At 30.6% G+C, this 144,179-nt stretch overlaps 8 protein-coding genes and 2 pseudogenes across 18 annotated transcripts; 7 read left to right on the plus strand and 3 right to left on the minus strand.

Moving 5' to 3' along the window:
- The first annotated feature begins 11,080 nt into the window (after window positions 1-11,080).
- Window positions 11,081-13,474, plus strand: LOC114370958. Its single transcript, XM_028328361.1, has 4 exons — window positions 11,081-11,318; window positions 11,639-11,715; window positions 11,812-11,878; window positions 13,068-13,474. Exons 1-4 carry the CDS (start codon window positions 11,213-11,215, stop codon window positions 13,226-13,228), a joined length of 411 nt encoding a protein of 136 aa, XP_028184162.1. The 5' UTR covers window positions 11,081-11,212; the 3' UTR covers window positions 13,229-13,474.
- A 6,901-nt stretch (window positions 13,475-20,375) lies between these two features.
- Window positions 20,376-25,834, plus strand: LOC114387863. The gene is made up of 6 exons (XM_028348090.1): window positions 20,376-20,926; window positions 21,005-21,108; window positions 21,899-21,996; window positions 24,462-24,676; window positions 24,948-24,997; window positions 25,412-25,834. Exons 1-6 carry the CDS (start codon window positions 20,527-20,529, stop codon window positions 25,457-25,459), a joined length of 915 nt encoding a protein of 304 aa, XP_028203891.1. The 5' UTR covers window positions 20,376-20,526; the 3' UTR covers window positions 25,460-25,834.
- Window positions 25,835-26,843: 1,009 nt separating this feature from the next.
- On the plus strand, window positions 26,844-28,092 carry LOC114372718 (annotated as a pseudogene).
- Window positions 28,093-32,075: 3,983 nt separating this feature from the next.
- LOC114387871 lies at window positions 32,076-37,611 on the minus strand (annotated as a pseudogene). The gene is made up of 9 exons (XR_003661420.1): window positions 37,179-37,611; window positions 36,778-36,964; window positions 36,507-36,640; window positions 36,302-36,414; window positions 35,201-35,444; window positions 33,474-33,629; window positions 33,237-33,316; window positions 33,071-33,120; window positions 32,076-32,372 (listed from the first exon to the last, which is right to left on the minus strand). The product of XR_003661420.1 is annotated as a lysosomal Pro-X carboxypeptidase-like (transcript).
- A 2,800-nt stretch (window positions 37,612-40,411) lies between these two features.
- On the plus strand, window positions 40,412-47,754 carry LOC114387878 (protease 2). Its single transcript, XM_028348113.1, has 11 exons — window positions 40,412-40,880; window positions 41,697-41,863; window positions 42,306-42,528; window positions 42,635-42,779; window positions 42,864-43,067; window positions 43,181-43,315; window positions 44,045-44,173; window positions 44,946-45,364; window positions 45,597-45,813; window positions 46,514-46,707; window positions 46,801-47,754. Exons 1-11 carry the CDS (start codon window positions 40,495-40,497, stop codon window positions 46,994-46,996), a joined length of 2,415 nt encoding a protein of 804 aa, XP_028203914.1. The 5' UTR covers window positions 40,412-40,494; the 3' UTR covers window positions 46,997-47,754.
- On the plus strand, window positions 47,091-55,712 carry LOC114387888 (rhamnogalacturonan I rhamnosyltransferase 1-like). 3 transcript variants are annotated; one of them, XM_028348142.1, is made up of 9 exons: window positions 47,091-47,190; window positions 50,858-51,006; window positions 52,385-52,455; window positions 52,564-52,652; window positions 53,068-53,230; window positions 53,337-53,626; window positions 54,434-54,638; window positions 54,735-54,892; window positions 55,263-55,712. In XM_028348142.1, the coding sequence occupies exons 2-9, from the start codon at window positions 50,904-50,906 to the stop codon at window positions 55,495-55,497; spliced, it is 1,314 nt and encodes a 437-aa protein (XP_028203943.1). In that variant the 5' UTR covers window positions 47,091-47,190; window positions 50,858-50,903; the 3' UTR covers window positions 55,498-55,712. The 3 variants fall into 3 exon arrangements, with proteins under 3 accessions (XP_028203943.1, XP_028203935.1, XP_028203925.1); XM_028348134.1 differs by lacking the exons at window positions 47,091-47,190; window positions 55,263-55,712 and adding an exon at window positions 55,070-55,247 and having other exon boundaries at window positions 49,672-51,006; XM_028348124.1 differs by lacking the exon at window positions 47,091-47,190 and having other exon boundaries at window positions 49,685-51,006.
- A 1,086-nt stretch (window positions 55,713-56,798) lies between these two features.
- LOC114387903 (geranylgeranyl transferase type-2 subunit alpha 1-like) lies at window positions 56,799-65,165 on the plus strand. Of its 7 annotated transcripts, none has more exons than XM_028348164.1 (8): window positions 56,799-56,928; window positions 57,029-57,451; window positions 57,534-57,902; window positions 58,124-58,229; window positions 59,012-59,673; window positions 59,796-59,976; window positions 60,489-60,672; window positions 64,568-65,165. In XM_028348164.1, the coding sequence occupies exons 4-8, from the start codon at window positions 58,215-58,217 to the stop codon at window positions 64,663-64,665; spliced, it is 1,140 nt and encodes a 379-aa protein (XP_028203965.1). In that variant the 5' UTR covers window positions 56,799-56,928; window positions 57,029-57,451; window positions 57,534-57,902; window positions 58,124-58,214; the 3' UTR covers window positions 64,666-65,165. The 7 variants fall into 7 exon arrangements, with proteins under 7 accessions (XP_028203965.1, XP_028203954.1, XP_028203973.1 ...); XM_028348153.1 differs by having other exon boundaries at window positions 57,534-57,879; XM_028348172.1 differs by having other exon boundaries at window positions 57,534-57,662.
- Window positions 65,166-67,340: 2,175 nt separating this feature from the next.
- LOC114387931 (transcription factor BIM2-like) lies at window positions 67,341-72,680 on the minus strand. 2 transcript variants are annotated; one of them, XM_028348218.1, is made up of 7 exons: window positions 72,236-72,680; window positions 71,802-71,889; window positions 71,181-71,250; window positions 70,989-71,084; window positions 69,944-70,359; window positions 68,817-68,946; window positions 67,341-67,719 (listed from the first exon to the last, which is right to left on the minus strand). In XM_028348218.1, the coding sequence occupies exons 1-7, from the start codon at window positions 72,336-72,338 to the stop codon at window positions 67,612-67,614; spliced, it is 1,011 nt and encodes a 336-aa protein (XP_028204019.1). In that variant the 5' UTR covers window positions 72,339-72,680; the 3' UTR covers window positions 67,341-67,611. The 2 variants fall into 2 exon arrangements, with proteins under 2 accessions (XP_028204019.1, XP_028204027.1); XM_028348226.1 differs by having other exon boundaries at window positions 67,360-67,719; window positions 71,802-71,886; window positions 72,236-72,679.
- Window positions 72,681-112,975: 40,295 nt separating this feature from the next.
- LOC114387944 (phosphatidylinositol 4-kinase gamma 5-like) lies at window positions 112,976-115,989 on the plus strand. Its single transcript, XM_028348238.1, has 2 exons — window positions 112,976-113,312; window positions 113,504-115,989. The coding sequence occupies exon 2, from the start codon at window positions 113,682-113,684 to the stop codon at window positions 115,602-115,604; it is 1,923 nt and encodes a 640-aa protein (XP_028204039.1). The 5' UTR covers window positions 112,976-113,312; window positions 113,504-113,681; the 3' UTR covers window positions 115,605-115,989.
- Window positions 115,990-129,182: 13,193 nt separating this feature from the next.
- On the minus strand, window positions 129,183-132,457 carry LOC114387950 (DNA-3-methyladenine glycosylase 1-like). The gene is made up of 5 exons (XM_028348251.1): window positions 132,002-132,457; window positions 130,782-130,839; window positions 130,576-130,659; window positions 130,355-130,496; window positions 129,183-130,051 (listed from the first exon to the last, which is right to left on the minus strand). The coding sequence occupies exons 1-5, from the start codon at window positions 132,336-132,338 to the stop codon at window positions 129,773-129,775; spliced, it is 900 nt and encodes a 299-aa protein (XP_028204052.1). The 5' UTR covers window positions 132,339-132,457; the 3' UTR covers window positions 129,183-129,772.
- Between the last annotated feature and the right edge of the window lie 11,722 nt (window positions 132,458-144,179).

Below are 144,179 nucleotides of genomic sequence, written 5' to 3' on the forward strand. Positions count from 1 at the left end.
AGTACCTCTCTTGCATATGACACACTGATGAAGGGTTTGTGGAAATATTCCTCTTTAATTATCAATTAAATTGTCTTTTGTGAAGCATAGACACAATATAAACCATTATCCTCGAGTCCAAAAATTCACAAATCACAATCATCGATGCCGCCACACCCACCCCAACTACTATTGCAGTTGCCATTATGTTCACATCGCTTTTTAATCATGAGTTCTGGGGTCACAAATTTTTATAATTATATTTATCTCATCGCTAATTTTCTGAGTTGTTTAATTTTATTCTTATTTTTATGTATTTACGAGTATTTATTATCTTTTTTGGAGGTTGTTGTGTTATATCTGCTTGGGGTGCTGAATGTTTTAGACCTATGGGCAGCATTTTTGGGATACAGTTGCTTCCAGCAACCCATGAATCGCATTTTTTGTTAGAATCAGGCCCAATAGTATCTACGTATTATCAGTTCTATCTCTTAAATAATGAGACACAGTTGCTTCCAGCAACCCATTAATTAATTACTTCCTAGACATTTTTTACACTTTGGAAGGCCTAATATGAAATGTAAAATTACATTTTGGATTAGCTTTTCCAGAATATAAAAACTAAAAGGTATCACCATTCAAGAATGTAATTTTTACGTTCTGAATTAGCGTTTATAAAATGTAATAAACATGCAAAAAGCAATTTATAGGATGCAAGAAGCAACTGCCTTAATTAGATTCAATGAATAATTTAGCTGTAATTTTTATTTTGGGCTGGCTCTTTATGATCTAGACCACTCATTCGTCCAAGCAAAAAGTTGTCCCCCATTATTGCATCCTTACCTCCCATTGCATTTCAAAAAATTTATTTTGGAATACAAATTTACATCTTAGAATCAATTTTCCAAAATGTAATGAAAGATGTCCAATGTAATAATAGTGGGTGTATAGGATACAAATGTCTCATATTAGCCTCACCTATTACTAGCATTACTTTAGTGCTAAAAAAAAACTGGATAATTTATACAAAATTTTGGATTTAAATTTCCTTTATTACAATTCTTGTAATCCCTTAAAAAAATTATCACTGTTATAAAAAAAGTGATAATAAATGAAATAGGAAAAGATACTAGATAATATTATCTAATAAAAGAAAATAAATAATAAGGATAAGGAATAATTTTTTTTTGTAGTAGAAAAAATTCATTAATTTTGTATATATTATAGTTTTATGCGCATGTTATATTTCCGAGTTGCCAAAGATTTTGTCAGAACTTGAATTTTGTTTTGTCCTTCCATTCGCTTGTCAGCAAAAAAAAAATATCAACAATATAACATCATTAACATGAGTATAAAGAAAATATATATTTTATATAACTAGTTTGTTATAAGCTAAAGGCCAGTTTAGGCGTTACATTTTGTTAATCTCATGATTTTATTTGATAAACTTGAGTTGTGATAATTCAGTGATCTAAATATACAATTCATTATAATCAACTTAAAGAAAGTATTATATATTATAATTATTCAATATATAATACATAATATACTTAAAAATATAAATAAATTTTATATTCATTAACAAAATCAACTAAGTTATTTTTATTAAATTATTTTCAAGGTTATTATTTATTAAAATTTTAATTTACATTTATTAATTCCATATAAGTTTCACTTTTAGAAAATTTATTAGAAAAGAATCCATAAGATAATTCATTTTTTATTATATTATTTTTTTAGAAAAAGAATTAGGGTGAGTCCTATCCCAACCTTTTCATAATCAACGGTGCATACGTGAGAAAATCATCTTGTTTGGCCATGCAAATTGCTACATGGCAAGTGGCAACTAAACAAGAAGCAACATTAGAGTCTTCGCAGCAGAGGGAAACAAAGAAAATAGAATAATAATTTGCATTAGGATAAGGGACCTTTCTAAAGATTTTAAAGCGTAGATCAAATTGAATCTCAAAGTGAAATCGATTATAAGGGAAAAATTATTAATTTAGTTTGAAAACGGTTGAAATATAAGTGTAAGGTAAAGTTCTATATGTGTAAGAATAAAAAAGTTAAACACTATATAAGTAAAAGTAAAATCTATAAACCTGAACCTTAAGATATGAAGTGTTTATCCTTTAATTGTACAACAAAAACTACCACTTTTTCTTAAAATAAACAAAGACACAAAATAGTGTTATCATATTGTGTAGTGGCCTTTCATAGCATTACCTAGAAATTCATGCCTTGAAGATAGCCTTCGCATGCATGGAGAGTTTTGGACTAACACCTTGAAAAATACTTTTTCTTTTTTCTCTCAAGTTAAGAAAAATTATTAGAATACTTAATAGTGACATTGAAATTTTAGGCAAAGCATATTGTAGGTGGCAATTGACAAAATGTTAGTAAGTGTTAAGGTCAAGTTTGAAGTATAAGTTATTCGAGGTATTAGGGTTGGCCCAACAACAAGTAGGTTCAAAAATAAATTTTAAGAGCATACATTTTACTTTAAATAAGAAAATTATATATTGGATTTTTTTGTCAATATATGTGACATTTTTCTCCTTCTAATAAATGTGATCTTTTTTGCTTTATAAACCCTTAAAGAAAAAATATTTTTGTTGATGGGCCTAAAACTTATATTTTAATTGTTTAACCCTTACACCGATCCTACAAGGAATCAAAGTTTGCAATGGAGGAAATGTTTTGATATAATTTCATGAGTAGGATGATGAATAAAATTTCACTAAGTAACCGGTTATAAGGGTTGAAAACATTTGCCACTCTGCATACACCATAGACCCAATCATCCTCATCGTCATCATCTCATTGTCATTGTCGTCGATGTCAAAAATAGCTATAAGTTTTATGAATTTTGAAAAATGGCTGAAAGTAGTCATGAAAGAGAAAAATATCTCAACTATGGTAGCATCCAAATCCCAATCACCCTCAACATGCCAAAATATTATTTATATAGCCAAAAGAGAGAAACAAAAGCATTGGGGGATCAAGTCCCATGAAAAGAGCAGTCAACAAAATCTATAGTTAGGTTAGCCAAATCTATTGTGCGTATAATCAGCTATACAAAAATAGGGGATCAAGTCTCATCAATTGAAAGAATGAACACACAACACATGATTAGCTAGTCTGTCTGCATAAAGTTTTGTAAAGGAAAATTGTTAAGCAGACAATTAATTGATTTGTTACGTTCTGTTATTGCTGTTAAGTTTGGTTCAGTTAGTTGTAGTTTGTTACTGCTGATATAGTCTATCAGTTTTACCCCTCTTGTAATCATTCATGGAATCAATGAAATCACTCTATTCTCTTCTATCTTATTCATGATCACAAATCATAATATGGTATCCAGAGCCTTCTAACCATGGCTTCCAAAACTTTCTTCAATCCTCAAACGTTTCAAACTCTGATCTCGATCAAACTTGATGATGAGAACTTTCTAGTGTGACAGCAACAAGTTCTTGCCACAATTCGAGGTTTGAAGCTCAGTAAATATCTTCATGAAGAACACGTTCCAAAGAAATTTGAGTCCAAAGAATATGAAGAAGCTGGTACGATCAGTGAAGTATTTCTCAATTTTGAACAACAGGATTAGTTACTCGTTGCCTGGCTCCTTGCATCGATGTCAGCACCAATCCTCACAAAGATGGTTGGTTTAGAGCAATCATGGCAGATTTGGAAAAGATTAGAAGTATATTATGCGTCTCAGACTCATGCGAAAGTAAAAAAATTGAAGGTACAGTTGCGTATGATTACGAAAGATAAGTCAATTTCAAAATATTTACTTGCTATCAAGAAAATCGTAGATTCACTAGTTGCGATTGGTTCTGCGATTTCTGATGATGATCATATAGAAGCGATTTTCTATGGCTTGCCTGAATATTGTTACTTCGGTTACATCGCGTTTAGATCCATACACTGTTGACGATATTGAGGCACTTTTATTGGCTTAAGAGTAGCATTTTGAGAAACACAAGAAAGCTTATTTGAATATGATTCTAGCTAATACTGCTTTTGGACCTAGTTATTCTTCTGGCAGAGGAAGAAGAGATAATTCAAATTTTAGAGGAGAATATAACAATCTCGGTGGTAGATCCAACTTTCGTGGTGGTTACAATTCCAATCGAGGAGGAAGATACAACAATGGAAGAGGCAATGACAGATCGAACAAGGACAAAATTCAAATAATTCTTGGAATCAGAACAATAGACTACAATGTCAAATTTGCGGTAAACTTGGACACTTAGCAATTGATTGTTGGAATAGGTTCAATCAGAATTTTCAAGTAAATCACAGTCAGTATCAATGTTTCTCTCAATCTGATCAAGCATTCATGTCAACACCAACAACTGTTATGGATCCTCTCTGGTATCCAGACAGCGGAGCAAGCCATCACATCACCAATGATGAGAGCAACCTTTCTGTTAAGACTGATTACACAGGGAATGATCGAGTAAAAATTGGTAATGGTTCAGGTTTGATCATTAAGCATATTGGAAATTCAAAATTCTATGATTCTGAGTCACACAATCACTTTGTTATGAATCAATTATTACATGCTCCATCCATTACAAAGAACCTTCTTAGCGAGTCACAATTTTGTCGAGATAATCAAGTATTTTTTGAATTCCATGCTAACAGTTGTAATGTCAAACAGGAACATGCCAAGGAGACTCTTCTTCAAGGAAAGTTTAGCAAGGGTCTTTATGTCTTTCCCAACCTTCAGCATCAAAACCACATTTCTGCTTTCCATTCTACAACAAATTCTTCATTCACAGTCTTGGAGCTTTGGCATTCAAGACTTGCTCATGCCTCTCTAAAAGCTGTTAGATCAGTACTTAGTTCTTGTAGTATACCATGTAATCATTCAACTACTTCTTTGCTTTGTCAATCATGTTGTATGGGGAAGGCACGTCAGCTTCCTTTCTTTACTTCTCAGTCTGTTTACGCTAGTCCTCTTGATCTTATTTTACAGATATTTGGGGTCCAGCCCCCGTAACCTCTTCTAATGGATCAAGATATTACATAATATTCGTTGATGCATTCTCTAGATATACTTGGATGTATTTGCTTCAAAATAAATCTCAAGCATTTACTGCTTTCCTTCAATTTAAATCTCTTGCTGAAAAACAACTTGGCACAACTTTAATAGCTTTACAATCTGATAATGCAAAAAAGTATATCACCTTTACTCCTTATCGTACTGAACAAGGGATTCATCACAGGTTGACTTGTCCATATACACATGACCAAAATGGTACACCTGAAAGAAAGCATAGACATTAGACAGAAACTGGTCTCACTTTGTTGGCTTCAGCTTTTCTTCCTTCAAAGTTTTGGGGAGAGTCATTCAGCACTGCAGCTACTATAATCAATTATCTTCCTTCACCTGCCCTTAACAATATGAGTCCTTTTGAAAAATTGTTTCATAAAAAGCCAGATTATAAGTTCTTGAGAGTGTTTGGATGTGCTTGTTATCCCCTGTTATGACCTTATAATAAACACAAACTTGACTTTCAGTCACACATGTGCCTATTCATTGGTTATAGCTCTCAGCACAAGGGTTATAAATGTCTCTCACCTTTTAGCAAATGCTACATTTCTCGACATGTCATCTTTCATGAGTAAGCTTTTCCTTATAAACTTCCTGGCAACCCTTATTATGATTTGTGATCATGAATAAGATAGAAAAGAATAAAGTGATTTCATTGATTCCATGAATGATTACAAGAGGGGTAAAACTGATAGACTATATCAGTAGTAACAAACTACAACTAACTGAACCAAACTTAACAGCAATAACAGAACGTAACAAACCAAACTTAACAACAATAATAGAACGTAACAAATCAACTAATTGTCTGCTTGACAATTTTCCTTTACACCCCCTTTCAAAATCATGGTGGAAGTGGATGAAACCTTGAGTTTGGATTTGAATATTGTAAATTGAGGATTTGAAATAGCTTTAGTGAGAATATCAACAACCTGAAATTCAGCCGATAGATGAACAACAACAAGCTCGCGCGACAAGACTTTATTGCGAACAAAATGCAAATCCAACTCAAAATGCTTTGTCCGAGAATGCATGACAGGATTCGCAGCAAGGTGGACAACACCTAAATTATCACAATAAATTCTTGGCAATGCAACTGGAACACGCAACTCTCTGAGCAAATGCTGCAGCCATAAGATATCTGCAGTGACAGCAGCAAGTCCTCTATACTCAGCCTCAGTGCTACTGCGAGAAACAATAGTTTGCTTCCTAGAAGAACAAATGAGAACCGAATCACCAATTCGTCTAGAGAATGCAATTCTGAAAGCGCAAAGAGTTTCTAACAAACAATAGTTTCTAGCAATAGGAGTAACTTTGCAATTTTGAAAGAAAACTATTGAGTCCAGTCATCACTTGTTTAGTTCTTGCAACAGGGGACTACAATATTTTCTCTGAGTACAACTTGTGTTGCTCCTTGAGTCCACTCATCACTTGTTTTTTTATTTCCCTTTTGCTAATTACCTTTGGAGTTAGTTGGTTGGTAAGTTAAAAAGCACTCTCAACCTTAGCTCCCTCAAGTTGTTTTGATAGCTTCTTGAGTAAGCAACTGCAAGATGTTGCCTTAGTGGGCATTGCCAATTCCATTTCTCTCATTTGGTTTGCTAGAAACTCTTTGCTCTTTCAGAATTGCAAAGTTACTCCAATTGTTGTCACCTCTCCTATTACTGCTTTCCTTCAAGGAAGCAAACTATTGTTCACCAATTGGTCCTCCCAAACATGTGTTATATAGACCTTCTTTATCCAATGTTCAGCGCCCTAACATTCAACTAGATGAAGGTAAAGAAAATTCAACTAAAAAAAATCTCACAAAACATTCTCAGTGAAAGAGGACATAATTCTCATTCAATCGTGGCTCAATGTATCAAAGGATTCAATTGTAGGAGTCGACCAATCATTAACCCAATATTGGGAAAGGATCAAGGAAGCGTACAACAACGATGAAGAACATGGGCATGGAAAGGGGAGTCACTCGACTGAAATCTTGATGGAATCGAATCCATCCTCCAGTTCAAAATTTTAACGACTCCTATAAACAAGTATTTAATCATAAGAGAAGTGGAAGTTCAGAGAAGGGAGTTATGGTTGATGCACATATGATCTACTAGCAGGAAAACTTGTTGTTATTAATGAAGCTTTATAAATGTTCAATGTTTCATCATTCTCACATGTTCTCATACAAATTACGCTATATTTTTCTTTTATTTCAAACACTTCAGTTACCATATAATGGATCCAAACATCAATTTAGTTGAAGCTTTAGATCAAATGATATATGAGGAATTAGAAGACAACACCGATGAAGAAATCATTAGGTTGATATTTGAGAGCCAACAACAACTAGATGGCAACACCACTAGGTGTCGGCAAAGAAGAAGAGTGATACATTAGATTTGTTAGAAAGGTCATGATCGATTGTCCAATGACTATTTCTCAGTAAATCCTGTGTACATAGAGACTTAGATCCGAAGAAGGTTTCGTATGCAAAGACATGTGTTTCTTCGAATTGTAGATACGCTCAGCAATCATGATGAGTACTTCCAAATGAGGGTCGATGCACTATGTTGAAAAGGCCTATCTTCATTGCAGAAGTGCACAATTGCTCTTTGTATATTGGCTTATGGCTCACCTACTAACTATGTGGATGAATATGTTCAAATTGGTGAAACCACTCTAATGGAATGCTTTAAGCTATTTGTATCAGGCATCTGCACCATATTTAGGAATGAGTGCTTAAGGAGACCAAATAACAAAGACATTGAACGACTGCTACAAATGGGAGTGTCTTCAAGTGCTCACCCTTGTATTAGATTAACATACCTCCAAAGGAGAATAGAGGTTCATGACAAACAAAAATATTGTCAACTTCAAGCATATTTGATTGAACATATTTAGAAATATTTCGGAAAAGAGAATAACAATAATTAATTTTATGTAATATTTTCTATTTTTTATCGTTATGTTTTTTTTTTAAAATTTCAATGTTATTGTGTTTAATTATCTATCATGGTATAAAAATGTATTTTTATTGTTACGTATTTATTTTCAATGTGATGTAATTTTTATTATTTTTTAATTGATATTTAATATTTTCTTCAATCATTCGTATTTATTATTTTTATACATAAAAACTAAAAAAAATGAATTAATTATTTTATTTAAACAATAATTAAGTTATAATAAAAATATAAATATATAATTTTTTTAAAATTTCTTACTATTTCTTAACATTAGAATAAAATTATATATAAATTTTTTAGAAATAAACATGGTAATGTAAGAGCAAAAAAATATATTAAGAAATTCATATAAAAAAACTTACATTAGAAATGTACTTACTAATTAACTTAAGCTGAAAAAGAGCGTCTGACATGTGGGGAATATTCAGAACATGACTCACCACCACTTGTGGGAGCCACTTGTCAAACCAAAAACTAATATGCTTGCTATTGCCAATAATAGCCCACGAGAGGAATTCAACTTAACCAAATCTATTTTGCTTAATATACTTATTGGGGTCTGATGAGGGATTGAGGGATCACCTGCCCTAGCAAAATTCCTAAGCCACCTATCAATTAATTTCAGCAATGACATGAATTCAGTATATGTATTTCCACCAGTTATTTAATACAATTCCTTCACTCTCATCATTTTAATTCTGTCCATTTATCATTTCTCTATTAAATTCCTATTTAATAACTTTATTTCATCTTCGATTAACTTATTATACTTTTGGACCCTACTTTTGAATTATTAATGTGAGCTTCAGTAGGAATGTTAAAAATTAATTAATAAATTAAAAAAAATAATTTTTATGCACCAACATTATAAAATATATTTTATCTTTTCTCTTTCAATTACAAATTATCATATATGATAAATTTATTAATTTTTATAATAATTATTATCTTAAAAATCATACGAATGACAATTTTTTATTAGTTAACTGTGTAAAAAATTTATACTAATGCATAATATATATATTCAGGAAACTCGTATATTAATTGCAAGACAATTAAAGTGCTTCAGTTAAACTTTACATAATGTTGAACTGTGTTTATTGGTTTCTTTTCCTTTTCTCGAATTAGGCATGCAACTGCATGTGTTTATTGGTTTAACACCACTCCATATATGCTAACCACGATGCGTGACTCGGTTGATAACCATATATTCATGCGAATGGGCTTCATTACTTGTAGTGTAGATTGAGTTAAAGTCATAATCCTGATAAAGGTCATATTACCATTATACCATAGGTTCGAGCAAAGGAATTAGTGTGGCGAGGACAATAAAGGAAATGTGTTTTTTTTCAGCACAAATGGTTTGTATATGTGTTTTTAATAGGTTTACGGAAAAATTTGGACCACATTATGGGCACATTGCTCTTAACCTGCTGTTTTGACCAAGTCATTAGCTTTATTCTAGTTATTTTTCATTGCCACTTTTTATGTTATATAATTGATTAAAATAAATATCGTAAAAAAACAAATTAAAGAAATAAACAAGGGGATTTTAATAATTATTTTATGTAATATACAAGAACAATATTTATGTTTTAGTATTATTTTTCAATGCTGTAAAAAAGTATTGCTTTTCAATAAGAATTAGTGATTTACTTTGAAAATATATGTATGATGAAGATAATGAGAATTGATCAGCCTAACTTTTCATGTATCTATTTCAATCTCTCACCACTACTAGGCCAATCCTGATAATTTTCTTCAAAAATTTGTGTGGTATAGTAGAAATGCACAACAACAAACCATCATCTTAATTTGTGATAAAATAATCAACTTTGATAGTTAAATTGCCTATTCATATAAATATTGTTGTGAATGCAAAAAGTAATGTTTCGCATTAGATAATAAAAGTATTACATAATTATATGTATGGGAGGCACATTTGGACAAAAAGCTAACCTCTCCTGAAACGCTGCGCCCTAATGTTTGCATGAACAATGTTGCATCATGTGCCTAGCTTCGAAAACCGAAAGTCTTTCTACGGGTTGATAAATATGTGTGTTTTGACTATGACATTGAAGCAAGACGTGCTAATTAAGCTTATCATAAATTTGATTCATTTCGCAGTTCCCACAAACTAATTATGAAACCATGAACGTTGTAGCATATTTTCTTGACTTGCATGAATGTCGGTCCACTTGGGTGAGTTTCGAGGGCCTTAAATGGTGGTAGTATATGCATGATAGAACAATATAGTAACCCCGTACAGTTGTACAACTGTTGTGGCATGTGAATCTTAGAAATTTCAGTTTACTATGTTCTTGATTTCCTAGGTAGGCAGTCTGCTATAGCTAGAAAGAATGACTAGGAGTCAAGAATTTAAACCACGATATATTGGTATATCTCACAAATTAATTAGTATACGTAAGGATAAAGGACTAAAGAAAGAATGCTACCATAGTCTCTTTTACAGTTTAATGGATAAAAATTGCCATATATAGCAGATACACTGGTCCTCCCTATCACTGACATCATTGAAGGAGGAGTATTGTATAACTGCCTGTCTGATCATTAAGTAATAGTTATATATATAATTCCTCTAATAGAAATATTATATCAAACTCTGATGATGATCAAAATATCAAATCAATATGTTCTTCCTTTATGCAGGCAAGAAAAGATGGAACTACTTTTGAATCTAGAATGAGTGTTAGTAACATATGTGGTTTAATAGAAATTACATTAGAATTCGACACTAGTGTTATGTTTTTTACATAATTTTTACATATATACTATTAATTTCTTAAAATTAAAAAATTTAACTACTATATATGTCACAGAGAAATTAGTTGAGATCATAGTGGTCCTAGTAATAATTTATTGAGGTTGAGGGAGTGATGCACTGAGATAAAGCATCGTTAAAAATAGAAGTAAGAAATCAAGGGCCCTACAGCATTAGGTGAAAAAAACAACCTGAATTGCGTGAAGGGTGATGCCTCCTAAAAAAAGTAAAAAGTAAGTTATGAAATATGAATATTTAAGATTTTCCTGTACTTGTTTCGGAACTCTGAATTTTGTGCTTTGTGTTTGCTCGCTCTCTCTCTCATGCCCTTGTTAGTGTGAGGTTTCCTTCTTAGGTTTGTATATAAGCTTAACCTACCTTCAGCTGAAGAAAGTATCTTCTTGTGCAATACCCTCTGAAGAAAAGAAATTAATGGAGCTGATAATCATCATCACTCTTCTTAGTTTTTCCTTCTCTTATCTAATACCAACTTGTTCTTCTTCCCAAATTCAATTGGAACCTTCACTCCAGCTTGAAGGTATGCACCTTCTCTTTTGCCTCTCTTTAAGTATCTACTTCTTCATGAACTTTTGTTAAGTGAATAAGTTTCTAGAATTCTTATTAACATGTGTGGATACCCTTTAAAATCATGACAACTACCTCAAAATCATGGTGTAATCTTGATTTTTCTAAAAACAATTATATATTACTTTACATTCACCATGATTTCATAATTGATTTTGGTTCACCTTACTGACTACCACCCCCAAACATGCTATATTTAGTCCTTATTATCATTATCTGTATAAAAAAAAAGTCCTTATTATCACTCATCATCATATATTTTCTTCCTCATAGATGATAATATAGGAGTCAATACAAACCTGCAGCTTTCTCTCCCAACAGTTCCTAGAAAGCTAAGATTTACTGAGAAGGTACTGCATGAATCTAAATAAACTTCATTAGTCCTCTAAATTGTTAATTTTTATCTATATTTATGTTATTTATTCCTTAATTTTCAAAAAAAATAGGTTAAAGAAGATGACGGAGCCAGAGATCTTGCATCACACAAACAGGAGAATTCCTTTGCTGCTGCAGGTATAATGATCAATTAAAATTTGTTATTACTAATTAATTTCTACTCAAATTAAGAAATCATGGATATTGCATGAATGTAAAGAAATTTCTTTTTGATTCTAGCTAGCTTGTCCATGTAATATTTCATATCACAAAAGCTTTTCATGATCGAGTACTAGGTAATTTCGGAGTCTCTATTTACTTTTCAAGGTTCATGCACCAAATCAAGTGAGGTTTTATCAGCTAGGGGGGTAAACAAAGACGTGGATAATAAAAAGTAGTCAAAAGAGTAGCATATGTGGACTTTAGTGTTCAGCATATATATCTACCTTTTCAGTTTTCACAGTGTTATCAATACTACAAACATTTTCATTCACAGCAACTGAAAGAACTTGTTCCTCTCCAAGTCAATATACTTTGCCTATCTGAAATGCATGTCTTTATGTGCATATATATATATATATATATATATATATATATATATATATATATATATATATATGTGTGTGTGTGTGTGTGTGTGTGTGTGTGTGTGTATTTCTTCGTTAACTGTTCGGGTATTCTTTTTTTCTTTTCTTGTTTTTTGGGAAAAATCAAAATATATATGGAGTACAAGTTGTATCCTAGTTTTAGTTGTGATCAAGAAATTCCCTTTGATAATTTTGGAGGTGTATTGATCGTTTGCTCGAGTGGTGTATTGATCTTCAGTCATCTACGAAATCTTGTAACTATAACAATAATTATTGGCGTAAAGGGTTAGAACGTAGAATAACTCTTGTATATAAGTATATATAACCAAATTCCTTTCTTGTTCCATAAAAAAAATGGGTTTCAAAAACTCAAAATTGAACTCAGGAATCATGCCAATTGGTCACATCACCAATGAGCTGAAACCCCCTTTTGGCATATCTCCAAAAGTAATCATGCTTTTGTGTTATATAATTGAACCTAAATAATTATAAGTGATACAATAATATTATATATATGAAATCCAAAAGAGAATTGTATTATATATGCATTATATTTATATATTATAAAAATTTTAACATTCGATTCTCATATATAAAAAAAATTATATATATATATATATATATATATATATATATATATATATATATATATATAATTTGAATCACTCATGTACTATTTTAAAATACATGCAAGAGATTCACTAATTCAACATGTTTATGAAATTATGCAACTTCTACAGGGAAGCAATATCATAGAAAGCAAAACATGGTGCTTGGCAAAAAGGGAACAAGACAAGAATGGATGGAGGTGGATGACCCTTCACAATACTTTACTATGGATTATACCCGAGTGAGAAGACGACGTCCCATACACAACAAGCAATTGCCGGTTAATCCATAAACATGGTGAAGAGAATATAACCTGTTTTCACTCTAGTTGGTCTTGATGAAGCTACTTACATAACTAAGGAGGCCTTTTTAGGTTACAATTTTGCCAAATGTGTGTAATTAGGAATATGTGGAGAGTGTCTAATGGCCAGCATAGGGAGCTAGCAAAACCCTAAAGCTTGTAAGAAAACTAGGACTTAACCTAACTAACAAGTACTCTTAATCAATTATGTTCTCAATGAATTTGTTTTTCTTTTTCCTTGGTGTTAGTAGTCAAATGGGTTTCCTATGGCCAACATTTCGTAAAACATGGTCTCGGAAAGTCAAATGTTGATTAGTATATTAGGTGGAACCCAGCATAACGTGCTTGATTATCGTAAACAAATATTTTTAATTAATCTGTCACGGAAGAATGCTATTATCATCGTAATTTGACGCGGCATTGTCATCCAATGTATTAGGTGTAACCCACAATGCATTTGCTAATTTTTTTTTTCCACATGCCTTAAGAGTGTGTACTTCTTTGAGGGAAAAAAAAAAGAGAAAGAGGGAAAAGGAGAGAGTTAAAAATAACGCGTAAAAAGATAAGAGAGGAAAAGAGTGTAAAGCATGAATAAAAAAATTGAGTGTTAAAAAAAATCAAGATTATTTGCTTATTCATGAGGTTTGTTTATATTGATCCATATTTTGGGGATGAACGCACAAAGGCAATATTACGCAATACCTTAGTCCAAAACTGAGCTACTTTAACTTCTCTGGACTCTAATTAAAATTATCAAATTACATATATAAATATTCGGGTCATAATTAACTTTCATTCAGATTGTAGTAGTTCTACTTTGTACCAAACTCTAAAATATATCCCTCATGTGGTTTGGTGATAATTATGAAATTTGAGTTTAATTAATAGTTAATTTTAATTAAGAATAATTAGAATTTTTTATTTTACTGTTATTTTTAATGAAATAATAAGAAATTTAATATCATATTAATTTTTTACCAACAAGATTTATAAAAAGAAAAAATTACAAGTGTTTTGGAAGAACATTAAAGAAAAAACTTTGGAGAAAAAATTGAAAATTGAGACCACTTTTAGCGGTCAGTTCAAGCAATTAATGCGAAGAAGACCTACGAAGAAGTCCAAAGGTGCGCTTAGCGCGAATCCTGTGTTAAGTGCGTGATTACTGCCACACTTGCTAAGCCTAAAAGGCCTGCTTAATGCGATGACATGTGAATTTTAAGCTATCTTAGGCTTATAAAAGGATTAGGAAGCAAATGAGAAAGACACACTGAGATTAAGAGTTCTCTAATGAATACATCCAAAGTCTGAGCATCTCTCATAAGGAAAACCCTCTTTCTATAGTCATTCCCCTCTTCTCTTCCATTATCCATCCCTCTTCTTCTTCCATCAACATTAGCCCCTAAAATGTAAAGCCTATCATGATTATGAGAGACTAGGAGCCTAGCAGCCAACACCCTTGTAATGTAACTTTTGTTACTATCTATTAAATGCAATTTTTGTTTCTATTGTTTCTTTTCTGCTCTTTAGTGTATTGTATGGTGTGATCATTCATGCATTTGTCTGGGGATTATACAATGGAAAATAGTAATTTCTAAAGAACTGGAAAATGACATCTAAACAACTCATTGCTAGGGATAGAGTGATCTTGTTTTGTCTATGCATATATCTCCCTACTTCATGCAACTTATTGTTTTATCTCTGCAAAGGGATTTGGAAGATAGAATAGATAAATTAGACTTTTCATCGTGAGGGGTCAGGGTTGAGTGTCTTAGTAGATGTGGGTGAAAATTGGAATAACATTAAATAGAGAAACACCTTAACATTACATCAAGGATAATTAGGCATGTTAGGCCCCAACATATTTAAATTTTAAAGTTATCAATTGCATTTAATCTTATTTGTTTTCTTGTTCTTGCCTTTTAATTTCAAATTTTTTATTTCTTCTCTCTATTGCAATTTCTTATCTCTTGCTTCCTCCATCCATGAAAGCAAAATTACACAAGCACCTCTATCCTCAAAATTAAGGATGATAAAAAGGGTTAATCCAACCTGTTTTGACCCGCCAAAAATGGAATGAAGTGAGTTGACCCATCTTGTCATAGACTAAAAAGCTAGTGGGTTGGCCCATCCTTTAAAAAAACAAAAATTCTTAAAAAATAATTAACAATACAAAGTATTTAAAATAGCAAACTATCTTAAAATCTTAAATCATACATAATATTTAAACCACACAAAATAACAATAGTCTTCAATAATAATTAATAATAATAAGTCTACCAAGTAGCTAAATTACAACACAAAATCATAAACTCAAACTAATCTTAAAATCTTAAACAATACAAATTAATTAAACATAAACCAAACTAAAAGACTCTTTCTACCATTTTTTTTAATTTCTAGTAGTCTCATGTATTAATATAATTATTACTTATAAATAAATGAATATTGTGGGTTGGCAGGCCAACCTGTCCCATCCCACCTCTGGTTCATCAGGTTGGTGGGTTAGGCGGGGCGAGCCACAATGAGTCAAGATCTCCACCCCACTTGTCAAATTGATAATAGGCTAAGAGGTTGGTCCGCCTGACCCGACCTATTTTATCATCCCTAATCAAAACATCAGTATAGACTATAAAATATAAATCCTCTTCCTTGGTGTCTCCCAAGTCCAAGTCCAATTTCCCTCTTTGTCTTACTTCCTCCATCCATGAAATTAATTTGGGATTTTTGTCCAAATGGATCGGGTAATTCACTTTTGCTCACTATGTGGTTTAGAATTTTTTTTAAGGGCAAAAAGCTTCAATTAATATTTATAAATGGTTGTAACAGCAAGATCTGAATTGTAAATTAGCAGAAAACATGAAATATGCGGTCCAAGTATAAAACACAACTATTTGATATTAGAGTAAAACTCAGAACAGCAACAACTATTGTATTTAACTATGAGTCTGGTGCGTTGAGCGGGAATTTGGTGATTATCCGTGCTATTGTGAAGGTGCAATACCAGAAACTTCAAAGAACGCGACAGTGCTTGTACTCGATTATGTCAAAATAGCAGATGATTCATTAGCAACAGAAATAGAATTTCTATAATATCACTTTGTTCATGATGAAATGATCTTGCTATCCTGGCTTTAAACTCCATGTAGGATCCCTTTGAGACATCCATGCATTGTTACCTAGATATGTTTTGGAAATTGAAATCAAAATGGGCCTAGGTTTATCCCCTGCTTATATGTCCAATTTGGCAATACCAGTTGCTCAAGCTAACCCTTTTCCCATCATTGAAGCAACCACCACAATTTTTAAAACTTATGCAACTCTCTTACTTTTAATATCAGCAAAATCCACAAATTTCAATTCAAACAATCAGTGTGGGATGGGGGGAGAAGAAAAAGTTTGCCTAACAGGAACCTTCAGCAGCAGAGCAACTCACCCTAATTGCACTACCCAATATTTAAACCACTACTTTTACATGCAACACCCTCTAATAACTGCTAACTAAAGCTTTTTGAATGAAGGAAACACAATATTCTGATCAACCACTGACAGTAAAAAATCTACAATAATATTGACCTCCAACATTGTAGGGGCAGAAAAAAAACGAATTTAACAGAAAATATGAGGATTTGACTCATCCTTTTTAAGTATAAAAGAATATAATCATGTTTTATTTTCAAAGCAAATTTAAATGAAGATCTTTTAATCTAGATATTTTGGAAACTAATATAAAATATTTTTAATTAATATATTTTAAAATTTTAATTTTAATTTAATAACCGAAAGCTAATAACATTTTTCTCTGGGTGTTGTCTGATATTAATTGTAATATAAATTAATCATAAAATGATATGATGTATTGTGCATATTTATGATATAAAAAAGTTATGATACAATCTTTGTATGAAATATTTTTATTTATTTATTTTTAATATTAAATAAATTCTTATAAGTTTACGCAGCTTACGAGTTAACTTATGAGTCGAATTTATAGAGATTACACTAGTTTATATAAATTGTGGAGTTTGACAACTTTGTATATAAGATAAAAAAAGACTAAATTTTTCAGTACTTCAAAAGGTTTCATGTCATGGTGGAGAGAGAAATAGTAAGCCTTTGAACTGTCTTTGTACAAGTAACGAGGGTGAATACATTTTTCATGAATTTAAGAATTATTATTTTGAGTGTGGCATCAGGCATGAGAAGATAGTATTCCACAACATAATGGTGCAATTAAAAGAATCAACAAAATCATTATCGAGTAAGTTAAATGTATGCTAAGAATGACTAAGTTACGTAAGTCATTTTGTGGTGAAGATGTTCAAACCGCATGTTGCTTGATTAGCAATTCTTCATATGTTCCTTTGCGTTTGACATCATTGAAAGAGTATGGTGTGATTATGATATCAATTACTCTAATATAAAGTTATTTGGATGCGAAGTTATTGCTCACATAAGTAAGGAACAAAGACAAAAATTTGATGATAAAGTCATTTCTTGTATATTTGTGGGCTAAGGATATTGGGAATTTTGGTATAAATTATGAAATCTAGAAAAGAAAAGAATTATTAGGATAAAGATAAAGCATTTCATGAACAACAAATTATATGAAATTCTGTTATACCAAAAACTAGTAAATGAGATTCGAAATAAATATTTTATTATATTCAATAATATTATAATATTCTTTTTTTCATGTGTCTTCTCTTTCATAAACAATCATGTTTGAGATATAATCAAATATTTTGATTCATCACATTATAAAAGATTAAATTGTTCCACTAAACCCAATGGCCATTGATTATAATATTCTTTCTATTGTTAATTATATTTTTAATTCTTAAATTTTTTCAAATTTTCACTTTTAGTCTCTAAATAAATTTTTTGACAGGTTCTAATTCCTAATTTTGGTTCGATTAAAGCTTTTATTAGTCCATGCGTTAAATATGATCGTTAAGTGATCTCTAACATTAAATTTATTATTATTTTAATACTTTTAATAATTGGAAGCTAATTTTCTGACAACTATAACCGCCAGAAATTACAATGCTAAAATACTAAACATGAATTAAATTGGAAATCTCCAGAAGTTGCTTTTGTCTTATTCGATTTTTTCCCCTTTGGTAAACACCAACTATTATCGAACGCATCATGAATCATGAAATAGCAAATCAATAATCACCTCAATTATTATTATCTGAAACAAAAAAACCCTCAACTGTTATTATGTTTTTTTTTTATATAAAAAAAAAAACAATCCTTTGCGTTCTCTCTATAGCCATCTCCACCACTCCAATCAACAACAAAGAACAAAGAAGCATATACCCAAATAGGGTGAGGAAGAAGAGTTGGACTGTTAATTCTGTTAAGAGTCTCCAATCGAATGATTTATAAATATGATAAGTGCTTATATAGCTGGGTAAATGATCATTCCTTTGTAAATCAATTTTTAAGTGAATCTTTCGGATATCTTTGCTGCACTATAAAATTTAATATGGTATTCGGATGTTTAACAAACTTAAGCCATATTTTATTCGATGGGTGTCGCCAGCTCTCGTTTTTTGGTTCACTCTCGGAACGACAGAGAAACTGTAACCGCTGCTCTCACTGGTTATTAATTTAATTTGGGGCTGGGTACTTCAAATATTGGAGATAAATACTTGAAACCAATGCAATGAGAAGAAAGGAAATCATCGTTTCTTTTATTAGTTCTTCTTTGATTAGTTTATATATATAAATAAAAGGAAAAAAACAGTTTGATTTTTTAATTGTCAAAAATTATTTAATTCATGTTTAGTATTTTAGTGTTGTAATTTTTGGCCGTTATTAACTGACAGAAAACTGACTTCCATTAAATATATTAAAATAATAAAAAATTTAATGTCAATCTTCACTTAACCGTCATAATTTAACTATAGAAATTAAAAACATTTTATGAATAAAAGTTAAGAGATTACATCAAAATTTTATTTAGAAACTAAAAGTAAAATCTGAAAAAATTGAAGAACTAAAATATAATTAACCATTCTTTTTATTCTCTTTCATAATCGGGTTACAAATATAATGTTTCCCAATAAGATACCCTCTTATTCAAGTAAGGCCTAATTTACTTTTGCTTTCAAAGAAGTTCTTTATCTCTCACAATTATATTTATAGAAAAAAATGTAACGTAGTAATTACTGTATTTTTTAAAGAATTCGGCACCTCACTACACCGCAAATGTATGTATACCTTTAGTTTATAGGTTTCAACCAATTTATTAAATTTAGTTGTACTTTTAATATTAAATTACCCACTAGTAAGTTTTGGTTGCACTCCAACATAAAATAGTTATTTTGTAATTTAGATATTTTAGCCGCATTATGTATATCTTAAATCTTAAATTGAAAGAAAAGAGAAAAAGTAAAATAGAATAAGCAATGACTCATTTTCTTTCATTATGTTTCATATTCCATTTTACAAATTTAGCAACAAAAACACCAACAAATGATTAAAAGTGAGCGAAGTGATAATCAGGTGTATCTTGACCAAATAATATAAGATTCAAATTTGAGATGATCATTGTAAAATAAATTATGTTAGAAAAAAAAATATTTCTTATATTTGTTCAAGATCTTTGATAAAAATTAATCACTACTCCAAGAAAACACTTATAGAAAAAGTTTATTCTACTAAAATTATTGAATGATTTTATTATATTTTTACATAAAAATATTTGACGATACATATGAAAGAAAAAAGATATATTTGTACACTCATTATATTATATATTGAACCAATGTGTTTAAACTTAAAAATAAATACTTTTTATACAAAATATTTTTTGATAAAAAAATATAGTTTTATTGTTAAAAAAAATTTAAATTACTTATTTTTATTTATTTTTAAGTAAAAATAATTTAAACAAACACATAAAAATTATAAAATTATTTATTTTATTGTAAAAATACTTATTTTAAAAGTTAAACTTAAACAAATTAACTGAATCACATATAATAAATTTTGAATTACTTTAAACTTCATAACAAATTGGATCACACAATAAAATTACTTCAAATGGTTCAGTATATTAATTATTAAACTCGTATATTTTAAATGTTTTAATGAATAAAAAGTATTGTGTTGAAAAAGTAAACGAAGAAAAGTTGCATGCAGTTCACTCATCTTACCATACGCTGTCGTATCCCTCCAAATCCAAATCTTTCCCCCATAGTCTCCGCTCTTCTTCCTCCTCTCCTTCCCCATCATCTTCAAACCTTTTCTCTCTCTATTTCCTCTCTCCTCCGGTGGCAATGGAGGACCTGTGGAAGCGCGCGAAGACCTTCGCCGAAGAGGCCGCGAAGAAATCCCAATCCCTCACCCCTTCCTCCTCCCGGATCGCCGATCTCGTCTCCGAAACCGCCAAGAAATCGAAGGAGCTCGCCGCCGAAGCCTCCAAGAAGGCCGACATCCTCAAATCCGCCGCGCTCCGCCAGGCCGACCAGATCAAGTCCTTCTCCGACACCATCGCCATTCCTCCCCAATTCGCCGCCATTGCCTCCGCCGCCACCACCGCTGCCACTGCCGCCACCGCCACCGCCCCGCCCTCTGCGACGCCGCAGGAGCTCGAGAAGTTCGGCGTCACCGACGACCTCAGATCTTTCGTCAAGGGCCTCACTTCCACCACCTTCCAGAACTTTCCTCTCAGTTCCGGTAATTTTTAGAAACGAATTTGAGAAATTCTGTTTTTTTTTTTTTAAATGGTTTGAGTGAGTTCGGTTGGAAATGTAGATGAATCGGAGGTTTCTGATGTGACTACTGTGGGATCCAATGTTCGGAAGGATCTAAACGAGTTTCAGGAAAAGCATGCCACTCTCGTTTTAACTACTGTTAAGGTAAATTGAATTCACCTTTTTAATTTTTTTTTTAAAAAATTGGATCCCTTGTGTGGGGAAATTGCATTGTGTTGTAGTTTTAGTGTATGTTTTTTGAGTTTAAAATAATAGACATGCATTGTTAGTGTATGTGTTACACCATGAGAGAAATCATCTTTGATATGACTCTTAAAATTGACAATTATACAAGTCAACAAACTTTCTATACATGAAAGTTTGTGATTAGAATGACAGTTTACCACATTTATTATTTATTCATATTTGTTTATCTATTATTTTTGTTATTATTGTTAGGTTTTTTTTAGAGAAATTATTAGGTGTTTTGGTTACTGTGATTGTTATTCCTTTTGAACAACGAGAGAGAAATTATTAATGAATGTATTTCCCTGGTCATTTGGGTGCTAAGGTGCTTACTTATGCATCATGTTTTTTCATTCTTTATTTATTTGTGTATTTATTCGTTGCCAGTGGCAGCGTTGTATTGCTGTCAAGCATTGGCACTTGATTTTCTCCCTACTAGTATAGAGAAATGCGTCTGTTGTATCCATTGCCCTTGTTGCCCGCTGGTGATTAATTGAATTGTTTTTTCTTTGTGACAGTTGTTTTTTATCAACCTAATTCATTAAAAGTATCACCTGCCTCTCTTTATATTGCAATAATGTGTTATCATTTACCACCAACAATGCTAATATAGCACAAGGACTGAGAATGACAAATGTATTTGAAAATACAAGTTGTCACAAGCTTGCTATTATATAACTGTTCATGTATTTTAATTACTCCGTTGCAGGAAATTTCAAGATTGAGATATGAACTATGTCCACGTGCTATGAAAGAAAGACACTTTTGGAAGATATATTTCACACTTGTCAACACTCATGTTGCTCCGTAAGTACTAATGTTAATATTCCATGTACTTTGTTATATTTGTCAATGAAGGTGGAAACAAGTATTTCTATTTTGTAAAGTATTTTTGTTTAACTCCACTCGGATTGTTTCTTTATTCTTCAAAGAAGAAATATTGACATAACATAAATAAAAGACGTACAAGAAGGAAAAATAGAAAATATGCTAGTGATCAAAGGGAAATCTTTTCTGCTGGCTTGTACTATGTATTTTATGTTTTAAATCAAATTGTTCTAGAACAATTTTAATATAATATAAAGAAAAGGAAAGAGAGTTAATTTGGTGGAACAACTTGTTGTTATAATGATTTAAGATGATGTACAAACTGATTAGTCGTTTGTTTATCTTATTCTATATGCAAATGCCTATTAGCATATATATTTGTTCTTTGATGTCAGGATTCTAGGTGTATACTATTACATAAAAAAGGTTAGATGGTTTCACACTACGATCTAACTAGCTAAGGGTTCTTTGTATGATGCAATCAAATTTTATTTAATAGAGGCTGATATTAGTAATCAAGGAAAAATAGACATTCCTTGGTTTCTAATTTCATTCATTTGTTAGAGTTTTTTCCCAAGATCTAAGGGGGTGTTTGTTTCAAGGTTTCTAATTACATTCCTTGGATTCTTATTCGTGGTAGCATTACTATGAGCAAGAACTCCATTCTCTGGTATTTTAGGAAAAAAAAACCATTTGATTAGTGTACCGTCCAGATATGTCTTGACTAAGCATGATGTGGCCCCTTATCAAGCTCCATTGCTGCTTCTGAGTTCAGAGCTTCAAGGACTGTGTACCATGGCACTCGGATATAACTCAGTCAAACCTGATGTGCCCCCCTATCAGGCTCCATTGCCTCTCTTGAGTGAACAGCTTGGGGCTTTGCATCATCTGGATATAGAATCCAAGATATACTCAACCTCAACCCATCCCGTTGCACATTCACTTCTCTACCCCTCCAGCCTGATAAATGTTTCTGCCCTATTAACAAAGCAAATTGACCTCTAATTCCATATGAACAATAGGTTGATTTTCAACAATATCTCAAACTCAATCAAACCAATACCTCCCACCAATTGATATCAGGACTGGTCACAATTTAAGCTCCCATTAAATTTTCCATTAATATACCACCAGTTTAACCACATGAGATGGAACCTTCACCCTTTAGACTCAGGCTAGGCTAGTCCAAGCTCCCTTTCTGGGCTAATATGGTCAATGAATAGTGATGCAGAGCATTTGACCCCAAAACTGGTATAGTAGGATAGTAGATAGTGGAATAACCACTATTATGAAATTTATAGATATAAATTAAGTAATTTATATTACATTATATGCTAAAAAATTTAAAAAGTTACACAAAATTAAAGACATTCTTAATTAATAATTAAAATTCATAATTTGAAGTCAAACACAATTTAATAACAAGAGTCAGGTAATATAAAAGGAAACATAGAAATTATAGCAAGAAAGGGCAACATAAGGTTTAGCTATCCGAAACCCAACAATGAAATAGAAAGCATAACATACATGCTAGAACATAGACCCCTCTGTGACGTGAACAGAACAGAGCCCAAAGGATGTGAACATAGTAGAGACCACAGAACGGTGTGCCAAAGTTACTGCTGCAGGATGCTGTACAGGACACTTTAATTCTCTGGGAATTGGACGAAAAACACAAAGTTACTGTAGAAATATGGATCCTCACTTGAGAAGAAGGTTAAGGTCTGATCTCGTACGAGGTGTGCAAAATGGAGAGAAAAGGGGAAGAAGAAAATTCAGAAGGGAACAGGGGCTCCCTAAAAGAGCTCAAAATAATGCTGTTCATGGCTCAAAATTGTGTTTTACGACGTGGCTATCTTGGACATTATTGCTTTGAACATAATGAAATGCTCTGTGATTAGTACCACGGGTGCACCACGGGGTGCAATGCGATACTGCTATGGTGGGCATTATCATATGCAACTACTCTGGTCTTATGTGAACAATTAGTATTTAAAATTCTTTGGAAATTAATTATGGAATTCTTAAGAATATCTTAAAACTTGAAAAGTTTGGTTGGTTCTTAATGCATATTCCTTGGAATGTGAGATGATTCTTGGAATGCCCTTACTATGTAAAAACATTATTCTTTTAAATGGAGTTGATAGAAAAACAGAACAAAAAAATGCAAGATGATTATTTTGCCCATACTATTTCGAATTCACTCTGCTTCTTTCTTTCTACCTATCTATCATTTAGAAATGGAAATTGAGTTTAAACTATGAGAGAAATATGGGGGGACTACAAAGAGCAAGAAATGGGAGAGAGAGAGAGAGAGACAGAGAGGATTGTGAATTGGAATGAGTCTTTTTATTCTATTTGTACTTGTTGCCTTTTTTGTTATGATGGAAGTGCTGTAACATTTTTAAGTAAGCATCATTCTATAATTATTATGTTACAATCAGGTATGAGAAAGAATATATGGAGGAGGTTCAGCTTAGAGCGGCGGCAGAGCAGAATGTGGATACTAAGGTAGAGCAACCTGCTGTTACTGGAGGAACTGGAAAGGCAGAAGCAACAGGGAACAATTTGAAGGGTAGACCTTCTAATTCATCCTCTACTGAACAAGACTTGGACACATTTCTTCTTGGAGATCTTGAAGACAGTGATGAAGCTCCAGGTATATTACTCAAAATCTGTTTAGATTTTTTTAAAGAAATATACAGTCAAGTATTACTTTTTGAGTTTTGTATCTCGAATCAGTGACTTAAATTTTGCACATTATGTGCTTAAGCATGAGCCATTCCACTGTCAATTAACATCCTTAAGATTATTGAGAACTGACTTGATTTTGAAATGTTTGGGATGACATTGCCTTTGACGGTTAACTTATCTGTCATTATCATCTACAATCTAGTTATTTCATAATGATTATCATTTCTATCTTTCAGATGATGGTGAGGGCAGTTTTGATGATGATTTTGACAAGATTGGCAATTCAGTAAGTACTTTTTACCTGGATCCACTTTGGTTTTCTGTTTTTCTTTCTTTTAAAATACTATACCCACTTTAATATTGTTTGTGCACAAGCAAACATTCCCTGTGTGTTTGTTAAAATAAATTGCAAAATAAATATAAATAAAATAATCTAATTATGTATTTTGTGTAAAACTGATTTTGTATGTTAGTAAATAGAAAAGTAATTGAGCTAAAAAAAAACGAGAGAAACTGTGGAGCAAGTGTGTGCACACATGGAGAAGACTAACTGGAGAAATAGAAGGAAGATTAGGAGGAACGCATGTAGTGGTGATTGAGGTGTTTTGCATATATGAGACAGTTTATTTGCATAATTGACGCCTTCCTCAGCTTTTCTTGATAAGATGATTTTGATATATCTTGTTATTGGAACTTTCAGGATGTTGAAGATGAGAAGCATGTGAAGAAAACTGCTGCAACAGTTTAGGACTCTCCCAATTACTTATTGGTTGAGAGACTGAAGTAAAAATGAACTTTGCTGCTTGCAACTATCCCTGAGATATCAGTAAAGACAAACGGTTGTAGCAGCCTGGAATTAAAGAATGTTGACTGTAGTACTATGTAGATTTGGTGAATTGGTCAGAAAACTGAAGTAATTCGTCATTGTTTATTTGTTTACCTTAATACCCTATATAGTGGCAGATTAATTTTGGATAAAATAGTGGTGCTGAGCCCTGTTGCCTTGTACAGTTGACCTTGGTCGTTGATGTTTCTTTCAATTTGTAAACTGCTTTAGAACTCTTCGAACATATTGTCGCTTCTTCTTCATTCAGTGAAAATGTATAATCATATTTTTGTTTAATGTCGGCATGATTATATAAATATAAGGTATTTGATAATGTAAAAATAGCACCTTATTCCCCTCGCAAGTCGCTTGTAGCAATCTTCTGATTTTTGTTTCAATCTTAATTGTGTTCAGAAAAGAAAGGAAGTTGCTTGGAAAGCGTGCATCTCATTCCTAATTTCTTTTTATCAATTCATTGTGCTTAGCTTACGGTTTAAATCTACAATAGCAACACAGTTGGGTATGCTAGATGTATCATAAATTGGGTATGCTAACAGTGGTGTGGCAGCATGTACAGGGACTATATTCGTTAATGGGCAATAACAGGGACATTGATTGGTATTCATAATAGATTTACTTTTTTATGTAACATAAAAATGAAAACGTTAGGGTGTTTTTAGTAGGAGAGAAATTTTCAGTTTTATGAGAATGTTAGATTGTGAATTTTTGTTTTTCATGTTTGATATCAATTTGAAAAATAACATTTTCAAAAAAATCGGTTTTCCCTAAAAACTTTCTCATGGGTGAGGTGAGTAGCGCTTAGTTGATTTGAGTGTTTATTTTCTGTTTTTATTTTTAAATTTTTAAGATTTAAAAAACATGTATCGAGAAGAAAATACTCTAAGGTATCACTATGTTATCACTTCTTTATAAAAGACTGAAAACGTTAATTTATTATTTTCAGCTTTGGGTTTATTTTTTAAAATACATTAAGAGAAAATGTTTTCTAAATTTTAAATAAAAATATTTTCACTCTTATTTTTTGTTTTCTTTAAAAATGAAAACAGAAAACACTCAAATCAAGCATCACTTTACTTTTTTTAGTTGATTTAAATATGTTGAAAATCCTTGAAATATATCTGAATTTCACAGTTGATCCCTAAAAAATCTTTACTTCTCGTTAGGTCCTTGAAACTGCAAAAGTTTTGTGAGAGATTCCTACTGTTAGTCTTCGTCCAAAATGTGATGACGTGTTTGTTAGTTGGACACGTCAGTGATACACGTGGAATAGTTGTGACCCCACCCAATGCAACTGGGTCGTCATCACTTGCGGCCAAAGCAACAACACCGTGAGGATACTGCCATATTGGACCTCTCAAACTTCAACGTGGTGGGCCCATTCTCCCCCTCCCTTTTCTACCACCTCCCCAGCCTGACTTCCATCATCCTCTTCAACAACTCCATCAACCAAACCCTCTCTCTCTCTAAATCTCTCTTTACACCCTTTTTCTCCACCTCAACCTCTCCCAAAACCTCCTTATCGGCCCCCTCCCCCTTCTCCCTAGCCTCATTCACCTCGACCTAACCAGCAACAACTTCTTTGGCCCCATTCCTCCCTTTTTCTCCACCTTCCCTAACCTTAGAAAACTCTCCCTCGTCTTCAACCTCCTCGACGACGTCGTTCTTCCTTCCCTCTTCAACATCACTACTCTCAAAACGCTTAACCTCTCCTTCAACCCTTTTCTCCCTTCCCTCATCCCTCACTCCCTCAGCAACCTCGTTAACCTAGAAACTCTATGGCTCAGCGGCTGCAACCTTGTGGGCCCCATCCTGGACTCCCTCAGGAACCTCGTCTTGGACTTCTCCATCAACAACCTCTACGGTCCCATCCCGAGTTCGCTCACTCGCCTCACTGCTCTCACGCAGATTGAGTTCTACAACAACTCGTTCTTCGATCAGTTACCCAAGGAAATGTCCAACCTCACTTCGCTGAGGCTTATTGATGTTTCCATGAACCATTTGAGTGGGACCATTCTTGATTAGTTGTGTCGTTTGCCTCTCGAGAGTCTTAACCTCTATGAGGATCACTTCACTAGCGAGTTGCTGTCGAGTGTTGCAAACTTGCCCAACCTTTATGGCTAAGGTTGTTCGGGAACAAGCTCATCGGGAAATTGCTAGAGAATTTGGGGAAGAATGCTCTGTTGAAGTGGCTTGACGTTTTCAACAACTGGTTCTTCGGTCGAATTCCAAGGAGTCTCTGTGAGCATGGCAAATTGGAAGAGTTGCGGATGCTAGAGAGCAAGTGCTCCGAGAAGATTCTCACAAGTTTGGGTGGCTACCGAAGCTTGTCGCGTGTGAGATTAGGTACCAATTGATTGTTCGGTGAGGTTTTGACAGGTATGTAGGGTATTCCGCATGTGTATTTGCTTGAATCGGGGAATAACTCGTTTAGTGGTCCAATTGCCAAGACCATTGGTAGGGTAAGGAATTTGTCGTTGTTGCTTTTTTCCAAGAACAATTTCTTCGGTGTCATTCTCGACGAGATTGGGTGGTAGGAGAATCTCTAAGAGTGTGTTTGGATAGGGTAATTTAACTAGGTAATGTATTTTTTATGGGGAATTAAATTCTTTTTTATTAAAAGTAACTGTTTGGATATTTTAGTAAAAGGGATTCGAAATTTTAGAATTTTAAAGGGGATTTTAGTTAGTTGAAAGAATAAAATTTCAAATTCTATCTTCAAGAGAGAGAATTTCAAATCCTCTAGTTTGAACCTTTTCTTCTTGACCATTTGATAAGAGCATGACGCTGGCCACCGGGTTTCTTTCTTTTCGATCTTCAAACACTCTGGTGGCTTTCCTCAATGCATCCCCTTCGCTAGAGCCTTGACCTATCACTAGCCGGTCAACAATGCGATGAGCCACGCGCTGACCTTGGCTTGTCATTCTTCACAAAGGTAAGAGCCGTTTGGAGGTGGCTGAGAAAGTCACGATGGAGAGCCTGTCCGCGATGCCAAGCGATGAGATAACCAAACGCATCACGCGCTTCAGCATGTGAAACTTCCTGCCGATCATGTTTCCACCTACGTCTAGCACCGTCACCAGATCTATTGGCGCGCGCTGGGACGGTGCCGCACTACTCCGCGAAGGAGGTGGTGGCAGTGGAGCCTTCACTTTTAAGACCAAAACGTAGGTCTCGTGTGCTCGTGAAGCTGAGATGACAGCGCACTCCGACATCAGTTTCACCTGAACTATTCTGGAATCTCCGTCACTGTTTTTTGGATTGATGAAAAAGTCGTGGAACTCGCTGGGGTCTTCATCCTCGTCCTTGTCGGTAGAGTAAGATCACAAACTTGTTGAGCATGTGATGGTAGAAGTAGAGCGTGATGGAGAAGTTTACTTTTACTTTTAATATAAGAATCCAAACACAAAATTTTAAAAATAAAGGAATTTAAATTGAAGCATTTGAAATTCTCAGAATTTTAAATTGCTTTATCCAAACATACTCTAAGAGTTTTCTGGTGGTGATAAAAAGTTCAATTGATATCTCTGACGTGGCTCCACAAGTGTATCACTAATGTGTCTAATTAACAGACACGTCATCATGTTTTGGATGGAGACTAACGCCGAAGATCTTCTACAAAACTTTTGAAGTTTTATGGACCCAACGAGAAGTAAAGATTTTTTAGGGATCAGTTGTGAAATTCGAATATATTTTATGGATCTCCAACATATTTAAGTCTTTTTAGTTAAAATTTTCTTTTAGTACTGTAAAAATATCATGTTACTTTTATTAGATTAATTATTATGGTAAATAATTAAAGCTAGGTAAAAATATCACATAATTCTTTAATTTTCAGCAAACTTATCTAAATGCTCCCAGAAACAAATACCGAGCTTGAACCCAGCCCCTTATAACCATTATCATAGGATAATTACCTTAGGAATAAGGACACCCAATTAAATAAAGTTTGTTTGGTTGCTCATAAATATTTTTTGGAGTATTTAGATAAGTTTTTTGGAAATAAAAGAGCTATAAGATATATATTTTTAGGTACTTTATCATAATAATTAATTTAATAAGAGTAGTATGATATTTTTACAATAATAAAGGAAGATTTTAAATTTAAAAAGTAAGATTTTTGCCTCTTTTATAAAAATATTTTCCCGAGAAACTAGCTAAAAAACATTCCAAAAAAATTTATTTCACAACAATGTTATTTTTTAAAATTGATACCAAACATGAGAAATAAAGATTCTTCGCATTGTTAAGAAGTTGAGAATTTATCCACTACCAAACCATATATAAAAATTAGTAAATATTATTGTATTTATATTTGTCATGTGAACACTCATTTGTACATGTTTTGTTCATTTAACTTTGTGGTATTGAAATTTGATATTTTTTATTAAATATTTTTTTCAAAAAATATAAAAGATTATGCTCTAAAATGCATGCAATAATTTATAATATTGATTTGTAGTTTCTCTCTCACTCTTCATGTTATAAGAATCACAAGAACGTACAAAAATCAATTCTATCTAAAGTTTCATGCAATTGTAATTAATTTATTTTTGAAAATAGAAATCAATTACATTATTAATCTTTTTCAAAATACCTGTTTTTAAAATATTTTTTAATTTTTTTTTTCTATATTAAGCAAACACTCCTTTCATGTTTTTGTTCATCATGTCGATCAATTTTGGCTGTGACATATATTTTGCATGATAGATTGAGAAATTTTATGATTATTTCCTTCTTTTAGGTTTCGTGTCATCCTATTCAATTTTTGTTGTGACATTTATTTAGGTGTTGGATTGAGAAATTTTATGATCATTCCCTTTCCCTCTCTTTTAGGTTTCGTGTAGTTGCTTAGAATTTTAATTAAGATAGGGACTCTGAATTTATATTTTATTCTCACTTTGATTATCAGTCTATACACGTCAAATGCGTATAAGCTTGACACACACGTTATATTATATTTTTTTGTTGAGTTCACACGTTATATTATAGTATTTGTTAATAGGAAAGTTATCTCATATTTGTTAATAGCAAAGCTGTCTTTTATCAGCATTTTTTTTTCATCAAAACTAAGTTTAAATGGCACGTTACTATAAATCGAAGCTTTTCTACAATAATATTATTCTTCCTGGTAATTGATAACGACACGAATGAATTCACTCTTTTTTCTTGCCTTCAAAACTGATTGTGACTTTATATATGTATCATTACCAAAAATTACCCCCATTATAAAAACCAGAAACAAATTATATTTCCTTCGTTTCAAAATAGATTAGTCATTTTTAAAAAATGATAAAATTTATTTTAAAATTTGGATAAAAATCAAATAATGTTAGCAAATAATTTAATTTTTAAAACAAATTTTTATGTTAAAAATTAATTGAACGTAATGTAAATTTCATTAGTGTATTAAATTTAAAATAAGATGATAATTATGTTATCTACTAAGTAGTATATTAAAATTAATATATTAATTGCTATGTCAAATTTAAATTGAACATAGTAGTTAAATTTAGATTATGTTAAATTATTTTTAATGTAAAAAAATTAGTTAAAAAATTTAAAATTAGTTTTTAAAGTCTGTACCAAAAAAACATTAGTTTTTTTAAAGTATTTTAAAAAAATATATTAATTTTACAACATTGAGATTTTGTGGCTACATTGACATATATACGCATATCAAATGATAAATTATTTTAGAATTTTGACTAATAATAAATAAAAATTGAAGGAAAATCTTTTGTGAAAATTTGTATACAGACCGAGTTATAATATTAATATTATTTTAATTCAAATCACTATTATTTTTTTCTTAATTAATTATTCAATTGAAATATATTTTATTTTTTAATTTATTTAAACAATACTCGCTTTTTTGCAAAAAAAACATATTCAGTATTTAAATTATTTTTAAGTTAGCATGAAAATAATATTATTAATTGAATTTTTTTTTATATTAAAAAACAATAACATAAATTTTTATCAAAAAGTACTAATATCACACAATGTAGTGGTGAACAATCGTTTGAATTCTTTCTGGGAGATGCTTACACTTTGGGTGTGTTTCGTAGAAAGAAAAAAAAGGGTGAGAAACAAGGTGATTGGAAATTAGGAAGAGAGAAATAAAGTTAATGAACAGAGGTTAAAAAAATAAAGTAAAAATAGAGGTGTTAGGTTTAAAAGAAATAAGAGAGAGAAAAATAGGATTTTTTTTATAGATAATTGATTTTATTTTTAAAAAAGATTTTTCTAATAGTTTTTGATAATTTTAAACCATAAATAATACCTATAATTGCTAGTGTTTACACTTTAATGTTCTATTAAAAACTAAAAAATTAATTTTGGTATTCAAAATGCCCTAGGCATTGTAAATGTTTGATTGACAATTAAATGTTGTTGGATATTTAATTTTTTAATGTGTGCAAAATAATGACAGTTTAATTTGTATTCATAGTCAATGTGTATAATATTTTATACTATTAATCAATTAAAAAATTATGATAAATATATATATGTTTGTGATTATTAAATGAGTGTAAAAATTCTTTACACACTGTTAAATTAACAATAAAAAAAATAAAAAAAGGGTGGGAGTGTTGTAAGTTATTGGTGGGTGCACCAAGTTTCAAAGCACAACCTTCTTAATGTTTGTCAACTTGCTTTTTCCCCTATCATTTGCTCTGGAATTTTTGGCTTGTCTTTGAGTGCATCAAGATCAGCAGCATAGTACTGAGTGATCCAACTTTTGATTATCCTAATCTCTTTCTTTGTTGTTCCACCAACCATCTTGCCCGCAGAAGATCCAGGCAATGAGATCCTAAAAAAATTAATGTTCATCAGCCATGCTAGCGTTTGATTGTTTTAATAGAAAATGGTACAAATAAAAATTATTAGGTTCACCTATGACATAAGAAATACTAAAACAGTTTGATTCTATGTAAAAAAAAAAGTTTGTTTATTCTACTATTGGGACAATTAGTGTGTATATATATATATATATACTTCAATTTTTACTAACATTATTTTATTATGACCTTAATTATTTTATTTTCATAATTGTTACTGAATGAAAATGTTTAACAGTAAAATCAAATCATTTTTCCAAACTTCAAAGTATTTGTTCGCATTAAAAGTTTCTTTTCAAATTAAGACATGGTTTTAAATTAATTATCAAATTAAAGTTGCTAGTTTTTTTTTACATATATTGAAATTACCAGGTTACAATTGATAAGTACGATTGGTTTAGTTTTAAATGAAACATTCTTGGTAATTATTAGCTAATGATGCGATTGACATTCAAGAACTTTTAGGAAAAGGAATTAATGGATTACTCTTATACATTTGGGAATTGTGATTGTGCTAACACGATTGTTCATAAAATAAACTTTGTCTTCCAATGTTTTGTATTATTTATTTATTTTGTTTTTTTATTAAATTATATATGTTTGAAACTGTGCATAGCCATATCACAGTGTATATATATATATATATATAGAAACTTCCTAGGAGGCATACCATTAACTGTATTAACGGCAACAATGCTGTCTGATGTGTAATCCAGAACCCTGAAATATAGACAATTCATACAAAGCTTATTTAAAATCTTATCCTTAAACAATTACTCAAAAAAAATTCTAAACCATTAAGATATTAATTAGCTTTTGTATTTTACGTCGCTTACCCGCCAATACTATATGGGTCCCTTAGCCCATTGGAGAAAATAATGTTGCTTCCAAATCTTCGAAGGACTAATTTAATATTCTGCATTAGCCACATTAAATTGAAGTTTCCAAATGTGATCAATACAATTGAAGACAAATTTCTTGTAAAAGTTACAACATAGAGAATGCCATTTGGAGAATAATGCATAATAATCCATATGAATGTTACAATGAAGAGAAGAAAAAAAAGCACTTACATGGCCTCCATAGTAAGTAGTGACCCAATGAGGGCGAGGTGAGACACCATATTGTTTCTTGCACCCTTCGGCATACCTTGTTAGGTTAAAAGGGATAGGTTGTTCAAACATTGTATTGTTTCCTATGCTGATGGGTATAGCCATTTCACTGCATGTCTGAATTAATGTAAACACCGGATTATTATTATAAGTAAAATAAATAATCAAATAATGCAAAATGAAATCAAATTAATTCATGGTTTTAAATTGTGATCACGGTTGCTGTGAGTAAAAAAAATAAAGCTTTTATGTTGTAGGTGGTTGCAAAAAACGCACTTAATTGTAATTATAGTTTGATACAGTTGCTGTGAAAATTTGCGAACAAAATTACAAATTAATTTAATATTTTTACATTGAAAGATAACTTAATAAATGTTTTTGATAAATATAAAAGTAATTATCAATATTAATTATAATTGTATTAATTATTTGGATTTGAATACAAATTGAAAAACTGTAACTTCTTTATAGTAATTATATTAGTTTAATTGATATGTATTGTTGTACAAGCATTCAATAAGAATTTATTTCACAACATATTAGAGAATGTAAAAAAAATGCTGGCAATACATAAAACTCATAATATTAATATCAAAATCAAATTAAATTATAATTATTATAAGGGAAATATAGAAACTCATGTAAAGCACGCTGTATATATATATATATATATATATATATATATATATATATATATATATATATATATATATATATATATATATATATATATATATATATATATAGCAATAATTAAGCAACTTTCTAAATATAAAAACTCATAATTAATCATAGAGTAAGTGGGTGGCGTGGTAGCTCTAGAGTTAATGATGATATAGTGCTAGGCTCTTCAATTTAATGGCATCCACAAAAGAAAAAGTAAAATTCATTCATACCATTTTAGTGAGAAGGACTTGAACCAAGTCAACGTGTGGTTTTGGAGTAGTATGCCTTAAGAACTGCTCTTAATTTTTCGCATGATTTGCATATATATTTTTAAAATTTTTTTATTCAACATCTTTCCTATTATCAAAGGTATAGGTAATTTCACCCTACAAATTCTGGCCACTTTATGAAAGTGAAACTGATTTTAATCACTAACGAGTGAAAGTCGATTCAAATTCTTCCATATCATTGTGTCTTAATAACTTAATTCTCCAAAGTTTTCGCTTTCTAAAACAATTATAGAGCATGGGGTACCCTTTATTATCGACTCAGTGACTAGTCTTGCATAAAATTATCAATGCAAACCTAATTCATTAATTATCTACCCTACACCTTTAAAATGATATTTCCCAAATTACCCTTAAAACAATAGTTAATCAATTGCAGCCCTTCATAGGAACAACTCTTTATATGATGTTGACAATCTAGAAATTTTTGTAAAGAATCATTTTTATATGAAAACTATTAGAATGTCTCATTAGACACAATCAAACAATGATAGGAAAAAAAGAAGGTAGTTAGTAGACGAATAACCAACGAAATGCAACCATATTTTATTTTTTTCTCTCTTAAGAAACACATTCATACTACCATTTAATGTATTTTTGTTGGAATGTCATGTCCATCATAATATGATATCGAACTTAATTGAAAGAATTATTGCTATTACCAAATTATATCACCCAAGTAAAAGCAAAGGAAAATGATAAAACACATTGCACTTTGTAAATGCAATTACGTGCCTGCCATCTCCATCCCACACTTGTCTCAGATACATTAGTTGGGCCATTAACTTTGCATGTGTTGTTTCCCCATAGAGCCACAACACCAGCATATATCTTACTTAGGATATCACTTCCAAGAGATGCTCCATCAATGCCACCACAAATCTCACTAACTGGGTATCTTGGTGGTTGATTATATTGAGCCGCATAAACATACGTCGACCTTAGGTAGTCGATTAATTCATAAGATTGGTTTACTGTGCTGCAAAAATGTGACACTATGAGTAAATGAAATATAAAGCTTAACACAAAAAAAACAAAGCAAAACTAGCAACATTCTTTTGTACCCCTTTTTAATATACTATTTTTTGTAAAGGTAATATTTTTTTTTGAGAAAACTGTAAAGGTAATGTTATTTTAATAACACATTCTAAGAATATTTTTTACAACGAGAGAAATAAGAAAAAGTAAAATAGAAAATGGTGGGATGAGATGCACGAGGACTTGATGAAAAAAGATAAAGAACAAAATTGAGTTATGAAAAAGTATTGTAATTTAATTACACTTTTGATTTTTTATTATCATCAAAATTTGATTTTAGTTTTTTATTTTTTTTACATATTTTGTCTATGTTATTTTAATTTTGTAATTTTTTTTTTCTATTCATTAACTTAACATCTAATATTTAAATGAAAATGTTACCGTGGCATTTGCACAGCCAGATTAATATTTTTATACATAGTAAACATCAAGTTAATAGATAAATCAAAATTACACAATTAAAACAGTAAGAAGAGAATCAAATTTATGTAAAAAAAAAAAAGATGAAATTTCGATAATAATAAAGAAGCTAAAAGTGTGACTAAGCGAAGAAATATAATTTTTTTTAGTGAAATATTAGTCTTATTATAAGGTGAAATTCACATGGGGTGAGAGTTGTAAGAATGTGACTGCAACCCACAATCTACATCATTTAGTGAAGCAGAAGAGTGGTGCAAGTGCAACCCACATCATTAATAAGTTTTAAATAGATTTCATCCTATAATACAGAATGTGAAGATTGACTTGCTAGAGCATTTCTTTACAAACAAAAGGAAGAGATAAAATTAGTGTTTGTACTGGCAAGTGTTGAATCTGTGGCTGAGAGTGACTAGACCATTTGGTTGTGAAGCTACTCTGTGGATTTCAGACCAAGACTTAAGTATAGTTTCATAGCATGTCTCACTGGCATCCTGCAAACCACTTCATCATTAAATTAATCACTTTATAATTTCATGAAGAGTAAATAAATAAAAGATGAAAACACAAAATTATGGTAAATTACTCGATAATCCCTTGTGACAACAGAGTAGTAACCATTTTGTGGTGTAATTTTATCAAAGTATAGGATTGGAGCTGCTGAGGCCAAGGCACCAACGGTCAGGTGGGGATATTTGAGCCTAAACCATGAAGCAAGCACTGCAATAATACAAAGATTTTTCAAAAATAATAAATTAAGTATAAATAGTGAATGCAATGCATAAAAATTAAACTCATTGGTCATAACCAAGGTAAAAAATGGAAAATATGAATAAAGACTAATTTGAGGGACTAACTTCCACCATATGATCCTCCAATTACAATCACCGGGGAATTTTGGGCATGTAATGTCTTCTTTATATGTTCGAGTATTGCTGCATAATCTGCCAAGGCTTGAGCTGAGTTGAAATACCCAATAGTGCTTGCATTCTTCAATGCTTCTTCCCTGGATCCAAATGGCACTGATTTCCCATAATACCGGTGCTAATGGTAAAAGAAGTTAATTAAGAGTCACAATAATCCAATTGCATGTTGTAGATTATCATTCATTAGAGCCAACAAAAACCAAAAGAAAAAACAGAGTTATTATCTATACAAATACAATACTAGTTCAGTTAATTAAACAAATTGAGTTATTATAAACCCCGTACTTGTGTTCAATTTTTACGGATTAAAAAAATCTATACAAACACAGTACCTCTATGTATACCAAAAGGGCATTGAAAGAAGCAGCGTTATCAGTTAAAAATCCAATGCCGTTAGGTGAGTTATCAATTGGTGATTCAGCACCAAAGTATGCAAATATGGGGGCACTAGAATTGGCACCACCCCAGTACTTGAAATTGACGAGATATCTTTGTTGAAACGTTGTGTAGCTTTCTGGCCTGTAGTTGAAGTGATCCAGAACCTGTTTGAAGTAAAATGTTTTCACTTCTTCGGCATCAGTTGCAACTGGGTGGTCGTGTAGTGATGTTTCCCATTCAGGAATTGGACTCATCCTTGGAATTGTCAATGAGTGTTTTGCGGTGAGAAGGGTTGAGTGTGTCAGAGAAATCAAAAGTAGCCATTGATATGACAAGGAAGGGTGTTTCATTGAACAAAGGAGAAAAAGAATTGGCTTTGTTTGAGTTTGGTTTATTTCTTTCGAAGATATATATATATATATATATATATATATATATATATATATATATATATATATATATATATATATATATATAACACGTGATCCACATAGCATGTTTTTGTTTTTTAAAGTGTGATCCTCTCAAAGCATGTATGTAGTTTTCAATTTCAATCATAAGTTGCGTAAAATGTGGGAAGCCTTAAAAGAAAATTAAGATAAATTATATATACTTTATTCTTATGTAATTTTAGCTTTTTTTTTTTCTTTTCAAATAACGAGATAGATTAAGATAAATTTTTCAGTATAGTTCTTGCAAAGTAAATATTTTCACAATGTTTCAAATTTCATCCCTGTTTACTGATTCTTGTTATATCTTCCATGGATTGTTATTGATATATAGTTGGATTTGTTGTTTATAGAAGAAGGTTATTCGATGTGTTCCGAGTTAGCAAGGTTTAGTGTTTGGAGGGAGTTTAAGTATGATTTGCAAGATTTTAGCAAGCTTTGTTTGGAGTGACCAATTTATCATTACATCACATTTTCAAAAACAAAATTTTGTATTTATCCTAAATAAAATTATTAACAAGTAAATTATATATCAATAATAAAATTATTTATAATTTAAATTAATTCATAAAAAAATATATTAGTTTAACTAGACAAAAGAATTAATATGTTCTAGTTGTACCTTATCTTAAACATGTTCTACTTTTATAATTATTGATAAAGATGATCAAATTGTATGAATTATTATAAACTGTACCTATATTCAATTCTTAAAAAAGAATAGATGATTATTACATAATAAATAAGATAAATATTTAATTTAGTCATTGAGTTTATTATTATTATGTTCTTGAAAAATAAAAAATAAAAATTTTATCATTATATTTATAAAAAGTACACTAAATTTATCTTAATGTTAATTTACTCAATTAATTCAAAGAAAAATGCCTACATCACACCTTTCAACTTATTTATCATAAAAAATGGTGCTTAAGTGTGACGTTGACTCGATCAGACTAAATTATCCTTAAATAAGTTTTATTTTTTGTTTTATTTTTATTGTCTTTCTGTGGTGCACCCCTCTTCCTCCCTAGAATTCAAGTTTCAGCACCATTTCGATCTCCAGTGGCAGTTCTCTTCTTTCACGTCGTTTTTCAGCTCAAAAATCTTGGTGATTGAGTGTCACTTCTACGCCTTCTATTTACACGTTGAAATCTCGACACATTGAACAAATCAACTCCATGTTCTCCTCTTCCTCCGCCTATTATTTTATTGTGGAATGATGGTTGTTAGGCATGTTTTCATTGAACGGAGCAGAAAGTCATAATCCATGTCATACAATTTTTTTTATTTTTTTTACTGCAAGTTATGCAAAGAACATGAATCAACCAATCTGTATATTTCTAGGTATTGACCTTTTAAAATCAACCTATGAAAGTATCATTCTGTACTAGATTGTTTTTCTGTAATACTTGCTCCACCTGCCAACAAGCAAAGAACATAAAAAAATATTATTAGCAAAAATTACCAAAACCCAACATTTACCAATTTTCAATAACATGAAAATCCAATATCTCTTTCTTAAAATATAAGTATAAGTTTGATCCTAACTTAATCCTAAAAGTTAACTTATAGAATAAGAAATATCCTTCACATATATATTATATTAATATTATCTCTAATTAAGATAAGACTTTAGTTTTTTCTCAATTTCATTCCTATTTATAATACTTAAGTTTAAATTAATATTTATTCCTTTTTATAAAATTTAATTTATAATATTTTTTACATTAATTACTTTACTAAAAATTCCTTCAAGAGAGAAAATTTATTGACAAACAATTACAAAAGAAATGAGTCTTAATGACATGGATAATTTTGAAAAATATTATAAATTTAAGATAAATTTATTGCTATAAGCTAACTAATTATTTTAAGATAAATCTTAATGAATTAAGTAATTAAATCTTATATATAAGAACAAAGAAAATACCCTATGAAGTAAACTTAGAGAGACCTAATTTCTCATAGGAAGAAAAATATTTGTTCAAACAATTCTTATTCAACTAAAACACTAGGTTGATGAGTCATCAATTTGATCCGTTGTACATTAAAAAAATAAAAAAATAAAAATAATACAACTAAATAACTAATATAATTTAATTATCCAATATCCTAAATTTAAAATGATTATCATTATAAAATATCTAATATCTCAAATAATAATCAATATTTGTGTCAACACCATAAATAAGTTACAAACACAAACAAGCATTATGAGATAAGAAAAATTCAGTCTTTTTTTGTAAGGAAACAACACTTAATTCAACCAAAGACTCACTTGGTTCAACATTCTGGATCAACCAAAGACTCTCCCGAATCAATTCAGATCACATCAATTTTTCAACATTTTTAATCTTTTAGTAAACTGAATTGATATGGCCACCAGATTCCGATATTCTTAAAACAACAATGCTTCTCTGCCTCCGACATTGTGATAGTCGAATTCATGGCCTCAAAGACTTCATCAATGTTCCACGGATTCACCTTGATGGAGGAGGAAGGGAGACACTAGAGAAAAAGAGAAAATACAAAAATAATTAAAAAAACAAAACAAAACTTACTCAATGATAATATAGTTTCATTGAGCCAACATCACACGTAAACACTCTGATGAAAATAGATACTTCCGGTTGAGTTAAGGAGAAAACTAAAGGACAAATTTATCATATTTTTTTTTTATAAATTATGAGACAAAAGTTTAATTTTCTATCTTTCAAACAAATAATCTTTGCGGTGACCAACAAATTCGAAGATCAAATATTTATGATGGTAAATACATACAAATAACTTCATTCGAATTAGAGAAACTTTTTTTGCGATGGCATTATTCCGCGCACTTGCTCACTCCAAAAACACCACACTCACCCTCACCAGGTCATGCCGCACCATCATCACATTCACACCCTCTTCCTCCTTCTCTTCCGCGTGCCGGCGGCGGAATCCCTCTCCGGCACCGCCGCAAGCTCCGCCGTCACCGAAGAAGGTGCCGTTCACGGTGTCGGTTCACGGGAAGAAGTGGCAGGACCCCTATCACTGGATGTCCAACACCGACGACCCGAATCTGTTGGACCATCTCAACCGCGAAAACAGCTACGCCGATGCTTTTATGGCTGACACCGTCGAACTCCGTTCCGTTCTGTCGTCTGAGATGAAAGCGCGATTGCCACCCACTGTGTTAACTCCCCCTGAGCGTTGGGGACCCTGGTTGGTTCTCCTTTTTTCTTTTTGGTTTTTATTAATTCTCCGTACCATATGAAAAAATAGAGAGTAATGCACCACCATGTTAATGCCTGAAATTACCAAGATAGGTTAGTTTAGTCTGTGAAATTATAATGATGTCATTTTACACTGATTAAAATGTCATCTAATCACACATTGTGATATTGTGTAGTAAGTTGGTTGACTCTTACACTAATTAGCTTAGCTTAATACTCATATCTATCATGATTTCTGAAATGCCTGACCTCTCATGATTTTGTAGATTTCAATAACTTTTAACTAATATCAGGGGTGTTAATAAGAGTGAGTTACAGAGTGTGGTTAACACTCCTCAAAAGCTTTTACACTGACAGTGCATAGAAATTAAAGTCTATATTTTTTTTATATAATTTTAGAGACTAAAAATGGTACTTCTGTTCATAATTTTACAGACCAAATTAATGAATTATCCGAAAATAAAAAATTAAGCAGATTAGTGATGACGTGTTAGACAATTGTTTCTACTTGATTCTAATCTTGACTATTGCATATTGATGCTTGCTTTCATTGTCAAGTTTATTTCACCTGATTATGCACGCACATATATTGCTTGAGGTGCAAAGAATTGGGTGTCACGTGCTGATATTTTTGTGTATTATGGCAATTGCTGAATAGATAATGTAGAACTAATATAAATGCAACTATACTATAGAACTGTTGTGAGTGAGAAAGTGAGAAACTAACTATAGCAATGTACCATTTCTCTACACTTAGGTTCATTTTGAGTATAATCAATTACATTTTTCACCTTCTCTTGATCAGGCTGTATTACCAGTATATTCCAGAGGGAAAGGAATATCCTGTACTGTGTAGGAGGCTGGAAACAAAGAGAACCGGTTGGATGAAGAATGTTTTTCTTCACTATGGAATGACAAGATCAAAAAGGGAGGAGATTTTACTTGACTGGAATGAACTCGCAGAGAAATATGGTATGTTGATTGATTTATTCTACCTTCACCATTTTTGTTTTGTATTTCCATTCACTTTCAAAATTGATAATAGTGGAAGTTCTGGAGTCTAGACTTCTGATTTTTCAATTGTTAATGGGAGCTGATATCAATAGAATCATTCATATCTGACAGAAACATGACATCTTTACTCTGTCAATTTTTAATGAAATTAGTTAAGTACCAGTTTACTGCATCTAGCATTGTTGATAAAATGTGTTGTAATTAATTGAAACAGAATGCAAGCATGACATGTTTAGCTATTAATCTTGTTTCTCTTTGGTTTTAAAGGTTCGCAATTTGGACATTTGACCAGCCTTCATGGGATAGTTTGCACCCATATTGTTTAAATGTTAAATTCTTCTTTAAATTCATTTTTTTTCTCTCCTATTGGCGATTGCTGACAATGTAGTCAACTTTGCAGGGTATGTCAATGTTGGAACATGCAGAGTATCACCTGACCACAACTACCTTGCATACACACTTGATATTTCCGGTGGTGAACGATTCACTCTCCAGATAAAAGACCTTAGAAGTGGATTAATAGACCCAAAATTGGAAGTTTATGGTGCTGTTAGCTTGGCATGGGCTCAAGACGCAAGTTATCTGTTTTATACTCTATCAGATGAAAATCAGCGACCTTACAGGCAAAATCTCACGATTGGATTTTCTTTTTGTCACTTTTCGGGGTTGGGAAAAGGAATGGGTTTTAGCTTAAGATGCCATCCTAACTGTCGTATGATATTATGTCAGGGTTCTCTGCAGAAGACTTGGATATGATCATGAGGATGATCTCGCAGTATTTACTGAAAACAATTCCAGTTTTTGTGTGGACATAACAAGCACAAAAGACGGCAAATTCATAACCGTGAATTCAAACTCAAGAACTTCATCCGAGGAAGGAATTTATTGGTCTTATTATATGAATACATAATGAAATTATTATTTTCTAGTGATATGTTGATCTTGATGCTTATCACAGGTTTATGTTATAGATTCGGTCAATCCATCAAATGGTTTACAGAAAATATGTAATCGTACTTCTGGTGTACAGTACTTTGTGGAACATCACTCTGGTTTATTTTATATTCTTACCAATGCTCCTATTCCTGATGCTGAATGGTCTGGTCAAGGTTATTACCTGGTTAGATCCCGAATTGAGGATGTAGAGTCAGCTAAATTTCAGGTTTTGTGATCAGTTTCATACATCTTGATTTTGAGTTCTCTATTATCTGTGTGTGCGTGTGAAAATACTATTGTGTCTCTAACTTCTCTGTTATGCTTATGTTTCAACTTCAGAGTATCATCCTTCCTGATAAAGATACAAGCCTATGTGATATGGACATTTTTAATGGATATCTGGTTCTTTTCTTCACTAAGAAAGGTCTTCCTCTGCTATGCTCATTGAACTTACCTATGCAAATTGATTTCAAGGTATATGAATTGCAATTTTACCAACATTTGTTGTTTACCACTGAATTGAAAGGTTTACATCACCATATATTCTTCTAGTTTGCCTCTGCAGCATGTAAGCCATTTGATCCTGATGAATATGCCCTGTGAACTACAGAAAAGACAAAGGATACTCCAATACGATAACACAAAAGAGTTTGTCACTGCATTTCCTTTCGTTATTCCTTTGTGGACACATTCCTTCCAGGGCGTATGATGTTCATCCAATACTATTCTCATTTAGTAATTTGATGAAGATATAGATATGCTTAGAAGAGTATAATTGAAATGGCCATAAAAACAGAATCTATATTGCTGTTTTGCTGTGTCTATACTTGTTTTACAAGTCGAGTCATTAGATATTAAAGTATTTTGTTGCAATGACATACACTACTGTACCATGAACATGTCAATACTCAATAGTGGATTTCAGTGCCTCTTATTTTCCCATTTCCTGAAGAGCCCGTAACATTATGTGAATATGAATGTTCAACTCCAAAGTGGTAGATGAACTTTGTTGGATGGGATCTTTTTACAGAGATTGTGAACCTTTTAGACATTTCCTGCAGCTGGTAGTTTGCAATTGACCCCTAGAATGTATCAGTGGTTGTTTTTGATATAAAGCTTCATTCATAACTAAACTATTTTATTCCAAATTTCAAATTTAAAACCTGTGCATTAGCATATGTTTGACCTTGAATTTCTTTGTAGCATCAAGTATATATTCAAGACCTGAAACCATGGTACTTTCCTCTGCCATCAAATACATGCAGTGTCAGTCCTGGTTCAAATCACGACTTTCTCAACATGGTTTACCGTGTGGTGCTTTCATCACCTGTGGTATGACTACTAATAATTAGGAATGCAACTCACATTTGTAGATTCAGTGATGATTTTCTTAATTCATCTGATCATTAAATATGAATGTTTTTGTAAAGATTTTATAATTAATAGTCTACTAATATTGAACTTTGTGGGTGTTTTGAGGGTGGCATTGAATACTTGTCAGAATTCACATTTTTGATTTATCAATATATGTATTTGAATGTCTGTTTATTATGTTGCTTTGCATAATTCACTATGCCCATTTAGAGGTATGATCTGAAATTTTGATTTTGATTTATATACAAAGTTCCTTTTTCAATGTAATTCATCCTGTTTGTATTGCTTCATTAAATTATGTACAAAACTAGAAGACTTGAAAAGAAAGATTTGGTTGTAATTTTCACTGATCAACTCCACATCTATACATCCTGTTTTTCCGTTACCCTTTATAATCTATATTTTGGAGACACTATAAAGGCTATTTATTTATAATTGTGAGAGATGAGCCTTTGATGCATTCAATAATACTGTGACTTGTGAGTTGTGACTATAGTTTAGCTTCAGATTTTGTAATTTTAGGTCATCAGTTATTGAATCAATTGTTGCATATTGGCATATCTCAAAACTACTCAGTGAGCATACATAATTATTAACAGTACTTTAAATTCATAAATGTCTATTTATCATTTAATGTTTATGATCATTGAAGTATTATATCTTGCTGTTTTAACTTTGAAACTTATATATTAAACTTCTTTACTTTTGTCGGGTTTGGGTGAGTGCACAGATGCCGGATGTAATTGTTGACTATGACATGTCAAGACATACATATTCAATTGTGCATCAAGAGGAAGTGAACTGTGATTCTGTTGGTCAGTCATGCATCCCAACTTTTGTGCTAAATAAAAACAAGAGTAAAATTCAAGAGGCACACGGTGATAACAAAGAGTGTGCCACTAACTTTAATTCACAAAGATGGAAAGACTTTTCTCATGTATACTGTTGTCAGAGGGAGGAAGTTATTTCCGATGACGGTGTAAGGGTTCCACTAACCATTGTGTACTCTAGAGAATCCTGGAAGAAGGGTCAATCCCCAGGACTCTTGGTAAGCTACGGGGCATATGGAGAAGATCTGGATAAGAGCTGGTGTTCAGATCACCTTAGTTTACTGGACCGTGGTTGGGTAGTGGCATTCGCTGATGTTAGGTTGGGTTCCTGACATTTATCTCTATATTTCTGTTGGTTTGCTTTTTGTTCTTTCATATATGACACTGGCTTGTTTCTTATGATATGCGTGCAATTTGATTAATGAAATTGAATGTTTTACATGTTATTTCCCTGTTGACCATGACAAATGGGATATGATTTTATTATATGATTTTTTAAATTTCCATGTATATTTTAAAATTAAAGTATGTGGCAACCTGTGTTACACCAGAGGTGGTGGTGGTGGAGGTCCTTCATGGCATAAATCTGGGAGTGGATTAAACAAACTCAATTCAATATTTGATTTTGTATCCTGTGGCAACTACCTGGTTAATGAGGGTTATGTTCAGAGTGATCTGCTTAGTGCTATTGGATGGAGTGCAGGCTGCCTTCTTGTTGGTGCAGCTATGAATATGCATCCGCAGCTCTTTCGTGCTGTCATATTAAAAGTAAGTATTATATAATTGTGATTGTTACATTAATGTCAAGGATAGCTTTTGAGCTTTTCCGAGATGGTGAGCAGTGAAAAGATTTTGGCTATTTAAAATTTAAGCTCTTTAATTATTTCCATGTCTCTACTATTTGGCTGAAATTCATGTATTGCAATTTTTTTGTCAGAATTTTGAAGACTAAATGATTCTGTTTCAAACCTTTAATAAAGATGTAGTATATTATATTCTTATACTGTACAATGTTAGTTGAAACCGGAAAGGCAGAACTTTGGGGTTTGGAGAATTACTTTCAAATCTTTCTTTAATGAATAACCTACCCTGTAAAATGATCTTTGGAGGGCCAAAATTAGCTTTTGATACCCTGAAAACATATTTGCCTAGTGAGCCTGGATATATATTATATAGCTGTTTGAATCTGTTTACCTTTTCTTTCTCTCTCTCTCCCTCTTTGTGTGAAACTTGTATTTAGATGTCCATAAAGTACAATTTCTTTGCCTTTTGCTGTTGTGCTCATCTACCATGTATATGTGTGCTAATGATCTTTGCTTTGCTTTGCTTTTCTTACATCAATTTAAAAGGAGAAAGTGTGATATTTACTTAATTAAATAATTTCACTCATATTGATTTATAGTTGAGAGTGGGTTTTACCAATCTTTCACATTTTATTAATTTTTTTTTTCAATTGTCCCATCTGAAGGTACCATTTCTTGATGTATGCAACACATTGCTGGATCCCAGTCTGCCCCTCACAATTTTGGATTATGAAGAATTTGGAAATCCTCAAATACAGTCAAATTTTGATTCTATTTTTAGTTATTCTCCGTATGACAACATTCCTCACAGCAGTTGCTTTCCTTCAGTTTTGGTCACGGCAGCAGTTAATGATTCAAGGCAATCTTACTCTTTACATCCTAATTATGAATTTAGTAACTTCTAATCACTTAAATAATGTTGATGTTATTAGCATTTGACATTCATTCTCAGGGTTGGAGTTTGGGAAGGTGCTAAGTGGGTTGCTAAAGTACGAGATAGTACCTGCCCTCATTGTTCTCAGACTGTAATCATGAAAACAAGTATGATAGGAGGGCATTTTGGGGAAGGTGGACACTATGCTCAATGTGACGAAACAGCTTATGAGTATGCTTTCCTCATGAAAGCTTTTGGAATTTTAAATGAATAAGTTTATTAAGTCAGCAGTTGGAAGGTTATTTTATATCTGTGGAAGAGTTTCATTTGGGTCAAGGAAAAAATTCTGTCCTCCTAGTGCACTGTCAATACCTAGGCTCCAGAGACGCAGAAAAGTTTGAGCATCTATTATCTATGTAGCAATATCGCTGAGCTCTCCAGTCTCCACTCCAGTATCGATCTTTCAAAGTAAATTATTTTCCGAATGTTTTAAATTGCATCACTGTTTATTGTTTATTGATTCTTGTTATATTTTCCATGGCTTCTCCTTGATAAATACTTGGATTTGCTGCACAATATACCTAAGAAAGGCAATTCAATGTGTGCCAAGTTGGCAAGCTCTGTTGAATTAGGAATTAACAACTGGGAAGTTAAAATATGATTTAAAGTTTGTTATGCAGAAGCTTCCTATTTGTTATACATTCTGCAGAATCTTCTTTGTAGTTCACTAATTCTGTGTGGAAGCTGGTTCATTTTGACGCCAGAGATTGAAGCTCTTAAGAGTGAAGTCTGAAAGTGCAAGTACTGCCGGCAAGAGTTACCCAGTAATTAGCAGTGACCACTTGAAGTCATGGACTGGTGCAGAAGCCAGAAACCCGGCTTCTGGTGTCACAAGTGAAATGACATCTTATATATTATGGAGGACTTAATTTTTAATTGTCCTTTCGGTTTAAAAGTTTCATTGTTAATACTAGAGTTCTATGAACATGAGTTTGGTAACAATGAAAAGTCTATTATGTCCGTACCTAAAATGTTGACATGTGACACTTTTCCTGGTTTTTTATCATTTTGCCCCTCCAATTTTTTCCCCCGTTTTCTTCAATGGCCAAGCCTACGTGTTGCACCTTCAATTTTTTGCCCCGTTTTCTTTTGTGGCCAAGGCCACGTGTATTGCTCTCCAGTTGTCTTCGGTCATGTTGGTGTGGACGTAATGGCGGTTGCACTCTGCAGCACGCTTGCTTTCTCTGGTCTCCATCGAGATGTCCCGTCGAGAAACCCCGTTTCTTCATTTGTATCATCGTTTAGCTCTTCCTTCTTCAGTTGTCTTTAGCTTGGTAGTTGTGCGATCTCATTGAGAAGAAGCATCCAACAGGCAAGCTTTTTTTTTCCTTTACTGTTATGCATGTTTGTCTCTATTTGCAAGGTCACCCAGGAAGAAGCATCCAACAAGCAAGGTTTTAATTTTGTTTGATGTTATGCATGTTTTCTTCCTAACTAATACTTCTTTGTTTTTGGTAGTAACATTGATCTTTCCTGCCTAATAAGGCATTCTTTCCCTATTCAATGTTTTTTTCTTCGTTATTTTGTTGGTTTTGTTGTTCCAAGTTAAAGCAGTTGTTTCCGATAGTAACATTGATCATGCATGTCTAATATGGTATTGTTTCTTTATTTAATGTTCTTTTCTTCGTTATTTTGTTGGCTTTGTTGTTACAAGTTAAAGCATTTTTGCCTACTTTGTTATTATGCATGTTTGCTTCCTTACTAATAATGTTCCATTTCTTTGTTTCCAGCGGTAAAATGTTGACAGGTGGCACATTTCCTGGTTTTTTGGTCTAAATGAAAAATATCTATTTTTTATAAGAATATTTTTTATTACACATATATAATTTATAAGAGTAATTTTTTTATTATATATATATATATATATATATATATATATATATATATGTAAAATAAAGTCTATTTGGAAACAATTGCGCCCACAAGTCCACAAGCCAATAGGTTTTATTTGGCCTTAATCAATCATTTGTGTTATCATTGACTCATTACCCAATTATCATCATTACACTTAAGTCTTTTGGAACCTTGAATCCTTGATCAATCATTAATACTACACATAGGCTTTATTGGACTTTGGTCAATCATTAATACTATGTATGGAGTCTTGGTCAATCATCAATATTGCATTTGAGCTTTAGATAATCATTAGTGTTACATTTGACTCTGATTGGATCTTGCTTAATTTTTGTATTACACCTAAGTTTTATTGGGCCTAAGTTAATCATTATTACTACACATAGGCCTTATTAGACCTTGGTCAATCATCAATATTATACATAGGTCTTATTAAGTCTTGTTCAATCATACACTCTTAAATTTTACTAGGTCTTGGTTCATCATTAGTGTTATCCTTGACCCATATTACACTTGGACCTTTTTTAGAATTGATCAATTATTAGTATTCCGGATAGGTCTTTTTGGGTTTTGGTCAATCATTAATACTGCACCTAGATTTTCTTAAGTCTTGGTCAATCATTAATATTACATTTGGACTTATTGGGTCATGAAAAACATAAGTGTTACACTTGAGTTTTATTAGGTCATAATCATACATTAGTGTTACACTTAGGCTTCAATAAATTGGAATATTTTTCAAAAAAGTAACTTATAAGAGAAAAAATCTTTAATATTCGAGTAAAGATATTTATTATATTCAAAAAACCAAATAGGTGTATCAAATCTGAATTTGTATATATTATATTAATATATATTTAAATTTTCATTTTTAAATATATCTTAAAAACCTTTTTAATCGATAATAAAAAAAATTAATATATATAAATTATACTTAACAACATTAATCATTCAAATCTACTTATGTATTTAACAACATTTAATAAGTCTTTTTTCTTCTTCATATAGTTATCGATGGATTTTATTTTTTATTGATGAAAAATATTACTGACAAAAAATTATCCGTAATGTCAATTCTAAAATCATAGATAGTTATTAGGATGATCCTAGTAAAACCTTCATCACTTAGTAATTTAGTATTTAAAAATCCCGTTGAAAGTCCATTTAACCAATCAAAATCCATAAAAAATCAACACTTTTCTTATAGTGTAAATTCGTAAGACAAAGATTATTTTGTAATTTCAATTTCCTCGTTATTGTATAAAATATTCACTCATCATATACAATACTTTATAATAACTTTTGTATTTCTGATAAAATAAATGACATGGCCAAAATAATATTGAAAGATTAGCCTTATTTAATATAGAAAATTTTCTTAACCAGATTATCAATTAATATATGATGTACACTTTTTTTTAACTTATCTAGTGTAAAAAAAAGAGTAAGTTACAGAAAAGTGAGAGTACATCCTTAATTTGAAATTCGTTACATTTGTTAGGTAACTAATATATATGATTCAAATCTAGAGTGATTGTACTTGAGAGGGTTGAATCTTTTTTCCCATATAAGCATTTCACAGAATAATATAAAGACAATAAAGTATAAAGGCGTTAATTCATTTAGATTTGTCAATGAAAGTAAAATGAAGTTACCAACATACTTAGTACTTACCATGTGTGCCCTAAATCTCAGGTTTAAATAACCTTGCCTTTTCCAACTTTTCGTTCTAAGAAATCCATCCCCTTAAATTCACCATATCTTGGTGATTCCTCTCCTTCAACACCAACATAACTCTTCTGTTTTAATTTCTTTCTTTCTTTCTTTTCCTAAGAAAAGTTTCTCTTTATTTTATTTCTCCTTCACACCCATTTCCAAACCTTGTTATCCTTTTGCCACTTACATTGTAGTATAAATCATTAAAAAGAGAACTTTTCTCTTTTATATTTATTATTGTTATTATAACATTACATATTGCATACAAAAGTACATAGCTAGTTAATTACATGCATCTGTATAATTAATGATCTACAACAAGGTTATTATTGAGGATTCAGAGCTAGAGGAAAGTAAAAAAAGGAAAAACCATATATAGTAAGATGAGATATGAAACACTAATCAATTTGGTCATTGGAGGGGTCAAGGATGAGAAATTCAAAGGGTTGATAAATGATGGCATAAAGGGTGATCACAAACTCAGATTTCTTATGCTTGCTCGTAGGAGATCATCATTTTTGAAGCTTTGGACACTTCGAGTTGCATTTGTTATGCTGCTTTGGACCATTGTAGTGCAATTCAAAGGCCTTGGTGACATGGTAACACCATCCATGTTCAAGACTCGTTCTTCTGCCTCCTCTCTACCACCTCAAAGTACGTATCTTAATCTTTCTGGCAACTTATTCTTTTAGTATGATGATCTTTCTGGCGATTTACATATTTAGAAGTACTGGTGGGAGGAATTAAAAATACTATAATAGGGTTGCTACTAAAGATGCCATCTTTTAATAATTATATAGGCTTAAATATATTTTTTCTCTATATTATTTTCGTTTTGATCCTTTTAAAATTTGTTTGTTTTAATATTATCAAGTAGTTGAGAACTACCACATATCTATGATCCTAGTAAATTTTTACGTGACATGCATTTAAAACTTTTAATTTTTAAAAAATAATACCCTATAATAATTTGTCTTGACTGACAGAAATTAAAAACAGGTCTAATTAATAAAAGTTAGTAGGTACCAAATCTGAACCCAAAAATATGAATATTTTATAATAAAAATTTATTTTAGTCTAACTATACAATATATTATTTCAGTTTTTATACCATATTTATTTTGAAGTTTGCTAGCAAGTTTTGTCCACATTTTTTTATGAAAGTTTTCAACAAGATACGATTGATGAAGAGTTTCACTTTCTGTAGAAATGAAAGTTAATTTTGTCTCACTATCTATTGAGAAGTAGGATTTAATTTGTATGCGCTTATATTTTAAAAAATTTGAATCTTATCTTAACTAACACATATCATACACAAAAGTAATTAACAGTGTACAATATATTAGAGTTTAATTGTTACAGTATATACTAGTTTTAAAACTAGTATATACTGTAACAATTAAACTCTAAGAAATAAGGTTTTACATTGCGGTTAAAGTTGTTTTTGCATTTTAGTCTAATAATGCAACCCCATGTAGCCAATAAGATTCACAATCGCTGCCTAATTTGGTTGCGGGCCCCATTAGGTGATGCACTGGTGATTCTAAACTTTGCTATAAATTAACTCATAACAGATAATATTATACCATTACACCATACGAAGGTAACTTATATTCTTTCTTTTTTTTTTAATTGATAAGAATTTCATAAATAGTAAAAGATAATATGAATGAAAGATATATTAATTTTACTTTCAGTTACCTATATAACCCAAAAGGCATAAACCACCAAATAAGGTTTTGCCTTTATCTGTCTACCCTGGTCCAGGAATAAAATCACAATTTACCTTTTTTCTTAAATTTTTTTTTGGAATAACTGAAAATGAATCACACGTTAAAATCTTGCTTGTAGTTGCACGCAAGCACTAAACTAGCACTTAATCATTGTGCATTTTGTCCACCATACGCATCGCATGAATTTGCACACATCAAGGTTTCCAAATCAGGCTAAGTTCCACGGATTATAACTCCCAAAGACTAACCAAAATGGAATAGCAACAAGTAATATCTTATCCCCTATGTTTTCCATGCAGGGATTTACGAGAATAATAATGGGTATCTAATAGTTTCTTCCAATGGAGGATTGAATCAAATGCGAGCTGGAGTAAGCTTTTGTCATTGATACAATACTTGCATTTTTTTATGCGTGCAATTGCTCGCTTTCCATGGTTAATAGCATTCCTAATTATTATTATTTTCTCAATTTGTGCAGATATGTGACATGGTTACCATTGCAAGATATTTAAATGTTACACTAATAGTTCCTGAGCTGGATAATACCTCCTTTTGGAATGATCACAGGTGAGTGGAGCCAGTTTGTTCCCTTTCACTATTTTTCTCTAGAGTAAATTACAATCTTTTGGAGTTTTTCAAAAATTGTACAAAACCCTTTGTTTTTTAAGGTTTACAGCAATTTCCTTAAAGGAATATACCTTAATATTTTTCAAATAATTAATAGGGTTGATACAATGTGTATAGGTTGTGTTAGTAGAATGTTTTGCGACCAACTAATAGGGTTATTATAGGGAGAGAGAAAAAAAGAGAATCGAGAGAAATTTAACAAAATTTCAAGAAAAGCTAGTGTAATTTAATTATTTTTACTAAATTTTTTAGGCATGGATACATTAGGAAGGACCCATTGAACAAGCTAGCTAGCTATTTGGTTATGAAGCAAAAAGGAAATGATACATTAAAAATTGTGTGCTGATTATGGCAGCCAATTCAAAGATATATTCGATGTGGATTATTTCATCAATTCAATGAGAGATGAGGTTCGGATCCTGAAAGAGTTTCCTCCCCAACAAAAGAAGGTGGAAACAGAGTCCATCTATTCCATGCCACCCATTAGTTGGTCAAATATGACATATTACTATGATGTGGTAGGTAACCTTCTAGCATAAAGTTACAAATTACAATAATTAATGTGCATATCTTGTCAAATCATATAGAAACTAACTTCAATTTTCGAATATTAAAAAAAAAAAGATTCTTCCCCGGATAAAATCATATGGGATAGTACACTTCACTAAATCGGATGCAAGACTTGCAAATAATGGAATTCCTGAGGAAGTTCAGAGACTTAGATGCCGAGTGAACTACCATGCTTTGAGATTTGTTCCTCCAATTGAACAATTGGCCAAGAAGATTGTTAAGATTCTTAAGGAGAGAGGGCCTTTCTTGTCACTTCATCTGAGATATGAAATGGACATGATAGCTTTCACTGGTTGCAATGAAGGATGCAACAAGGAAGAGATTGATCAGTTAACAAAAATGAGGTAAGCAACATTATTTTCTTCAACACGGGAAAACCAGTTCTAGTTCTAATTCTGGTGTTTGATATTTGCACACTTGTACACTTGCACACAATCAACCATTTAAAGCACACTAATCCAACAAAATTTTAATTGAACTTGAGCATTTTCTCTGTGACTAGTATTTCTACATAGAAAAAGTATCATTTGGCGTTGCACACTTTGACACTGCCTAACATCCCCTCTCACATGTGATAAGAATTGTTGGGTCAACTTGTATGTTTTATATATATATATATATACATATATATGAAACATTTGACACAAGTACAAAAGAAGCCTTGTCTCACTAGGTAAGATAGATTATATAGATCACACAACACCATTAAATTTGGTAAAAGACCAAAATCTCATCATTTTTTTTGCCATAACATCCCACTTAGTTCATGTTTCAGTAAACGTTGGGAGAGCTTAAATTTAAGTTTGTAAAAGGATCTTCACCCTTATTTTTCCGTTCATCCATTGGATATATATTGGAACACGCTGTAGCATTTTCAACAGCAAAACAAATATCTTCTTAATAATTTCCTTAATGTTTTTCTTGGTTTCACTCCGTTAAAATTTAAAAACCATACAATCAACTATCTTTACAGATACTTCAAGTGACTTTCTTTGCACGTGTCTAAACCATTAAGTAAGGATGTAAAGCAAGTATGGTAAAAAGGAGTGTGAAATTATCATGGGTTTTTCACATATGACAAGTATTGTGAAAAGTACATTTCTCATAATATAGTACACTAAAATCATTGTTTGCTCTTGAAATTTGTTTAGATATGCTTATCCATGGTGGAAAGAGAAAGAGATAGATTCTGAGAAGAAAAGAAAAGATGGTAGTTGCCCTCTGACTCCTGAGGAAACTGCTCTAACACTACGTGCATTGGACATTGATCGTAATATTCAAGTTTATATTGCTGCTGGGGACATATACAAACCAGAGAAAAGAATGGCAAGTCTCAGAGAAGCCTTCCCAAATCTGGTTGGTAAACACAACATTTTCAGAACTCCAATTAACAATATTTGGCAATTTATACAAAAGGAACATTGATTTATTATCTATTAATTATCTCAATAGGTTAAGAAGGAGACATTATTGGAACCCTCAGAGCTTGATCCTTTCCGGAATCATTCAAACCAAATGGCAGCATTGGATTATTACGTGTCAATAGAAAGTGATATCTTTGTTCCCTCATACAAAGGGAACATGGCAAAACTGGTTGAGGGCCACAGAAGGTGCATAAATCATATTTTGTTGCATTAACCATATGAAGGAAAAAAATATTAGGCGTATAGTCCCAATTAATCTTCATATGACATATAATTGAGTATTATTAATTCATTCTTGTAAATTGGAATACTTAGATCCATATCACATAAAAAAAAAACTAAAAAAAAACTAACATACCTCAGAATCTGGAGAATCCACCCTAAGCAAAGACATGGGAGAGGATCATTGCACGTAGCCTTATCCTTGCATATGCAAAGAGACCGTTCTCATTCTAATAATATGTCAGGCTCATCCTCGCATATCACATATAAAGGCATGAAATAGGTTAGCATGTTCTTGACCATCTAAAGATAATTAATTTTAAGATGCTTTCAGGTACTTGGGATTCAAGAAGACAATTCTTTTAAACAGAAAAATTCTGGTGAAACTCATAGACCAGTACAAAAATGGGACCATAAATTGGAACCAGTTCTCCACTTCAGTGAAGGTAGCTCATTCAGACCGTGTAGGGAACCCAAGTACAAGATCAGTGGTGCCTGGAAAACCCAAGGAAGAGGATTATTTCTACTCAAACCCACAAGAGTGCTTGTCACCAGTTGATGGACCTTAACTTCACATCACAACCTAAAGACTTTATGCTCTATTTTTTGATGGAATTTAACCAGAAGAAGATTCATTAACATAAGGATCAATCACACTGACTACGTTTGTCATTTGGATTTTCGTTAAATTGATTGCATGCTATGTAATCTTAGATGTGTAATTAAATTCAAACACTATGGTACGATAGTTACGTAACATCATTATATAACTGTTTGTTATATCTTTACGTATTTAGTGTTTTGTAAGAAATAATATTTTAGTATGTTGTAAGAAAGTGAGATATATGCTTCTCACTACTCCACACTTTATTCCTATACCATACTCAGTCGTATATGAGCAAGAGTTCAATCTATCCATAAGTGAAACAACACTTACAAAAATACTTTTTAAGTGTGACAGTGATACTTGGTTTAGAAGAGAACTAGGAAAATATTTTTGAACACACTACTCGTTATTATAGATTAAAATCTATTAAGAAATATAAAATTGTTAAATATAGAGTGGTGCCAATGAGACAGCCACCTTAGGCTTCAATTTAAGCTCTTAATTTTGTTTATATTCTTAAAATTTTATTTGTTTACTTGAATTAATTGGTAATAAGATTTATTGTATTATTTGTACTTGATTTATTAATAAAATTATATAATTTAAAAATATGTATATACGTACATATTGTTATACATTATTTGAGAAGTTTTTGCATTCATTTTGAAAATCTATATTGAAAATTATTATTTATTTACTTTGAACTCAAACAAAATTATAGTTGACATTAATAAAAATGAATATGAAGATTAAATTTCATAAAAACAGTATGATCAATAAATAAAAAGTTGATGAACAGTGGTAATATCACACGTTTAATTGAAGATTAATTCTTTTGGAACTTCTATTAAAAAAAATAATTCTTTTGCATGTTATTAAAATATTAGTTGAGCAGCAGCTCTTTGTATTTAGAGGTGTCTTCTCGTAGAGTGTGAAATATACGGATAAAAATAGTCTTTTTATTTTTTCTGACTTATTAAATTGATCTTTTTATTTTTTAATTCAGTATTTGAGTTTTTTTTTTTAAATTGACTATTTGAGTTCTCAAAACAAAAATTGGACGTTAATTACTAAAGGAAAACATTGATTATTTTTACAATGGTAGTTTTAAGTTCACTTCCTTAACTTGGTGCTTTAATTTTTTTGGTTTTTAGCTTTTAGAAGCTTTCGCGGTTCAAATGGAGGTGTCGTTGGAGAAATCTGACAAAGACATGGCACCAAAAATACTTCAGTTCTCTGAAGAAGAATATTCGATCAGAGGTTCTGCGAGTGTGATCTCTGTGCCGAGATAGAACAACACCTAGAAAATATCTTGTCTCTGGGATTCAGATAGTAAATTTGGAAGGAAAAAAAATATTCTACTAATAAATTAAAAAATAGCAAAACTGATTTGGTGAGTTGGAAAAAATAAGAATTTTTTTTAATTAAGCCTAAAAATAATTGATAGCTTATTTGAGTGAAATTAACTCTTTTATTTTATTTTTTTTAAAAAGGTTAAAACGATGCCGTTTTCCAAAGGCACAAAGGTCTCTCCCACTCTCAATCGCAAGACTCATACTCTCAAAGCGCCGCGCCGCGCCGCGCCGTCGAACTCAAATCACCCTCTGTCAACCGGCGGCGCCGTCGCAGGAATCGATGAAGTTGCCTGAAGAAGCAGCGTCGCAATCAGTTCCTCGCTCGCTAGAGTTTTGGATTCGTGTGTTTGAGGAGGTTATTTATGGCCACTTGTATGGCAGCGATTCAACGAATTATTCTTGACTCGTGAACTTGGCAGAGGTAGTGTGAATTTACGTTCGAAAAATGCACGGTCAGCCTCGCAAAGCATTGAAGCAAGAAGACGAAGCTGCTTTATCAGCCAAAGCAGAAAAACTCCGTTCACTCCAAGCTCAGTTCCTCGCCAATCACCACAACAACATGTTGCCTCTTTTTCTTCCTTCAACTTTTTTCTTTCTCTCTCTCTTTTTTTCACCTTCGGTTAATTCGAATTGCGCATTGCAGATACAGCAAGGAAACGCTAGATGTGAGCGCTACACAGCTTGGAATTACCGAAAGCTCGCCGTTCAACATCTTCTCTCTAATAATTCCGATTCCGATTCCCACTCTATCTTCCAAGATGAGCTCAAACTTGTGCGTTCTCATTCTCATCGTTATTATAATTTTCAATTGGTTAGTTATTTTTCAAGGTGGAGATTGCGCTGAGGAAAAATTTCAAGTCTTACGGCGCGTGGCATCATAGAAAATGGGTACTTAGCAAGGGGCATTCGTCCATGGACAACGAAATGCGCCTTCTGAATGGTTTTCAGAAGGCAGATCCTCGGAATTTTCACGCCTGGAATTGCCGATGGTTAAATACTGCTTCCTTTTGATGTACTCTTTTCAACCTTAGAAGAAAAAAAATATGCAATTTGATAGATTTTTTTTGTTGACCCTGTTTGTTTTTTACAGTTAAAAAATGACACGTTTTCAATGCAGTTTTTCAAATTATTTTTCAATGCAGTTAAAAAATAATTTTGTTTAACTCTGTTAACAATGTCAAACTACACTCGCTAAAAGTTGGTGTCCTTGTTTTGCATTGATTTAACTTCCAGGTTTGTTGTTGAACTGATAAAACAATCGGATGAGGATTGAGTTGAAATACACAGAGGAAGTGATAGGGGCTAATTTCAGTAATTACTCTGCATGGCACAACCGCAGGTAGGTATAGATCTTCAAATTTACTCGTTCAAAGGGGCATTTCAGTGCTTGTTGTTTGTGTGCCTTTTCTGTATGGTTTCACTCATTTAGTTGCATAAGTATGTGTTTTCAGAACCTGTGTATTGACCCTAAGTTGTTTTACTTGTGTTTGCATGTCTCTGAAAAAGCATTGAATTTCAATATTATGAATAATGTTGTATTGCGATCTTGCTCATATATTGGTATACAAGATTGATTTGTCTGCTTGTTTGTTTTATTCTTAATTTTTTTTTCTTGAAACAAACATTGCCATCAATCAACCGTACATATTTAAATGTTTTCCATGTGAGACTCTTCTGGTATCTATGCTTGATCAGTTGTTGCCGAAAATGGTGGTTTGATTTTGTGCCTACACCCATCTGGATGTTTGACAAATGTTGTTTTGGTATTGTCAATAATAATCAATTGACTGCTACTTTGAAGCATTCTACAAGGTTCTCACATAGATAAACAAACTGAAAGTATATGTTGCATGTACTTTAAAAATGGCACCATTTGGTGCTTGATACGGTGACATGCCATGTTCTATCAAAATATAAACCTGCCCATTTCCCATGTCTTAAATGATCATCATACATGATGCAATGATTCTTAGTCTCTTACCATTTGAGTATGAGAGATTTTGACATTATAGGGGAGTTTGTGGATCTGTATGCACTAGATACTATCCCTTGTTAGAATAGTAGGAAACTCTTTTCTTTTTGGTTTTCGTTCGGCATTTCTGTTTTTTTTTTTTTTGTCAGGGTCAGACTCTTTTTTCTGCACTTACTGATCAAACAGTGAGAACTGATCCTCCTCTACTTGTTTCATCTTGGCCTTATCATGGATCTAAGATAACTCTAATTGGGGACAATGGCCTTCATGGTTTTGGTTTGTCTCTGCTGAGTGGTACACTATCAGACACCAGAACACTTCCAATCATTCTTTATTTCAATCAGGCTGTGAAAGGAATAAGCTCATCCACAGTGACTATTAAATCTGAACTTCTAAAGGAGGAACTTGTATGGAAACCACTTTCAATGAACAATTCAAATACTGCTCAGGTTTGGGTAGTATATCTAAACCTTGCAAATCTGGAACTTCAACTGTTGAAAACTTACTCTGTGGAGATCAACATTGGACATTCTAAGGGCATAGTATCTTCAAACGGAAATCACTATGGTGATCCTTCCCAAATTTCCTTTAAAGTGTTTGTACAGACTTCATATACTGAACTGACTGAAGGACAGGGTGGAAAAAGGACTACATGGATGGATACAAATTTGCAAAAAATTGATCATTTTCAGGAATCAGATTCCATTGTTACTGCAGATCAAAATCACCATATTCCAACTTCCAACTGGTGCACTGAGGAAATTGTTCAAGAAATTACTAAATTTCAGGACTTATTGTCAGAGTATGACTGGTAAGGTTGATTTGTTAAATGTATAACTTAACAGTTTGAAATGACACCTTGGAAATTTTATTCCCCTTTTTTGTTCCCCTTGTTTTATTTCTAGATAATATTGTGCCTTTTTCTTTTTGTAGTAAAATTGGAAGGCTTACACTTGCAAGACTTCTGACTGCTCTTGATATGTTATCATCTCAACATGATGGAAGAAAATCTAATACTGAAGAAGTTCTCCAACTTTATACCGATATGATGAAGTTGGATCCGACACATTCTATATACTATAAGGATGAGTGTAGTTTGATATCACTAAAGCGGGTAATTTACTCATGTGAATATTAATCAGCATACATTACATATGAATATGATAACCAGCTAGAATAAATGCACCATTCATTCTTGTATCCGTTCTCACATGACTGTGTTCTGCTTTCTATTTGACAACAGGAAACATGACCAGGAATGTATTTATTTATTTGTGTTTGAATGAAAAAGATTTTCTAAGATTCCCATTTGTGATGTGGGGTAAAAAGTGGAAACTGGAAATATCTTCAGAACCCAACTTTCACTTTATAATTTTATATTAAAAACAGTTGACTGAAGAAAAGGCATTTAGAAAATACAAGAATCTTCTTGTAATTTTCTTAATAATTTTTTTCCCACTCAACTGGTTTTCCTATAAAATTGCACTACATTTTGGAAGCTTTTACTAGGGCACACTGGTGTGTGTTTATTTTTACAAGTAACTTTACAGTTTACACTAGTGTAAATTTTCTGTTTCTTCCCAAAAAAAATATTTTTTCTCTTATTATGTTTTGATGATTCTGCAGATAACTTCAACTAGGGACTCTTTAATACCATACTGCCACTACTATAAAGATGCAACAGAAACAGTTTCTGGTAATGTCTGTCTACGATTACAAAATCTATCATTGTCACGGATAGGATCCATTCAGAATTTATTGTGGGTGCAAATGCTAGACCTTAGCCACAATGAACTTCGACCCATTGAAGGTAGAACTTGCATATCTTATAACTTAGCTGTAACTTAGCTTTTTTCTCCCTTCAAATACAACAAGAAACTATCTTTATTCCCTTTTAGTGAGGTCAGCAACAGGGATTCTAGTATGCCATTGTGCTTAATCCTATACCATAGATTCATGATTCATGTCCCTTTATTTTTTATACTTCAATTAGACTGCATGAAATGAAATTATGCTCTTCTATTTTCTTTTTAATTTTCTCAACTGGTTGTTTTGCCTATCTTAGCAAACCACTAGTCTTCTTCTCTCCTGTTTCTATTAATGTTTTGCTAAACCCCAAGTCTTTCCTAAGCTAATAATGCATAAGTTATCCACCTTTTGAATCTAAATAGCTTCAGCAAGACTACTGATGTTAATGGTGTAATGAAATTTAATAAGTTCACCTTACTGATTTAAATGTTTTTTTTTCTTGCAATATCTATTTACCCAACTATAACAAGCATGATTCAAGTTACTATGCATAGAAATTGAATCCTGAAAAGTTATTTCTAGCTTAGGTTCAATCCTTGGCCAATCAAGTTTAGCTTTTGATGTTTCTAAAAATGGAAATAAAATGTCTCACAATGAATCTTTTGACAGGGTTGGATGCCATGCAACTTCTATCTTGCTTAAATCTGAGTCATAATAAATTTTGGTAGTTTTACTGCTTTGGGGCCTCTCAGATTGCTCAAGTCACTTAAAGTGTTGAATAACTCGTACAACGAGTTAGGCTCTCACTCAATTGACACAACGAGATACTTATCTTCTTCTCCTGTAGCTCATACCGAAGAATTTGCCAAGGACCGTTTTGAAATTCTAACTGGCAGCTTTAGTGCCACAAAATTTTGGGGAGTTGCTAGGTGCACCCAGCAGTATTGCTGGTGCACCCAGCATTCCTAAAATATGCCAAAAATGCCCCTAGTTCCTCGCACACTTGCGGATCAAGTTGATCCGTAAGTGTGCAGAAGACAATTTTTTAAAAATTGAAGGCTATTTTTTTACAATTTGAAGCATTATTTATTTGAGTCATGACCAATCAAAAAAATATTTACAAACTAAAATCCATTTGAAAAAATAATTAATTTTATTTTATGTCTCTTTTGTTTATGTAAATAAAATATTATCCTAATGGTTGTCTTTTTTGTTATGTGTTACCATTATAAAATTAAGTCTAATGAATGTTTAGTTAAATGTAACATTCATAGTATTTCAACGAAATTCAAATGAATTTGGAATCAAGTAATCTAAAAATAACACTTAAATGTTAACACTAATATTATAAACAAAAATAACTTTAAATATATAAAATGTTCAGTACAAAACAAAAATGTTGTCAAGTACAAGAAATGTATATACATCGAATATCAATATGAAATGTGTAAAGAAACTATGGCTAATCCATGCGGCGCCTACATCGAGACCTCACGTACGCAATGCGGTCTTCGGTGACACTTCTGGCAATCCTGAGGCATTCTTCGATGACCTCATGTGTCGATGTGCCTGGCGTGACTATCCCTAGGTTGAGGTGACGCTCCAACCTCTCAGCGATCGCATCGCAAGCCTCCTATTAAATAGAAAACAAACAAATTAGTATTAAAAAATTGACGTAAATGACATTTCATACGTCTAACCATATAGTAACACTTACCACTACATGTTTGGGCTCGTCGACATCAGACCTGGTTGGATCATCCGGGACTTGAGGGACATGTCTGGGCTGCGCAGCAAGTGCATCTGCCGAAGGATCTGATGGTTGCGTCGCAGTCATGAATGCATGAGAAATGCAAAAGAACTAGTCAATGTAGTCTAGCGCACACTGACCTGGCACGACACACATCTCACCTGCTGGCGCAAGATGGTCAGAGTAATGCATCCACCTGTCATCTATGTCATCAAATGACACCCATGAATCGACAAGCGGAGCGGGAATGGCCTTCACATATCCAAACTGCCGCATGACCCCCTCTGGTCGGTATCTGACAGCAACATGCCCCCAGCGGAGCTAACCAGAATAGCATGAAATCACCTGAAACTCCTGGATTGGTCGATACTCCACATATGGCATCCAACAAACATCTGGAATCCTCAGACGATCCAGACGCTGCCTGTACATCGCTGTAGATATCTTCTTGACGGTCTTCTTTGTGGTAATCCATCGACACGCACGTGGTGACACCTTGTCGTAGTCAAGATCAGCGTTGCACTCCACAACTGACGGAAAGTGCTCGTATATCCAACACTACAAAGTTTACATGAAAATCATACAAATTTCAAATGAACGTCTAAAATAAAATACCCTCATTAAAACATTATTGTAATTAACTTATGAAAAACATGTTAATTATCTGTAACAACTTGATGTAACCAGCAACCTGCCAACTGGTGCTGATACTGGCATCATTAAAATGATCGTACATATGGACGAGGCCAGCAGCTCCCCATGCATACCTCCTAGTCTGAGTGAAGTCACGTAGGCCGTCTAAGAAGACCACATGAACATGGGTTGCACTCTTATTAGCAAAAAGAGTGCAACCCAGAAGGTGAAGAAGATAAGCACGAGCTGTAGTTGTCCAGTGCTGTGTCTGACATCTGCTCCGATCTCGTAGCCAAGACAGGCGTACGTATGATCCACGACACTGTCCTGTCTCAGCGATGGCTACCTCTGGTGAGACCATCAGTAACTCAACCAACATCAACACCACCTCGTCGATGTGCTGAGGCTGGAAGGCATGGAGGTCGCCAGCGATCGGAAGATGAAGGAGAGAGGCGACGTTGTCCAGTGTGATCGAAACCTCCCCCACAGGAAGATGGAAACTAGAAGTCTCCCGGTGCCACCTCTCGACAAACGAGGATATAAGTCCTCGATTGTCGGTGTCTACTGAACACGCGATCAAGGGACTTAATCCTGTCCCAGCAACGAGCTCCTCAATTGCAGGAACAGGCCTGCCTAATTTATGCACCTTCCTCCCATGGGACGATAACTTTAACTCAGGACGTTCCTGAAATGAAGTATACAGGAATAGACAATTTGTTTAAAGCAACCAAAAAAACTCAATAAAAAAAAATACTTAACTAACTTAAATTGAATACTATAAATACCTCTCCTGACCATACGCTCGTTGCAACATGATCAGCATAGCCCGTAAGCACTGATGGGTTCCTGGGTCCACCAAGAAACCCCTCAGCCTCATCTACAGCACTGTTTGCACCGGTATCGTGTGCGTCAGCCTCTGCACTGGTGTCCTGTGCGTTAGCATCAATCATCGCCTCATCACCAGCTATAAGAGGCTCAGCCGCAGGTACCGCAGGAGAGTCCGCAGGCGAGTCCGTAGGTACCGCAGACATATCGTCGGCAACAGTGACAGATATCTGTTGCCTGTGTGCCGATGCGGTCGGCCTTCGCCCCTAGGGAGCACCATCAGAATCATCACCATCCCCTCTCCTCAGACCTCTGACAACAATCCTACCTAAGACACAGCCTAATCCTCTAGTCTTAACCATGATCTGCAAATGTCTATCACAAATTCCATCACTAAATGTATACTTCTCTGTATGTTCAGGCAAATCTTGTTCTTTTTTTATAAACATATATCTTGTGGATATGGGTAATGAAGTTCATTACAGTATCTTGACTATTGACTTTCCTAAGAACACATTTCATATTTTAACGGGTGTCTTATGTTGTTAGTTGAGGTTATCTCTTTGTATTTGAAAACAATATTATTGATGTTGGGATGATATAAACTCTTTGAAGGATCAACTTCAAGCTCATCCTTTGTTGGGTAATCATAGCCAAGTATTTGTTAGGTAATTCAAGGTAATTACTGCTAACATCATTAATTCGCTCTTTGCTCTTGCTCTTTACTTGTTTATTCTTTTAATTTTAGTGTCAAGGCAAATATTTTGGGGGTGTGGCCTCAAACGAGAAGGTGTTCCCTCTTTCTACGAAGTTCACTACTCTCTGGTAATGGTGGTGTGGCCTTAAACGAGTGGAAAGATGTTCCTGATATTTGTAAATCTTTTGCTGAGAAGTATGGTGATAAAATAGCATTAGTAGATCCGTATCATGATCCTCCTTCAACTATGACATATAAACAGGTGTCTTTTTTTTTTATACCTCTTTTTTGTCATGACTTGTGAGCAGACCAATAAAAGCCCTAGTTAGAAGAGTTGGTCGAATGAGGGATAGCTCAATAATTAATGTAGAGGAAAACTCTTAAGTGCCTTTGAAGACTATTAAAAGGATTCGTTTTTTACATATCTAAATGGCCTTTGAAGAATCAATTTTTTACAGAGCACACTGATGTGGTTTGATCCATGTAACCAACCCACCTACAGGGAAATGCTTTGATTGTTGTTAGTGTTGTATATGTCTAGTTTTATTAATCTTTGTCTCCACTTACTGAAGTTGTAATGTTCTGGTCATATGTTCTACTATGTGACTTAATCTAAAGATCTATTGATGGAATGCAAATCAATTTCAAATTATCCCAAGACATGTCATTTAGTCGCATGTTATTCTGATTCTCTATATCCATTCATCAAACTGTTATTTTCCACTAAGGGAGGATTGGTTGTTAGCTTTGTTGTATGGCATTTATGATTCTAACTCTTAGGAGGAGTGTTATATAAGGGTCACTGATTCTTAACTTTTCCAATTTTTCTTGGTTAGCTGCAGTAATTGATTATTTCAAGGACCTAATTATTCTTGTGGTTCTAATCTTTTTTAGGCACATGACAAGCACCATATATGAGCCACTAAACTTAATAACATCATACAGGATAAGTTGGAGAAACTATGAGCAAAACTTAATAACAAGCATTATACTTTCACTCTACCATACAAGATATAAATAAATCTATAAACCGCTAAAACCTTCAAAATATAAAAGGACACCAACCAAAATATCTTAAACAAGGATTATACTTTCATACATTATACAATAAAAAGCCTCCAAACATTATATAATATCATACTTCTGGCAGCCTCAAAATTAGCCCTAAATCCCAATTTAATAGCATTTTCATAAATAATAACCTAATTTTCATTTTTTGAAATTAAAATACATTCATGCGAATCAACTTGATCCACAAGAATAGTGGGATGCAAAACTGACTACGGATCATGTCTTCCTATTGCAGATCATGTATTCCTATTGTGCAAAAATCAACTGTGGATGACCTAAATCCCCTATGCGGATCAACGAAATGCCTACAAACTAGTAATTACACTAAACCAACAATGGAAGAATTAAAGCAAACGCTTACCTCAATGGAGCAACAACAAAAGAGAAGAAGACGAACGCGTAGGACGAACGGCAATCGCGGAAGGAAGACAAACGCACAAGAACAACCATGCCGTCGACAATGTCGAAGAAGTACGCTCACAAGAAGACGAACGGTGGAAGGGAGGAGGCGCGGAACCAAACTCGCGAAGAAGGAAGAAGGAATAAGGAAGAAGGAAGAAAGAAGGTCACAGTGGAAGGAACGCGCGGAAGAAGAAACGCTAGTGATGTTGGGTGTACAAGTTTTAATTTAAATTACAAGAGTATTTGCGTCTTTTCCGCTTAAGTGCTGGGTGCACCAGCAATAATGCTGGTGAACCTAGCAACACCCAAATTTTGGGAAGCTTTCTTGATATTTGGAAACTTGGCATTGACAGAGTTAAACATCACAGGGAATGCAGTAGCTGATGAGAACTTCAGGTCATTTCTTGTCAAAGTTTTGCCAACACTTACGTGGCTAGGTGATGAAGAATTATCTTGACCTATTCGGCTTTTAGGGATACAATTTTATCTTACTGGTTTGATGTGAAGATATACTTCCTCAGCAGAAGATTGTTCATTCATTGGGTCAAGGACATTTTTTAACCAGTTTATCATTTGGTCCTTGTTGGCATCAGGTGCTACAGGGCTAGTATAGATTACGCTTACGCTAATAGAAGTGGGTAACATTTTTTTGGTATTCTAATACCAAACGATGTTACTGTATACAAATACCAAACAACGTCTTTGATGAGTTAATACAAGCTCCTTGTTCAAATCACAGGGTGATTTTGACTTGTTGCCTTAAAAAACTATAGATTTTTTTGGTAAATTCTAAGTTGCACAAGTTAGTAAATTCTACAGACAACATCCTAGCTCCACTTAATCACATAAATAAGATCATTTATCATATTACTTTCGAAATCTGAGAGAAAAAATTATGTAACCAAAAAAAATATTACTTTCGAAATCTCCAACTGTTTTATACAGCCTCTGCCTATTACACCTTATCAAAAGAACTTAGACCCACAGGAACAATATTTTCTACAATTTAATACTCTTCATTGGAACACTCGAGGTAAATATGTAGGACATCTTCCATACCTTACTAGACCCAGCTATCTAGTGCAGGATACTCATGGAAGGATCTATTGTTCTATGGAATGACTTCAACTCAGTTCATCCACTATGTTAGAAGATTTCGATGATGTCACATTTACTAGTTCGAATGGCAAATCAATCCCATAAATTCAAGGGAAGAAAAGCAAAACACCCCAAAGAAAAATAGTTTGTTTTTGCATAAGCTAGAAAGATTAAATTCCAAAACCTGCTTCTAAAAACATATCACAAAAACGTATTTTTCCCAAACACACCTCAAAATAACTAAGTATACATATATCATAAAATTGCCATCCAAAAGCTCAATAATACTGAATAATTATAATTATAATATGTATTATACAAGCGAAATAGATGACATGCTCCCTACAGTAGAAGCCTCAATATCTCCACAAATTATCGTGTTCAAGGTTTAAATAGTTTTAAAATAACCATTAAAAGTCAAACAAATGGGGAAGGATGTACAGTAACCACAAGTTATATGCTGCACCAAGAATAAGTGAGAAATCTGGATGCAAGTGGATTCTCATGAAAATGCCACATATATATCACTTATATGTTTTCATTCTTTTTTGTGCTTGATCAGAGTCTTCTCCACTGCCTGCATCTCTAAAATGTGCAATTGTTTGATTGTTTGAAGAAGGGTTGTCATGATGCTGCATAACACAAATAAAAGAGGATCAGCATACACACTAAGTACTTGAAATTTGGCATATTCACTTAAACTTTCATCAAATAAATCATTCAGAAGCATATCATCAAAGAACCCACCTATTTTTAATTTCAAATATTAAAACTCTAACATTAATGCTCCTCTGTTACATCCTGAGCACAGCAAAATGGGAAGGTAATTGATAGGGTTCAACCAGAAATTAGAAAACAAGAATCGAATGAAAAGACACTGTTTATTGAGACCTTCCTTCTGGATCAATGCGATTCAGAAGTATGAACAATACAATGGGGTAGTTCAATAGTCCCCAAACACTCTCCCAAAACTGACTTACAACAATGATACCTCTCTATTCTCTCACCCACCAACTTATTACAGCGGTACAGTTAGTTACAAATGTCATCTCATTTGTTAGTTACATTTCACTCTATAATTTCCCCCCAATTCTCCTCACATAGACCTTTTTAACTAAAGGTCTCCTATCAGCAATCTTGATAGAATAATGACTCTCTTCATAGCTGAGTTTATATTTGAGTTATAACTATAGTACATAGGATTATAATGGTAGTCTAAGATTAAACATGACAATGACCATGGAAGATCAAATATAGAAGCAAGTTTGACCACTACCTTGAGCCACAAATAAGATTCAGATTACTTTTGTCTAAAGAAATAGTATAACAAATTCTTTTTCCAATACGTGATCGTCAAACTTATAAGGTCTTAAAATTAATTCTAATTACAAATTAATGATATCAAAATCATAATTCAATTACACTAATGGTTGAAAATCTAGGTAATAAAAATCAGACATCAATAATATTTGTCAAATCAATCCCATAAATTCATCTAAAATGTCTGGGACGAAGTATGATATTCTGTTTATAACATTTCTATATAGGTAGCGTATCAAAATCTTCTTAGGGTGTGTTTGGAAACCTGTTCCAGCAGTGTTGAACGGAAAAATCTCACATTCCAATGCAAAAAAGTAGGAGGGAGGATGATGGATTGGCATTACATTGGATAGAACGGGAATGCAAACAAGCACTTAGACATATTGCAATAAAAAGTCACTATATATACCTTGAGAGAAGAGGTCCCACAATTCAGTCCTTTGTTTGCCCGTTTCCCAAGATTAATCTGAACTGATATACTAGCCTGAGACAGATCTAAACCAGCACTTTGTAGCGCTTGAGTTAGATTATTCAACAACCTGTTCATCAAATGGTTTAATACTTGTTATTAAAGATGAAGACTTCAAAAAAAGAAAAAGAAAAAAGCTAGAACAATATTCTAATTGATATTTAGCATAGAGATATCCATCCAAAACCATTTGAAGAAGCGTCTAGAGGGTCCCAAATGGTACTGCTGGGTGTCAATAGGAGTAATAACATTCTGAAACCAGCTTACACTCATTTACTCAAGACCATTAGAAACCTTTAAAACAAAACAAGCAACATCACGGCAACAATGACCATCAATTTAGGCAAATGCCAACTTATTTGAATTCTTATAAATTGAATAACAGATTGTTTCAGAATGTCAACCATATTTCACACTTTTAAGACAGTAAATAAAGGAGTAATGTGATCCCCAGCTGTCCAACATTTTGTTGATGCATGCCATGAATTAGTGATCCATAATCTACACAATACACTGACCAAGAACCTAATTCAACACCCATCAGGTAGCATAAGAATTGGGGGAACAAATGCTATTTAGCTAATTCCTAAGGAGCTAATAGTGGTCTTGAAATGTTACCTTTTTCCCTTTTCTATTTTTTTTTCAAAAAAAAAAGTAAATACCCATCAATTTGGTAATCTCTCACTCCCCTCAACAACAAGGAAGAAAGCACCAACTTGAGTTCTCTTCTCCATATGAACGTATACAAGAGAATGAAGGAAATGTAAGTTATGTAACAAACAGGGAACATAAATCAACATACATGTTGCCTTACAATTGTCAAACATCACAACATTATTGAAATCTTTGTGAAAATCTAATATTAGATTTTTTAAAACGGACAAATTTAAAAGAAAAAACAGGCATCATTAGATTTATAAAACCATAACAAGAAGAAAGTTCTTTAAAAAACTAAATAAATAAATAAAAAGAGTGTATCAATTATCAAACATCCATATCAAACAAAGCCATACAATCTTTCAGAAATAAAAAATAACAACAACAATAAACTTTAAGCAATTACCCACCCTTGGGAGTATGCACTTGAGATGCTAATTGTCCCTCCTTCAACCGAGAGTTCATCCTGTTGATTCTGTGGTTCACTAGTTGTTGGGCATTCAGTTGATTGTGCATTAGAAACAGTTCCCTGAAGAGGATGTGCAAGTACGCCATCACTTCTGACAGGAACAGACATGTTTGCATGCATAGCAAGGGGAAGAGGTATTCCCTTGCTTACTAAATCAGGTTGCCTCTCAGCCGTTTTGTTGACAATATCCCTGCTCTGATCAGGATCTATTGTATTCTGGGAGCCATTAAGCATAGTTGGAGAGATACTAACATTGCTTTCATCAAACTTTCCAGGAAAAGGTGATACTGGACCCAAACCATTCTTTACAGCCGTGGGTTGACCGGCAAAGCTCTGGACACGCCAATGACTATTTCTCTGTATTATTACAGTGAGTAAGCAAGCTAATATGATAAAAAATTTAACCAATGAAATATGTTGATCATCATACAATACATATTACTCTATATTATCAGTTAAGTACTAATGTTGATAAGTTCAACCAAAAGCAACAGAGTTAAACAAATTGGCTGACAACATAGGAACCTTTTTGGGATAAAGAAAAAATCTAGCAACACACTTTCTAATCCATTCTTGTGAACACACTCTACCATTGGTTGAAATTTGTTGGAAATCACAATTTTTTTAATGTCTCACTTCTTGTAATGAGTCCCTCTCTTTATTTTGTAGTTTTTAACTAATATAAAATCTGTGTTAGAGAGTGTGTTGTAGCACTCCTCTATGATAAAACACTATTCTTAGAATTTTGGGTTTGGGCCTATCCAATCACAAATGCCTATCTCTGATAATTTTCATTTCATCCAGGTGCTCACATGTCAACGTATTTACATTTTGCAATAATGGCTTTGCCTAACTTCATGTCAGAATTTTTGTATGCTAAACAAAGCATTTTGATATTGTTTTTGGAAAACCAGTATTATAGAATAAGGGATTTGCATACAGTTAAAGCAAAAGATCCTAAAAACATTATGGTTTTTCTAATTTACCCATGGCATCAACTTCGAGGGTTCTTGACCCCAACCTTGATATGAACCTTCATACTTTTGTACCTTCTCCTGTAAGTACTGAACATACTCTATCACCTGCAAAGAAACATGACAGATTGACAGGTTGTTAGATATATTCTCAATCAATTTAAACAAGAAAAATATAATTATTTCTCACTTTACAAAATGTACCTCTAATAAAAATGATGCCGTGTCCCTCTTTTGATCACTATGAGGTATGAGATCCCTCAATATCTGGAATCTGGAGAAAGGGTTACCAATCATCAAAACTCCAACTGAATGCACTAAAATTTCAAGCTCTCTAAATTAATTAAAAAATATATAGGACCTCATAAATCCATTATAAACTTATCATGTGGCATTTAATACTTCAGACTTCAATATCAAAAGGTTTTTTTTTATCTAAAAAGGATAAAAGATAATAGAAGAGCCTTACAAGAAATTGACTTTCAAGATTTTAACATTCTTTACAACAAATTTTAAGTAATCATTAACATGAATATTGCTTACAACCAATTCTGCAGCAGGAGTTAAAACAAAGATAAAATTGAAGCAATGAAGTGAAAAGATCCACAGCAAGGTAAAACTGCCGACGAATCTATCCACCTTTACACTCACCATCCATTAAATAATTGTACTAAAGAGAACCACCAAATTATTTCAATTTCAAACCATCCAGAACCAATAATAAGCTAGACTTAATTTCTCAGTTTACTTTCAAGAAACTTACACTAGTACACTCAATGCACTACAGCACTAGTCTTATCAATAAGAGTTGCTCATATGCCATACCTCTCATTTATCTTGCTCCTTCTCCGCTGCTCAGTCACAGAATGTTTCGATCTTATCGCACTAGCCTTATCGATGGCTTTTCCATCTGCTATAACAACAAGAACTCTAAATTCATTCAAACATCAACTTTAGATCGCTAATGAATCCAACCCCACATTTCAACGCTTAACAAAAGCCTTCCCCCCATAATCAAATTCACCAAATTCAAGATATCTAAAAAAAAAAGTGGTTTTTTTTATATATAAAAAAGAACGCACACATCAGTAGATTTAAAAAACAATTTATAACATTAAAAAAAAAAAAAAAACCAGGAAGCACTCAGACAACCTCGAACAATACAAAGCAACACCCTATAATTGGATCTAACAATAACGTAGGAATGAAATATAATCACACAAACATGGTTTTTTTTTCAATGAAAATTAAGAAGGTACCTTTATTGGTGTTAGGGGCAGAGGAAGTGCCCTGTTTCTTGGAAGAACCAAACTCTTCTTCCTCGTACTCATCCTCTTCCTGACTCCCTTTCCCCGCTCTCATTGTTCTAAGAAAAGGGTATCACTGAGCACTTCTGAATCACGAAAAAGAAGAGAACTTTGAGGGAAACAGGGATACCCAGATGGGGAATTGAGAAGAGAGAGGAGAAAGGTGAATTGGGTCGGGTGAGATTTTGAGAAGGGTGTTCGCCGGCGGCGGCGTTAGAGGTGGCAGTGGGTGTTTTCCGGCGAGTCACCACCACCGGAGAGAGAAGGAGGAGGAGGAGGGATAGCATGTGGCTGACCCCATGCGTGTCTCGTGAGCCTTCTTCATTTGGCAATAAAACCCCTTCTTTCGTATTCTCACTTCTTTCTTAATCATTTTCGAGTCTTTACCTGAATGTTAATCATTTTGGTCCATGTTAATGTTAGGCATTGAGAAGGCATCACTGTCACCACCATTATTATTATTAGGGGAGTCCATATTTCTCTAAATTTTTTAAATAATAAAAAAATAAAAATTAAATACAATCAATAAAAAAAGTGATAGAATAAAAAATTAATAATATAAAAGTAGTGAGAAGTTAATCGAAGTTAAAAGAAAATTTTAAAATTTAAGAAATAGGATTAATTATTATTATTACTCTAATATTGTTAAGAATAAGAATAAAATGGTTTAAAAATTGTGGAGACAAAAAAAATCACAAAAAGTTATATCTCCTTTGTAGAAAGTTATATCTCCTTCATATATTGATATATAAATTATTATTATTATTATTATTATTATTATTATATGTTTTTTGAAAGAAAAAAATTATATTATTATTCAATCACAAATTAATATAAATAATAATTTATGTTAAATTTTAAAGAATTTAATGTCTATCGATTAGTCTTACTCCATCATTCAATCACAAAATATTATTAAGATAATTATTTTAAAATTTAACAAATTTATCATACATGTTCTGATTGGATAATTGGATAATTTATTTTTTTTACACCAATAGTCCATATCCCTTTTGTCAATTTTGAATTGCTCTCATCTATATTATTATATAGGCTTAATTGCAACTTTGATGAATAGGAATTTTTTGTTTTGATGATTAATATTTTTTAAATGTTTGTAATGCAAAACTTAAAATTTTATTTTTAAATAATATTTGAATAATTTTGAAAATATTAGTTTTAATTATGTGATATTGTTGAAGTTTTGAATTAGTTAGTCTTATTGTGACTTAAATTAAATATTATTTATCAATATTATGAGATTTGCTTATAATTACTATTATTATAATTTAATTTTTATTTACTTGTTATATTTTAAAGTTATTAATCTATAATTGCTTTATCAATAAAATTTATTTATAAAAGATTCTTATATGATCAAAATTTTATATTTTATAATTTAATTGATATAAATATAATTTATCTACAAAAATTATTGATATGCGTTACCCTTTTTTAATATTATTTCATGTTGTTTCTCATATGTTCCTATTTTTATTAAATTAAAGAATACAATATTATTAAAAATAGTAATTATATTATTACTGCATACTCTATAGATTTTTATATCTATAATACATAATGAATAATTAGTATGAAAATTTATCTATTATTTTATTTTAAAATATTGCTATAAAATTAAATAAATATCTATATATTAATTCATATTATCCATAAAATATTTTAATAATTAAAATATAAATTATACTTTTTATAAACATAATAATTTGTTTCTTAATATATATATATATATATATATATATATATATATATATATATGCATCCTTAGTTATTAATTAAAATAAATATCATTGTTTATTTTAAATTTAACTACATATTCATAAAATTAGTACTTTCAATTATTATTTTCGATAAAATATACTTTATATTAACCAATTTAAAAATGTTAATAAAGTTGAGAATAATTAGAACAACCATTGGATATTATTATTCTAACATAAAAGAGATAGTTATTATAATTTATGGATATATATATATATATATATATATATATATATATATATAATTATTCTAATATTTCTTATTACTAGCCGTCTTTTAGTTTATGAAAATTTCATTTGTAAATTATACCAAAAACTTTAAACTATCAAAAGTATATTTCTAAATATTTTTTTTAAGAAAATACATAAATTTTGTTTTATAAATCCAATATTTTTTTATACACCCTTTATAAAAAAAAATAGAAAATCGAAAGATTATGTAACATAATGCATTTTGTTGTGCTCGTGATATCTAAGGAAGGAAGGATTGAGACTGATTTTGATGAGCTAGCAAATGGTGGTGGTCCTTCCTTGGTTGAGTGGTGCCCGATATAGGTTAGCTTTAATATGATCCTTCCTTCCCTCATAAATTTTTGGTTTGTATATACATAAATCCCATGGTTTCACTTTCATAGTTTTTAAAACCAAACTGATCTCACACAACCTGTTGCTTGCAGTATATATGATGGTGTCCACATTGTTTGTGCCTCATAGAGATGCTACATGAATTCTACTAAGACGCTGAATCAAAATTAGGAGAAATTATTGTATAACGCAGAACTTTATATGTTTATAATCTTGGTTAATTTTTTCGTTACACGAAACCAATTGGATTTTTTTACTATTTTTTATAAATTGAAAAACTTAACTATATCTTTATGTGAAATTTTGACCATGATTAATTATTAGGTAAATAAGTTTTTTTTAGTAACTTCTAATATTTTTTTCAGTTAGTTTTTAATTTTTTACTAATTGAAAATTTTGATTAATTATTAGGTAAATAATTTTTTTAGTAACTTCTAATATTTTTTAAAAAGCTACTTCAAGTTACACTTTTTAAAACACTTTTAACTTCTAATTGCTAATTTTTTTATATTTTTTATTTTTATTTTCAATACATTTATCCAATTTTCATATTATCTTTTTTTAAATAAATTATAATTTTATTATTTTTTTATCATTTTACATTTTTCAGTTAATTTTACTAAATACTTAAATTTAATAAACTAATTTTTTAATTTCTGATTACCAACTTTCACCTTTCAACTAAATTTTTAATTAATTTTATTTAACATAATAAACAGACTTAAGATTAGGTTCTGGACTATACAATATTTTCTTAAGATTAGATGACAAACAAAAGTAGCAATGCCAATAGGAAAACAACATGAATGAGGTCAATTATGCTCAAGAAAAGAGCGAGGGAGAGATGTCAGAGAATCACTCAGAGAGAGAGATGCAAACCTATCCTAAGATAATAGCACACTGCATAAGGAAACAAATAGTGATGGATGGACTATAATATAATGTGGCTTAAGTTCAGGATTAAAGGGAGCTCAAAATTCAAATAAATTTGGCATTAGAATTGAATTCTGAAGGACATGCAATGGGTGAAAACCGAAGAGTGACATGACAACTCCTTTGAATCATATGATTCATGTGGACCATTGCTACAGGACCCCTGAAAATCTAGCTAAGCAGATGACATAAAAAGTAAATGCAGACATCACCTAATAAGAAAATTAATAAAGTAAATGCAGATTATTTTAAATTAATTAAATATCTCAGGTTTAAGTTATAGATATATAATTATATTATATATTCAAAAGAATAATTTTATTTTCAAAACAATTTTACTTCACTCAAATATGATTACCTTTAATAAAATATATATGTATTCTAGAAAAAAAAATTATAATAGTTGGCTAACCTAATAAGTCTCACGTGAGTATACAGAAGATCAATGATGGGGGCCCAAAAAAGGCTACGAGAGATTTGAAGGTTTCCCTCGTGAAGCACTCAAACAAACAACTGCCAATCATAAAAGACGTTCATTAGGTGCTAGGTTTTAGAGACCACAAAATAATGAACTGAAGTACATTTCAAAAATCCACTTTAATTTCAGCTTGTGGCCAAAGATGAAAAGCGACAAAAATGAATCCGGAGGGTAATGTTGGTTTTGTTGTACAAGGAATTTGCATGGCTAGCAAAGGAAACCACGGAGTTGAGTTTAGAACAGAAACTCAAGTAAACTCAAGCAACAAAGCAATATGAGTTATTTTTTATACTAGAGAGATTTCACTATAATTTGCTAGAATGTTTCATTGAGGTGCATGCTATGAAAAAAAAAAAAGGTTGCCGATATGCTAAGAGCTTAGACCAATATTTCGAACATGTTATCCCCGGATAAGCGATTATGGAATTTGTTGTATTATTTACTTTTCTTTTATTGACAAATATTAATTATTAGTGAAAAAAACTTGAACTCATGACCTTTCAATTTTTCCTTTTTCCTATAAGAACCAAATCAATTAAGCGCAAGAACACTCAAGTGACATCTCTAGATGCATGCTAAATTCGCACCGTAAACCATTTTCTGTTACAATTATATATGGACCCTTACTCTCATGCTATTAGGATTCTACTAGAGTCAAGATATATAAACATCCATTGTTTGCTTGAGGATAAAATTTTATATTTTGAATTTGGCTTTTCAGAATTCAATGGATGTGCAGGAAACAGGACTCTTTGCTTGAACTTGGTAAAGTTGGTTGAAATACTTTAACTGTAGTTGTACTTAAAAAGGGTGTTAGGCAGGCCATCATTCAAGGCCTTGGGACCTGATGGGTTCTAACTAATCACTCCTTTTCAAGTAGTATTGGGATGTGATTGAAAATGATTTTTCGAGACTCGGTTATGGGCAAAAGCATAGTTCGGTGTCATTTTAAAAACTATTTACTAAAAGGGGTTGTTTTGAAACTATTTATCGAGGGGGTCTATTTTTATTTGTATTGCGCCAAATAGGGGTGCAACTCAACCGGAAGCTGACACGTGGCATGAATTTGTTGTGCCAAAAACTTTGCGCAATGAGTTGCTACACATGCAGTGGCGCAATCACTTTTAATCAGCATAGGTGCAGGGTAGGGACGCAGGTGCTGCACAGGATGCACAGGAAGCTAGTTGCATGTGAGGTGTGTTGCGCCAAACCTCATGTAGCAATACTCATTCCTCATTTATAAAGTGGAAATGCATGTCATTTGCTCACTTCTTCACTTACGACAGACACTCTTCAGCAGCTTCCTTCTTCCTTCTTTCCGGTAAGTAATTTTTACTCCCTTTCATCCCAAACTTGCTCTCTCTCTTGTAGTTTGATATGTCTTTCATAATAATTTTAGTTCATATTTTTTATTATTACTAATCACAATTACATATATTAAAATAGGTGATATTATTTTCAATTTTTTTATTGTTAGATATAATACTAACGTTATAAAATTAAAAGTTAAATATAATTTTACCTTGTGACATGCATGATTCCCCATAACACGTTTTTAGTTTTTTTTTTTAATTTTATTTCATTTCTAGAGAGGCTAGGGAAAATTACATTTGTGTCTCTATAGTTTTTATAAAATAAAATACAATAAAAGAGAAAGATAAATAGAAAATGCGAAGAAAAAAAGTGATAAAAAGAGAGTAGTGGACAGTGTTCAATATGGTATGTGAACCACGTGAAATTTGTAGATTTCATGAACAAGTCACTGAGGTAAGAAAAGAGTTCTAGTCTCGGGATTTGATGAAAAAAGTTTTGTATTATTTCAACCTTAGCTTCTAAAGTAACAAACCTAAAGAAATAACATTTGTATGTAGGTAAGAGTTTTATGTCAATAAATTATCCGTTTCAAGATTTATACAACATCAAATGGTCCAAATAGTTAATTAGTTGCTATTTATTTTTAAAATTATTTGGTACAATTGCCCTCATATAAAAAGGGCATGGGATGTCATAATTTCGATTTGTGCAGCAAACAACATATTTTTGTGATTTTGATTCAACAACTTTAAAAGTTTGGTGCACCTTCATAACATACTGTTGGAGTGCATTTTTTACTGCATTTTTGCTTTCAAATTTCATGCCAACAAATAATTCTTGGCCAATATTGAAGGTTGATCCCATATCGAAACCACGAATGTCTTCTTCATCCGGATGACTCCAATTAATGTTACTATAATAAGAAGCAGATTCCCAAAATGCAGTTCCACTTCCACCTGCAAATAAATCTTAATATACGGTTTTTTCTCAAAAGTATTTATGAATTAAATATAAGATTAAAATATTATAAGATTACAATATTATTTAATTAAATATACCTTCTTCATTTGTGTCAGATATATCATCGATATCTTCCTTCTCATCCAACGAGTCCTTAACATATGAATTAGATATCATGTAATCATCATCGTCAGAATCATCATCTAAATTTATTGTAAATCTTTGAACTTTTGATTCATTGCCAGCTATATTATTCCCACATGATAATAGTGAATTTGCCACATTCAACGTAGAAGCACCGGCAACATCTACTTCAACGCACAATTCAATGGCACACATTTCTTGTTGTTGTTGAAAACTTTCAATCAGTGTTTCAACATCTTCATCGTCATAAATTTGCAATGCAATATATTTACCTGCAACTAAAAATCGACAAATCATAGTAGATATACTTTCATTTTTATCTAATTTTACCTTATCACGAATTCTTTTTTTTAACCCATCAAAAGTTACACCACGTTTAATTTGAATAGCCTTCTTAGGGCCTTCAAATCTGATGCCATCGTCACTTTAAAATATTCTTCCATTCAAATAAATCAAAACAATAATCGAAGAACTCATTTTTATAATAAAACCTACAAAATAAATCAATAATGTCATCAATAATTTTCATTAACTATAATAACATAAAAAAAATAATACAAATTAATAAATATATTACCGATTTTCACCCTACAAAAGAAAGATCAACAAAGTTGTAATATAGAGAGAAAGAAAATGGGAGAGATGTGGAATTGTACCAAAGAAAGAAAATTGGAGAGATGCACAAATGTAGCAGAAAGTGTGTATCGTTTATATAGGCATGTATTGCACCGGTAGTAATGACGCAATACGTTGTACTTAGCTAATTTAAGCAAAGGGTCGCTCCAACTGACATGCCACAACACCTTTTTAGCTGGTCACGCGCTGCCCAAAGTAGTCAAGCCTGTCTAAAAGTGGTTGCGTCACTGCATGTGTAGCAACTCATTGCACAAAGTTTTTAGCACAACAAATTTATGCCACTTGTCAGTCCCCAGTTGAGTTGCGCCCCTGCCTTTGAGGCAATACAAATAAAAACAGACCCCCCCCCCCTCGATAAATAGTTTCAAAATAGCCTCCTTTTGATAAATAGTTTTTAAAAAGACACCAAACTGGTGCGTTTGCCCTCGGTTATGATGCATTCTTTGAAAGATGTTTTTTTATTAATAAATATTAATTATTAATTTATTAATTTTTATTAGAAAAAGAGATTAAATTCATGATTTTTCTTTTCTTTTTTTCTTAATTACTCTAACAATTTTTTAACTCGTTCATGATGCATTCTTTGGAAGATTAATAGCTTGTTTTGATGTCAAACTCATGGAGACCCCCCTTTGTTCTTATTTCCATGTTTGAGCTACCACTCATTAGAAGAACTTTCACCCCATCAATCTTTGCAAATGTTGCTTATAAGAAAATCACGAAAGTCCTTTTCTTAAAGACTTGGCCTATGTTTGGAAACATTTTTTAAAAACAATTTTGTCATCCTCTAAACGTACGTTGAGTCTCAAAGTTAATTAGAAAAGGGATTATTTTTGCTAACTCATGTTTAAGGTGTTCCAAACGGACACCCAAAGGTACGTTTGATTATATAGTTCTCTTTAAAGGAGCTTCATTATGCTCAAGGGTACATAATGTCATAGGATTAAATAGAATTGTACGTAGAAGGGTGTGATTGTGTTCATAATGAATTTTAATTTGTGTCAATTGAAACTTCATATTTTATGTATTTTTGTTCTTTTTTGTAAGTTTTTTTTTCAATTTTTGTTCCCATAAAATTAATTATCTTAAATTCTTTTTTAGTTTTTGATATTTACATGACATGTGATGTCATCTTTTGTTGACGTGATAAATGATGATATTATTTTTTTTTTACAATAAATGATGACAAAGATTTAAATTAAAACCTTTTAAAAATGTTACAAACTAAAACTAAAAAAAAACTTACAAAGATTAAAAGTAAAAAAGTGTTAAAACTAAAATCTCATTTAACTCTTTTCCTAATTTCTTATAATTTGTAAAAATTAAATTAAAAATTACTATTTACAAAATTATATTTAAAGAGTAACTTTGTGATTTGAACACAAATTATATCTTATCATGTCATAATCTTATATGTGCAAATACAAAATAGGATAACATAATAATATTATTTGATGTACCAAATATTGAATTACATTGAAGTTTATTTTCCTCTTATCATTTTTTTCTTATCATGTTTGCATACCTTGACGATCAACAAGTCTTGAGGTTCTTCTTTGGTAATTAAAGGATTAGTAGCCAAGCAATTGGGACTAGTTATATCAGCGTATTCGAACATTGATTCAATTTGTGAGTGTGAGATAAGTGTTGCAAAAATTGTGATCTAGGAGCGAAGGAATAAAAGATCTTGAGCTACGTTTTTTACCTTGATTTGATTTGTTGTGTTATTCTTGAGTCTTTGCATCTTTTCAAAGTTCACGTGTCTTTTGTCAGATTTTTTTTTCTCACTAACAACAAACTCGTGACCATCTTTCCAACACACAATTCGCTTTATTGAACATGACATTTTGCCACTAAAGTTTCAAGTGCAAGAGAGTTTTGATAAAAACAAAGGCAATGACAAAAAGAATCCAAAAAAGTTCAAGACAAAAAAACAAATAAATTATGTGAAAGTCAAAGGGAAAAGTTTCTGTAAAGACTAGTGTCCAAGACTTGGGAAAAAATTCAAAAAAGAATAAGAAAACTGAACTGACCACAAGATAAAATGGAGTCCGAAGGCTGTCTCCACCATTTCAGAGTTGGGCCAAAAAGTTTGGGTTTAATCTGTTACACTTATTCGAGGCAAGGCTATTGCTTCCTGCACCTCCAAATTACATTTCGGAATACACCCCATTTTTAACTTTGGAAATGACCAATTCAGAAGGTAAAAAAAAAACCATTTCAAAAGGATACAGGAAGTAACTTGAAGGTAACAGGAATCAACAGCCTTGATTTAATATCTAGATTTAAAAAAAAAATACTTTTTTGGGTTAGTATAATTGAGATTCCAATATGAATATCAACTAATTTGCGGTTGGACTGGGTTAATTGACAAGGTATAAATGCGGGCCTAATTTTGAGATAATAAGACAACAATAACAAAAATTAAAATACAAAAATATAAAAATAATACAATGAAAATTAATAATAATGCATTTAATTGTTCATGTGCATGGCTTGAACTAATGCTTTGTTTAATAAATTTTTCACTGCCTCATTCGATTATTCTTTTAGAAATAAATAATTAATTGCCGATCTTGAATTTACTTTATCATAATATTTATTTAAGCATTTAGGATTTTATATTAAAAGAATTGATTTAGATGTAACGTCCGGTAATCTTATCTTATGTTTTATACATTGGAACACTTGACTTCTAATCGCATAATAATCTCAAACTTTTTTATCTAATCATTTTTATAATTAATTTATCAATTTACTTTATTAACTTCATTTTTTTTAAGTTGAGATATCTAAGTTGGGACAAATTGGTGATTCAAAATATTTTATTTATTTATCCATTTTCATTTATTATTTATTTATTAGTAGTGAGTTTTACGCAAATGAAAGTGATTCAACGCTTCCTGTGTAATGCATTATTAATCACATGTTTTAATTTCAGACATTTAAATTGTGGCAGTTTAATGATCTTAAGTCCATGTACCTTTTTTTCACCAGAAGTCCATGTACCTTTTAATCAATTTAATTCACAATTAATTTATGAAGAAATACACAACCCTAATTTCTCCACTGTATTTATGAGATTTTTTTCCCCCTAAATATATCTTCTTTCTTACTTTTTTTTCAATTTAGATTACTTTCTAATTTAATTCCCAATACATATTATTTGAGACTTTCTCACTTTTTTTATTTTTTTTAATTTAAAATATTATAAAAAATATATATTATATTATAAATTTTTTTAATTGGTTTTAAAATTACTTATTTATTAAATTAAATTTTATTTTTTTATTTTTTAAAGAAAAAATATACCGATAAAAAAATAAAAAATTGGATAAAATTAGAGTATAATTTTTTAGTTACTTTGTATATACTTTTGTAGTTAAATTTATGTGCGGTTGATATTTATTTTGTTATGTTCATTAATTAAAAAAAATAAGAAAATTAGTTAGTAGTACTAAAATAAACTAAAAAACACAATAAAAAAATAATTGATACATCTATTTTATACAATAGATATAAATTTCAAAGAGTAGTAACTATTATATTGAAAATATCTTTAAAAATATTTATTGAAAATATATTTAAAAATATCTTTAAATAAAAATATATTGAAAATATGTTTAAAAATATTTATTTAGCAGTTATTTTTTGCTCAAGTGATAAGAATTGATATTTTTATTATTTATGACTTATAAATATAAAAAAAAAGATTAAAATATCTAAAAGATACTGATAACTGCTAAATATATGAGCTATTTTTTATAATGAAAATATATTTAAAGATATTTAATTAACAATTATATTGAAAGAGTCGTCTTGTCTCAACTCGCATCCTTACTAAGATGGACTAACATATCTCTATCTTAAGTTTTTTTCCTTAACCAAGTATAGTTGTTTAAGTATTTTATTGATAATGCAATATAATGTTCTTATGTAAATAAGTTGTTAAACAAAAAGTCTTCTCATTTTTAATTAAATCTAATGACATAAACAAACTAATTATATTTTGTAATATAATTATATTAAAAATAATTATATTACAAAATTTAGATTTTAAATAAAAATATTCACCTAAAAAATATGTTAAGTAAATTAAATAATAAAACAAAAATAATTATATTTAATAATATCATTTTCTTTAAAAAAATTAAAAAAACAAAATTATAAAATTTAATTTAATAAATAAGTAATTTTAAAACCAATTAAAAAAATTATATAATATAATATTTATATTTTATAATATTTTAAATTAAGAAAGAAAATAAAAAAGAGAGAGAAAATCTCAAATAGTGTATATTGAGAATTAAATTGCAAAGTATTGTAGATTGAAAAAAGTAGAAAAAAGAAGGTGTATTTACTGGAAAAAAACCTACTTATTGTCATGTAAAACAAAATTAAAAAATATTTATGTTTGTTTTATTTAGTTTCTTATTTTATTTAGGATTGAATAAATATTGAAAATTCATTAATATTTTACACATTTAACTAAAGGTAACTATTTTTTAATAAATATATTACAAGTGGAGTGAAATTTAATTTCAACCTTTCCATATGCACAGTTAAACTCCCACAATATCTTACTAAAAAAAGAATTAAATATATTTTCCATGGAGTATATCTGTTTTGAAGATTGTTATCTAATTTTTTTATTTATTTTGTTAGGTGATAGTTTCATACTTTTATTTTTGATAAGTTAATTTTTTTTTTAGTTAAGTGATAATCTAACAACATCAAAATATTATAATATTATATCATGTCACATCATTACCTCATTTAATGATTCTTTTATAAATAAATAATTAATTGTCAATCTTAAATTTATTTTATTATATTATTTATTTATGCATTTACGAGTTTATATAAAAATAGTTGATTTAGATGTGAGGTCTTGTTAATCTTATGTTTTAATGTTTTATACATTGGAACACTTGACTTGTTTGTAATCGCATAATAATCTCAAACTTTAGTATCCAATAATTTTTTATAATTAATTTATCAATTTATTTTATACAAACAGGAGAGAGATGTGTGACCCCTTATTAACTTAATTTTATAAGTTGAGATATCTAAAGCTATTGACGAATGTAGGACGCAAATGAGGCTTCTCAGGAATTCTAGGGATGCAGCCTCAGTTGAACAGTTTAAACACTGCCAAGAAAAGTTAGGGACACTTCTTCTTCAAGAGGAGTGTTTCTGGTTAAGGGATGGGGATTTCAACACTCGCTATTTCTACGCGGTACCTGGTGGGGGATCTTCTCTCTCCTAAGGATAATTGTTTTTCCTATCTTATTTTGTGAGTAATTATTTTATTTTTTCTTTAGAATTTTTTATGCATAATTATTCTTTTTGTCAATAAATTATATAAATTGATTTTAGAAACCTAAAAAGATAATTTTTAATGTTTTTATATAAATTTAAATGCTAAAAGAGCAAATTTTAATTATCAAAGAATGAAGAGTGACTGACATGATATCGTCATAGCTAAATATGCTTTCATCATAGCAAAATAAGACTCTTGATGAGTTGAAGCGGACAGGAATTTGTCTCATGCACTTTGTTACAACAAATCTATAAAATTGAAGATGTTGGAGTTAAGAGAAACTCGCAATAGCGAGTCATCCGTTTGCCCAAGAGGACAAGGCTCAAAAGCATGAAAAATAAGTACATAAGTATTTAATCTATAAGTGTAATTTGGCTGTAGCAAAATCCTCTTATGCACACAAAAAATGTAATCTCAACTCTATTATCTAAATAAGCTTTTTAAAAAATTTGAATTTAACATTTTTACTGAATGAGTTAGGTCAGGGTAGGTCTTAAATAGACCAGTCAAAGGCTCCCTGACACCCCGACCTACTTCCACCTTTATCTCCAGCCCAAATTTTTGCTTGCCGTGCATAACTCACTGAATCAAGAGAATTTTGCATATAGAGAAAATCAAACACAAATTTTCTTACTAAATAATTTTTAATCCAAATGTAAATATAATAAGATTTTACATTATTGCATCAATCCTATGAATTTCATGATGCAGGTGATACCAGTTTGTAAATCATTTAATTAAATGTGTCTTGAGGGACAGTGGTTGTATATATAACAATTAATAAGTTTCAGAGTTTTTCAATCAATTTCATTTTGATATTTGTTTTATATATGTTATGCAATTTATTTACTAATTGATGCCAATTTATTTCAAAAGAGTCAAAACTACAAATTGATGGTTTTTTTTAAAGGTACAAATTGATGTTAAACACATATTGAATATGTTTGTAATCACTTAGATGAGTGACAATGGTCGGTCATTAATTTTATCTTTTTTTTTCAAAAGTCATTAACTTTACATATTTGTCAATGTAATTTGAAATTAAATAAATAATATTAAATAAAATATGATATTTTCATTCATTTATTTTTCTTAAATTTGTGATTTTGTATATGTTTTTTAATTATTTAATTGTTGATAAGCTTAATTTATATAAATAAAAATTAAAAAGGTGGATAATCAATATTTGGAATTGCTCATAAAGATTAAAATTATTATTTTTTTAAAAGTGAGAGAGGAAATGTTTCAATTAAAATAATATAAAAATTAAAATTATAAATTTTTTATAGGTGAGAGACAAAATTTCCAAATTAAAAAATAAAAGAACAAAATCATAAATTTAAAAAAATAGAAAAAAAATATATTTCAACCTAAATTTTAAAATATGAACATTATTAACATTTTTATATAGTAAATTTATTATATATTAATAATATTAATATATCTCTTGCAAATGCACGGATTATTATACTAGTTATAAGAAAATGGAATTGATATATACTTATTACACGCATCTTAATTAGACACACCTTAATTTGTTATTATGAATAAAATAAATAAAAATGAAATTGATTGCATTTAATAGAAAATAATAAAATAAATAAAAATTCATTTGATTGCATTTAATAGATAAATGAGATAGCGAGATAGATTTCTAGAATGTATTTTTATTAACCAATAAGTATTCTGAAAATGAGTTTTCGGATTGTATTTAACGCATCTCGAAAGCTATTTTTAGAAATGTTAAAATTTTAATGCATTTTGAACTTCACTTTCTGAAAACAGGGTCATGTATAGACATTTTGGGACCTAAGACGAAAATATTAAAGGAGATTTTTTTTACAAGAATTTTAAAGAGACTTAGTATATTATATAAAATATCAATTTTTATATTAATCTTCTAGCTTTTTTAACTGCAAAATCATTTATCAGAATTTTATAATCAAACAATTTTAACACTTCACTTTCAAGTAAAATAACTAACCCATTCAATCTATCTTATAAAAAATTACCATTACCTTTTTCATATATCTTTTCATTTGTTTCAAGAAAAGCATGATTATTTTTATAAAGATATTTGACTATAGCTATAATCCTAAGTAGAACCTTTTCCCAATGTTCCTTTTCTTTGTTAATTTGTTTTTGTATATGCTTATCAATTGTTTGTTTTGTTGTTAATCTCTTTTCTAGTTCAATCCACTTGGTCATATTAATTATATGTTCACGATTTGTTTCATGACTCTTAAGTTTGGAACCAAGATTCTTCCCATCTTTAGTCCCTTCATTTGCTAGTTGACTAACATTTGTTGAACCAAATAACTTACAACAAAAACAATACACTTTGTCTAAATCTTTAAAATAAACTAGCCATCTTCTATCATATTTTTTTCCATTTGACAGTGTTCGTTGATAACATGATGAATAGAAATATCTATTATTTTCATCTTTTGGATATTGAAAATTGTGATATCTGATAGGACCTTTTTCTATCATTAAATCTCTAAATTTTCCATCAATATTTTTCCATAATCCTGAGTCATAAATAGTTGTAGGTATTTCACTAGAAGTGTTATTATGCTCAACATTCCCTTCTACTCCTATTTCTAAAATATTGTCTTCTAGTTCTTGATTGAAATTATGACTATTTGTGTTGTCAATAGTTTTTATAGGTGGTTGTTCTATCACGTTTTCACCATTGTCAGTATCATCTCTAGGTGGTTGTTCTACACCGTTGTCAGTATTATCTATATGTGGTTGTTATATAACATTTTTCTCGTTCTCAGTATGATCTATCAGTGGTTGTTCTATCACATTTTCACCTATTGAACTTGCTTCTGCATCATTTTTATGAATAATAACAAATTTATCAAGGGCACCATGTTGAGATTCAATTAGCTTTTCAACTTTTCGTTTTTTCTTCAATTTTTCATAACCAGATTCATATTTTCTATTTGACATTTTCTTTTGTAAATAATCAAAAATAAAAAAATTAACTAAATATTAAAGAAATCTAAATAAACTAAACTCTAAAATAAATATAGAAAATTATGATCGATGAACAGAACGATAGAATCTGGAATTGGAAACAAATAGATATTTTGTTGTATAGAGTGTCAGACGCAAGTGTGCTACGTGATATGTGTTGTATTGTTGCATACCCAGAGTCATGCCCATGAAATGAATCGTTCCACCAATCACCGAGATGGAGATGAAAGGCTCCGTACGCGGGATGCCGGGATGTATGCGGTTTATAGGCGTTCAGAATCCAGACAATGTCAAATCCAGAGAGGTTGAGCCGCGGAAACAAAGTTTGATCAATAGACAATAAGTTTCATTCAAGGGAAGGAGAAGAATAGATTTTTTTATGAACAAGAAGATGAGGAGATGAAAAAACGTGAAGAATGGAGTCTGAAGTGTGAGATACGTTAGTTAGGGAATTGGGATGGATTAAAGGAAAGTTAATAGAGATTTACTTTTTTTGGGATAAATAAAATACTTTAAATGACATTAATTGTGATATTGGTTAATTTTTAAAAAGATGATATTGATTGACTAATTTTTAAGGAAGAGAGATATTCTAAATTATTTTATTTTGATCCGTTAAAATTTGTTAATAGTTAATAATAAAAAAATTTTAAGAGCCTAAAAGATTTTTCTTTTTTTGACCTAAGGCTGATACCTAATTTGCCTTGCATCTTGCATGGTTTTGTCTGAAAACATAACTGTGAAATATATTCAAATTCAAACTAGAACTAAAAATATTAAAAATAATAAATTAAAAGAGATAAAAAAGAATGCTCTTATCAAAGAATTGCTCTTAAAATTATTCTCATTAATAAATGACAGCTAAAAATGTTCCAATTAAAGATAGTTATTCTAATTTATATCTTAATACAAACTTTTATTCAACGAGAAACAAATCAAAAAAGTTAAAACACTTTCTACACCTATTTAGTAACATATTATAATTTGAAAGGATGAATTAAAATAAATGCAAGATAAAAAAAAATTGTCACATTTATTAATTAGTCTTTTTTTAGTAGACCATTCCACTTCATATGGTCTGAAAAAAAATTTTCCTTCAAGTACTTAACGCAATCCATGTGTTTAGTCTTCAATAAATTAAACTCTAGCAATCTCTACAAACTTAAGTTCTTTACATCAGAGATCCTTTCTTTATATCAGTTACAAATCTTTGGTCCGAAACTTCAACACTAATTATTTTTTTCATAACTTTCCCAAAGATGTATACTACAACAATTAATCAAACGTAACTCAAAGTATATTATCAACTAAGCTCAAGTGTATACCAACAAAGTATATCTAAATCAACCAAACCGCACCTTGTGAGGTGAGGAGAAATGCTTTGACGCAGCAACCATGGTGGCCACAGGTCCACCAGGTGCTGCACTTTTACCCGTCTTCACGTTTCCACCAAAAATGGACACAAATAAAGATTTAACTGTAGAGCATAACGAGCTATTATTCTCGCCCTTATTGACCATCTTGCTTCTGCAATTCAAACTGTCCTCGAGATCAAGCGGAGCTGAAGTGTTTACTATAAAATTTGTGTCAGATAATTTGATGGTAAATGATTTTTCAATGTTGAAACAGCTGAAAACACTAAAACTTCTTATTGATCGAGAATAGGATGTGCTAAATGTATGATAATTGTTGCTAATTGATTTCTTTGAATTGAGTTTATTTGTCTTTTATAATTAAAGTATCCGAAGTAATTAATTTCTTAATGATGTTGCTAAACTTGGCGACCAAGTTTGTTCATTCATTCAAATTGAACTAATAGAATATATGCCCTTGACTTTGCACCAAAAATAAAAGAATATTTGTCTAGACTTTGACTAGTCTCTACTCGTAGACGGGTGTCGGCGGATTTTTATTTTATTTTATTTTTTTGTTTGTAACATGTGCTACTTTTGCAAGCAAGATCATGGAAATTATGTACCAAAATACAGAATCAAACAAATGACGTTACAACCTAATACATCAATTTGCACTCCTCACTTGTTAATTGTTGGTTGGCTTTTCTAGCTTCATCCTTATCTTAGGCTTCTATTTGAACAAAAGACAAAAATTATTTAATTAGTTATTGAGTTTTTGGTTGGCTTTCTAACTTCATCCTTATCTTAGCCTTTTATGATTAAGAATACAAAGTAATTCTTTTACATTTTTATACTTGGTGAATTAGGTATGAAGAAGATTTCAAGGAGTTACCGGAAAAATGAGTTATTTTTACCCGTTTTCTGGCACATCATTTAGTCTAAATGAGAAGACCTAAACTCTATCTGCTTTGATGCATTGTAGCTGACTTAATGCTTTATAATGTTCATGTTTTTTCCTTGAAGAGTAATCTCAACCTGTGATTTTGTCATATATATGTATAGAGAGGGTGGACAATCCCAAAAGGAAATTATTTTATAAGAGAATAAGAAGATTAAATTTAAATTATATAATTAAACATGAATGGTCAAAATTTAATGTCACGAATCACTTAAAAAGTTATGTGAATTTTTTTATTTTTTTTTACACAAGTTCATGACTATACTAATACAAATATTTGTCTTACTTTATTGAATCATTTAGAATTTAAAAAAAAAAAACTACTACAATTCATTTTTATTAGTTTTCTTATGAGCTCTAAAAGGCCTCATGTTTTCAATCTCTCTACTGACTCTACATTTCAATCATTAATCCATAAACCATTGTGCTTTGAAGAAAGGTAGATTAAAAATCTCCATAATGACTTAATTAGCATAAAAACTCAGCTGCAGTAAATGTAGTGTTTTAAGCTAATGAAACAAGACCTAGCAGGGAGGTTTGAGCACCTTATAGTACAACCTAAAGTGTCGCACCTTATATGGAGTGCTATCGTTTGGAATATCTGGCAGCAAAGAAATGCTATATCTGGAGGTGCTGTTTGTGTTTTTTGTACTGCAGAGATGTATCTTCTCATATGCATCATTTGTTTGTATAGGTTAAGATTCAATCTCTTGGTCTGAGGGTTCATTCTAAGGTGTTTATACACTGTGATGGATATTGTTTTTGTAATTTCATGCGCACATCTTGTGCTATTATGAATATATGAGATTTATTGCTTAAAAAAAATAATGCAACGTAATGTAAGAATAGAAAATAATCTAAAGTTTCTTTTTCCTGTTTTCTGTATAATTTTTTTAAAAAAAAATAAAATAAAAACAACATAACGTTTTTGTAACTAAGAATAATAAAAATAGAAATTGCTTTCAAACTATAGGTCCCTTAAATTTTCTAACTTACTCTCACGTACAAACGGGGTTAAAACACCCCATCTTGGTGACGAGATAGACAACTCAATCATTTTAAAAAAGAATAAAATATATTTTTATCCTTAATATATATTCTCTAATTCTTATATGATAATTTTTATATTGAGTCCCTAATAAAATAATAGTTTTTTTAATATTTTTTTTAATCTTTAATAAATTAATTAATTTTATGTTTGTTTTCTGATAATTTTTTTATTTGTTATTAATCTTTTTCAAATAAACTAATAATAAATGAATTTTTTTTATAAAAAACAAATACAAAATTATTAAAAAAAAGTCAATGATCAAAAACAAAATTTTTATTTTATCAAAAAGTAAAAAAAAAATTATTAAAAAATAAACACAAAATTTAAATATTTATTAAAAATTACAAACATAACCTTTGCCAAATATAAGTATCGAATTGATGCCAAATGAAATGAATTCAATCAGCATACTATACACAATCAACTTTGCACAAGATTTTTTTTTTATAAGAAACTTTGCAAAAGCTTAAGTTATATAATGAATTGGAGAGTATAACAAAGTGAAACATTTAAATTTACATTTTAAATAAGATCAGTTTCTTAAATGTTCCCTGCAGCAAAATCTCGTTTTGTATCATCAAATTAATAAATATATGTTACCTTAGTTCAGTTATATGGATCGCAAAATATATTTTTAATAATATAAATATATCACATCAAATGTTTCATAGCAAGAGGATCTTTTATTTCAGCAGCATCTAAGACCTTCTCTTAAAAATAAAGAGAAAAGTAAACAAAATTTGAAATTTACACACCCAGAAATTGAGAAACACTAAACTAATTGAACTTTATTTTGTGAGCTGAAGAGAAATGCTTTGATGCTGCAACCATGGCTGCCTCAGGTCCACTAGCTTTGGTACTTGTCTTCACATCTTTACCACAGAATAACATCTTAAAGGATCTTAATATGGATGAAAACCACCTTTTCTTGGCACCCTTATCACCCATTTTACTATTGAATGTTCAAACGAACGTCTACAATGCCCAAGCTGCAGAATCAATGCTACCACTACAAAATCTTAGAATTCGTCCTCAATCTAGCTTATTGGATTTAGATGAGTTAATTTGCTAATTGATGCATTTGAAACTCATTAATTGACGTTTAATTATATAAGATCAAGTTTCTTGTTGATGGAGTTAAACTTGGCCAACAAGTTATTGATTCAAAATGTAACTTTATGATGTTGACTATTTTCAATTCTATTGTTTCTGCACGCGGGACTTGAATTACCATTCCATCTATCTCTTGGAATCTACCTTTACTAGTATGTGCTTTAATTAGATCATCATGAATATAAATAATTTTTTAAGGTCCAGCTCAAAAACCCTTGTAATCTGTAAGCTAAACATACTTAAACCCCCTTTTTTTAGTGGAAATTTTTTATCCTTAACATCCACATATTTAGAAGAAAATATGGGGAAAATGAATGCCTAGCTATAGTTCAGATAATGAAACTATACGAATGAGTACATAAATCAATTGGAGGTAGGCACTATTTTAACTTAATAGCATATGAGGTTAAGTCTTAACCAATGTTTTCAGAACCGATAGAGACATTAATTCAAGATTCAATTATTCATTAGGGATTATATTAGGGTTGAATTAGTTTTAATAAAATATTATTTTTTTAAAAAAAATTGTATAATATACTAAGCAATATTAAACAAAAATTAACATGATATACATAAATTTATAATATTTAAAATTAAACTTCATATTTCAAAATGTGGTAAGTCATAACATATAACAAAAATATATTATATATGAAAGTATATGTAATATATCAAAATTGTGGATTTAAAATTATAGAAAAATTAAAATTGTAATTTAACCTAATGTTTTAAATTTTTTTATATGTAAAAATTGAACAGAATACCGAATTCATAAAACCCATTCACCTCACTCAATCAACTGAATTAAATCCTTTTATTTTATTTTCAATTCAAAAGTAACAAATAAAATCTACTAGCAACCACCGGTTTAAGTTTAACAATAACGAATAAAATCAATTAGCACAAAAAATTGTGATTTTTGTCTAAGTGCCAAAACCAGTCCAAGAATAATTAAAAAAAAAGTTATTTTCTTAAATTTTTTATAAAATTTAAAGTCAAAGAAGGTGAATATTGTTTTAATTATTAATAATTAAAACTTTAAGAAGTTTTTTTTACCTTTAGAAAGATATATGCACATAGATATCTAATATATATTATCAATAATCTTCTTAAATGGAGAATAATACACTTATCAACCTTCTGCAACATTTTTTGTAACATCTTTTTTCCTATCCAACATTTTTTTCTTCTAATTATATTTCTCTTAAATAGTGAAAACTATTGTGAAAATTATGTTGGATAAAAATCAATGAACTTGTTTATTAAATAAATGAAATCATTGCTTTCATTGCTACTAGTGTAAAACTTTGAATTTGAACTGGACTTGAAAGTTGTTTATATATATATATATATATAACTGAGTGTAATTATTGTTAGAAATTAAAATAAAATATTATAGTGATTTATAATTAACATTATCATAACCGGACCAGACCGGTAACCGATCAGGTATCCGGTAAGATATGGCTACAAAACCGGAGCATTAATAAATCGGTCCAAAATCGTTTAAATCAGTCAAAAACCGGCGGCTTTCCGGTTCAAAACAGGTCAATAGAATCCGTTTGATTTAGCTTCTTTTTTTTTTTTTTAATAAAAAAATTTTCTTTCCTTACCAGCAAAGATCTATCGTAGAAAACACCAGTCTCCCTCTTCGTCACCATCTTCTACCTTTGCCTGCAACATGGAGCCGCCATGGCACCACTATTTCATTGCTTTTTATTTTCTCAATGTCAATCAACGACTGGAATAGCAAGTCACAAATCATGAAATTTTACTTTTCACTGCCATTAGTTTCTTTTCTTTCACGTAGCTTTGGAACTTGGAAGGTAAAAGTAGCTTTTGATTTTTGGTTTATGTGTTGACACTTGACATCTATTAACTCTTTATTACAATTTATATAATTAAAAACTCTTTATTACAATTTGTAATGACCTGCGGTTCATGTTTAGAGTTTTGTAAGTTTACTTTTAATTTTTGTATATTATTATTTTATTTAAATATTAATTTTTGTGTGTATATTCCTTACTAAGTATTTTGATGGTTGGGTATTTTATGTGTATATATTTTTAATAACTTAAAATTATATATTACTTAATATATTATATTAAACATTTAAAATTATTATTTAATTACTACTGATTCAACTCCAATTTAACTTTTAAATCTTGAACCAATTGATTAAAAAATTTGTTTATAATAATTAAAGATAAAACTATTTAAAAAATGATATTAAATAAGATTATTTTCTTTATAATAATTATAGATTAATCAGACCTCAAAGTTTTCCAATTCTAATAAGTTTTGATGTCCCTAACATAATCTAGCAATCTCAGGCACCCTTCACCCTACCTCCTCATCTTCAAACATCTAACTTTTAGTGAGCTTCAAAATATGTTAAAAAGGCTAATTAAAGCTGAATCCGCAACAAAATTAATAGTTGCTTTTGTATCACTTTTGAGGTAATTTTGCTCTAAACGTGGACCTTGGTTGTGGAACCAAAAACACATTTTCTCTTCGATCTATAAGTTTTGCTCTCCATTATCCTTTGTTGTCTTTTTTTGTGCGATTTCTTATTCACCAATAGCATTTTGTTTTTTTTCTTTTTTTGTCATGATATGATTAGAACTAGTCTTTGTTAGTAAATTGCACAAACTTCTTCTAAGATTTTGTAAAATTACATAAATTTTTTTAGTTTTTTTTTACATTTACACTAACCTTCCTTTAGTAGAGTCGACAGTATATAATTTTAAATGACTAATGAAGGTTAACATAGAAATAGATAAAAGTAGAAAATGTTTATATATAATTTCATGTAACTTCAGGAAGTTAGTGTAATTTAATTTTTTTATTATGTTAGAATACACACAAAAAGTAATTACTATTTTCGAGTGACAATGATATGACTAAAATTCATTTTTATTTTGTGAAGATACATAATGAAAATATAATTTCTTCTATGTATCTTACAAAATTGTGTTGAGGGAGGTTAAGTATTTTGACCAGACTAGTTTCTCTAGAATATCTTGACAATATTTTATCAAGATACACAATCAAAATTAATTTTCTCAAATTTTTATTTTACCGAAAACACTAAAAAATGGGGTGGGAAGATAAAAGGGAAGTGTCAATATCATGGGGCTTGTCTTGTCAAAGTAGTACTACAACATTAATAAGGCATTTTCTATTTTTACTCCCCTTTATTGCTAATACATTACCCTTTTGATTTTCTTTTCCAAAAATACCCTACTAAATACACTCCCGTCAAGTTTTCTTCTTCTAGAATCCATATGTCGAAACCGTACATCATCTCTTTCTCTCTCTCTCTGACTTCAATCTCCTTCCTTTTGTTCTATCTCCCATCACCTCAACATTGTCACTTGTTGTTGCAGCCTAAATTCACGGTCATCAACAATTGCTTATTGTACCCCAAGTTCTTATTTTTGGCAAAATCTATTTCTAATAAATTTTCTCCATAAGTCTCATGAAAAAAAAAAGGCTTATCCACAACGGATGCAACACACAGTAGCAAAGTGGGACAGTGAGGCTTGGGTACGTAAGCGGTGGAGACTAGTCTTGGAAGATTGATTGGGGATGAAAATTTTGCAAAGAATACTCTTTTTTATTATTTTCTTAACTTAGGTTATGAGATTCATACTCTCTTCTTAAGTCTTGTGGTTGATTCAAAATTATTAGAGCATTCTTCTCCATTTTCTCACGTGGACTAAGGAGGAAGAGTCAGGTAGAAGATTTTGAATTGCTCTTGACATTTCACTTTTCCTTTTCTCCTTTTGCCACTCATGAAAAGCAAAATGGGACCAATTTTTGCACTGCTGCTGAAGTTTTTCTGGAAGCAAACTCATGTGGGTGTGTGGGTTTAATGGGTTTTTCTTGATTTGGGACAAGTTGGGCTAGATACTTGATTTGAGGAAGAAAGATTTTGTTATAATATGTAAAGCAAATTTTAGAATGCAATTGAAGACAGTTCTGAGATGGGGATTGGGAGAAGTTTCTGAAATGCTAAACTTATGGGTGTGTGCAAAGGGGGTGTGCTTTTTTGGGGTATTTTTGGAGAGAAAAAAATCGAAAGGGGAGTGTACTAGTAATAAGGGGAGTGAAAATAGCAAATTCCATTAATAACACAAGGTATTCTACATGTTCGGCCCATTTAGAACATACGTCGGAACTAAACTTCACCCCAAAATTTTGAGGATTTTGTGGTTTCCCCCGCAAGATTAGCTTCCCTAGGATAAGAACATTGAACTTATACTCATTCAAATGGTTGAAATTACTTTCCACCTCCATCTTCAAATAATAATTTTATTATTATTATGTTATTAGTGCAGAGTATCTATTGACTTTATTAATAATTAATTTTCTTTAAAAAATCCGATTAACTACTTTTATAGTGTAATTTTTTTTCTAATCATATTTTTTCATCTATAAAATTTGAATTCAAAATCTTATTTAAAAGAATCGAGTTCAATACTAATTGGACGAATGAATTGTTGGTACCTAAATAATAATATTAATATTTTATTTGCTATTTGATTGGATCCTTTTTCATTATGAGTTGTGATGGTAGAACTTCATTTTTATTGTAGTCAATGGTGTCCAGATTAGTGTTTGCACGTGCATTAATTAATCTGCTTTATTTTGTATTCATAGTTTGCAATAGGTTATTCATACTAAGATTAACGGTGTATTTGGTTCAAAATGGACAAGTGAGAAGAGAAATGGATTTTAATGGATGAGGAAAAAATGGTTTACAAAGAAAAAAGAAAAAAAATGAAATAATTTATTATACCATTACAATAAAAACAGAAAATGATTAAACTCAACTATTCAAACAAGGGATATTTGAGTCAGTATAATCTAAAAACTTAAGTTTTTTCTTTTCACTAAATCTCCAATGTTAGAGTAATTAAGAGGAAAAATGAGAAGGAAAACATTTTGATACTCTTCTTTTCTGTATCGTATAGACAGATTTGATACAACTCAAGGCCTACTTAGTAATGGGTCAAGCTAACATGTTTAGTAACAATTGTGGTATAAAGTTTTGTTTTGATAAACTTTTCATAATATACTTCTCATGTATACGTTCATTCTTTTACTTCTCTTGTATAATTCTACAGGTAACTTGACCATAGAAATTCTTTCTAAGCATACCCACCTTGTCCTGACCAAAGAGCATACATTATTTGTTAATTGCAGTCTAAACTTCATTTCCCTCCAACTACATCCTATCATACTATGTATAAAACTCAATATATTATAATGACATTTCTTGCAAAATTTCAATTTCTGTCACTCATGATCTCAGAACAATCTCTTGCTTATGTAGGTAAAACTGCATACATCTATTGTCTCCAAATCCCATCATTGGTGAGAGCATCGTGATGAAATTCAACAATAGCTGACAAGTCAACATGTGCATGTTAGCTCATCAAATACCTTCTCAAAATTCTTACTCAAGTTTGGCATTGATCCCTAAGCTACAACGATCATCTTCAATTATCATTGCAAACTAAGTACAATCATTTAACACCTGTTATTATGAGTGCCACACGTTAAAAAAATTATTCAATTAAGTAAGCTGGTTTTTACACTCACATTAAAAAAAAGGAGTTCAATGACAAATTGGTTTAACCTAATTATGTTATGACTGATTGTGGTTGTTCAAAAGTATCAAGAGATATATACGTAAAATTCTGGAGATAATTAATCAGCTGTCCAAAAGAATGGTCACCATTCAAGAAACATCCTTTTTTTTAATTTCTGTTTCAAGAAACATCCTTTAATTAGTTTGTTGTAACTCATTATTATTATAAAAATCTATTTATCTATCTATAGCTTAGGTAGGAGACATGGAGATCAATTAGTTGTAAAATGAAATTAGGAAATTTCTCCATTGCCTTTTCTTTTTTGTTTCATGGAACTAAGGTTATATCAATTATTGTGACAAATATATCAAAGGTTATTGTTATAATTTACATTTTAAAGAAATTTGTTTAATAATTTTAATATTAGGTGTGACATGAAAGATGATAGACATGATGTCTAAAAGTGAGCTTAAATTTTGTCAAAGGAGGATGTATAATCAGTCAAGAGAGACATTATCTCTTATCACACTAAAAAAAAAAACGCACATACTGTATTACTTCTGATCAACATGGCAAGGTTTGCTAAATTTTCAAATTGCTGAAATTTCTTGATAAATAATTGAACTTTTTGTAATATTTTCTTACTTCTGCAATATTGATTTAATTTGTTTGTTTTTTATATACGGACGATTGCTTTATATATCAATGTATTAATTATGGTTGCAACTTACTATATATTTAGAGGCACATGGGAAGCAGTTCAGTCAATGATTCAACTTGATAGAGGAGTAATTGTTAATTTGTTATATCCACAATAATCAATAACTTAAATACTAAGATATTGGAGTATATTTAACGATTCTTTCCACAACCAATAATATTTCAACATCTGCGCAATCTTTGTTCTCTCGATTATGCGACCATGTGGTTTCTGAGATAAACAATAATAATCAAAGAAGCAAATAATCAAAGTTAGCACCCAAAAGTTTGAAGACAGAGAAATAAACATCAAACCTAACACATGCTACGAATCCAAATTCATCAGCAATCCCCCCATTCCTGATCAATAGTACGACAGCTTAACAACCCTTTTACTGATAAATTGGACATGCCAGAGACAATAGAAAATATAAATATGGGTTGCATGCACGTGGAACTCTGATAGAATCTTCTAGTAATTTGAAATCAAAGTATTTATGGGCAGGATGCTGACACACACACACGTTTCATCTATATTGTACTATTATGATTTAATAGACTTGATAATATATCATAACCCGTTAATGGTTCATGTTTATCTGATTTATAGATTTTAGCAAAATGAAACTATAATAGTATCTTTAACGTTTTATTAGCTTCGTAGCAAATGCTTGATTAAAAAGGATATCTTGAAGCAAGGTCTTGTATATGAATCCCTAATTAATTAAGTAAATTGGTCAACACCCTTAGGATATACATGCTTGATCCATCATGTTCAAATTGGGTTTGATGTATCAAAAGAGTAATTGGTGTGTGATTTCAGTCATGAAGCATATTCTCTAGCAATGCACAATCATTTTTATGAGCATTCAATTATATATATATATATATATATATATATATATATATATATATATATACACAAAGTTTTTATTTATAATTAACTACTGTAATTAAAAATTTTGGTTTTCATGCAAGCTTCAGTATTTTGTTCTTTTTTGTGTGTTTTTTTTATATTTCTTTTTCACTGTCTTCGAGAGTAGGTTGTTTGGGAAACCTTTATATTTGGAGGACTACTAGTGAAGGAATGATTTAATTTCAAATTCTCATTGCGTATTTAATTTATTTTATTTCGAAACTAATTGTTAACTTTGTCTTTTTCAAGAATTTTAACTTTCTAAATGTGTCATTTTCAAATAATTACTTTTTAAGAATCTCCCAAACATATTATATTCTTTTTTAATTAATATATGTATCTATAGTATAAAAAAAAATTATGTCGTCTTAGATTATAATTTTTTTTTACTTAATATATATATATATATATATATATATATATATATATATATGCAGTGTGAAAAAATTATGTCATCTTCTATTAGAAATTATTATATTATTATATATGATTGACTTATTAACAATAATTTTCTATTGATTGATAGTTTAGATACATAATTATAAACTCATTTTTAATTAAAAAAATACTTTCTTATTGGATGGGTCAACTAACTTTCAGAGCAAGAGATTTGACTTTAATATTTCTAGTCATCCATTACTATTGGCCGCATGCAAGAGATTTATATATATATATATATATATATAAAGAGAAATTATTTTTTATCTATAAAAATGAAAGATAAATATCAAAAAAATTATCATAATTCACTCACCCTTAAGAGATAAATTGTTATATATAAAGATACAATGATAAAATAAAATAGGTGAAAAGTTTTAAATTTTGATATAAATCTCACACTTTTACATTTTACATATTTTAATTTAATATTTTGATCTCATTTTTTTTCTTTCTTCTCTACGGAACAGTAACTAAGTGAAAGTATGGGGAAAAAAAATCGCAACCTTATTCATTGCAAGTAGGTTATATTTGGATTAAAACTCACTAGTAAAATAAAAGAACAAAAAAGTAAATATTTTATATATATATATATATATATATATATATATATATATATATATATATATAATCCCAAGTTAGGGGAATAATCTATTTAAAAAATAAAATTAATAATTATGATCATCACAAAAGTAAAAAGAATTAAGACTATAGTTTAAATATATAAAATTAGGAAGATAAAATATACACATTTAACATATTTATATGTTTTCTTTAAGTGAGGGAAGAGCGAAAAGTGGAACTTGAAAAAAAGACTTTATTTTTATCTTATTTTTTATATTATATCTTTTTCTCTATTTGATTTCTATTCATTATTATATTCTATATTTTTCTATTTTTTTAATTTCCTTTTCTCTTTTTCTGCAGCAAAGAGGGGGTACAAGTGCGCTTTCTATTCATTATTATATTCTATATATTTTAACATAAGTAGGTTTAAAAAAAAACATAAGGAGGGAATGTGCTGTAATATATATTTACATCTTTGAGAGAAAGGCTATGTAAAAAATATTTTAATAATAGTAATTTTAACAAAAAGTTAAAAAAATGAAGATTTTTAAAAATAAAAATAAAGTGTTGTATGTTCAAATTTATCATAGGAGAAGAATATATTTTTAAAAGTAAGAAAAAAGATAAATATATTTAATATTTACATCTTTAGAAAATTGTAAATAATCAAATTTGTTCTTAAAATTGTGAAATATTGATAAATTGATTCTTAAATTTATAAAAAATATAATAAATTAATTTTATAGATAATTTAATCACAAATTTATTTCTAAACTTTACAACTTAATATCAAATTAATTTTTAAAAAATATAACTTATTATCAAATTGATCTTTAATTAATATAACTTAATGATAAAATTTTCTCATAAATATAAATATAACACTAATTTGTGCACTTTCACATATAATGATTGTATCTTCCATGAATTAATTTATAACCACTCACTTTGGAAGATAAAATTAACTATTTATAAAAAAAAAAAGAATAATTTACTTTTTGTTTTAAACGGGAAAAGTGATAACGAGCGTTGAAAAAAAAATCCCACAATACTGCCAGGGATGGACCCATGATTGAAAAATAGGGGATCAATAATGATAAATTTTCTAAAATTTAGTTTTTATTTATAACTAACAACCATTCAGAACAGAAATTAAATTAAAATAATTTTCAATAAAAAAATATAAATTAAAATAATTAAATTATGGATACAAATATTTAAATACAATTTTTACACATACAATACAAATTAACACATAAAAATAAATAAAAAAAGTTTATTTTATGAGATAAGAAACAAATAAAATCATCAAAGCATGATTGTTAATACTATAATATGAGAAAAAAGAATATACACATGTAAAATACATAATCATTTAATCACACATCATTATTTATAATAAATTTATTAACTTTTATAATAATTAATTTAAAAATCACATAAATAATAATTTATGATTAAATTATACTGTAAAATTATTTTATAATATTAATATATAACTATTAAACTCTTATAATATATTTATGTGACTCTATATTAATTACTACCTAATTGAATATATGTTCTATTAATAAAAAAAATTATTAAGATATATACTCTACCGATAAAAAAAATTTTAAAAAATAAAACCGACTGACTTTTCTAAGTTTATGGTATATTTTTTAAGGATATTTATTTAACAATCATGGACTGAAGCCACAATAAAAAAAATTCCACAGCACATATATACTATTTAAAAAATTATTTAAAATAGAGTAAAATATTATCTAATAAATTAAAAATTAATAAAAAAAAATTATAATCAAAATATTAATCAGAAAATTTTAAAAAAAAATGAGGGGGCCCCCTTGAGAACAAATAGGTCTGCCTTTATTATACTGCGACCGAAGGTACATGAAGCTTCATGGAGCTGAGGCTCATCATAGTAAACCCAGGTTGCGCATGGGACCTACAGGACGATACAGACATACAGTGTGCGACCATCATAAAAGACCGCAATCCCCGCCCACCGATATGGAATCATCAAAATGCATTTTTAATTAACTGAAGAACTCTCACCCCCAAAATAATTTAATTAATTATTTGAAACCAACTATATAAGGAAAACTTTGAATATTTTGCTAACTAGTACTCATGACACAAACAGTCTGCTGAACTACGTCAGTGTAGAGTTTTTAGTTGATCTTTTGTGAAAGGGTTGGATATATATTATATAATTGTTTGATATAAAACTTACGCTATATGCATTATTTTTTGGTACGTGACACCATATATATTGTGTTATGGTATTTACTTTTCACTAAAAAAATGGTTTAGTTGACAACTATCGAGTTTATATCTTATATGAATAGTTTGAATCTTATTAATTATTGTATGATTTATAAGTTTTGTTAGAATTACTTTAACTTTGAGATCAATTATGACTTTGACGAGTCTTTGAGATTTAATCCAACTAATTTTTTTCATAAAATGTGGAAAAAGTTTGAGAGATGGGTTTCGAGACATATAGTCTTAGCCAAAGCAATTGTTATCATTATTTAGAGATTGATGTAAGTTTTTATCTCTTAGGTGGATTGACCTAGCCAAAATGAGGAGAAAATTTAATCCCCTAGAATCTACGCTGAGATTAAAGGAGTAGAATCAAGACTAGCACTAATAATTTGATTAACATGCTAATTAGGTGGCTTAACTAGTGAGGATGGGGCTTTTGTCCTCACAGACTAATTGTTATCTTGAAAAATACTAATTAGATCAAGCTATTAACAAAATACTTCACCCAAGTTCAAGTTCAAGAACATTCACAATCCTCCAAGTCTAGAATCATAGGTGTGGAGACTTGATCAAGTGAGACTATTGGGTCAAGTCACTAACAAAGTACTTAACCCAAGTTCATAATGATCCACAAACTTTCAAGACTTAAGTCATAGTTGTTAATTTTAACCGGACATGAAAAATAACATTAAGATTGTTCATACTTAATAATTTATATAAAAACTTGTTTTTTCTCCATCAAATAACATTAGGATTGTTTATATTTGAGAATGGAAAATAAAATAACCTAGCGAGAAAGCAATATATTCACCCCTCATCATATAAATGTTATTTTCTTAATGATCAACAACGTTAAAAATTTCAAATTATACCAAACATGAAGAACAATATATTCCCAAGTTGTCTTTTTATTTTAGTGTTGACAAAACTTTAGGAATAAAAACAATAAATAAGTTGTACTACATTAAGTATTAACCCACATTAAATTTTTTATTAGGTTGCGCACGTATTTTGGGATCTGCGCAGCGAAAGGAGTAGGTGAGGACATAAAGGCCCAGCCAATGAGTCACAAACAAGTAGCTTTGTGCAGTGCTGAGCACGAACAGTACAGAATGTGATAGCAGTAGATTCCGGTTCCTTGGTTGGCCATTTCTCACCGATACACTGTATTATGTATTTATGTATCCATTCATTCATGCATCGCACTAATGCTACCATGCCCATGCTATTCTTCTTTCAAATATAATAATTATTCTAATAATATTTAATATTTTCCAGTTCAAGAAAAAAAAAATTTATTAGATTTTCCCTTTTTGATTTATCCCAGGAACCGACGTTATATTACTAATATTGTATTGTGCCAGTATCCTGTATTCCCAGTTTTATGAAACTTTTTTAACGCACTAGTGCTTGAAAATTTCTTCCTTAACTTTATCTTTGATACGACGTGATTTTAGTATATTTTTTTTTCTGTCAACCTTAGCACTGGAATTTAATAATTGCCGATAAATTCTAATTAACAACTTAAAAGAAAAGAACAAAGTGGATAAATCCTCCACGTGTCAAAAATCACGTGGACTCTTTGCTCTTTTTCTTTTGATTTTTGACCGTGGATTTGAAGTTTGACAAAGTGAAGTGTGATACTATTGAGAAGTTAATCGTTCAGTTTTAATCACGTCCATGTTAAATGAACCGTTGATCTTAATTATTGACAAGTTCATCAGAGGCTGGCTGATATACTTTTTGTATTGTTTTTAGTCGTAAAGGATGTTTGGTTAAGATTAATGGTATGTTTGGTAGGAAAATTAATAAAATATGATAAATGATACTTTTTTAATTAAGTGGGAGTGAAAAGAAAAAAGACAAGAAAAATTAATTTATAGAAATAATATTTTTTTCTTTCTTTCCAATTTAAATTTTTTCTTTTCTCTTCGCTCTCTTTCCCTCATTCCAAATATAGGTCAAACAAATTTATTAGAGTTGTCCGACAAATTTTAGTTTTTTTTTTTTTTAATAAAGGATGCTCAAAACTTTCAGTTTAAACCTCGTTACTGTTATTGTATATCAATTTCTTTTTCGAGATTAATTATTTTTATATTATTTAGAAAATGAAAATATAATTTTCTAAAACATGTTATTCAACATACATAAGATAATTGTCAAAAGTATCAGACACTGTAACAGTTCTTTAATTAATGCATTTTATTATCAATTTTATAAGTATTAATATTGTTATCAGTTATTAAAACAAAGTATTGTTATTAGTATTTATTTTTGTTGATTGTAGAGTTGGTATAATGAAAAATCTAATATTATAATCACTGGGGATAGAATACTTATAACACTATTATTATCTAAAAATCTAAAAACTCATTTAATTAATAAAATTTTATTTTAGAAGTGATTTATAAATATTTCATTATAGTATAATTTATTTAATAAGAAACTAACAATAATTAAAAATATTAAATTTATTTAAATTATATAATTAATTAAAAAAACTTAATTTGATATAAAAGTTATGTGTCATAAAGTGATAAAGACATGCAATTATATATATATATATATAAGAAAATAATATCTATAAAAGTTGTCCTATTTTTAAAAATAAAGATACAAATTTATAATATAAAAATAAATAGAAAAATCAATAATTCGGCATGATGGTTTTGTAACTTGTCTAGGTATTGTACTATGTTGTTTGTTTATTGGGTGGGTTAATTTCATTTATGGTATTCATACGTAATCTTTATTAAAACGTGTGCTGATCGATTAAAACTTTACTATGGCATAAACTTTTTGCCTACATATAGAGCACGCTTTGTACTGCTTGTACCACAACTTGTTGTGTGCGTATAAGAAAACTGTGAAACTAATAATTCTAGGCAACACTTTTATGTAATTTTAATGGATAAGAATTACTCATAGACAGTGATATGGCACTAACTAAGCCAAATCGGCATGCCCAAAATATGTGGCAATGGATATACATTCACTCGCTTCTGTTGTGTATCAAAAGTACTGACAAATGCACGTACCTAACAAGGGTGATCATTAACAACAAAATCATGGTCATGCCCATTTTCATCAATATTTAATAACCATTTCGGTCCCTCCATGTGTTGTGCTTTTTCATATGCAACCATGCATGCTTGTTGGTGATGCAATACTTGAATCAATGAATCCCCAAACAGTGCTATCCATAGCTACACATTCTTCCTTCATAATAGGGTTTGCACAAAACAGTGATAAAAAAAGTTATTATATTGTTGGTTTGGATGTAGATTAATTACCTCATCCAGTTAAGATGTGGTTTTCATGAAATTGGTTTGGTCTATGATTGTTTTGATATTTTCATTCATTCAATGATTCTTACATGTAATATGAAACAGTGACTACTGAATATTATGAAAATGTGTATATTTGCATGCGTACAAACAGTTACAAACGTACGTACATACATGACGTCTTCGTAAACACGATATATATGAATTATTGCTCACATATAAAAGATATAATATTCCACACAGTTTTGATTTTAATTTTCTCATATAATAACACACATGCCACAAATAAAAAAAAAACGACTAAATTAAAAGCACCATCTATATCATATTGATTTAGAGATTTTTATTATAGATAGTCACACAAAAATTATATATTTAAAAGAAACAAAATAGAAGTGAATCTAACAAATTTTAAATATATTCATATATATATATATATATATGAATTATTGCTCACATATAAAAGATATAGTATTCCATACAGTTTTGATTTTAATTTTCTCATATAATAACACACACGCCACAAATAAAAAAACCCGACTAAATTAAAAACACCCTCTATATCATATTGATTCAGAGATTTTTATTATAGATAGTCACTCAAAAATTATATATTTAAAAGAAACAAAATAGAAGTGAATCTAACAAATTTTAAATATATATGTATATATATATATATATATATATATATATATATGAATATAAATATTGCACAGTACATATTATTATTTTCAAAATAACTTATGCTTTCAGTTTTTTGGTAAAACTTATGCTTTTACTTAAATTATAATTTATTTGACTAACTCATAAATTTGTTTAACTAAAATTAAGATATTTGGTAAACATTTTTTTCATTAACTTAGAATATTTTTTCAAAAGTTACTTATGTAATGCTTGAGCTTGTAATTTATTATTTTTTTTTATCTTTAACACTTTAATAAAATTCTATATATTTTATTTAAATATTATACTGTTTATCTTAGCTATTATATTTTTATTTTTCAATAAAAAAATATGTTAAAATAAAAAAGTAACCAAAAAACTTTAAAATATAATCGTAAAAATAATTTTTAATCTAGAAGATAAAAAAATATTTAAAAAATTAAAAATCATGTCAGTATTTTTTATATTGTTTTATATTTATCAATTTTGGAATAATAAATTTTATCAAACACTTTAACAAGCTAAGAATTTTTAGGGGTAAACTATCTTTTATTTTAATTAAATTTTCAGTTATTTAACTAACAATTTAATTAGAATGCATTGACAATATACATATTTCTTACATTATCATCTAATTATAAATAACTATATTTGATAATTTTATTGTATTTTAAAATAATCACACTAAAAATAGTGTCAAGTAAGAAAAAAAAAGATGAATCCTAAGATAATAAGAGTAGACCATGGCCCCACGTTTACTCAAAATAATGTATAAACACTATTTCTTATATTAAATATATACATATATATAGATTTATTATATAATATAATTATATATTGGAAAATTTGTTTATTTTCAACTCCTTCCTTGTCCACTCTTTGAATTTGTTTCTACCAACAATAATTAAACTATACCAAAATTTTAAAGATTAATTCTATACACGACATAAATAATTAATTAATATGCAGTGGGGATTCTGATAAAAAAAATATTAAATGAAAGATCACTCTGTAAAGTGTGATAATATATGAATCATCAAGAAATTAATAATAAGAGATATTATAATATGTAATGTATATGTGGTGATAAAATAATTAATGATTAATATAGTCTCTACTTTAAAAAAGTTTGAAAACATTTTGTGTAAAAATTTCCATCTAATAATAAAAAATAATAAAATAAACCCTGAATTAATCCGAGATACAAATTATTCCTTTTAATTTAATCTAGAATGATTTTCAATGCTACTTCTAACAAATCGGCTTATGAGACTTCTTTTCCCCCTTTTTTTTAACTTTAAGAAATGTAACTTATGATGGGACCCTTGATGACAAGTTGCATGAGTTGAAAAGGATAAAGACACTTCAAGGATCCATAAAAGCGCAAAGCAGCATTTTGTTTTAACTAATTTTTATGTTTTTCCCCTTTCACCTTCCAATTTATAAGTAAAAAGAATACTCTAATTTTTTATTTCCAAGAAAAAAGAGAAAATAGTTATTGTAAAATCATACGCATTGTGTGCATCCAAGGTCACAAAGGCTGTATAACTTTTAAACTTAGAATTTACACTTTTCTCCAGTAAGTCATATATTTTATTGAAATACATAACATTATAGTATTTAATGAAATGTAATTTTAGATTCCATATTACACGGGTTTATATATTTTATTTGTATAACTTAAGTTGTTAATTCTTTAATTAATGAACTGGTCCATTTTTTTAATGAATGTGTTATTTTATATTTTTAAGAGTTGAATTTACTGTCAATTAACAAAAAATTAATCATCTCATATATGACTTTTTAAATAATTGTTATAAAAACTAGCAAACTTATCATATAGTTTAACAATTATTTACATTATAGTATATTTTAAACTGTATTTTTCATATTGAAAATAAAAATTTTCTTATACTTATTATAACGCCATCGACATTGAGACGGATAAAACATATTCATAAAAGGAAAATTTCTATTATTTATCCATGTATGGTTACATAAACAAATATGTCCAGATTTGATATTTAAAACCTAGTTTGCAATTTTTTTATAATAAAAATCAACCTCTAATTTAATGTTGCTTCCTTTTCCTTATTACTTCCCCTCTTACTTTCATTTTCTCATACTTTTTTTAATATGCAAAAATATATATTTATATATATAGATATATAGATATAGATATGTGATAAAGGGGTACCAAAACCCATGTGCAAATAGAGCACAATCCAAAGTGGAGTACATAAAAGTAGTTAATTCATTCTCTCATATAAAAATACCTAATAGCTAGGCTTATAATGGTATTTTAATATGCAAGTAGCTAAATTGATTGAATAGGATGAGTGATTATAATTTTTTTAATATTGTATTTAATTTATATGAATAAAAGAAAATGCACAATATGCAAAACTTTGGCAGAAATCCAGTGCCCACTCTTGTCTTCTACTTATACCTTGTCTCAGCACACATGGCTTGAATCAGCCCACAGTTCATAATATTGATTCCCGCACCACTTCAAAATGCGGCATATACTCATAATTAAATAAAAGAGATATTATATTAATAAATATTTCGAAAAGAGAAAAATATTAATGATCATAGTATATTTAAAAAAATATAAATTTAAGATAAATTTATTATTATTAATTAAATTAATTATTTTTCTTAAAGTTAATAAATTAAGTAATTAAATTTTATAAATAAAAAAATGAGTTAATATTAAATTACTTAGATCAGAGCACTACTTTTTTATGTTTTTTTTACATTATAGCATTGTTTTATTATCTTTTTGGATGGTATAGCTTTGTTTGTAAGAGAAATGTTAACAATTAATTTTTTTAACACTCTCTCTTGTATATATTCTTTGTTATTAATAGAAATATATCAAAACTAAAAAATTATAAGTCTCATTTTTAATAAAATTTAATATTTTTTTATAATTTTAACTAATAAAAATATGTTAAAAATGTCTTACAAGAATGTATTTTAACACACTTCATGGAATTAATAAAGATGGAGGCAAATTCTCATCAATGGGGGAACATAACCGCTTACCCAAAATTAAATAAAGCAACCCAAGTGGGGCCAAAGTTAGATTTATTTATTGTATGTATTTATTCTCTTTTGGACATTATTAAATAAATAAAATTAAATTAATTCATATTTCAAGACAATTGTTGATTAAAAATGTTAATCAGTATCTTTAAAATATTGGTTAAAAAATTATTATTATTTTGTTAAAATACATAAAATTATATTATTTATAATTTTTTATATTTCTCAATTTTTATAGTAAATATTTTTTAAATAACGTCTTTAACAAGATTTATTGGGTTTGATTTTATCATCACATCATGTTTCTTCCATTTAAGATAAAGTTTGTGCATGCCAATTCAGGGGTGAGTCAATGCTGAGAAGCAATTCTCATCTGCTGCAGATCGCATTAGCAGTTAGATTGAAAGCGATGTCGTCTAGATCAACCGTCCGATCTCGTGGCTGTGTTCGTCCATTTGGTTCGTACGATCAAATTCTCTTTACCAAAATTAATAGTATTACCAAATACCCTGACAATTTGTAATGTGATAGGTATTGGTAAAAACAAAATATTGGAAGAGAGAATTAATAAATATAAAATAATACTCACAAAATTTTATTGTTTTCAACATGTTCAATAAAAGATAGTGTACTTAAAAAAAATGTGATAGTACATTTAAGAAAATAAGAGAGAAAATGTTTAAAAATATATTCTTTAACATTTTTTTAATAATTTTTTAAGAAGAGGGTTAGTAATACATTTTTAAATTCATTTCTTTAGATATATTTTCTCTTATAGAATTAAAATTTATTAAAAATTATCAAATTATAAAAAAAAGTTAGTAAATAAGAGATGAAACTCACCAAAATTTATAATTTTTAATAAATTTCAAGAAGAATGTATTATTAATATTTATCTTTTTGAAAAAAATTTAATTAATTAAAATTTATATAAAATAAAAAAATAAAAAAATAAAAAAAGATCTGAAATCTATACAATTTTATTATTTTAAATAAATTTTAATCAATAAAAAATATATTCAAACATGTCAAATAATATGTTCTTAAGCTTTGTAAATTATAACATTGATTAAATGATAAAATCAGAAAATAGAAAAAAAGTTCTTAACCTTTCTCAAAATAAAAAGTACAGGATCTAGATGACAATTCATAGTTTCTTACATTCAATTCGAACGGTACAAATATAGAAACCCATGATCTTACAGTAGGACCCAAAGCAAAAGGGCTATTTAATTTTACTTTTTGGTCAAAGTATTTTCGTTTGACTCAACGGTATTTATAGTTTTTCTTTTTGTTTGGGTTGTGTGATTTTATTTTTTCAACTGTTTGATTTAATTTTTTTTTCCAATTTCAAAATTCAATAAATTTAGTCCTCATCAATTATCATTTTCTTTAAATCCTTAAACTTTTATCTTAAAATATTAAGTTTAATGTCTATGCAAACCAGTTATTTTAAAAGAATTTTATATGTTTATCTAACTATAAATTATATTTAAATTATTTTAAAATAATTATTTTAAAAATCATCATACTTATCATATATAATAGATTATAATTAGATGATTTATAAAACTTATTATATAACCTTTTTCTCTAAAATATTTACAAGTTAACTTAATTATACTATCGTCTATTCAAAATTCATTAATTTAATAATTAAATGCTATTCAATTTCAAAATATTAATTTTATATTAAAAATTATTTTAAAAAAATATATTAAAAATTAATTTTATACTCCTCACGGATAGTTTGTAATATTTTTAATTGTCAATGATATATTTTTACAAAAAAAAAAATCTCTATACTACTCAATGATATATAAGTTTTAAAATTCAAATATTATAACTTAATTTTATATTTATTTTAATTTATCATTTATTTATATTTATATTAAGTTTAAAATAATTTTATATCAGAGTTTAAATTAATTGTTATAAATCATAAACTCAACAAATATATATTTTTGGAGACAATTTTAGATGAAACACAATTAAATGCTAAATGAACATATTTTTTTAGCAGCAATTAAGACCTTGATTTACCACATTATAAACGTAGAAAAAATTATGTATTTACATTATAAAAAAATTTATACAATCGTCTATTGTTGACTTTTGAAATAATAATATATAATTGAATAACATACAAAATTATTTTACAATGTATAAATATTAACTTTTTATAAATAACTAACCCCTTTTATTTCTGGTACTGCAAAACGCTTATATCATATCATTAATTAGTCAGATATCAATACAATGAGAGAGATAATCAAATAATTGTGGACTAACAGAGAATCAAGACACCCTTACAAAGATATGAATGACCTTATTCACTTACCCATGAGCATTAACTAGTCCATTTTATTAAGTTTAATCTTGATTGACATTTATAATACTACATCAAGCCCTTTGTATTAAGAAATAAAAAATAGTATTCTTAGTATCCAAGAAAAAAGAAATAAAAAATAATACTTTTTGTCTTAATTATAAGAAACATAAAATTACTTTTTAAGTGTATTAGTTGTTAAATTAATTTTTTTTGATGAAATAAATAGATTTTTTTATATTAATTATAAGATTTGTTAATGACATACACTCATTAGTTGCAAAAATGATCTTTTATTATAACTATCACTTAAACCTTTTAATGCTATAGATAGTTTTAGAATAAAATTAAAATTAATGATATCAATTAAAATTATTTTTTTTAGAGGTTAATTAATGTAATCCCTTTATTAATTTTAATGAATTAAACATTTATTTGTTATAAATATGGTAAGTGTAAATGATGTGAAAACAAGTTATAGAGCGAAAAAATTAAGGGTGAGTTTGGTTTGCATTTTTATTTTTTGAAAAATATTTTTATTTTTAAAAGATTAGAATTTTGAAAATACGTTTGGTTTGACTTTTTATTTTCTACTTGCAAGAATAAAAGTGTCTTTTTGAAAGAAAATATATTTTTAAATTTGCTTAAATTATATTTTTTTGTCATCATATTTTCATTTTACTCAAAATGAGATTTCTGGTTTTAACTGAAAATACTAAAAATAATATTTTATTATTTTTATTTTTGGTTCGTTTGAAAAAATATTTTCATAGAAAATAAAAACAGAAATCCAACCAAATACATTTTCATCACCATTTTTTATTTTCAAGTAAAAAAAAAACAAAAAAAAAAACAACAAATTCAAACACTCCCAAAATATATGCTTATCCATGTACCATCACTCATCTACAACTAGTAGTATTTTTGGTGAAGGTTAGTTTCGGCATTGACCAATCACACGTGTGAAAAACGCGTGGGCGTGGGCGTGGGCAGAACGGACGACTCAAAAACACCGCACAACATTGGCGAACCCACTCCCCCCATTTCGCTAACTCTCCTTCCTGGACGGTGACTCATCCTCCACGTCACCCTCCCCCACCACGTGTCGTCAATCGCACGGCCACTATCCAACGGCCCCGAACCCCGTTTCTAGACCCTTCTTCTCCCCGAGAGTGGTCAGGTTCTAACCATGGTTAGTTCCCTAACCGCACTCCCCGCACCGGGTTAAAGCAAGAAGGAACGCTTCGAGCGTGAGCGTGAGCGAGAAATACAAAGCACAAGATAAAAAAAATTAAAATTTATAAAAAAGAAAGAAGAGAGATTATAGAAAGCGAAAGAGAGAGGGTTCAAGTTCAACAAGCCTCTCTTCTTTGTGTTCTTGCGAAGAAGAAAAATCCCTCCGAGTCAACTCGGACGAGTTGCCTCATCGTACGGTTCCTTCCTCGGACTCTTTCCTCTTCTTCCCCTTCCGAATCACCGTTCGCAGGGTTTTGCTCTCTCTCTCTCTCTGTCTCTCGCTTCGTTTCTAGTTCAGATCTCGCATTGGCTTCAGCTGAAACCACGCGGTTTAATTTCATTCCCTTAAATTAGGGGTATGTTCTATCTTTTCTCTCAAAATCCTAATTCATTGTTCCCTTAACAGTTTTAATTTTTTTTTTTATAATTATTAATTATAGTTATTATTAAGTTTCAATAAAGATTGAATCTAGTCGTGTTTTTTCGTATATTTCATGTTTATGAATTGTAATTTTAGACTTAATATATATATTATATATATATGCAGATTTATCTTATGTCGAAACACTTGAAGTGATGATGGTGTGGTTGTTGTGAGAAATTAATGATCGTTGAGGGTGTGGGACATTGGTACAGAGCTTTCAGTGTAGTTGACAACTACCTAGGAGGGAAGAAGAGGAATCTTTCTTCCGCCGTTGTCGTGTGCCGTGGTTGTTGTACTGTTGATGTCTCGGAAACTCGACAGCCCTGTGCAGACTCAGATGGCTGTGGCAGTGATAAGGAGCAGTCCACTTGGGAGAGAGTACCACGGGAAGCAACCCGCGGGTCGGAGGCGCGTGTTCGTGCAGACGGAGAAAGGGTGTGTGTTGGGTATGGATTTGGATCGTGGTGACAATGTGCACACTGTTAAGAGGAGGCTGCAGCTTGCCCTCAATGTTCCGGTTGATGAGAGTTATCTCACTTTTGGGGATATGGTCTTCAAGAATGACCTTAGTGCTGTTCGGAACGATACCCCCCTTTTGCTCACTAGGGGGAAGAATACTCATATGCCTAGGAGTTCCTCCACCCCATGTCTATCGCCAAAGGGGAGGGACATTGATAAAAGTGGGCCTATTGAGATATTGGGACAGTCGAATCGGCTTGATGGGATCAAGCACATGATCAAGGACATTATGAAGGCGATTAAGATGGGGATTGAACCGATTCCGGTGCATAGTGGGCTTGGAGGTGCTTACTATTTCAGAAACAGTAAGGGGGATAGTGTTGCAATTGTGAAGCCAACCGATGAGGAGCCTTTTGCCCCGAATAACCCGAAAGGTTTTGTTGGCAAGGCGCTTGGGCAGCCTGGGCTGAAGCGATCTGTTCGGGTCGGGGAGACCGGATTTAGAGAGGTTGCTGCTTATCTTCTTGATTATGATCATTTTGCTAATGTGCCTCCTACTGCGTTGGTGAAGATTACCCACTCGGTGTTCAATGTGAATGATGGTGTCAATGGGAACAATTTATGGAGGAAAAGGCTGTTTAGCAAGATTGCGTCTTTCCAGCAGTTTATCCCTCATGATTTTGATGCCAGTGATCATGGGACATCGAGCTTCCCTGTTGCTTCTGTGCATCGTATAGGGATTTTGGACATTAGGATTCTTAACACGGATAGGCATGCTGGGAACTTGTTGGTTAGGAAACTTGATGGCATCGGGAGTTTTGGTCAGGTGGAGTTGATTCCCATTGATCACGGGCTCTGCCTGCCTGAAACTTTGGAGGATCCATATTTTGAGTGGATTCATTGGCCACAGGCTTCCATTCCATTCTCGGAGGATGAGCTTGCCTATATTGAAGATCTTGACCCTTATCATGATTGTGAGATGCTGAGAAGGGAACTGCCGATGATCCGAGAGGCATGTCTCAGAGTCTTGGTGCTGTGCACTATTTTCCTCAAGGAGGCTGCGGCTTATGGCCTTTGCCTTGCTGAAATTGGAGAGATGATGACTAGGGAGTTCCGCAGGGGTGAGGAGGAGCCCAGTGAACTTGAGGTTGTTTGTTTGGAGGCAAGGAAGATAGTGGTGGAAAGAGACAGGGAGGAACTGTCTCCCAGGTCTGAGATGAGAGATGATGAGTTTCTGTTTGATATAGATTATTATGATGAATTTGGATCAGATTTTACGCCAAAGATGGCAATAGATGACCCTTTAACCAGAGCAACTTTTCTGCCTGCACTTGGGAATGGGCAGTCTCGTAACCCGCTTTCCAAATTGGATGAATGCATTGAGGAGGAAGAGGAGGAAGCTGAGGGAGAATCTCCTCAGGGGTTTGTTACTTCTGCTGCTGAAGAAAAAATCCCAAGTGTTTCAGAACTTTCTGTGTCACTGAAAAATACCATGTTAGATGGGAAAAACCAGAATCAGCAGAAATATTCAGGAGGAAAGGTGGAGAATGGTCATTTTGCAAATACATCATCTGGTCACAAGAGTGCCAATGAGCAGCTTCCTCCAAGCATAAGCTTTGTGGATGTGACAGAAATGACCGAGGATGAATGGCCATTGTTTCTGGAGAAGTTTCAAGAGCTGCTGTATCCGGCATTTGCCAAGAGGAAATCCATAACCTTAGGTCAGAGGCAGAGACAGAGGCTTGGTACTTCCTGCCAGTTTTGAAGTTGAGCGATATGCTGGTATGATAGGAGAGGACTATAGAATGAAGAAGAATAAGGCTTTGTAGGTTTCAGGGAATGAATGAAGGGTTGCTAAGATAGTGTTCTGGTTTATGAGATTTGGATGAGTGCTTTGGTTGGAAACGTCGTAGGAAAACCTGCTGTAAATATACTTGGCATCAGCTAAGTGGTGAGCCGATTAGTTGTTTGTATTTTGATTTCATGATTTCATTTCTTCTTTTCCCCTTCTTCTTCTTTGTAGGATAAAATTGTGAAATGAAATTTGTGTATATAGTCAAATGGCATGTGCCTTGTCTTTTCTCCACTTAATTTGGTGTCTGCCAATGTTTTAAATTGCAATCGGGAGTTCGTCTCGTTTTGTTTCTTGATATTGTGAGAAATTGCGGATAAATATGTGATTGATGCAGCTACAATTGCGACACCAGTACTTAAAAACCTTGATGTTGTGACTGAAATTGCAGTCAGTAGATTATTTTTTAAAGCCTTGGTTCCTGCATATATGTTGTTTTCTGAAAACCCCATAGCACTCTTGCTGCAATGGCATTTCATGTTATTGTAGTACTATCTGCACTCTGAATTACTTTGAAGGATTGTTTAATAACTGTTATATTTTGAGGTTAGAAAGACATCTATATGGTTTTGTTTTCCAAAATCAACCCAGCTTCCTGCTAGTTTGTTTGGTTCGATATTGGTTTGATTCTCTGATAAAATTATTTAGAAGTATTGACCTTGAAAGAATAACTTGACAAGGATTGAGATTAACAAAAAATACTTAATATTTAAGAATGATATTGTAGAAGTGAGTCTAAAAGAATTGATTTCTTTTGGATGGTAAAATAAAGTGTTTTTTTTATTATCTTGAAAGCTATTTTTTTAAAAATTAATTTAATTCACTATAAAAGTAATTTTCTTCATTCTACCGTGAGTTGTTATAAACTCGGGTTATAAGTGACCTAAATTAGTTGATTTACTGTGAAAGCAATAATTTTATTTGCAGCCAATTCTGGTAACTGGTAAAGCATACTATACTACAGGTTATTAATTTTATTAATCCTGTATGGGATAATTTTATTATTTATTTATTTATGCTTATTCTACATTCATTGTACGCTGGTTCAATACCCAATAATTGATTCAAAGTAGCATGTTTCTAACTTTATGATGAACTATTTGATACAGGTTAAGAAATCATCATCATATCTAGATAACTTGTGTCTAAAAATTCAAGAAGTTTGATGCATTTGGTCACTTCCTTATCTTAGATCATGTTGATGACACTTGTTTTCTTTTATAAAGACATCTAGAGTGGTAGGCGTAGAGGAATCAACACTAATCAAAACCATGGATCTTTATGTTGCCTCGTGCCATATTGCGGCAAATTGATTAAACTAGGTCCCTTTTAGAAACTTATTCCCAAAAAGGGGCTGTTTTGAAACTTTTTCCTGGGGGAGTCTGTTTTTGAAGGGGACTCGCCAATGGAGATGGCGAGTTGGATACGTGGCGGCACCTGGTGGACTCGCCAGTGGAGTTGGCGAGTTGCTGTCCACGTGGCGGGTCCCGCCATTCGTACTGGCGAAATGTTTTTTTACGGAATTTTTTTTTTAACTTCAAACGGGTATAACTTTTGATAGGAATGTCCGTTTGAGACCCATAATATGTCAAAATGCTTGAAATTGAATGAAGAATCTCTTGGCAAATTCCCGAAAGGGATTTGGTCAATTCATGTTTCCAAAAAATGGATTTAAGATTCAACCATCCATTTTTTTAATCTTAAATCCTATTTTTGAGCTACTTAGAGGTGTTTTTTGGAAAAATGAGTTGACCAAATCCCCTTTGGATATTTGTTAAGGGATTTTTTATTCAATTTCGAGCATTTTGACATATTATGGGCCTCAAACTTTATATCAAAAGTTATACCCGTTTGAAGTTAAAAAAATTTTTTCCGTAAAAAAGCATTTCACTAGTACGAATGGCGGGACCCGCCACGTGGACAGCAACTCGCCAACTTCATTGGCGAGTCCACCAGGTGTCGCCACGTGTCCAACTCGCTATCTCCATTGGCGAGTCCCCTCCAGAAACAGACCTCCCTAGGAAAAAGTTTCAAAACAACCCCCTTTTGGGAATAAGTTTCTAAAAGGGGCCTAGTTTGGTCAATTTGCCATTATGCTACTTCCAAGTCCTGCTAAACCGGTCTACTTGTCATTGAGACACGTGAGAACCGGTTGTAACTTGTAAGTTTATTTGTTATATATTTTTTGATGGAAAGTTTATTTATTACATATTAAACCTACGTATGTAGGTAACTCATAAAGTTATATAATTTAAGTAAATTCAGGTATCATATAAAAATTAAGAACGGACTGTCCTAACGCAATTTTAATAATTAGCTTAAGGTGAAAGTTGTTAAATTCATAATAAGATAAGATGTATTTTTTATATGAACTAATGTTAATGGTTTACTTTGGTATTTTCTATTCCAACATACATATATTTAAGAAAAATATATAAAAATTTAGAATTTAATTAAATCAAATTTATTCAAATCACTTAAATAAATTTACGTGGATAAAATGGTCACATTTATTTTACCGTTATCAAATAAAACTTATTAAAAACATCTTCGCCTCAAAACAAGACCGTTCATAACTCTAAAGAATGAATTAAAAACTTAACATGTGAAATAAAATGATAAAAACTACATGTCCAGAACTTCATGCAATTAATACAAAACCTATGTCCTAATATTATATCTTATCAAAGCATTGTGTTGCATCATTCTCTAGCATGAGGTTCTTCATATCCATCCATGTAATCATCTGTTGTCACGAACAAAGTTCAAGACCATTACATGATCCAAACACAAATAACACACAAGGAGTAAGGTATATATTCCTAACTAATAGAGAAAAAAGTGATAATATGGATATACATATCATATAAATGAAATACAAATTACTTTAACACAGTTCATGTCATTCCATCATTTATCATGTAACATCACATCTCAACACTACACGTCTCACATATTTTCACAATATTTACGTACTCAAAGATCAAAACACAATATCACTTAGCCAATCAATATCGATCAATACACAAGCGTTATGTAACAAATATACTAAGACTCAATCTTATATGTAATCTGGTACCATGTCAGTGAAAAATCTCGTCGAGCGTCCATGAGTACATGACAAGACAGACCACACACTAGTAAGTCAAGTAACTCTCACTAGGTAAAATCATAATGAGACCAGTCAGGGTCAGATTGTTTTGCAAGAATACTCCAACCATGTGAGATCGATACAGACTCAAAGGAGTACTTAAATCAGGTGTATTTACCCCCAAAGCCTAGACTTCGAAGAGTCCGTTAGGGCCTCTCTCTCTTGATTCAGGTCTAACCCAAAAAATATTTTAACACACATACTCTATCTATTTACTGTCAAAACACACGAATCCTAAATTGTTCTCAAAATAATTTTAACTCGTTGCGCCTCAAAGTGATTAAACTCATCGGGTTCCCAGAGTGGATCTCATCACAATTCTCGTTGCGCATTAACTTGTCGCCCTTAAAGGGTCTTAGAGTCATGTGATTGTATGATTCATAGCTCACAATTCAATGCACATAACATCTCAATACATGTGTGATCTCACAATTCAACACATACTTAACTTGTCACTTACACAATTTATCACACTCCCATAATCCCAAAATAACACATTATCACGCCTCATGCATCATATACATGTCACATAGTAATAATATTAATATGTTATGTTCATACGATTAAACCCCTTAAACAATTTCACATAATCATATCAAAATCAAATGAATCAAAATCATAGATCAAAAACACAAAAACACCAAGAACACTCAATTTTATCAACTAATTTGCATCAGGGCATCAATTGGCCCGTCAAAAATAATAATCTCATAATTATAATCATAAAGGCATAATTATAATACAATAAATATTTCAAAATAAATTCCAATTTGATTCTCTAAGGATCCCTACACATGTTTATTTTAATCCTAATTACGATAAACTCATCCCTTACCTCTAAGTGGGCTCACGTGTGTAGTCTAGTAGTGATAGCGGTGTCTCTAGTGGTTTCCTAAGATTTTCCAAGTTTTTTTTTTCTCTGGTTGCTCTGCTAGGATTTCCAAGCGTTAAAAAGAAGGAGAAGAGAATGAAGTCTCCATTTCAATGTTTCCGTGCGAAGGACATTTTTCTCACCATAAAAATTAGTTCGCAAATCCCAACGGTGGGGATGTGTGAAAATGAGTTCCAAACCTGATGTTCAAATTTCACAAAGATCCAACGGTTAACAAGTTCGAGATCGTAATTTTAATGAGACAGGTTTAAATGTAGCGGGAAAAAGAGAGCTACGTGCAAGGGACATTTCTCTCACCACATATATTATTTCAAAAATTCCAACGGTAGGAATGTATGAAAATGAGTTATGAACTTGGTGTTTAGATTTCACGACGATCCAATGTTAACGATTTTGAGATCATAGTTTTACTAGAACATATTTGAGTGTTTGAGAGAAAAAAAGAGAATTTTGGGAGAGGGGAAAGGAAAGTGAATTTGAGAGAAAAGAGTATAAAAACATATCGTAAAAGATAAAAATTGACCTAATATGTCTGTCTCTCTTTATAGTTAGGGTACTTTCAGTCTATTATTTATTCTATTGTTTTTTATTTTATAAAAATAAATTTTATTTTATTCCCTATCAAATGAATAAATAAAATATATTTTTTATTTTCTAAAAACATATATTTATTTTATTTACCTTAAATCCATTATTTTAATTAATAAAAATATTTTTTATTATTTATTTAATTACAAAAATCTCATTATTTTTCTAAAACTCTATTTATTTTTAAATAAAATATTTTTTAATTTATTTTACGAAAAAAATAAAATGATATAATTACTTGTTAGTTCTACTAGAATGTTGTTAGTGGAAGATGATTCAAACCTACGATTTTTTTTCTTTTTTGTTTCCTTCTTCCTTCAACTCTTGAAACTTCGTTCCTAATCATCAAATTAATTTTATGATAAATATGTGTAGTATATATTTTTTTTTATATTTTAAAAATGATGATTAATAATATTTTTTTATAATTGGTGAATTTTTATCCTTTACACTGTTATCCTAAGTTTCATAAAGAGAGACAAATAAATTCATTAATCACAAAACTATGAAGACCAAAATTTGTCGTTTTTTTTTGGGTCACTTTTATTCCAAAATTTACCGTTTTTAATACATAAAGATTAAGATAAATTTTGATATTTTATCCTAGTAATTATTTAGTCAATCTACGTAGCGGATGAGAAATCATAATTAACAACGAGTAGTGTATTCAAGTTGGCTTCGTTTTTTTCACAAGTGGCTGCCATCAATCTTCAGTATAATTTCTCTGCCGTCGCATCGATTTGAACGTTTTATTTATTTTTTATATGGTGCTAAGAAGGCAACAAAATATTAAGAAAGCAAATTTCCCTGACAACAAAATATAGAAAAGAAGCAAATCTCCATTTCGATAATTTCTAAAAATGTGACTTATTTAGGGCATTGGTTGAAATGGACACAAGCATTATTTTATGTGCGGGTTGTTAATATTAATCAACTATCCAACAAAGGTTGAAGTGCTACAAAACAAAGGTTGCCGATGCTGATGCAGAAGATACACAAATATTAGCAACCAAACCCAACAAACATCACATGAAATGGTCCCACTATAACCATTGGACCAGAATGTTTTGGCTCTTCATTATGTCGAGAGGCTGAATCCTCCTAATCAATTTCAATTAGTTATTAATGCATCTTATCATCTCTTCAATTCTCTCCTGTCTACAAGAAAAGGAGAGAATAACAAAGCTGCTCTTTTCTCTTCTTTCCCTTGCATCATAATTACACTAAGACTTTACTAATAAAGCTATTGAAAAAATGATGAACTTTTAAGTGTGATTAAATTTTGGATAATGAATTAATTTCATTATCAACTCAAGGGTTGAAGCTTGTGGGAGATACCTTACAGTGGGACTTAAAAGACTCTAATGAGGGTGGTTGCAAAAAAAAAAAAAACACCAAGACTCAATTTGGATTAATTTTTTAAGCATTTATAAAAAAAAATTTCTTCTATAAGTTAAAATTTATATATGCATAAATTAAATTAAGTTTGTTTTTTCTTCTAAAAACTAAATGATTTTAGCTTATTCAAAAAGCTCATTTTAACTGGAGGAACTTATTTCAATTATCGTTTTATTTTCTCATATATAGAAAAGTTTATTCAAATAAGTCCTATAAACTTAATTTTGATACACTGTTAATTTAAAGATTTTTATATTGCCAGTAAATTAGAAATGATCTGATATATGATTCTTAAAATAATTATCATAAAAATAAATAAAATGGCTAAAGTTTGATTTAAATGCAAAACAATTAATAATTATTGAAGGTCAATGATTCAATGGAATATGCAGTAACTGTATGAAGAGACAAATGATTCTACCAACAAATTATATCAATTTAGACTAGTTTCTTAAGAAAAGTGTTTAAAAGGGCTGCGTAAAACGGGGTTATTCTGTATATAGTATATACTATCTACTGGGGTAACTTAGCATGTCATTGTCAACAATTTTGTCTTTGAGACAGCTAGATAAACATAGAGAGATTTGGTGAGAATTTTGATGAATGATAATCTAAGTTCCAACAACTTTTCCTGTGGGTCTGATAGGATTTTGCATCTTATATAATCTTCCTAGTAGATTAATAATAGTTGCCATTAAGAGACATAACTTAGCCTTGAATTTCTGCAGGAAATATTAGCCTAGTGGTAAGAGATTGGCCTGAAGATTGTCCAAACTGGAAAGTGACTTTGGTGAAGTGGCATTCTAATCTGTAGCTATATTTTTCTTTTTTAGTTTTTTTTTTATTGCCACTTGTTCTGAGGCTTGACCAGTGTGAGGGTCTCCCAATGAGAAGCATTTAATGGTTTGCATTGCAAGTTAGAATGATACACCTGAGAGGGGGAAAAGACAAGAGGAAGAGTGGAACTGGGACTTGTCTCATTGTCCCCTTGATTAGCATCTCAAAGCAATATGTGATTGTAAAGGTTTTGCTATATATAGCTTTTTTCAATTTGATCAAACTGGATGGTAATTGAGATTAGAAGCCCAGATTCAAAATCATTACTCCTGTAAAAAAATTGGATTTGTTAAAAATCCAAACCGATCCATTTCTGAAGCACTTAATTTTAAAGAAAATGGTTCGGTTAACCGTTAACTGGACTGTTTTTATAAAGTAGATCGACTAAGATTTTTTCAAAATAATTTGGTTTAATTTGATTATCCATTTTATATCAATATATGAATCGATTTTTCTAAGGAACTGAATTGAATTAAACTAAATCTTTTTTTTTAAAACATTTTTGTTTTATAGTGGTTCGGTTTGGTTATTTCTCCAAAATAATTTGTTTTATAGTTTGGCTCGATTTGATTTTTTCTTCTTATTATTAATATTGGTAGAAGTAGTGGGGTAGTGGTAATTTTTTATGGTAAAAGCCTATGACTTGAGCAATTAATCGTTAGTTGATGTGTAACACTTTACATTTATGAGCTTTTAATATGTGAAAAAATTTCACAATATTTATATGAAAAATCTTTTTAACCGTCACACCACTTAATACCTTAGACTTTATATTTAAAATTGATCATCAATGAAAGCAAGGCATCTATCCACACTTGTAACAAAGAGTGACTTGTGTCTGATTAATTGAGAACAAGGAAAGCTAGAAGCATACAGGTGTCGATTTATATGAGTTAGAGTGAGGAAGTGAGTATAGAAGCACTTTTTGCTGTGAATCACAGAAAAGAATAATGTTATAGGTGTAGGAACAAGGAACAGGTGGGTCAAGCAGAGCCAAATGCTTGTGTTTGACTAATCTTTGAAGTGAATTCTTGTGGATCAAGTTTCACTGCAAAAATTTAGTTGAAATTTCCTGGAATGGAATTCTTCTTTATTCCTGATTTAATTTATATAAAAATTATCACACAACGAATATCTCTTCATGATGCGCTGTAATAAAACTTGTAAAGCATTATTGCTTATCATTATGAGATATCAACATTTGGCATACTAGCACACTTCCTATATATGCTTTTCTTTGCAATAGGGGAACACAATTTCTTTCAAATTATAATAACTTTTTTTTTATCTCTGTTTCATGACTAAAAATGGGTAAAAGGCAAGTTTTATCATACCGAGTCAGATTATATTATATGATTACAAATTTTGGACTTTAAAGGGGAAATATGGAAAAAGTAGTACTAATTGAAAAAAAATGACAAAAAATTTGATTAAAGTTTGGTTTGAGTGCATGAAAAAAAGTCATAAAAAATACTAATAAGAAGAGTAAATTGCATAATTTTTGATTTTGTAAAAAGAAAAAAAGGAGACCAGAAAAAACATTCAATAAAGATTTTTTGATAAATAATATTATTGAAGCTTTGATTTTTAACTAAATCAAGTGACATTATTTTTACCTAAGTTGTTCCCACCATTATTGTTCAGAACATAAATATTTAACATCATATAACTAGGCTTTATTGAGAGGGCCTAGCTCCAGTAGTTGGTTAAAGAATCCGTGAGTTAAACCCCTTTTTTTGAATAAAAAACATCATATAGGCTTTTAGCCCGGATAGTTGGTTAAAGTGGCCGTAATATAGGATTATGGTAAATAGTAAACTCAAATACAGTTATATGGTTGATATTCTTATATTAGATATAATTCTTTCCTTGAACCAAAAGTACAGCAAAATAAAGGCTTATAAAACCAAAGACTACATAAAGCACCCCAAGTGATTATTGCCCCAAACCACTTGATTTCTGAAGCCTTTTCTTTTAATTTTTTTCCCCCAGGAACTCTTTAGCCCCACCATCATATTACCTATTGTTTATCTTTCACAGCATAAATTTTTTCTTGAATTTTCTTGTGGGTATGAAAGTGGAAGTGATAATTGTTAACTACCATCAATTTTTTATTTATTTATAAAGGTTAGTCGTTAAAAGTTACCGTGAATATAATTTGCATGACACATGAAGATAAAGATGAACTTCTTAATGGGGCTTTTTTATCACATGGGGTAATATTTTTAGAAATTATCAATTGTGGGTAATTTTTTTTAAAATTTTCCGATCAGAGTTAAGTCTAATTGTCATGCACGACTCTCTGGTTGAAGTTGAACATCCGTGACTTTTATTTATTTATTTTTTTTTAAAAAAAGAAGTCGTAATCATTTTCACGACTTTAGTTGTTTTTTTAAAATAAAAGTAAAGTCATATAACCCTTGTGAAATGAGTGACGACTTCTATGAGAATTGTTTTAATTTAAAATTTGACTAATGAAGAAGTCGTAAGTTGTTCACGATTTCATGTCTTTAAATTTTTTAATTGCTTTGATAATTTTATTTAATAATATTATTTGAATATTAAAAAAATTATTAAATAAAATAACATGTTAAAATAAAAACAACACAATGCATAAATTAACCACAACATGAAATTAAAATTTTTACACAACATTAGATATTAAGTTATTTAAATGGACAATTATCACAATTATATTCTTCAATTTTACATAATAAACATTTCTTAGGCTTATTTAAAATTAATTCATCCATCTCATTATGTATATGATTAGTGGAGTCGCTTTAAAGGATTATGTATAAAATTTGAACCTGAAATTAATATTTTTCGCTTTTAAAGTATTAGAAATAAAACATATTTAAAATAAAAATTCTCATTATAAATAATATTTAAATAAATTAAAAATACCATTATAACATTTTTTTAATAATATTTAAAACAAAAAAAAACAATTCCCTTTTAAAGTCTTGGATCAGTTCACAACTTTCATTTTCAAATATAAAAGATTGAAGTCGTTAGGGTTTATTGATAATTGTGAAATATGAGCTAATTTGATAGTCAATTTTGTCTAATAAATGGGTGTAATTTCTTTACTTTATTATTGTTTTTAAGAAAATAATAAAGAAATTAACATCTTTGCAATTTTTTATTAGCAGAATTCAAAAGAAGAAGATTTCAAGTGCTTTAGAAGAAAAATTGATGCAAAAACTGAAAGAAAAAATAGGAAAAAAAAGTTGAAAGAATTGGATAACTCGTTCAGCGTGTACTCCATGCTTAGCACGGGTCAAGACAAATTTACCCTTAATTTGAGAGAGATTTTTTGATTTTGGGTGAAAAATTGTGTTTTAAGAACATCACCAACAACACACACTCAAATGTAAAGTGTGATAAATTGTTACAGTACCAATTCAATTTCTGAAAAAGAAAAGAAAAGAGAAGAAAAATCTTGGTAAAAATGGACCCAATCCTGTGTGGGTCTTGGATCCTAAGCTCTATGAGCATCAGATGTGTCTGCAACATAATCATCATCGGCTTCAACATTTGCGGCATCTCAATCCGCTACATTTATATGACTTTATTTATTTATTTATTTTTAAAAAAATACTAAAGTCGTAACTCTTGAAGTGACTTCTTAAAAATGGATGAGAGTCATACAAACATATACAACTTTATTGTCATACAAAAAAAACTCAGAAGTTATAGAAGGATGTTCAACTTTAACTAGAGAATTGAGTATCACAATTATGACTTAATCCTTATCCAATAAAATTTTCAAAAAGCCTCTTAATGATATTCTATTGTTAATGCAAAATTTTCAAAAAGTGGCACCAATTGGTATTTTCTGACAAAAATTACCCCGATGTGGTAAAAAGCCTCTTAATGATATTCTATTGTTAATGCAAAATTTTCAAAAAGTGGCACCAATTGGTATTTTCTGACAAAAATTACCCCGATGTGGTAAAAAGCCTCTTAATGATATTCTATTGTTAATGCAAAATTTGAATGGTTATTTGATGTTGTAGTTTAAAATTCATAAGGTTTATGTAATTCACCATGTTTGTATATGTTCTCTCAAATTAGTTTGTTGAAGATACTGACGGTCATGACCACCTACACCTTTTAATTCACCACATACACATTTCTGTCATATATATATATAGAACCAAGGAAAGTATGTTGCAGATAGACTTAATAAGCGAGTTGCTTGATTATATATCAGAATCAAGTAACATGACCAAAGTCTTTAGCTGAATATTAATTGTGACCAGAAGTCTTGTCCAACAATCTATGTAAATTCACGCAGCTTTTGGAGATTTTACTTGTAGACTTGATTTGCAAACTTGTATAAATTTACATAATGTTTAAATGCATATATAAGAATTTGTATGCATAAATTTTAATTTTATAAATCTTATAGAATCTACATTTAGAGTTACGATTTCACAGTTTACAATTCTATGATCCCTTTTGGAATCAGGATAGAATCTCATTTTGGACTACTGAGCCTACATGACCACGTGTCCTCAATGAACCTTCCCACCATATCACTTCTATAAAGTCCTCTATTTAGAGGGCTCAAATAAGTTTTACCTCATATTCTGATCTAAACTATATCTGAACTCATCGGAGATCCTAAGATTCTCTCTCTCTCTCTCTCTCTTTAATCACTGCAACCCAAACAAGGCTTGCATCACCACACCCGAATCCTGCTTCCACCGTTCCTACCGAAATTGGCGTCGTCTATGGGGAAACTTACCATAAAAACCTGCTACGTAATTGGTTTAATTTTGGTATTAATTATACAAATAATTTCTTAATTATAATTAAAAGTTTAATTTGAGTCCCTTAATCATTAAAAAGATTCAATCAAAATTTCAAATTGTTTAAAAATACTACAATATCAACAACCCTGATAGTTTGACAAACAAAAATTATATAAATATATAATAGATATTTTTATATTGATTGTATTGACAACTTATGTAAAATTATCTTTTTACATCAGTTATATTAAAAATTAATGTAAAAATATTTATTTACAACGATCACATATCTTAATAAGGATGTCATTTAATTTACGTTGATGTCAAAATTTCTTTATTTATTTCAATTGTATTAAAAATTGATATTAAAATATTTATTTTTGTTACAGAAATGGAATAATTAGAGGATTTTATTAATTTTTTAATAATTGAAAACCTAATTAAATTTTTTAATAATTGAGAAATTCAATTAAACTTTTATTTAATTATAATCAAGAGATCAATTATATAATTAAGCCCACTTAATTTCAAGAGTACAACAATAAGTCCAAATCACATGTATTTTACTCATCATCTTATCTTTATTTTTTTTAGCACTTTACCACTTTCCTTTATTACTTTCATTTTGAGTCCTTCCTTTACAATGTTTTACCTTTTACTTTCTTACAATCTTATTCAAGGTAATCAAACTTAGGAGTTTAAGTACACTCGTGAAAATTTTATAGATTCGACTCGTGGACTCAACTCGTAAATTCGTAAAAGTTCACTTCATATAAAAATAATAACAAAATATCTATAAATAACATACCAATTAAAAATTTCAACAATATAATAAAATAAAATAATAAATCATAAATTTTACAATACTTAAATAACCAAGTCTAGTAATGCACTATTACTAGATAATAACTTACAAATGTTATAGTAGTGGTAAATTATTCCCATCAAGGATTTCATGTTATTACAGAATAAGAGTTTGATGTTATTAAAGATGAAAATTTTTGTATTTAAAAATAACATATTAAATGAATGTATGTTTAACACTAAACTGACATAAAAAAAAATAAAAAATGAATTACATTTTAGTTTAATTTTTTTAACTTGTTGTTCGTTGACTTGATAGTAAACTTGAGAGTCTACCGAGATTACTTAGAGTTTATAGAATTTACTCATAGTCTACTAAAAAAGAATTTACTCAAGAGTCAACTCACAGAACGTAAATGAACTCATAAACTCATAAAAATTAGCGAATTAACTCGAAAGTTTGATAACCATAATCTTATCATCTTCATACATCTAAACAAGCAATAAATATTAGAGGTAGATTTTATCTTTTAGTACCAATCATTTGACATTATTTTAAAATCCTGTTGGAGCCATTAGTTGATCTATTCAGCTAATTATTTCACACGACAAAAGGTATATTATAAGAAATAGAAATATATTTAAACCTTAATAATCTATATAGCGGGTATAAGATTTTTCTAATTATATCAATTTGTCCCCATTTTATAGAGAAATGAAACCTGTTTAAAAAACAATTTAATCTCTATAAATTGTCAGTGAAAATAATTTTATATGTCAACCAATAAAAAATAAGGTTCAGATGACTTGTAAGATAGTTATGGTAAAGAATGTGTTCGACGTCATAATTTCTCGTTTAAAGAATGTCAACATTTCAATGAACAAATAGAAGAAAATCCTCAGCATCAGGATCCTCATTATTCAAAAAGTACCTTAACAACCAGCCATTTTCACACCAGTTTTTGAGGATGACTATATAGCTGAAACTAGTAGTTGTTTTTGTTATTATTAAAATCATACAAAAAGATATAGAGAATTAGAGATAATAAAACGCAGACTATAAACAATGCAAACAAGAACATTTTCATTCAGTAGTGTACAATTGGTCTTTGATGCACTTACCATACCAAACATGTAGTGTTCCACAACCAAGGCCTCAAGGCTGACTCTGTTCATCACTCAAATTCAAAGGCAAGCAAGCAACCCTCTTCAATTTATTGACAACGGCAAAGCTTGACTTGATGATTATGACATGGGATGGAAGGAAGAGAAGGAAAAATGACCCCAAAAACCAAAAAATAAAAAAATAGAGGGACTACAAAGCATTGTTTTACCTCCCTCTCTTGCTAGAATAGGCATGTATGGAAAACTGAATAGCTGTTGATACAAAAAACAATCGAAAATTATGCAAGTAAACTGATGAATGTTACAGAGAGAAAGGCTAACAACACAGTTTATAACAACTCTTTTGAATACATCATTTATTATTGATTAGTTTTTTTTTTTGAAAATCACAAAATTGTGAGTCTCATTTCTTATTCAATGACTCACTAGTAATTTTGTAGTTTCCAATAAAATTTTATCAACAATAGAAAGTGTATTGCAAGAAATATGTTAAAACGTGTGTTGTTAGCAATCCTCGATTATGTTACAAATGTCTCCAAGGCCTTTCTGCGAGCCTTACACATTCATTGTGCCTATAACAATCCACAAGATGATCAATTGCCAATCCTGCAGCTTGCATAAAAGAATAAACTATCACTGGACCCAAAAATTGAAAGCCACGCTTTATCAAGTCCTTGCTGATGGTATCTGCTTTTGTAGTCCTTAGAGGGACATCTCTTGGGTATCTGTATCTGTTAATCACTGGTTTGTGATTCACATAGCCCCATATATAGCAGCTGAATGATCCACATTCCCTCACAATCTGTGGGCAAAATGGTCAATCAACAACTAATTTAGCCATATTGGTCAAGTCATAGAAAACCCAAATTACTAAAATTTTGGATGAGGAAAGTTCACTATTTTTTAAAAATTACCAATTTTGGTGGATCCTAAATCTTATTTAATGATTCTCTGTATTGATTTAGAAGTGAGACCCATTGAAATTGGTGATTTTCAACAAATTTCAACCATTACATAAATAGTGTTAGAAAAAGAATGTGACTGAGAATATGTAGCTATCATTTCTCATTTTGGATACACATCACATTATTGATTCTGTACTTGCCTTCATTATGCATTTGGCATTGTCTACTATGCACCTAACTCTGCAATCGGCTAACAAAACTTCTTTGTTTGATGCTATTTCCATGATTTCTTTCTCCTCCATTTTGGCCACAGTATTAGGATCAAATCCAGCAAAAACTTTTCTGTATCATGCATAACATTATAAGATTTATTAATGTAATCACACACTAAGCAACATGTAGAATTGGAATTTTTCCTTACCTAAGAATTTCCTTTCTTTTTAGAATTTCGGTCCAGTTGTAATCTATCAGCAATCCTGATAGTGTAAGCAGCTCAAACAATTTTCTGTTTCATGAATCAAGCCAGAGAAATGGATCGTTCTTATGAGCATGTATATCTAACATTAAATAATAGTGTTTCTTTTTCAAGGTAAGAAAAAAAGTTGTAACATACAAAACATTACTTACTTGTCATCGTAAGCTGGGACTCCCCAGCACTCATCGTGAAATTGAATGTAAGCCTCATCTGCACAAGTTTTCTATATCAATTCTGATTCTATTTTTTCTTAGTGAAAATATTATTAAACGTCAAATGATACATAGGTAGAAGTAGTAGTGCTAAGATATATTGACTTTATCAGCATAAGACGCATGTAAAGTGTGAAATTTAAATTTTGAGATGAATATCTGAATAAAAATTGGTACAATGTTGTGATTACTTTTATTGTCATGGTAAAACATAACATTTCATGATAGTCAAGATTTTAACACATGGGCTATGTTGTCATTAGTAACTCAATCATCCCTCTAAAATAAAATCTTATTAATTCTAATAGCAATTTGGTCAAACAATACACAACAACCAGAGTATGCCACTTGATTTTACGTTCAAGCTACATACTACTGATACTGAAGTGAGAGAAACCTGCTCTGTTCAAGCTATTGAATCTTACATAAATAGAAGTTGTTGGTGGAAAGACTTATTTTCAGAGAGCAAATTATTGTTCTTTCATTTTCCTTGATAAACATAGAATTTAAGTAGAAAATCTCATGAACGGTTATATAATTGAAAATATTGAATTTTTAATAATTACTTAAAAAAATGTGTTTTTAATCCTTATACTTTTTGTCAAACATGATCGATATATTTGTATTCTCATATAAATGAATTTGATCGTCAAACTTTAAAAAATTATAGATTTATGCTCTACTTGATTATTTATGAACATAAAAAATATTCATAAAAATTAAATTCATGTATTTTTTAAAATTTAAGGACCAAATTTATTAATATAAAATTACAGGGACCTTGATAAGATTTGAATACAACAAAGACTAAAAGTAAAATCAAATTTTTCCCATTACTTTAAAAGTCATATCTAATATTATTTCTCATTAGTTGCCAGTGCATTAAAAAAAAATTATACGGTCAGTTTATCAAAATTCAACTCGTAAACATAAAGATATCTATCCCCAAAATAATGGCAATGCTGAACACTTAGCATGTGGCAATAGCACCATTCTCTGAAATATATGATTTTAAGGGCTAACATAGTATATGAAGTGATACTTGACTAATTGAAACTTTTATTTGATTTCCTAGTGATTGTTTTTATGCAGTATTCTAAGTTTGCAATGTAAAAGAAAAAAACAAAAAGTGATGATACTTGTAAGGAAATTGATCATACCACAGTTCTTAGTGATCCAGTTGCACCTTTTCAATTCACCAGCCTCAGCAGTCTGTGGAATTTGTTGTTGGTGTGCATCATTAATAATTTCTGGTTCTCTTCTTTGACAACGCGGCGAAATCAAATTCAGTGCAAATTGAAAACTCTCATCTGCTAGATTCAAGGAATCTGTTAGAGAAGAGTCATCTGACTTTTGTGACAATGATGATGATAATGAAGACAAGGATGAAGTTGAAGAGCTTCTCTGTAGCCTAATTGGGTACACTTTGTTGTGTTGCTTGGGGAAAAATAATTGGTTGAATTTACGTGACTCTTGGACACTTGTTTTCTTCTCCATAGCAATAGCATAGCATGCCTTCTTACATAGGCATACTGGGAAAGACTAGCAAAAGTCTATTGTTATAAATGGGAATGATGTTAAATTGGTTGGTGTTCATAATAGTGGGAGATTCAAAGAGAGATGGATGGCAAGTAGGAACAATTCTTAAGTTGGTTGGTGAAATGTGAGTTTCAAGTTTATGAAATGTTTAGGCTTCTTACATTTTAAGAAATATGTTTAAGCCTATGAGATAGGGAAACACATTTTCAAAAAATTAGAAGATACTTTTCTATGTTTGGCAACATCTATAATCAATCTATTAACATCATACATAATTTCTAATGCAAAACAAAACAAAATTAGAGAAACAAATTCACTCACCTAATGTTTTGAATTGTTCTACTTGCTGAATTCTATTATCAACATTACTCTAAATTATAAGTAGATTAAGACAGGGTAAAGTTATCAAGGTTGTATAGTCAAACAATCCATGTAGCATAACTTCGTATATGACACATTATACAAATACACATATATGCATGCGATTAATTTATTGCATATATTTCCAGTTGTGAAATTAAAGTTCCCAAGAATTTTTTAAGAAAAAAAGACTATTATAAAAATTGATAACCATGAATCTAGGAGTATCACAACCAAAGCTAAACTTATTAATTAGAATAATATGGACCATGATAGCATTAGAAAAAAATGGCCGAGTTATAACGAAATCATCATAATGACACAATATATTCCGTAGAAGAACTTCGTCACTTTTAATTCATTTCGTTTCTCAAGGAATTATTTTATTTCAAAAGGGTTTTTCTTGTTTACTCAAAACGTTACAGGGGAGAGGTAATGACACTCCTAATCAAGAGACAAACCACTCACAGTAGTTGTGGAGTTTGTCTCACTGCAATTCATTCTTAACTCTTACTCATAATATGCCTTTTAAGTCTGATACATACATGTTGCCTACATAGACAGAGATATGTCATCCTTTTCTCATTTTACTTAAAACAAATTATAGGGTTCTTTAAACAGCTTGGTGCATGAGATGAAGAGACTAGGCTTGACATGTGGTTCACTTGAATAGTTCTATTGTTTTTGTAACTCTGGATTCTTGACCATTGAATGTTGTATTGGGATTCATTTAGAAACTTTTATTGACATTTTATCCGGACTTTCTCAAGTAGTTTACAATAAGAGACTTACGTGAGTTGAGTAATATCTGAATTAATTCTTTGTATTAAATACTTTACTAAACTCATTTGTTTAACAAGAAAAATCCAAATTCTTAGTTTTGGCACTCACAATTTTGTGAATATATATAGCATCTATTTAACTACAAAAATCTAATAGGCACTGCATAAAACTTCACTTCTGTTCTAGGATGAATTTGGATCCTAGGGAGTACAAGTCTATCTCTCCCTCTATTCTACCATTAGAAAAGCTTGACCTCACTCCTCTGCCATACCCTTTTCAATTATTCTTCTTTTTTTCCTCTTTTTTCCTTTAAAAGCCCCTCAACTTAATTGCCACTAATAAAAGCTAACTCAAGACATTATTATAAGTGGTCAACCAGATTTTCTAATGAAAATTAGTCATTAACAAACTTAATGTATACTTCATACTAATGTCATAATGAATTTTGTTTTTTATAAAAAAATTAACCCAACTCCCCCAATTGATTCCACTACTTTGGTTTATTTCAAGTCTTAAGACACCAACTCACCACTTCAATTTCATCATTTGATTGGGGATCGATGATTAGTTAATTAAGTTTAACTCGAGCGTGATTCCAACAAGATTTTGCCTTTATCCTAAAATAATGGAGGCTAGAAATCTACCTACCTCTTAAAGATTGCAACAACATCTTGGGCATATAGATACAACCAAGGTATGTGTATGTGTTGGGTGGCTGACATTACAAGAGAAAGCGTGGGAATTAGACAAATGCTTGGGTGCTTTTAAGAACTATGAGGCATATTGGGTGGTTGAGTGGGCAGTAAGCACCATGTGGCGGTATATATTAGATTAATTAGGTATATATTTCTATCGACAATCGTTAGAGATCCAGGTATGAATGTGCTCACTTTGAAGAGCTAGTTTCATAATTTTTTTATTTGAAAGAACCACAACAATATAACCTTGTTCTTGGGTCGCGCCTAAGAGTTTAGGACCAAAGGAATTGTTTTAAAGAAACTTAATACAATATCAATTATCAGGTTTTATATTAATCTTCTAGCATTTTAATTTAGAAAATCATTTTTCAATGCTTTATAATCATATAATTGTTCTAATATTTACTTCTCAGTGGATAATTTATTCAATTTATCTAATGACATTGTTTATCTTGGATAAAATTTATTTATTTTTAATTTTGAAAACTTCTTTTGGTGGTAGCAATCTTTACATGCACATATATGCTAATTGGCGCTCTTCCTTTTTCTTCTGGTTGCTGGGGGTTTGGGGGGCATCAAAATTAGGCAAGCAGTGGCTAAAAATCTGCTATCAGGTTTAAAGTTAGGTGATGGGAGTGTTCACATATCCATTCAGCAGTTCGTGGATGACACTCTAATATTCATGGAACCGACGTTGTTGGATGTTTTGACCCTCAAATGCACACTGAGATGTTTTGAGGTGGTTGCTGAGGGTGAATTTCCGCCAGAGTTATAATTCATGGATAGTAGATAGTGGAAGAAAGAAAATGGAAAAAAGAAAAAAGTGGACGAGAGGAAAATAGAGAAAAAGAAAAAGTGGTTAATATTGGAATAATACTTAAATGAGCAAATCAATTGCAAAATGTGCATCTCTTGACTTATATAACTACTAATCATATATCTCTAATACCCCTGCAAGCAGGAAGGTGTTGAAAACACTTTCAGCTTGGAAAAGATAATACATACATCAAAGAAAAATGAAATAAAATATAAAACTGGAATTTAGCTAAACATGTCGAAAATGCATCAGTCAAAACAGAAATATAGAAACAAATCAAAATGTAGGTGCAGCCATGGTGTATAACTCCTAGAAATCTTCGACCAACATCGACTTCCTCAATCTTCTTCCAACATCTCCACAGCATTTGCCCCAACAAATCAAGGGTCCAAAGCAAGCATCAAAGGCCAAAATAAGCAAATCAAAGCTTAACCATCAAGCAAAGGCAACAACAAGGCCACTTGACAGAAGCTCAAATCATCAAAGTTTAACCATCAAGAGTAGAAGCTAAATAATGCTTAACCACTCAAGACAGAAGCAACCAAGGCTTAACCATCCTTGGCAGAAGCTAAAACAATACTTAACCACCATGGACAGAAGCAAACAAATGAACAATGCTTAACCACCACACATGGTAGAAGCTACAATAATCAAAACAAGCCTAAAAAGCTCCAAACAATAAGCCAAAACAGGCCAAATATCAATGAAACAATAAGTTGTACAGTGAAAAATTGAATTTGCCGAAGTTTTTACAAATAGGTTGCGTGCAAGAAAACCTTATCTCACCAAGCAGAAGAAAAACATGGAGATTGAAGCTTGGTAACAGTGACTAGAAATCGTCGCTCATGGCGAAGGGCGATGGCACACGACGAAAGATGGTGACGACAGTGAACAAAGAGCTTAATTGGTAGGTTATGATATGTGGAAGGCAAGTAAAAAATTTTTGTTGGTTAACTTTCTGTTTCAGTCAATGGCGGCAGAAAATTAGTTTCCACGGTAGATGACGGTGACGCGCAGTGGCCGAAAATCGGCTCATGATGGCAGGACTAAAATCAGAGAGGTTTTGTTGCAGACATGAAGAAGAGACCATTGATGGTGGTGGTTTCTTGGTTCACGATCGAAGTTGGCTGATAAAAGGAACAAGATTGAACGAAGAGGGAAAGAGTAATTAGAGGAAAATGTGTAAATTTTCTCGGAAAAAGAAAGAAGAAAGGTAAATGGAAAAGAGAAGATTAAAGAAAAGAAAATGGTGGTGAAGTGCAGTGGAGAAAAGAAAAATTAGGATGAATTCATTGTTCTGATACCATGTTAAAATTCATGGGAAGCAGATAATGGAAGAAAGAACATAGAGAAAAGGAAAAAGTGGAAGAAAGAAAAATGGAGAAAAGGAAAAAATGGTTAATATTGAAATAATATTCAAATGAGCAAATCAGTTACAAAATGTGCATTTCTTGGCTTATATAGTCACTAATCCTATCTCTATAGTATCACCTAGTGGGAATTGCAGTTCAAGAGAACATGATATCTTCACGTACCTTGGTTGTGGCTCCACCAGAACAACATCATCTTTAATGGGGCACAACCATGTGTTTAAGAGGTGTTGGATTATACTGTTTTCAAGTCGTACATGGACCTGGGTCAAGGCCAAATCTTCAGGTTAGAAATGTTGTGTGCGTGCTCCAATGCAAATCTAAAGAATAAGAGTAAAATGAAAGAAACAACAAGGATCGTGATCCTTTGGTAAAATTACTTTTGCCTCAAGTAATTTTTCACCTAAAAATCAAACATGCACTATATAGGTTATTGAACATCAATTTACTTTATGGGTGGAGTCTCATATCTGTGGGGACATCACCTCTGATATACATTGGATAAGCAAAGTTTTGTTTTAGGGATGTTTATAGTCGGGTTGCATGAATGGAACTGGTCTTTGCATGTGGGCTTGTTTTGTTATCTATGTTAGCCCTTTCCCACAGCTTGTGATTTGGTTCTTACACTTGTACTAGTTTCTATTTTTTCATCTATAATATATTTCTTTGCATAACATCTCAAGTTTTGAGTACCAGGTACATACCTTAAGGATAATCCTTATTAGGACCTTGCTATATTGTTTGTAATTTAATTTTTATTATTGTTATTTTCATTATTCTATTTTACCGGTTGTCTTGTGTTTGTGTGTATGTTCCTATACATGTGTGCTTATTGTGCATTGTATTTGGTGATAATGATATTATTATTTGCTATTGTATTATATTTCTTGTTGATGGTGTCATTATCATTATAGTTGTATAATATTGTATTTGATGCCAGATGAGTGTTAGATACACTTGAAAAATGTCTGAGTTTAGTGGAATTTTATGATGAAAACCTTAGAAAGACTATGTCATATTTTTAGTTGTGTGTGTCTGTTTAAGTTGTCATTTGTGTCATTGGAAAGCTTGTTGTAAAAGCTATAATTCATCCCTACACCTTAGAAACCAATTTGACCTCTATCTTACTAAAATTTGACCCTAAAGTAGGTCATATGATCAAGAAAAGCATGTTTAAGTCCCATATTGGATAAAATAACCTTATGAACCCCTTTCTTCTTTTATATATATATATATATATATATATATATATATATATATATATATATATAAAGAGAGAGAGAGAGAGATGAGACCATCACACCTTAACAACACCAAAGAATAAGTGGGCTTAGCATTAGTTGTGGAGCCCCTCATGTAGACGGCTTGAGTTTGTGTTTTAAATCACACTCAAGTTTTTGCCATAGTAAGAGGTTTCGTGGAAATCGTGGTAGACAACACCATTGGATCAATGTGTTCTTGGAGGTGGTCGCGAGGTCGTCTTCCTTTTCATTGCTGAGGAATTACTTCTTTTGAGGTTAGGGGAAGTAAGTTCTCTCCTTCACTTCTATCGTATGAGTGACAATGAGTCACGGGTAGGCTGTACAATCTTAGGTTTATGATTTTAGCAAGTTTATTTTCTTGAATGGTCGTGAATACCCCAAGTATTTAGTTTTGTAATGATTTGGATGAATTTGATTGTTGGATGTTTCTGATGTTTTGTCCTTTTGATATTCTTGATATTGAATTTGGTAATTGATGTTGGACGCACATGTCAATTTACTTGATAGAAAATGTTAACTTCGAACAAAAAACGATTAGGCAAACGATGGAATTAGACTTTGTGATCTTCATAAGAATTGTAACCTTGAATGTTATCTAATTAATGGCCTTGATTTCACTCAACAAAGATGTCTAGAACTCCAGATAATGTCATTTTAGCGAGTAAAGGTCAAGTTGTTAGGATTATGAGATCTATTTATCTGTTTCCTAATTTTAGGCTTAGTAAACAGTTGAGCTAACTTTTGGTCAACATAGAAGTTGTAGATAATTAGCTTAGCTTTCTAACAAGATAAGAACCAACTCAATAAGATTAGTACAACTCTAGATATGAATATTATATTATATAAAAGTCACAGTAATGTAAGAGGAAAAGTAATTGTGTAATATTGATATTGTAAGAATCGTAGTATGATGTATGACATTTATACTTATGATTTATGGATGAAGTGATATCATGAGATTGTTTTGTGAATGAGTGAATATGATTTTATATTGTGACTGAATGTATGATGCCCATGAGTATATGTGAAAGCAATATGACATGGTATGCGTATGTGTTGTGAAAAAATCTTAGAAGAACCTAATTCCCGTAGGATAGAATCTCCAAGGAATTTCAAAAATAAATCATGTGAATATTGTTTGTGAATCATGCATCATGTTGTGTAGATGTGTTTTAAAGTGAAGGACATTTATGAACCTAACTAGAGAGGTCATGAATGAGTTGATGTATGAATCTAAATTTGAAGGTGCAATGGTTTGGAATCTCCTTTAAGCTCATGCTGATCACATGTGTTGGATTATCATTGCAAGGTCGAAGCATCCTAACGTCCCAGCGACAGTGTCAGCTTGATGAGAGAGATAATGTCGGGTTGTCCATTGTGTAATAATTCATCGACTACATGGACTCTCAAACTACATTCGTAGTGTTTTCCAAAATAGTACCACATGCATATAAGTTTATAGGTCTAATGTGCATCGCATTTCATGTGTCTTTGTGTATGAAACGTTTGATTTGGATGAAACCTATTTGTGGAACTTATTTGTTTGTAAATATATCTTATTTTTTTATGACTTTCTTAAAGTTTTAAATGTATTGTAAGATGTATCTCATCCTCCGTTTATTTGTCTTGTTTGTGTTCGGGTTAAATGTCACTCTTACATTTGACTCTCTACAAGGTTACAATGATGGTAATTGAGGAAAGGCTTAGACATTTTCTTTATTATCTTTTAATTTTATGGTTATGAGTGCTTTGAGAGAATGTAACATTTGAACATGAATTTTAGAAATTTATTAGTTTTCAATTCATGAGTATTTTTTTTATATTTTATTTAGTATGATTTGTATGGCTTTTGAAGTCTCAAGATTAGTTTAATTATAAATTATGTTATTTATTGAACTATTTTCTTAAATTTATGAAGATAGTCATGTAATGCTCTTTTATCGCACATAGTTTTTGAAAATTCCATTCATCCTTTTTAACTAAATTCTGCAACAAAAATATTTAAAAAATATTATATTGTATGTGTTTGGGATGAAAGGATGTTACACTTTGCCTTCCTATAAAGAAAATAGCTCCCTGTCTTTTATTAATAAATTAAGTGTTTGAGACTTATCATAGAGTTCCCATGACCACTTGACATTATATTAGAGACTCGGTCTACTTTTGCAGATGATTGATAAAGGTTTTCAAATAAAGATGTCATTCATAACTGAATATAACATTGTCCAAGTACCCAGACAAATTTAACAAACTTATTAAAACAGTTGTGTGAATTAATTGTAATTTTGGCATTGAATTATTATAATGATTTATGTTTACTAATACAGGTAATAATAGATGTATCATGTATTACTAAAGGAAGCTTGAGAAGGAAAAGGTATAATACCAAATGTGTGTATATGATAATTAATTGATATGGTCTAAATTCTTTTAAAACTTACAATTCATATGCATTGATGTATATTATATTCTTTTTATATAGTTTATTAGCCAACTTATATTAGCAAATTTGTCTACAAGACTATGCTCAAACATGGTGTACATGTGAAAATAAAAATTATCTCCGACAACATTTATGATGGAATTAGCAAGTTTTCTAGCCTAGTTTATTTTTTTTAGAGGAAGACTTAACTCATTTCATTAAGAATAATGCAAGAAATACAACTTGGCACATTGTGGCAAGAAGCATAAAATTGTGATGATCTAGCAAAGGAATGAGCAACATGCTTTGCTTGCCGCTTAGCAAAACTCACCAAAGTGTTTGGGAACTGAGATAGATAAGCCTTATATTTAGAAATAATATAACGAAAATATAAAAGGCCTCTACATCCTTGAGAAATACCATCTATTACAACTTTACAATCCACTTCAAAGATAACCTTTCACAGTTGTAGGTCTGAAATCCACTTCATTGCTTGCAACAATCCTCAAGCTTCTGCTGTTCGTGGATTCGGAACCCCTTTGGAGTGAAAAGTTCTTGGGCAAATGTAATCTCCTTGATGCCCACGTAGACAAATACCCACTCCAAAAGTGTTGTTTTCTTTGAAGAGTGTTGCATCAATATTACATTTGATGTAGCCTTCGTTTGGTTTATGCCAGGTTAGAGAAGCTGGTTGATGATGGTTTCGGTTGTGGTCTCTATTTCCTATTCGTGCATGACACCACTCAACGTAAGATTGCATCATGAGACTTATTGAAACATGGTGCTGCAAGTCGATATTGTTCCAAATCTTGTCCTTCATGCAACGCCAAATGCACCAAAGCAACATAACAAATTTCACTGGGAGTTCCTGGGAAAGACTCTAAAGCAAAGCAACTTAAAAATAGTATTATTCATGGATTTCCCATGGTTGATTTCATCTGATATATGATGCCAGATTCCAGACGCTAACCAGAAATGACAAACCTGGAATCTGGCATTTATATATATATAAAAAAAAAAATAACATGCTCACATCCAAAAATGACATGCCATGAATTTTCCAGATGACAGTACTCACATAAAATGCTGCAGTGCCCTCCTCGGAAGTACTTAATTTTCGGTGGAACTTTGAGTTGCCATAAGAGAATCCAATCAGCAGGAACCTTATAATCATCATTATTGATCATGTTCTCCATCAAATGGTGGTAAGAAGATCTTACTGTGTATATTTCAATGCTGCTGAATTTCCATCTCAAAACATCATCCGAGGTGGTGTTCAAAAGCGGAGTAGCTTGAATAGCTTGGGAGTCAGCTTTGTTAAGAATTTGTGAAATGATGTTCGTCCTCCAAGCTACAACAAAATGTTTGATAAGTGTACTGAACGTAAGGTGCTCTAAGCCATGAGGAGGTGTTGTCGTGGTACATATAGGGTAGACAACCACGGTTGGGACCAAATATTGATTTTATGTCCACTTCTTAATCTCCAGTGCATTCCTTCCTTGACCGGAACCTGTGAAGTGTGGATGTTACGCCAGATGTAGCTTGGATTGTGTCCTAAATTGGCATACAAGAACCCAACTTTGGGGAAATATTTAACTTTGAAAATTTTAGTAACCATAGCATCTTCATTTGTGGATAATTTCAATCCTTGCTTCCCTAGCATGACAAGGTTGAAGCCATGAAGATTCCTAAATCCCATATGATTCGTCTTGATGCTCTTTCCTCATAGTCATCTTGTCTCAACTTAGCCAAATGATTCGTCTGGATGATCTACGTTTAGAACCCCACCTAAAACTATTCATCATCTTTTGCATCTGATCCTCCAAGGAAGTTGGCAAAAGATAAAATAAACTCTCTTGTAATATGATGGGATTGCCTTAGCACATGATTTAACTAGGATATCCTTGCCATCCTGACGAGTGATTTATTCTACTCCAAATTTTGTCCTTCAGATAACCAAAGATTGTTTTCTTGCTTCTCCCAATGAGGGATAGTAAGCCTATATATCTTCCTCTGCCAATCTAATTAATGACTCCAAGAAAAATAGAAATTTTGTTCTTAATTGAATTTGATAAGCGGGCCTGAAGCTCTTCCATAAGAATTAAGAATATCCTTTAGAATAGTCATTTTTGTGTCATTTGCCTTGCACAAAAAAAAATAGTCGTCAATAAAAAGTGTAAGAAGACTGGAGTACTTCTACACATCTTGATACCATGTAAATCCCTTATACTCTTAATTGATTTAAGAAGTGAAAATAGTCTTTCCCTATAAGTAATGAACAAATACGACGATAATGAGTCAATTTATCTAATTTTTCTTAAAAAAATTATATGGAAATTTTTTTCAGTTAAGCATATACTAATGTGATATCAGTGTGTTGCATGAGTTTATTTAAATGTAAAAATATAATTTGAATATATAAAAAATATTAAAACACATTATTATTGATTTATAATTTATTAAAAAATTAATTGTAAATAGTATTTTGACCATGGATGTTTTCATGTAAATAGTATTGTAAAAATGGCATGATCAAGCATTTCTTTTTTATTTTTTGATCATGGATGTTTTCATGTATAAAATAATAAATTAAAGTATATGCTCAATGAATAAATAATTTTTAAAAAATTGTATAATTACAAATGTTGGAAATTAAAAATAGGCTACTTTGGTTATTCATCATAGTTTAATTCAACTGATATTATATAAAATAAACAAGAAATAATATTAAATAATCATATTTTTCAGCAATATATTATACCTCTGCTTCAAGCTTTGCTATTGAGTATTCTTAATTTGGTTTGCTTCTCATAACAACTACATTATGTATTCTTAACATTCAAAGTCCCAAGACTTTAATTTTTTCACGAAGAATAAAAAAAATACATATTTTAAGATGGTTTGTTGGAAAACCATCGTAAACATATGATCCTACTAAGACAGTCACAAAATTATCATAAAAAATATTGACTTTTCATGATATTTAGTTTAAAGGAGATTCAAAATTATTTTTAAAAGGTCTCTGTAACTGTCTTTAAATGCTTTATTTTGATTAGTGATACAATAATGCTCACTGAACTACTTTGTCTTACATACGGTACAAGGTTTAGCACAATTTGTTTTCTACATAGAGATTTTTACTCTTAGAAATAGAAGAAAGCTTTTAGTAAGCTCAGAAAAAAAAAAGACGCTCAAACATTCTTCTCAATTTTCCAAGCACTCTGATATTTATAGCCTTCTCTTGAAGATAGTCGTTTAGAGACATAAGCTTTTATCATCTTTCGTCTTCTTCAAAGGATAAAGTGTATGTTGGGCATTTAGCGTAACATTTATTATCTTTCACCAACTTAACACTTTGATAAGATAAAGTAGCTTTTTTATCTTTCTTATCTTGCAATTCTAAAAAATAAGTCATTTCTCTCTCCTATCTCTTCTCAGAGTTCTCTCTCTTATTTGTTCTTTTCTCATTTTTTTTCCGTTGACCACAATGCATGGCAACTTGAGAATCTCAGCTTCGCTTTTCCTCAATGCGCTAATCGTGACGCCCTTCACGTATTTGATTCATTATGGTGAAGACGCTAGAAGATATATCCGCTCAGTCATTGTAGATGACGTCATAATATAATATTCTCGTTTAAAGAATTGAACCGAATTATGTGGCAAAAAAGAAATGATAAAATCATTCATGACCAAAATCCTAACTAGTTAACTACTTGTTCCAACTTCTTCCACTATCTTGATCAATAATACACACACACACATATATATATAATATTTCAGTGGGCAAGTATTGTCAAGTGTAAGGTATTGTACTTCTGTGATGATGAGGGTGTCAGTGAGCTTGATGGGAAGATATAGTTTATACGACGTGGGTTTGAAAGGAAGAAAGAGGAGACCCGAGAGACATGAGGAGAGAAAATTGCTTTTTTTTTTTATAAAAAAAGTAGTTAAATTAATGTTACGTCCCTAAAATAAAGTAACTACATCAAAAGAAGTTATTGGGTTTTAGGTCCAATTTTTTTTTTTTTTTTTTTGTGTAGCTTGCGTAAATGCGTACACACTCCAATGGGAAAAAAGTGTGAATATG

The sequence above is a fragment of the Glycine soja genome, chromosome 2, assembly GCF_004193775.1.
Source record: "Glycine soja cultivar W05 chromosome 2, ASM419377v2, whole genome shotgun sequence".
Classification (NCBI taxonomy): domain Eukaryota; kingdom Viridiplantae; phylum Streptophyta; class Magnoliopsida; order Fabales; family Fabaceae; genus Glycine; species Glycine soja.

Bases quoted from the DNA above. Each gene is read 5' to 3' on its own strand.
- LOC114387863 (XM_028348090.1), top strand. From the start codon at position 20,527: ATGGAGGACCTGTGGAAGCGCGCGAAGACCTTCGCCGAAGAGGCCGCG. The intron at 21,997-24,461 runs GTAAGTACTAAT...TGTTACAATCAG, and splicing joins GTCAACACTCATGTTGCTCC to GTATGAGAAAGAATATATGG. The intron at 24,998-25,411 runs GTAAGTACTTTT...TGGAACTTTCAG, and splicing joins TTGACAAGATTGGCAATTCA to GATGTTGAAGATGAGAAGCA.
- LOC114387950 (XM_028348251.1), bottom strand. From the start codon at position 132,338: ATGGAGAAGAAAACAAGTGTCCAAGAGTCACGTAAATTCAACCAATTA. The intron at 130,497-130,575 runs GTAAGGAAAAAT...TGCATGATACAG, and splicing joins AAAAGAAAGGAAATTCTTAG to AAAAGTTTTTGCTGGATTTG. The intron at 130,052-130,354 runs GCAAGTACAGAA...TTTTGCCCACAG, and splicing joins ATGCCAAATGCATAATGAAG to ATTGTGAGGGAATGTGGATC.
- LOC114370958 (XM_028328361.1), top strand. From the start codon at position 11,213: ATGGAGCTGATAATCATCATCACTCTTCTTAGTTTTTCCTTCTCTTAT. The intron at 11,319-11,638 runs GTATGCACCTTC...TCTTCCTCATAG, and splicing joins ACCTTCACTCCAGCTTGAAG to ATGATAATATAGGAGTCAAT. The intron at 11,716-11,811 runs GTACTGCATGAA...CAAAAAAAATAG, and splicing joins AGCTAAGATTTACTGAGAAG to GTTAAAGAAGATGACGGAGC.
- LOC114387888 (XM_028348124.1), top strand. From the start codon at position 50,736: ATGAGATATGAAACACTAATCAATTTGGTCATTGGAGGGGTCAAGGAT. The intron at 54,639-54,734 runs GTTGGTAAACAC...TTATCTCAATAG, and splicing joins GAGAAGCCTTCCCAAATCTG to GTTAAGAAGGAGACATTATT. The intron at 54,893-55,262 runs GTGCATAAATCA...AGATGCTTTCAG, and splicing joins CTGGTTGAGGGCCACAGAAG to GTACTTGGGATTCAAGAAGA.
- LOC114387931 (XM_028348218.1), bottom strand. From the start codon at position 72,338: ATGAGAGCGGGGAAAGGGAGTCAGGAAGAGGATGAGTACGAGGAAGAA. The intron at 71,251-71,801 runs GTATGGCATATG...CCCTTTCTCCAG, and splicing joins AGGAGCAAGATAAATGAGAG to ATTCCAGATATTGAGGGATC. The intron at 68,947-69,943 runs GTGGGTAATTGC...TTTGATGAACAG, and splicing joins TCAAGTGCATACTCCCAAGG to GTTGTTGAATAATCTAACTC.
- LOC114387878 (XM_028348113.1), top strand. From the start codon at position 40,495: ATGGCATTATTCCGCGCACTTGCTCACTCCAAAAACACCACACTCACC. The intron at 41,864-42,305 runs GTATGTTGATTG...TCAACTTTGCAG, and splicing joins TGAACTCGCAGAGAAATATG to GGTATGTCAATGTTGGAACA. The intron at 46,708-46,800 runs GCAATCTTACTC...ATTCATTCTCAG, and splicing joins GCAGCAGTTAATGATTCAAG to GGTTGGAGTTTGGGAAGGTG.
- LOC114387903 (XM_028348164.1), top strand. The intron at 59,977-60,488 runs GTAATTTACTCA...ATGATTCTGCAG, and splicing joins GTTTGATATCACTAAAGCGG to ATAACTTCAACTAGGGACTC. The intron at 60,673-64,567 runs GTAGAACTTGCA...TTTTAATTTTAG, and splicing joins TGAACTTCGACCCATTGAAG to TGTCAAGGCAAATATTTTGG.
- LOC114387944 (XM_028348238.1), top strand. From the start codon at position 113,682: ATGTCTCGGAAACTCGACAGCCCTGTGCAGACTCAGATGGCTGTGGCA.